The following is a 144,179-nucleotide window of genomic DNA, read 5'->3' as shown; positions in this document are numbered from 1 at the left end:
CTGCATAGTGCAGATCCAAGCCGATGGAATACAAGTTTGAGGAAGTTCCTCCTTTCTAAACTCCTCTGTTGTATTGTGCTTCACATTCTGTCAAAACGGGTTTGATTGGGGCCTCCCGAGTGGAGCAGTGGTCTAAGGCACTGCATAAGTTTGTAAAGGGTGTAAAGCCATAACACATAAGTATATCCAGCAACAGAGTAGGATCGATTCTGTCAAAAGCCACGCTGAAGTCTAACAAAATAGCACCCCCAATCTTTTTAGCATAAAATTCTCTCAGACAATCATCAGTCATTTGGGTAAGTGTTGAATGTCCTTCCCTATAAGCGTTCTGAAAGTCTGTTGTCAATTTGTTTACCGTAAAATAAATACAATTGTATTGGTCACATACACATGATGTTATTGCGAGTGTAGCGAAATGTTTGTGCTTCTAGTTCCGACAGTGCAGCAATATCTAACAATATCTAGCACAGGGTGGGGTTTATACCCAGCTTAATGATGAGCTTGGAGGATACCATGGTGTTGAATTCTGAGCTATAGTCAATGAACAGCATTCTTACATAGGTATTCCTCTTGTCCAGTTGGGTTAGGGCAGTGTGCAGTGTGATGGCGATTGCATTGCCTGTGGACCTATTAGAGCGGTAAGCAAATTGAAGTGGGTCTAGGGTGATAGGTAAGGTGGAGGTGATATGATCCTTGACTAGCCTTTCAAAGCACTTCATAATGACAGAAATGAGTCATGATTACATGTAACTCTATAGTCATTTAGTTCAGTTACCTTTGCCTTCTTGGGTACAGGAACAATGGTGGCGATCTTGAAGCATGTGGGAACAGCAAACTGGGATAGGGAGGGATTGAATATGTCCATAAACACACCAGCCAGCTGGTCTGCGCATGTTCTGAGTATGCGGCTAGGGATGCCGTCTGGGCCGGTAGCCTTGCGAGGGTTAACACGTTTAAATGTCTTACTCACGTTGGCCACGGAAAAGGAGAGTCCACAGTCCTTGGTAGCGGGCCGCGTCGGTGGCACTGTATTATCCTCAAAGTGGGCAAAGAAGATGTTTAGTTTCTCTGGAAGCAAGACATCGGTGTCCGTGACGTGGCTGGTTTTCCTTTTGTAGTCCGTGATTATCTGTAGACCCTGCCATATAGTCTCTATACTGACATGTTGCATGTTTGATTGTCTTGCAGAGGGAATAATTACCCTGTTTGTATTCGGATATATTCCCAGTCACCTTACCATGGTTCACGCTTTCAGTTATGCGTGAATTCCGCAATCTATCCACGGTTTCTGGTTAAGGTAGGTTTTAATAGTCACAGTAGGTACAACATCTCCAATACATTTCCTTATAAACTCACTCAACGAATCAGCGTATACGTCTATATTATTATCTGAGGCTACCCGGAACATGTCCCAGTCCGCGTGATCAAAACAATCTCGAAGCGTGGATTCCATTTGGTCAGACCAGCATTGAATAGTCCTTAGTACGGGTACATCCTGTTTGAGTGTCTTCCTATAGGGAGGGAGGAGCAAAATGGAGTCATGGTCAGATTTGCTGAAAGGAGGGCGGGGGAGGGCCTTGTATGCATTACGGAAGGTAGAGCAGCAGTGATACAGTGTTTTACCAGCTTAAGTGCTACAGTCAATATGCTGATAGAATTTAAGTAGCCTTGTATCAAATTTGCTTTGTTAAAATCCCCAGCTACAATAAATGCAGCCATGGGATATATGGTTTTCAGTTAGCATAAAGTCCAGTGAAGTTCCTTGAGGACCGTCGTGGTATCGGTTTGAGGAGGAATATACACAGCTGTGACAATAACCGAGGAGAATTCCCTTGGGAGATAATACGGTCGGCATTTGATTGTGAGGAATTCTAGGTCAGGTGAACAAAAGGACTTGAGTTCCTGGATGTTGTTAGAATTACACCATGAGATGTTAATCATGAAACATACACCCCAGAATCCAGGTGGCTGTACTGACTCCAACAACATATCCCGAGAGACCCAGGTTTCCGTGAAACAGAGTATGTTACAACCCCTAATGTCTCTCTGGAAAACAACCCTTTCCCTAATTTCATCTACCTTGTTATCTAGAGACTGGACATTAGCGATTAATATACTCGGAACCGGTGGCATTGTATCTGGTCAATCATATAGCATTGTTTCTGGTCAAACACAATTTTTTCCAAACTTTTACTACTAGTCTCACCATTGGAAGACATAGATTGCACTAGAAGACAAAGACTACTGCTATTTTCCTGCGATCCATCAAATGCAGTTGTTGTGTCATCATAGTGTACAGCAAAATAAAACATGTAATCAGTTGCATGTTTCAGATGCTTTTCACTGACAGTTGCATCTCAACAATCAGCTATTTCATATTTGCCGTGCACTGGCTGCCCAAATTGTGGGCTTCCCAACTCACTGTGGACTATGTACTTGTGATTTACGTTATGATTGCGAAATTACCAATTAGAACCTCCTACAGCATTTTCAACAGTTCTGATTCCTCAAGAGACAATAGAACCAGCCTGATTGGGTGAGCCAGTGTTCACTCTGGCAGGGCCTCTTTCCAGCCATGTCCTACCTGGGCTTTGCCTCTGAGCTCCACATAGACCCCTTTAATTATTTAGATGTAATGTGTTGTGAGCACAGATGTGAATCTCCTCATCCTAATGGATTTCTCTCTCAGGGCTCACACAGAGTACAAGATGTATTATTTCATAAGTGACTTACCCAGTTCATTTTAAGAAAGTTAAAGCTCATTTACTGCATTTCTATACCATTTTAAAATTGTAAAATGGCATTTAGAGAGCAGCAAAAACAAGCAAAAATGACCCTAGCCATTATCACCTTGGTTGCTGTAGCTCCATCATTCACATTAACTCATCACTGGGTTTAAAAACTATAATTTAGGGATACATGGTTTCCAAGTGTTTGATGCCATTGCATTTGTTCCGTTCCAGCCATTATTATGAGCCGTTCTCCCCTCAGCAGCCTCCTGTGATTGAGACAAAGGGAGGCCGATCAGGAGCCATGTACTGTAACCACTTTTGAGTCTTGTCTTTTGTCAAATGCATGTGAAAGAGAAACTAGAGAGGTAGGAATACAGTAGGGGCTGCGCACACAGGCATGACGCGAGACCGAAAGAGAGCTCATAAATCATTCTACTTTTCTGCTACTAGAGGGAAAATTTGCCAATATAACTCGAAGGTCAATATAGGTCAAATCCATCAAGTGTTATAAGATCGGAGCAAAAATACCCAGGTTTCTCAGTTTGCTGCCTGTAAGGGAGTGTGGGGTAAGTTTAGCCAACGGGATAGTTGACACACCCCTTGTTTCTTAGAAACCATACACAAAATGTATCCTGTGACCAAATATTTAGGAAGAGGTCATCATTTCATGGAGTCTGAGAAGGAAGGAACAACATGGAAAAAGTGGTAAGCAAGTCAGATACAACATACTGATTTTCACAAAGTCAAATTCATGTATTACGTTAGAGGTTTCATGATGCTTGTATCCAAGTAGATAGTTTAAATATTGTTGTATACATCAGTTGGAGTCTCTATAATCTACAATATCTGGTCCTAAACCTAACATGAAAGTTCATCCTTGTAGCTGTGTGGGTCAATATAGTAAAAATGTTTGCCTTGGATTAAGTTGAGACAATGGCCATGGGGTAAGTACGGCCACTATAACCTATACAGATGATGATTATATTTTGTCGGTTGTATGCATAATATGCATAGTATTTTAGTAAGGTGTCATGAATATGAGCTCAAGATTATTATTGTTTCACAGCAGACATCATCATGCCCTGTGTATACTAAACATGAAGTGGTCTAGCCCCCCTTGAGGTTCTAGAGAGAGCAGCCAAGGAAGTGAGACAAGGGAAGAAGTCCGTTCAAACAGCAGCAAGGATTGAAAATATAGACTGAATGGAAAGGTGGCACCCTATGACGGTGCCACGTTGAAAGTCACTGAGCTCTTCAGTAAGGCCATTCTACTGCCCGTGTTTGTCTATGGAGATTGCATGGCGGTGTGCTCTATTATATACACCTGTCAGCAACGGGTGTGGGTTAAATAGCCAAATCCACTCATTTGAAGGGGTGTCCACATACTTTGTGTTACCAGTGAGTAACAGCTTAGACATCAAGACATTATTCCCAGAAGACAGACATCAAGGTTTTGAGCAGGTATAGGATTGACAGGTGCACGGTGGTAAAACCATTTGTAACAGAAAAATATGTAATCTCAGATAGTGAGCATCTGCAACCTTTAAACATGACGGCTCGATTTAGCTCTCCCTCCCTCCTCTGTTGCTTATGTTAAACGTCAAACACAGGAACAGGCAGTACCACTAACTATTGATTCCTCTGAGACCCATGTAAAAGACTAAATACAAGGAAATACTGTATCTTACCCATAGATATAGAACTCTATTGTCTTACCTTACCTTACACACAGTCAGAATATTCAAGTTGTCGTGTCTTTGGGTATGCCAGATTAAGTGATATGACATACTATTCTATAAAATATTTTCTCCATAATTAATATTACCTGATTGAGCTAATCATGTAAATGTAATTAACTAGAGAGTCGGGGCACCACAAAATAATATTTATAGAGCCGTTATCTTCCGAATAAACTCTTAAAGACCTAGTAATATTTGACATCCATAGCAGTCAATATTAATCATCATCTTAATTCAGTCTCATCTGAAAGTTGTACATTCTTGGTTATCTGCACAAACCCTGGCTAACAATTTGAATCAGCAATACAAAATTGGGTTTAATCATTTATTTACTACACACCTAACTAATCACACAGAATTACACATACACATAATTAAATCATAACTTGATTACAAATTACGTCATAAAGGAAAACGTCCCTAGCGGGCGGAACAGATATGACAGCTTGTTACACAAAAGAAAAGGGCCTGGGTTTGAGTGTAGGAGCGGGAAGACTGAGGAACAAAGGCCGAAGCTGTGCTATCATAAATACAGTATCTTATGCATTCTAAATTACCGCCCATTTGGAAAAGGAAAATGCAATGCATATTCACTCTGAGCTACGCTTCGGTAGGTTGGTGGTAGATGGAAGGCCGTGTTGCCCAACCGAGTCCTTTGAAGAATGTCTCTGGTTGTCAATTGGATACATTGTAGTAACGTCGTTGGGTGATAGACGAGATACTCTGTCTGTTCCTTCCTAACCCTCGTTGCATCTGCTGTTGCTAACTCAACGGCTAGGAGGTATCACTTCGGTAGTGAATAAGACTGCAAAAGTTCATACAATTCGCAACCAAAGCTCACGCTGATGTTGGCTTCATTCTGTAGTTATTATCTGAACCATTCTGACATAGGACCGTCGTCCTCACATCCTCGGAACAGGAGGTTACAATGTCGTCTAGGGCTTATATAGGAAGGGAGAGAAGGGCGTGTTTGAAAAGTTTTATAGCCCATGTCCCTTCACAGGGGCGGGCCACTGATTGAGCAGAGCCCTATCTTAGAAACTAAAATCACATTTCATCCAATCACGAATAATTTCATATTCAAACATTTAAATTGAACAACAATTCCATGTGAAGCCGATAACTCTGATGTGTAGACTTTCCACTGTAGAGTTTATGTCATCTTATCATTGATGAGAATGTCTCAGATTTTATTTTTATTTTACCTTTATTTAACTAGGCAAGTCAGTTAAGAACAAATTCTTATTTTCAATGACGGCCTAGGAACAGTGGGTTAACTGCCTGTTCAGGGGCAGAACAACAGATTTGTACCTTGTCAGCTCGGGGGTTTGAGCTTGCAACATTCCAGTTGCTGGTCCAACGCTCTAACCACTAGGCTACCCTGCCGCCCCAGCAGATGACAACCGAACTGACATCATATTCATTAAGTACCACCGCATATGTTCCATTGGTCGGATTACCAGAATATAGTTAATTTTCCCCCACCTTCTGATGTTCCCAGAATCTCTCTGTTAACCAAGGGTTTTGCAAATGTAACATCAGTAGGGTAGAGAGAGGAAAAAGGGGGGAAGAGGGAACAGGGCTCTGGTCAAAAGTAATGCACTGTAGGGAATAGGGTGACATTTGGGACACAGAAGCCTATGGATGAGGCATGATGTTCACCTTATACTGCAGAGAGAGGAAGGTTTAAGATGGGCCAGGAGGATCTTTTCATTTCATGTCTCTGCTACCATTGACTAGACCATGAGCTATAGCACACAACAATCTTTAATAAAAAACAGAGCCTATTCCAATGACAAGCCTCGAACAAATCTTCCTTCCTTCTGGTTGATAATGCAGTGATAGAATAGTAGACTGACTTTTTCTCTAGCTCACACTGACAGGCTCCCAATTAATGTTTTCTCAAGCTCCCTTGGCAGGGAGTGCCTTCTATGATAGGAGAGGAGAGCCCTGTGAAATAACACAATACCTGCCTGGTGTTGCAAGGGCACTGTAGCTCCATATGTAGGGAATAGGGTGCCATTTGGGATGCAACCCCGGCGGAAGACGATAATGACATTTCAAACCATTGTGCTCATACATGGAAACCCATCAAATACTGACTGTTAATTGTTGGGTTCGTACCAAATTGGACAAATAATAATATCAGGAATGGTAATGTTGGCATACTTTATCTACAGAACCTTTCATTCAATAAATACATGTTTGCCTGAACCATGATGCTGATTGTCTGTGAATCCCTTTGGTAACAAAGTGTACAGAGCTGGAGGACACAAAAAACAAAGCAATGACATCAGTACTGATACTAGATAAAACAGGGGAAACAGATGGATAATACACAGATCCATTTCAGACAGAATTCCCCATTATGTAATAAACAATGCTCTCCACAGAACAACCTGGAAAGGGCAGCAGTGTTGATTAGGATGTGAAAAATAAGTCGTCGCTCTGCCACTAACAACAAGAACAGTATTACATCCAGTAAGACCTTGATGAAAGCATTTTAATAATAAAACCTTTTTTTATGGAAGCTTCCATTGTCCTACCAGTGACTGAATATCTTTTTATCAAGACATTCTGTAATATCATCCTACACTTTCAACATACTATAATAATGCACATGATGTCACCTCCCTTCTTAACTACAAAGACATCCTTTGATGCTATTGTCATCAACCAGAGGTTTTTAAAATCCTAAACACAACACCACCACACAGGACTCAGGATTCCAAAATGAGACACTATGATCACCAGAAGACTTACAGAGCAACACCATCCTGAACAAACTGTTCACTGTTCTCTGTCAGAGAATATTGTTACAACCACAAGTATCCTTCATGGCTTCCTCTCTGGGCTGGCTGGCTAGTGGTCTGATTATTATAATATTGATTCCTCAGAACCTGGTTTGGATTCTGTTATTGTAATTGTAGTAGTTGTACTGTATCACTATACAGCTGCTCTGGGAATGGAGCCAGCCGGGCCCAGGAACTGCAATTAGAATTTATGGACCCTTTGATCTGGCCTAATTAAAAATGACACGTCAAGGTGGCCTCCCCTCCTCGCCCGGTTCTCACCCTCCCCGCTAGCTACAGTTACATCATGTTTTGTCGAGAACGGTTCATTGATGCCCACCCTGAGGAAGGTCCCACGTGTTTTTTTAAATATTTATTTAACCAGGCAAGTCAGTTAAGAACAAATTCTTATTTTCAATGACGGCCTGGGAACAGTGGGTTAACTGCCTGTTCAGGGGCAGAACGACAGATTTGTACCTTGTCAGCTCGGGGGTTTGAACTCACAACCTTCTGGTTACTAGGCCAACACTCTAACCAGTAGGCTACCCTGCCTTATTAGAATGATTACATAGTTTCACCTTTCACTGCATCATTGTCATAGTATAGCAAAATGTTGACATACATAAAATAACGGAACATGATACAGGGTTTTATGGGTTTTCCAAAAGCATGCTGGTGCGGTTTATTAGCTAGCGAGAGACTAGAGTTTGGGTGTCTGCTGTCTGAGGAGGTCCCAGTAAGTTTCACTGCATATCAGCTTTTCGTAGCCGGTTGTTCTATTTGTACACTTTCTTACTGTTTTTCTTTTCTTGCTTTTATAAGTGCCTGACAATCTTACGTGAACTTACATCAACCAGTTTACAGTATCGATGGGATTTCTAATTGTTATAAACAAATCAGTATTGACCAGAGTTCGTATTTGTTGCAATAGACCAGATTAAATCAAATGCAATTTTATTTGTCACATGCTTTGCAAACAACAGATGTAGACTAACAATGAAATGCTTACTTACAGGCCCTTCCTAATGATACAGAGAGGAAGAAAACAGTGAAATGCTTACTTACAGGCCCTTCCTTGATACAGAGAGGAAGAAAACAGTGAAATGCTTACTTACGGGCCCTTCCTAATGATACAGAGAGAAAGAAAACAGTGAAATGCTTACTTACAGGCCCTTCCTAATGATACAGAGAGGAAGAAAACAGTGAAATGCTTACTTACGGGCCCTTCCTAATGATACAGAGAGGAAGAAAACAGTGAAATGCTTACTTACGGGCCCTTCCTAATGATACAGAGAGGAAGAAAACAGTGAAATGCTTACTTACAGGCCCTTCCTAATGATACAGAGAGAAAGAAAACAGTGAAATGCTTACTTACGGGCCCTTCCTAATGATACAGAGAGGAAGAAAACAGTGAAATGCTTACTTACGGGCCCTTCCTAATGATACAGAGAGGAAGAAAACAGTGAAATGCTTACTTACGGGCCCTTCCTAATGATACAGAGAGGAAGAAAACAGTGAAATGCTTACTTACGGGCCCTTCCTAATGATACAGAGAGGAAGAAAACAGTGAAATGCTTACTTACGGGCCCTTCCTAATGATACAGAGAGGAAGAAAACAGTGAAATGCTTACTTACGGGCCCTTCCTTGATACAGAGAGGAAGAAAACAGTGAAATGCTTACTTACGGGCCCTTCCTAATGATACAGAGAGAAAGAAAACAGTGAAATGCTTACTTACAGGCCCTTCCTAATGATACAGAGAGAAAGAAAAACAGTGAAATGCTTACTTACGGGCCCTTCCTAATGATACAGAGAGAAAGAAAACAGTGAAATGCTTACTTACGGGCCCTTCCTAATGATACAGAGAGAAAGAAAACAGTGAAATGCTTACTTACGGGCCCTTCCAAATGATACAGAGAGGAAGAAAACAGTGAAATGCTTACTTACGGGCCCTTCCTAATGATACAGAGAGAAAGAAAACAGTGAAATGCTTACTTACGGGCCCTTCCAAATGATACAGAGAGGAAGAAAACAGTGAAATGCTTACTTACGGGCCCTTCCTAATGATACAGAGAGAAAGAAAACTGAAATGCTTTCTTACGGGCCCTTCCTAATGATACAGAGAGAAAGAAAACAGTGAAATGCTTACTTACGGGCCCTTCCTAATGATACAGAGAGAAAGAAAACAGTGAAATGCTTACTTACGGGCCCTTCCTAATGACACAGAGAGGAAGAAAACAGTGAAATGCTTACTTACAGGCCCTTCCTAATGATACAGAGAGGAAGAAAACAGTGAAATGCTTACTTACGGGCCCTTCCTAATGATACAGAGAGAAAGAAAACAGTGAAATGCTTACTTACGGGCCCTTCCTAATGATACAGAGAGGAAGAAAACAGTGAAATGCTTACTTACGGGCCCTTCCTAATGATACAGAGAGAAAGTAAAACAGTGAAATGCTTACTTACGGGCCCTTGCAAATGATACAGAGAGGAAGAAAACAGTGAAATGCTTACTTACGGGCCCTTCCTAATGATACAGAGAGAAAGAAAACAGTGAAATGCTTACTTACGGGCCCTTCCTAATGATACAGAGATTAAGAAAACAGTGAAATGCTTACTTACGGGCCCTTCCTAATGGTACAGAGAGAAAGAAAACAGTGAAATGCTTACTTACGGGCCCTTCCTAATGATACAGAGAGAAAGAAAACAGTGAAATGCTTTCTTACGGGCCCTTCCTAATGATACAGAGAGAAAGAAAACAGTGAAATACTTACTTACGGGCCCTTCCTAATGATACAGAGAGAAAGAAAACAGTGAAATGCTTACTTACGGGCCCTTCCTAATGATACAGAGAGAAAGAAAACAGTGAAATGCTTTCTTACGGGCCCTTCCTCATGATACAGAGAGAAAGAAAACAGTGAAATGCTTACTTACGGGCCCTTCCTAATGATACAGAGAGAAAGAAAACAGTGAAATGCTTATATACGGGCTCTTCCTAATGATACAGAGAGAAAGAAAACAGTGAAATGCTTACTTACAGGCCCTTCCTAATGATACAGAGAGGAAGAAAACAGTGAAATGCTTACTTACGGGCCCTTCCTAATGATACAGAGAGGAAGAAAACAGTGAAATGCTTACTTACAGGCCCTTCCTAATGATACAGAGAGGAAGAAAACAGTGAAATGCTTACTTACGGGCCCTTCCTAATGATACAGAGAGAAAGAAAACAGTGAAATGCTTACTTACGGGCCCTTCCTAATGATACAGAGAGGAAGAAAACAGTGAAATGCTTACTTACGGGCCCTTCCTAATGATACAGAGAGAAAGAAAACAGTGAAATGCTTACTTACGGGCCCTTCCTAATGATACAGAGAGAAAGAAAACAGTGAAATGCTTACTTACGGGCCCTTCCTAATGATACAGAGAGGAAGAAAACAGTGAAATGCTTACTTACGGGCCCTTCCTAATGATACAGAGAGAAAGAAAACAGTGAAATGCTTACTTACGGGCCCTTCCAAATGATACAGAGAGGAAGAAAACAGTGAAATGCTTACTTACGGGCCCTTCCTAATGATACAGAGAGAAAGAAAACAGTGAAATGCTTACTTACGGGCCCTTCCTAATGATACAGAGATTAAGAAAACAGTGAAATGCTTACTTACGGGCCCTTCCTAATGGTACAGAGAGAAAGAAAACAGTGAAATGCTTACTTACGGGCCCTTCCTAATGATACAGAGAGGAAGAAAACAGTGAAATGCTTACTTACGGGCCCTTCCTAATGATACAGAGAGAAAGAAAACAGTGAAATACTTACTTACGGGCCCTTCCTAATGATACAGAGAGAAAGAAAACAGTGAAATGCTTACTTACGGGCCCTTCCTAATGATACAGAGAGAAAGAAAACAGTGAAATGCTTTCTTACGGGCCCTTCCTCATGATACAGAGAGAAAGAAAACAGTGAAATGCTTACTTACGGGCCCTTCCTAATGATACAGAGAGAAAGAAAACAGTGAAATGCTTATATACGGGCTCTTCCTAATGATACAGAGAGAAGAAAAACGGTGAAATGCTTACTTACGGGCCCTTCCTAATGATACAGAGAGAAAGAAAACAGTGAAATGCTTATATACGGGCTCTTCCTAATGATACAGAGAGAAAGAAAAACGGTGAAATGCTTACTTACGGGCCCTTCCTAATGACACAGAGAGGAAGAAAACAGTGAAATGCTTACTTACAGGCCCTTCCTAATGATACAGAGAGGAAGAAAACAGTGAAATGCTTACTTACGGGCCCTTCCTAATGATACAGAGAGAAAGAAAACAGTGAAATGCTTACTTACGGGCCCTTCCTAATGATACAGAGAGAAAGAAAACAGTGAAATGCTTACTTACGGGCCCTTCCTAATGATACAGAGAGAAAGAAAACAGTGAAATGCTTACTTACGGGCCCTTCCTAATGATACAGAGAGAAAGAAAACAGTGAAATGCTTACTTACGGGCCCTTCCTAATGATACAGAGAGAAAGAAAACAGTGAAATGCTTACTTACGGGCCCTTCCTAATGATACAGAGAGAAAGAAAACAGTGAAATGCTTACTTACAGGCCCTTCCTACTGATACAGAGAGAAAGAAAACAGTGAAATGCTTTCTTACGGGCCCTTCCTAATGATACAGAGAGAAAGAAAACAGTAAAATGCTTACTTACGGGCCCTTCCTAATGATACAGAGAGAAAGAAAACAGTGAAATGCTTTCTTACGGGCCCTTCCTTGATACAGAGAGAAAGAAAACAGTGAAATGCTTACTTACGGGCCCTTCCTAATGATACAGAGAGAAAGAAAACAGTGAAATGCTTACTTACAGGCCCTTCCTAATGATACAGAGAGGAAGAAAACAGTGAAATGCTTACTTACGGGCCCTTCCTAATGATACAGAGAGGAAGAAAACAGTGAAATGCTTACTTACAGGCCCTTCCTAATGATACAGAGAGGAAGAAAACAGTGAAATGCTTACTTACGGGCCCTTCCTAATGATACAGAGAGAAAGAAAACAGTGAAATGCTTACTTACGGGCCCTTCCTAATGATACAGAGAGGAAGAAAACAGTGAAATGCTTACTTACGGGCCCTTCCTAATGATACAGAGAGAAAGAAAACAGTGAAATGCTTACTTACGGGCCCTTCCTAATGATACAGAGAGAAAGAAAACAGTGAAATGCTTACTTACGGGCCCTTCCTAATGATACAGAGAGAAAGAAAACAGTGAAATGCTTACTTACGGGCCCTTCCTAATGATACAGAGAGAAAGAAAACAGTGAAATGCTTACTTACAGGCCCTTCCTAATGATACAGAGAGAAAGAAAACAGTGAAATGCTTTCTTACGGGCCCTTCCTCATGATACAGAGAGAAAGAAAACAGTGAAATGCTTACTTACGGGCCCTTCCTAATGATACAGAGAGAAAGAAAACAGTGAAATGTTTACTTACAGGCTCTTCCTAATGATACAGAGAGGAAGAAAACAGTGAAATGCTTATATACGGGCTCTTCCTAATGATACAGAGAGAAAGAAAAACAGTGAAATGCTTACTTACGGGCCCTTCCTACTGATACAGAGAGAAAGAAAACAGTGAAATGCTTTCTTATGGGCCCTTCCTCATGATACAGAGAGAAAGAAAACAGTGAAATGCTTACTTACGGGCCCTTCCTAATGATACAGAGAGAAAGAAAACAGTGAAATGCTTACTTACGGGCCCTTCCTAATGATACAGAGAGAAAGAAAACAGTGAAATGCTTTCTTACGGGCCCTTCCTAATGATACAGAGAGAAAGAAAACAGTGAAATGCTTACTTACGGGCCCTTCCTAATGACACAGAGAGGAAGAAAACAGTGAAATGCTTACTTACGGGCCCTTCCTAATGATACAGAGAGGAAGAAAACAGTGAAATGCTTACTTACGGGCCCTTCCTAATGATACAGAGAGAAAGAAAACAGTGAAATGCTTACTTACGGGCCCTTCCTAATGATACAGAGAGGAAGAAAACAGTGAAATGCTTACTTACGGGCCCTTCCTAATGATACAGAGAGAAAGAAAACAGTGAAATGCTTACTTACGGGCCCTTCCTAATGATACAGAGAGAAAGAAAACAGTGAAATGCTTACTTACGGGCACTTCCTAATGATACAGAGAGAAAGAAAACAGTGAAATGCTTTCTTACGGGCCCTTCCTAATGATACAGAGAGAAAGAAAACAGTGAAATGCTTATATACGGGCCCTTCCTAATGATACAGAGAGAAAGAAAACAGTGAAATGCTTACTTACAGGCCCTTCCTAATGACACAGAGAGGAAGAAAACAGTGAAATGCTTACTTACAGGCCCTTCCTAATGATACAGAGAGAAAGAAAACAGTGAAATGCTTACTTACGGGCCCTTCCTAATGATACAGAGAGAAAGAAAACAGTGAAATGCTTACTTACAGGCCCTTCCTAATGATACAGAGAGGAAGAAAACAGTGAAATGCTTACTTACAGGCCCTTCCTAATGATACAGAGAGAAAGAAAACAGTGAAATGCTTACTTATGGGCCCTTCCTAATGATACAGAGAGAAAGAAAACAGTGAAATGCTTACTTACGGGCCCTTCCTAATGATACAGAGAGAAAGAAAACAGTGAAATGCTTTCTTACGGGCCCTTCCTAATGATACAGAGAGAAAGAAAACAGTGAAATGCTTACTTACAGGCCCTTCCTAATGACACAGAGAGGAAGAAAACAGTGAAATGCTTACTTACAGGCCCTTCCTAATGATACAGAGAGAAAGAAAACAGTGAAATGCTTACTTACGGGCCCTTCCTAATGATACAGAGAGAAAGAAAACAGTGAAATGCTTACTTACGGGCCCTTCCTAATGATACAGAGAGAAAGAAAACAGTGATATGCTTTCTTACGGGCCCTCCCTCATGATACAGAGAGAAAGAAAACAGTGAAATGCTTACTTACGGGCCCTTCCTAATGATACAGAGAGAAAGAAAACAGTGAAATGCTTATATACGGGCTCTTCCTAATGATACAGAGAGAAAGAAAACGGTGAAATGCTTACTTACGGGCCCTTCCTAATGATACAGAGAGGAAGAAAACAGTGAAATGCTTACTTACGGGCCCTTCCTAATGATACAGAGAGAAAGAAAACAGTGAAATGCTTACTTACGGGCCCTTCCAAATGATACAGAGAGGAAGAAAACAGTGAAATGCTTACTTACGGGCCCTTCCTAATGATACAGAGAGGAAGAAAACAGTGAAATGCTTACTTACAGGCCCTTCCTAATGATACAGAGAGGAAGAAAACAGTGAAATGCTTACTTACGGGCCCTTCCTAATGATACAGAGAGGAAGAAAACAGTGAAATGCTTACTTACGGGCCCTTCCTAATGATACAGAGAGAAAGAAAACAGTGAAATGCTTACTTACAGGCCCTTCCTACTGATACAGAGAGGAAGAAAACAGTGAAATGCTTACTTACGGGCCCTTCCTAATGATACAGAGAGAAAGAAAACAGTGAAATGCTTACTTACGGGCCCTTCCAAATGATACAGAGAGGAAGAAAACAGTGAAATGCTTACTTACAGGCCCTTCCTACTGATACAGAGAGAAAGAAAACAGTGAAATGCTTACTTACGGGCCCTTCCTAATGATACAGAGAGAAAGAAAACAGTGAAATGCTTACTTACGGGCCCTTCCTAATGATACAGAGAGGAAGAAAACAGTGAAATGCTTACTTACGGGCCCTTCCTAATGATACAGAGAGAAAGAAAACAGTGAAATGCTTACTTACGGGCCCTTCCAAATGATACAGAGAGGAAGAAAACAGTGAAATGCTTACTTACGGGCCCTTCCAAATGATACAGAGAGGAAGAAAACAGTGAAATGCTTACTTACGGGCCCTTCCTAATGATACAGAGAGAAAGAAAACAGTGAAATGCTTACTTACGGGCCCTTCCAAATGATACAGAGAGGAAGAAAACAGTGAAATGCTTACTTACAGGCCCTTCCTACTGATACAGAGAGAAAGAAAACAGTGAAATGCTTACTTACGGGCCCTTCCAAATGATACAGAGAGGAAGAAAACAGTGAAATGCTTACTTACGGGCCCTTCCTAATGATACAGAGAGAAAGAAAACAGTGAAATGCTTACTTACAGGCCCTTCCTACTGATACAGAGAGAAAGAAAACAGTGAAATGGTTACTTACAGGCCCTTCCTACTGATACAGAGAGGAAGAAAACAGTGAAATGCTTACTTACAGGCCCTTCCTACTGATACAGAGAGAAAGAAAACAGTGAAATGGTTACTTACAGGCCCTTCCTACTGATACAGAGAGGAAGAAAACAGTGAAATGCTTACTTACGGGCCCTTCCTAATGATACAGAGAGAAAGAAAACAGTGAAATGCTTACTTACGGGCCCTTCCTACTGATACAGAGAGAAAGAAAACAGTGAAATGCTTACTTACAGGCCCTTCCTAATGATACAGAGAGGAAGAAAACAGTGAAATGTTTACTTACAGGCTCTTCCTAATGATACAGAGAGGAAGAAAACAGTGAAATGCTTACTTACGGGCCCTTCCTAATGATACAGAGAGAAAGAAAACAGTGAAATGCTTTCTTATGGGCCCTTCCTCATGATACAGAGAGAAAGAAAACAGTGAAATGCTTACTTACGGGCCCTTCCTAATGATACAGAGAGAAAGAAAACAGTGAAATGCTTACTTACGGGCCCTTCCTAATGATACAGAGAGGAAGAAAACAGTGAAATGCTTACTTACGGGCCCTTCCTAATGATACAGAGAGAAAGAAAACAGTGAAATGCTTACTTACGGGCCCTTCCTAATGATACAGAGAGGAAGAAAACAGTGAAATGCTTACTTACGGGCCCTTCCTAATGATACAGAGAGAAAGAAAACAGTGAAATGCTTACTTACGGGCCCTTCCTAATGATACAGAGAGAAAGAAAACAGTGAAATGCTTACTTACGGGCCCTTCCTAATGATACAGAGAGAAAGAAAACAGTGAAATGCTTACTTACGGGCCCTTCCTACTGATACAGAGAGAAAGAAAACAGTGAAATGCTTACTTACGGGCCCTTCCAAATGATACAGAGAGGAAGAAAACAGTGAAATGCTTACTTACGGGCCCTTCCTAATGATACAGAGAGAAAGAAAACAGTGAAATGCTTACTTACAGGCCCTTCCTACTGATACAGAGAGAAAGAAAACAGTGAAATGCTTACTTACGGGCCCTTCCTAATGATACAGAGAGAAAGAAAACAGTGAAATGCTTACTTACGGGCCCTTCCTAATGATTCAGAGAGGAAGAAAACAGTGAAATGCTTACTTACGGGCCCTTCCTAATGATACAGAGAGAAAGAAAACAGTGAAATGCTTACTTACGGGCCCTTCCAAATGATACAGAGAGGAAGAAAACAGTGAAATGCTTACTTACGGGCCCTTCCAAATGATACAGAGAGGAAGAAAACAGTGAAATGCTTACTTACAGGCCCTTCCTAATGATACAGAGAGAAAGAAAACAGTGAAATGCTTACTTACGGGCCCTTCCAAATTATACAGAGAGGAAGAAAACAGTGAAATGCTTACTTACAGGCCCTTCCTACTGATACAGAGAGAAAGAAAACAGTGAAATGCTTACTTACGGGCCCTTCCAAATGATACAGAGAGGAAGAAAACAGTGAAATGCTTACTTACGGGCCCTTCCTAATGATACAGAGAGAAAGAAAACAGTGAAATGCTTACTTACAGGCCCTTCCTACTGATACAGAGAGAAAGAAAACAGTGAAATGCTTACTTACAGGCCCTTCCTACTGATACAGAGAGGAAGAAAACAGTGAAATGCTTACTTACAGGCCCTTCCTACTGATACAGAGAGAAAGAAAACAGTGAAATGCTTACTTACGGGCCCTTCCTAATGATACAGAGAGAAAGAAAACAGTGAAATGCTAACTTACGGGCCCTTCCTAATGATACAGAGAGAAAGAAAACAGTGAAATGCTTACTTACGGGCCCTTCCTAATGATACAGAGAGAAAGAAAACAGTGAAATGCTTACTTACAGGCCCTTCCTAATGATACAGAGAGAAAGAAAACAGTGAAATGCTTACTTACGGGCCCTTCCTAATGATACAGAGAGAAAGAAAACAGTGAAATGCTTACTTACGGGCCCTTCCTAATGATACAGAGAGAAAGAAAACAGTGAAATGCTTTCTTATGGGCCCTTCCTCATGATACAGAGAGAAAGAAAACAGTGAAATGCTTACTTACAGGCCCTTCCTAATGATACAGAGAGAAAGAAAACAGTGAAATGCTTACTTACGGGTCCTTCCTAATGATTCAGAGAGGAAGAAAACAGTGAAATGCTTACTTACGGGCCCTTCCTAATGATACAGAGAGAAAGAAAACAGTGAAATGCTTACTTACGGGCCCTTCCAAATGATACAGAGAGGAAGAAAACAGTGAAATGCTTACTTACGGGCCCTTCCAAATGATACAGAGAGGAAGAAAACAGTGAAATGCTTACTTACGGGCCCTTCCTAATGATACAGAGAGAAAGAAAACAGTGAAATGCTTACTTACGGGCCCTTCCAAATGATACAGAGAGGAAGAAAACAGTGAAATGCTTACTTACGGGCCCTTCCTACTGATACAGAGAGAAAGAAAACAGTGAAATGCTTACTTACGGGCCCTTCCAAATGATACAGAGAGGAAGAAAACAGTGAAATGCTTACTTACGGGCCCTTCCTAATGATACAGAGAGAAAGAAAACAGTGAAATGCTTACTTACAGGCCCTTCCTACTGATACAAAGAGAAAGAAAACAGTGAAATGCTTACTTACAGGCCCTTCCTACTGATACAGAGAGGAAGAAAACAGTGAAATGCTTACTTACAGGCCCTTCCTACTGATACAAAGAGAAAGAAAACAGTGAAATGCTTACTTACGGGCCCTTCCTAATGATACAGAGAGAAAGAAAACAGTGAAATGCTTACTTACGGGCCCTTCCTAATGATACAGAGAGAAAGAAAACAGTGAAATGCTTACTTACGGGCCCTTCCTAATGATACAGAGAGAAAGAAAACAGTGAAATGCTTACTTACGGGCCCTTCCTAATGATACAGAGAGAAAGAAAACAGTGAAATGCTTACTTACGGGCCCTTCCTAATGATACAGAGAGAAAGAAAACAGTGAAATGCTTACTTACGGGCCCTTCCTAATGATACAGAGAGAAAGAAAACAGTGAAATGCTTTCTTACGGGCCCTTCCTAATGATACAGAGAGAAAGAAAACAGTGAAATGCTTTTTACAGGCCCTTCCTAATGATACAGAGAGAAAGAAAACAGTGAAATGCTAACTTACGGGCCCTTCCTAATGATACAGAGAGAAAGAAAACAGTGAAATGCTTACTTACGGGCCCTTCCTAATGATACAGAGAGAAAGAAAACAGTGAAATGCTTACTTACGGGCCCTTCCTAATGATACAGAGAGAAAGAAAACAGTGAAATGCTTACTTACGGGCCCTTCCTAATGATACAGAGAGAAAGAAAACAGTGAAATGCTTACTTACGGGCCCTTCCTAATGATACAGAGAGAAAGAAAACAGTGAAATGCTTTCTTACGGGCCCTTCCTAATGATACAGAGAGAAAGAAAACAGTGAAATGCTTTTTACAGGCCCTTCCTAATGATACAGAGAGAAAGAAAACAGTGAAATGCTTTCTTACGGGCCCTTCCTAATGATACAGAGAGAAAGAAAACAGTGAAATGCTTACTTACGGGCCCTTCCTAATGATACAGAGAGAAAGAAAACAGTGAAATGCTTACTTACGGGCCCTTCCTAATGATACAGAGAGAAAGAAAACAGTGAAATGCTTTCTTACGGGCCCTTCCTCATGATACAGAGAGAAAGAAAACAGTGAAATGCTTACTTACGGGCCCTTCCTAATGATACAGAGAGAAAGAAAACAGTGAAATGCTTACTTACGGGCCCTTCCTAATGATACAGAGAGGAAGAAAACAGTGAAATGCTTACTTACGGGCCCTTCCTAATGATACAGAGAGAAAGAAAACAGTGAAATGCTTACTTACAGGCCCTTCCTACTGATACAGAGAGAAAGAAAACAGTGAAATGCTTACTTACGGGCCCTTCCTAATGATACAGAGAGAAAGAAAACAGTGAAATGCTTACTTACGGGCCCTTCCTAATGATACAGAGAGAAAGAAAACAGTGAAATGCTTACTTACGGGCCCTTCCTAATGATACAGAGAGAAAGAAAACAGTGAAATGCTTACTTACGGGCCCTTCCTAATGATACAGAGAGAAAGAAAACAGTGAAATGCTTACTTACGGGCCCTTCCTAATGATACAGAGAGAAAGAAAACAGTGAAATGCTTACTTACGGGCCCTTCCTAATGATACAGAGAGAAAGAAAACAGTGAAATGCTTTTTACAGGCCCTTCCTAATGATACAGAGAGAAAGAAAACAGTGAAATGCTTTCTTACGGGCCCTTCCTAATGATACAGAGAGAAAGAAAACAGTGAAATGCTTACTTACGGGCCCTTCCTAATGATACAGAGAGAAAGAAAACAGTGAAATGCTTACTTACGGGCCCTTCCTAATGATACAGAGAGAAAGAAAACAGTGAAATGCTTACTTACGGGCCCTTCCTAATGATACAGAGAGGAAGAAAACAGTGAAATGCTTACTTACGGGCCCTTCCTAATGATACAGAGAGAAAGAAAACAGTGAAATGCTTACTTACAGGCCCTTCCTACTGATACAGAGAGAAAGAAAACAGTGAAATGCTTACTTACGGGCCCTTCCTAATGATACAGAGAGAAAGAAAACAGTGAAATGCTTACTTACGGGCCCTTCCTAATGATACAGAGAGAAAGAAAACAGTGAAATGCTTACTTACGGGCCCTTCCTAATGATACAGAGAGAAAGAAAACAGTGAAATGCTTACTTACGGGCCCTTCCTAATGATACAGAGAGAAAGAAAACAGTGAAATGCTTTCTTACGGGCCCTTCCTAATGATACAGAGAGAAAGAAAACAGTGAAATGCTTACTTACGGGCCCTTCCTAATGATACAGAGAGAAAGAAAACAGTGAAATGCTTTCTTACGGGCCCTTCCTAATGATACAGAGAGAAAGAAAACAGTGAAATGCTTTTACGGGCCCTTCCTAATGATACAGAGAGAAAGAAAACAGTGAAATGCTTACTTACGGGCCCTTCCTAATGATACAGAGAGAAAGAAAACAGTGAAATGCTTACTTACGGGCCCTTCCTAATGATACAGAGAGAAAGAAAACAGTGAAATGCTTACTTACGGGCCCTTCCTAATGATACAGAGAGGAAGAAAACAGTGAAATGCTTACTTACGGGCCCTTCCTAATGATACAGAGAGAAAGAAAACAGTGAAATGCTAACTTACGGGCCCTTCCTAATGATACAGAGAGAAAGAAAACAGTGAAATGCTTACTTACGGGCCCTTCCTAATGATACAGAGAGAAAGAAAACAGTGAAATGCTTACTTACGGGCCCTTCCTAATGATACAGAGAGAAAGAAAACAGTGAAATGCTTACTTACGGGCCCTTCCTAATGATACAGAGAGAAAGAAAACAGTGAAATGCTTACTTACGGGCCCTTCCTAATGATACAGAGAGAAAGAAAACAGTGAAATGCTTTCTTACGGGCCCTTCCTAATGATACAGAGAGAAAGAAAACAGTGAAATGCTTTTTACAGGCCCTTCCTAATGATACAGAGAGAAAGAAAACAGTGAAATGCTTTCTTACGGGCCCTTCCTAATGATACAGAGAGAAAGAAAACAGTGAAATGCTTACTTACGGGCCCTTCCTAATGATACAGAGAGAAAGAAAACAGTGAAATGCTTACTTACGGGCCCTTCCTAATGATACAGAGAGAAAGAAAACAGTGAAATGCTTTCTTACGGGCCCTTCCTCATGATACAGAGAGAAAGAAAACAGTGAAATGCTTACTTACGGGCCCTTCCTAATGATACAGAGAGAAAGAAAACAGTGAAATGCTTTCTTACGGGCCCTTCCTAATGATACAGAGAGAAAGAAAACAGTGAAATGCTTACTTACGGGCCCTTCCTAATGATACAGAGAGAAAGAAAACAGTGAAATGCTTACTTACAGGCCCTTCCTACTGATACAGAGAGAAAGAAAACAGTGAAATGCTTACTTACGGGCCCTTCCAAATGATACAGAGAGGAAGAAAACAGTGAAATGCTTACTTACGGGCCCTTCCTAATGATACAGAGAGAAAGAAAACAGTGAAATGCTTACTTACAGGCCCTTCCTACTGATACAGAGAGAAAGAAAACAGTGAAATGCTTACTTACGGGCCCTTCCTAATGATACAGAGAGAAAGAAAACAGTGAAATGCTTACTTACGGGCCCTTCCTAATGATACAGAGAGAAAGAAAACAGTGAAATGCTTACTTACGGGCCCTTCCTAATGATACAGAGAGAAAGAAAACAGTGAAATGCTTACTTACGGGCCCTTCCTAATGATACAGAGAGAAAGAAAACAGTGAAATGCTTTCTTACGGGCCCTTCCTAATGATACAGAGAAAAGAAAACAGTGAAATGCTTTTTACGGGCCCTTCCTAATGATACAGAGAGAAAGAAAACAGTGAAATGCTTTCTTACGGGCCCTTCCTAATGATACAGAGAGAAAGAAAACAGTGAAATGCTTTTTACGGGCCCTTCCTAATGATACAGAGAGAAAGAAAACAGTGAAATGCTTACTTACGGGCCCTTCCTAATGATACAGAGAGAAAGAAAACAGTGAAATGCTTACTTACGGGCCCTTCCTAATGATACAGAGAGAAAGAAAACAGTGAAATGCTTTCTTACGGGCCCTTCCTCATGATACAGAGAGAAAGAAAACAGTGAAATGCTTACTTACGGGCCATTCCTAATGATACAGAGAGAAAGAAAACAGTGAAATGCTTACTTACGGGCCATTCCTAATGATACAGAGAGGAAGAAAACAGTGAAATGCTTACTTACGGGCCCTTCCTAATGATACAGAGAGAAAGAAAACAGTGAAATGCTTACTTACAGGCCCTTCCTACTGATACAGAGAGAAAGAAAACAGTGAAATGCTTACTTACGGGCCCTTCCAAATGATACAGAGAGGAAGAAAACAGTGAAATGCTTACTTACGGGCCCTTCCTAATGATACAGAGAGAAAGAAAACAGTGAAATGCTTACTTACAGGCCCTTCCTACTGATACAGAGAGAAAGAAAACAGTGAAATGCTTACTTACGGGCCCTTCCTAATGATACAGAGAGAAAGAAAACAGTGAAATGCTTACTTACGGGCCCTTCCTAATGATACAGAGAGAAAGAAAACAGTGAAATGCTTACTTACGGGCCCTTCCTAATGATACAGAGAGAAAGAAAACAGTGAAATGCTTACTTACGGGCCCTTCCTAATGATACAGAGAGAAAGAAAACAGTGAAATGCTTACTTACGGGCCCTTCCTAATGATACAGAGAGAAAGAAAACAGTGAAATGCTTACTTACGGGCCCTTCCTAATGATACAGAGAGAAAGAAAACAGTGAAATGCTTACTTACGGGCCCTTCCTAATGATACAGAGAGAAAGAAAACAGTGAAATGCTTACTTACGGGCCCTTCCTAATGATACAGAGAGAAAGAAAACAGTGAAATGCTTACTTACGGGCCCTTCCTCATGATACAGAGAGAAAGAAAACAGTGAAATGCTTACTTACGGGCCCTTCCTAATGATACAGAGAGAAAGAAAACAGTGAAATGCTTATATACGGGCTCTTCCTAATGATACAGAGAGAAAGAAAAACTGTGAAATGCTTACTTACGGGCCCTTCCTAATGACACAGAGAGGAAGAAAACAGTGAAATGCTTACTTACAGGCCCTTCCTAATGATACAGAGAGGAAGAAAACAGTGAAATGCTTACTTACGGGCCCTTCCTAATGATACAGAGAGGAAGAAAACAGTGAAATGCTTACTTACGGGCCCTTCCTAATGATACAGAGAGAAAGAAAACAGTGAAATGCTTACTTACGGGCCCTTCCTAATGATACAGAGAGGAAGAAAACAGTGAAATGCTTACTTACGGGCCCTTCCTAATGATACAGAGAGAAAGAAAACAGTGAAATGCTTACTTACGGGCCCTTCCTAATGATACAGAGAGAAAGAAAACAGTGAAATGCTTACTTACGGGCCCTTCCTAATGATACAGAGAGAAAGAAAACAGTGAAATGCTTACTTACGGGCCCTTCCTACTGATACAGAGAGAAAGAAAACAGTGAAATGCTTACTTACGGGCCCTTCCTAATGATACAGAGAGAAAGAAAACAGTGAAATGCTTACTTACGGGCCCTTCCTACTGATACAGAGAGAAAGAAAACAGTGAAATGCTTACTTACGGGCCCTTCCTAATGATACAGAGAGAAAGAAAACAGTGAAATGCTTACTTACGGGCCCTTCCTAATGATACAGAGAGAAAGAAAACAGTGAAATGCTTTCTTACGGGCCCTTCCTCATGATACAGAGAGAAAGAAAACAGTGAAATGCTTACTTACGGGCCCTTCCTAATGATACAGAGAGAAAGAAAACAGTGAAATGCTTACTTACAGGCCCTTCCTACTGATACAGAGAGAAAGAAAACAGTGAAATGCTTACTTACGGGCCCTTCCTAATGATACAGAGAGAAAGAAAACAGTGAAATGCTTACTTACGGGCCCTTCCTAATGATACAGAGAGAAAGAAAACAGTGAAATGCTTACTTACAGGCCCTTCCTACTGATACAGAGAGAAAGAAAACAGTGAAATGCTTACTTACGGGCCCTTCCTAATGATACAGAGAGAAAGAAAACAGTGAAATGCTTACTTACGGGCCCTTCCTAATGATACAGAGAGAAAGAAAACAGTGAAATGCTTACTTACGGGCCCTTCCTAATGATACAGAGAGAAAGAAAACAGTGAAATGCTTACTTACGGGCCCTTCCTAATGATACAGAGAGAAAGAAAAACGGTGAAATGCTTACTTACGGGCCCTTCCTAATGACACAGAGAGGAAGAAAACAGTGAAATGCTTACTTACAGGCCCTTCCTAATGATACAGAGAGGAAGAAAACAGTGAAATGCTTACTTACAGGCCCTTCCTAATGACACAGAGAGGAAGAAAACAGTGAAATGCTTACTTACAGGCCCTTCCTAATGATACAGAGAGGAAGAAAACAGTGAAATGCTTACTTACGGGCCCTTCCTAATGATACAGAGAGGAAGAAAACAGTGAAATGCTTACTTACGGGCCCTTCCTAATGATACAGAGAGAAAGAAAACAGTGAAATGCTTACTTACAGGCCCTTCCTAATGATACAGAGAGTTAGAAAACAGTGAAATGCTTACTTACGGGCCCTTCCTAATGATACAGAGAGAAAGAAAACAGTGAAATGCTTACTTACGGGCCCTTCCTAATGATACAGAGAGAAAGAAAAACAGTGAAATGCTTACTTACAGGCCCTTCCTAATGATACAGAGAGAAAGAAAACAGTGAAATGCTTACTTACGGGCCCTTCCTAATGATACAGAGAGAAAGAAAACAGTGAAATGCTTTCTTACGGGCCCTTCCTCATGATACAGAGAGAAAGAAAACAGTGAAATGCTTACTTACGGGCCCTTCCTAATGATACAGAGAGAAAGAAAACAGTGAAATGCTTACTTACGGGCCCTTCCTAATGATACAGAGAGAAAGAAAACAGTGAAATGCTTACTTACGGGCCCTTCCTACTGATACAGAGAGAAAGAAAACAGTGAAATGCTTACTTACGGGCCCTTCCAAATGATACAGAGAGGAAGAAAACAGTGAAATGCTTACTTACGGGCCCTTCCTAATTACATTTACATTTAAGTCATTTAGCAGACGCTCTTATCCAGAGCGACTTACAAATTGGTGCATTCACCTTATGACATCCAGTGGAACAGCCACTTTACAATAGTGCATCTAAATCTTTTAAGGGGGGATTACTTTATCCTATCCTAGGTATTCCTTAAAGAGGTATTCCTTAAAGAGGGTTTCAGGTGTCTCCGGAAGGTGGTAATTGACTCCGCTGTCCTGGCGTCGTGAGGGAGTTTGTTCCACCATTGGGGAGCCAGAGCAGCGAACAGTTTTGACTGGGCTGAGCGGGAACTGTACTTCCTCAGTGGTAGGGAGGCGAGCAGGCCAGAGGTGGATGAACGCAGTGCCCTTGTTTGGGTGTAGGGACTGATCAGAGCCTGGAGGTACTGAGGTGCCATTCCCCTCACAGCTCCGTAGGCAAGCACCATGGTCTTGTAGCGGATGCGAGCTTCAACTGGAAGCCAGTGGAGAGAGCGGAGGAGCGGGGTGACGTGAGAGAACTTGGGAAGGTTGAACACCAGACGGGCTGCGGCGTTCTGGATGAGTTGTAGGGGTTTAATGGCACAGGCAGGGAGCCCAGCCAACAGCGAGTTGCAGTAATCCAGACGGGAGATGACAAGTGCCTGGATTAGGACCTGCGCCGCTTCCTGTGTGATGCAGGGTCGTACTCTGCGGATGTTGTAGAGCATGAACCTACAGCAACGGGCTACCGCCTTGATGTTAGTTGAGAACGACAGGGTGTTGTCCAGGATCACGCCAAGGTTCTTAGCGCTCTGGGAGGAGGACACAATGGAGTTGTCAACCGTGATGGCGAGATCATGGAACGGGCAGTCCTTCCCCGGGAGGAAGAGCATCTCCGTCTTGCCGAGGTTCAGCTTGAGGGGGTGATCCGTCATCCACACTGATATGTCTGCCAGACATGCAGAGATGCGATTCACCACCTGGTCATCAGAAGGAGGAAAGGAGAAGATTAATTGTGTGTCGTATGCATAGCAATGATAGGAGAGACCATGTGAGGTTATGACAGAGCCAAGTGACTTGGTGTATAGCGAGAATAGGAGAGGGCCTAGAACAGAGCCCTGGGGGACACCAGTGGTGAGAGCGCGTGGTGAGGAGACAGATTCTCGCCACGCCACCTGGTAGGAGCGACCTGTCAGGTAGGACGCAATCCAAGCGTGGGCCGCGCCGGAGATGCCCAATTCGAGGGTGGAGAGGAGGATCTGATGGTTCACAGTATCGAAGGCAGCCGATAGGTCTAGAAGGATGAGAGCAGAGGAGAGAGAGTTAGCTTTAGCGGTGCGGAGCGCCTCCGTGATACAGAGAAGAGCAGTCTCAGTTGAATGACTAGTCTTGAAACCTGACTGATTTGGATCAAGAAGGTCATTCTGAGAGAGATAGCGGGAGAGCTGGCCAAGGACGGCACGTTCAAGAGTTTTGGAGAGAAAAGAAAGAAGGGATACTGGTCTGTAGTTGTTGACATCGGAGGGATCGAGTGTAGGTTTTTCAGAAGGGGTGCAACTCTCGCTCTCTTGAATACGGAAGGGACGTAGCCAGCGGTCAGGGATGAGTGATGAGCGAGGTGAGGTAAGGGAGAAGGTCTCCGGAAATGGTCTGGAGAAGAGAGGAGGGGATAGGGTCGAGCGGGCAGGTTGTTGGGCGGCCGGCCGTCACAAGACGCGAGATTTCATCTGGAGAGAGAGGGGAGAAAGAGGTCAGAGCACCGGGTAGGGCAGTGTGAGCAGAACCGGCGGTGTCGTTTGACTTAGCAAACGAGGATCGGATGTCGTCGACCTTCTTTTCAAAATGGTTGACGAAGTCATCTGCAGAGAGGGAGGAGGGGGGATTCAGGAGTGAGGAGAAGGTGGCAAAGAGCTTCCTAGGGTTAGAGGCAGATGCTTGGAATTTAGAGTGGTAGAAAGTGGCTTTAGCAGCAGAGACAGAGGAGGAAAATGTAGAGAGGAGGGAGCGAAAGGATGCCAGGTCCGCAATCTCTAATCTCAGGTCTCTAATGATACAGAGAGAAAGAAAACAGTGAAATGCTTACTTACGGGCCATTCCTAATGATACAGAGAGAAAGAAAACAGTGAAATGCTTACTTACAGGCCCTTCCTACTGATACAGAGAGAAAGAAAACAGTGAAATGCTTACTTACGGGCCCTTCCTACTGATACAGAGAGAAAGAAAACAGTGAAATGCTTACTTACGGGCCCTTCCAAATGATACAGAGAGAAAGAAAACAGTGAAATGCTTACTTACGGGCCCTTCCTAATGATACAGAGAGAAAGAAAACAGTGAAATGCTTACTTACGGGCCCTTCCTAATGATACAGAGAGAAAGAAAACAGTGAAATGCTTACTTACGGGCCCTTCCTAATGATACAGAGAGAAAGAAAACAGTGAAATGCTTACTTACGGGCCCTTCCTAATGATACAGAGAGGAAGAAAACAGTGAAATGCTTACTTACAGGCCCTTCCTAATGATACAGAGAGGAAGAAAACAGTGAAATGCTTACTTACGGGCCCTTCCTAATGATACAGAGAGAAAGAAAACAGTGAAATGCTTACTTACGGGCCCTTCCTAATGATACAGAGAGGAAGAAAACAGTGAAATGCTTACTTACAGGCCCTTCCTAATGATACAGAGAGGAAGAAAACAGTGAAATTCTTACTTACAGGCCCTTCCTAATGATACAGAGAGGAAGAAAACAGTGAAATGCTTACTTACGGGCCCTTCCTAATGATACAGAGAGAAAGAAAACAGTGAAATGCTTACTTACGGGCCCTTCCTACTGATACAGAGAGAAAGAAAACAGTGAAATGCTTACTTACAGGCCCTTCCTAATGATACAGAGAGGAAGAAAACAGTGAAATGCTTACTTACGGGCCCTTCCTAATGATACAGAGAGGAAGAAAACAGTGAAATGCTTACTTACGGGCCCTTCCTAATGATACAGAGAGAAAGAAAACAGTGAAATGCTTACTTACGGGCCCTTCCTACTGATACAGAGAGAAAGAAAACAGTGAAATGCTTACTTACAGGCCCTTCCTAATGATACAGAGAGGAAGAAAACAGTGAAATGCTTACTTACGGGCCCTTCCTAATGATACAGAGAGAAAGAAAACAGTGAAATGCTTACTTACGGGCCCTTCCTAATGATACAGAGAGAAAGAAAACAGTGAAATGCTTACTTACGGGCCCTTCCTAATGATACAGAGAGAAAGAAAACAGTGAAATAATAGAAACATAATAACACGTAATAAAGTAATAATAGATACACAATGAGTAACGATAACTTGGCTTTATACACTGGGTACCAGTACAGAGTCGATGTGCAGGGGTACGAAGTAATTGAGGTAGATATGTACATATAACTAGGAATAAAGCGACTAAGAAGCAGGATAGATCAAAAACAGTAGCAGCAGAATATGTGCTGATTCTCCCCCCCAAAAAATGTGTACAAAAGTGGTCAATGCAGATAGTCTGGGTAGCTATTTGGTTAACTATTTAGCAGTCTTATGGCTTTAGAGGAGAAGCTTTTCAGGGTCCTGTTGGTTACAGACTATGTGCATCGGTACCTGTTGCAGTGCGGCAGCAGAGAGAACATTCTATGACTTGGGTGGCTGGAGTCTTTGAAAATGTTTTGGGCCTTCATCTGACACCGCCTGGTATAGAGGTCCTAGAGGTCAGGGAGTTCGGCCCCAGTGATGTACGCACTACCCTTTGTAGCGCCTGGCGGTCGGATGCCAAGCAGTGGCCATATCAAGTGGTGATGCAGCCAGTCAAGATGCTCTCAATGGTGCAGCTGTGAACTTTGAGGATCTGAGAGCCCATGTCAAATCTTTTTAGCTTCCTGAGTGGGAAGAGATGTTATCGTGCCCTTTTCACGACTGTGTTGGTGTGTGGACCATGATAGAGCCTAAGTGATGTGGACACTGAGGATCTTGACACACTCCACTTCAGCCCTGTTGATGTCAATGGGGCGTGATTGGCACTCCGTTTCCTGTAGTCCACGATCAGCTCCTTTGTCTTGCTGACATTGAGGGAGAGGTTGTTGTCCTGGCACCACACTGCCAGATCTCTGACCTCCTCGCTATAGGCTGTCTCATCGTTGTCGGTGACCAGGCCTACCACCGTTGTGTCATCAGCAAAATGAATGATGGTGTTGGAGTCGTGCACGGCCACCGAGTCGTGGGTGAACAGAGAGTACAGAAGGTAATGAAGCACGCACCCCTGAGGGGCCCCCGTGTTGAGGGTCAGCGTAATGGATGTGTTTTGCCTAGCCTCATCACCTGGGGCTGGTCCGTCAAGAAGTCCAGGATCCAGTTGTAGAAGGAGGTGTTCAGTCCCAGGGTCCTTAGCTTATGGTGTTGAATGCTGAGCTGTAGTCAATGATCAACATTCTCACATAGGTGTTCCTCTTGTCCAGGTGGGCGAGGGCAGTGTTGAGTGCAATAAATATTGCGTCAAATAAGGATTTGTTGGGGAGGTATGCAAATTTGGAGTAGGTACAGGGTGCCTGGGATGTTGGTGTGGATGTGAGCCATGACCAGCCTTTCAAAGCCTTTTGAAAGCTAGATGTGAGTGCTACGGACAACCTTTAACTTAGTAATCAATGGGCAAATTGGCCAGCACTATTGATTAATCACACTACAGTTAAACCATGCCAAAGGGCCTGCAGCACCAGCCAATCATTCTGTAGATTCACGCAGAACGTAATCAGGTTGGAGGTAACATATTTGTTACAAGTGTGGTCCCCAGAAAATCTCAAGTACAGTTGAAGTCAGAAGTTTACATACACTTAGGTTGGAGTCATTAAAACTCGCTTTTCAACCACTCCACAAATTTCTTGTTAACAAACTATAGTTTTGGCAAGTCGGTTAGGACATCTACTTTGTGCATGACACAAATAATTTTTCCAACAATTGTTTACAGACAGATTATTTCACTGTATCAAAATTCCAGTGGGTCAGAAGTTTACATACACTACAGTAAGTTGACTGTGCCTTGGAAAATTCCAGAAAATTCCAGAAAATGATGTCATGGCTTTAGAAGCTTCTGATAATTTACATAATTGTAGTCAATTGGAGGTGTACCTGTGGATGTATTTCAAGGCCTACCTTCAAACTTAGTGTCTCTTTGCTTGACATGTGAAAATCCAAAGAAATCCGCCAAGACTTCTGAAAATAAATTGTAGACTTCCACACGTCTGGTTCATCCTTCGGAGCAATTTCCAAACGCCTGAAGATACCATGTTCATCTGTACAAACAATAGTATGCAAGTATAAACACCATTGGGCCACGCAGCTGTCATACCGCTCAGGAAGGAAACGCGTTCTGTCTCCTAGAGGTGAACGTACTTTGGTGCGAAAAGTGCAAATCCATCCCAGAACAACAGCAAAGGACCTTGTGAAGATGCTGGAGGAAACAGGTACAAACGAATAGACATCCACAGTAAAATAAGTCCTATATCGATATAACCTTAAAGGCTGCTCAGCAAGGAAGCCACTGCTCCAAAACTGCCATAAAAAAAGCCAGACTACGTTTTGCAACTGCACATGGTGACAAAGATGGAACTTTTTGGAGAAATGTTCTCTGGTCTGATGAAACAAAAATAAAAATGTTTGGCCATAATGACTATTGTTATGCTTGGAGAAAAAAGTGGGATGCTTGCAAGCTTAAGAACACCATCCCAACCGTGAAGCACGGTGGTGGCAGCATCATGTTGTGGGGGTGCTTTTCTGCAGGAGGATCTTGTGCACATCACAAAATAGATTAGAAAATGATGTGGATATATTGAAGCAAAATCTCAAGACATCAGTTAAAGCTTGGTCACAAATGGGTCTTCCAAATGGACAATGACTCCAAGCATACTTCCAAAGTTGTAGCAAAATGGCTTAAGGACAACAAAGTCAAGGTATTGAAGTGGCCATCACAAAGCCCTGACCTCAATCCAATAGAACATTTGTGGGTAGAACTGAAAAAGCATGTGCTAGCAAGGAGGCCTACAAACCTCTCAGTTACACCAGCTCTGTCAGGAGGAATGGGCCAAAATTCACCCAACTTATTATGGGAAGCTCGTGGAAGGGTACCTGAAACGTTTGACCCAAGTTAATCAATTTAAATGCAATGTTACCAAATACTAATTGAGTGTATGTAAACTTCTGACCGACTGGGAATGTGATTAAATAAATAAAAGCTGAAATAAATCACTCTCTCTGCTATTATTCTGACATTTCACAGTCTTAAAATAAAGTGGTGATCCTAACTGTGATCCTAAGGGAATTTTTACGAGGATTAAATATCAGGAATTGCGAAAAACTGAGTTTAAATGTATTTGGCTAAGGTGTATGTAAACTTCCGACTTCAACTGCACGTGTCTTGTTAGATTAGGTTACTGATACACAATGAGGTGTTTCGCTATGGTGTCATTGTGTTGGTGGTAACTGTGTGTATGTATAGTTGGAGATTCGTATAACCTTCAGTAAAAGAGAGGATCTGTTCTTCTAGTGTTTGGGAGTGTTTCCCTCTGTTAGCTATCCTCTGTCTGTGTGCACATCTGCTGTGATTCAGATAGAAATGGGATCAGCTACAAGGTGACAGCTTGTTTTGCACTTCAATAGATAATGGTTACCAAGAGAGTAATTTTGCCTCTTGAAACCAGAATCACACTGGAAATCTTCTCTGACGGTCTGCTTTATGTTGCTGAAAATGCTAAACAAATTACTCTTCACTTTGGACTAGAGAGATCTGGGCAGCCATGATGTGTGTTTGTATGTGCTGGCCGGCCAGATGTGCACTGTTTTTCTTAAGTGGCTAATGAGAAAGCAGCAGCTGCTTCCTTTCAACACCATACCCATTGATCTGAAGTTTGCAACACACACACGCATGCACGCACGTAGCCTACACACACATCTGAAGGATCAAGTCAAATTCAAAGCAACCCATGAAAACCTCACTCTGTTCTTTGCAGAGACAGAACGCACTATTTTTCCCTTCAACCACCTCTGAACCGCAAAAGGTAATACTGCCATTTTGAAGCAAAAAGTTTAGGTGTCAAATAAGAGACCTTCAAGACATTATTTTGACTGCTCAGGACAAATATACTTGACATTATACAGAAGTATAGGAGTGAGGTTAGAATGATTACTACTGTAACAGGCTTTTCTGTCCTCCCTAGATATAGGCTGACAATACAACAATAATTTTAGCAGCACAACAGCAACAAAAAACAGCCCAGCACTGATCAGTACTCGCAAACAGAAAACAAAAATATTCTACAATGAACCACAGACCAGATAGTAAAACTGGACTTTACACTCAAAATTATCATGAGACTTTTATGATAGGTACAAAAACAGAATGGGGATTGGAACAGAGAAATATCAGAGAAGAAGAGGACTGTTTCTCAGATCATCACTAGGCCTAATTCATTAAAGTCAAGCTGTCACCACTGTTTCCCTGCAGAGGGACCCTAGCAGGGAGGGAGGCCCCAATGCTTGCTGCGAGAATCACATGTCATTTCTATCCCTTGTAAAAGCCAGGAGGTGAAAGAGAGATGTAAGGGTTGTTTGGGTGGTACAACGACAACTTGGTTTGTCGCCAGAATACTAATCCCCCAGCCTGAATCTGGGTAGGATGGTTCCTCTCTGATCCCTTGTGTGTGTGTGTGTGTGTGTGTGTGTGTGTGTGTGTGTGTGTGTGTGTGTGTGTGTGTGTGTGTGTGTGTGTGTGTGTGTGTGTGTGTGTGTGTGTGTGTGTGTGTGTGTGTGTGTGCGTGCGTGCGTGCGTGCGTGCGTGCGTGCGTGCGTGCGTGTATTTTGGGTGGGATGGTTCCTCTGATCATAGGGTGGGTAGCTCTTCCCTTGTGATTTTTCAGTTGAAAAAAAATAGCCCGTCAAAGAGGTTAAAGGGTCTATATGCTATTGGAGTCAGACTGATCCATTCATTCCCCATTCTCTTCAAGCACCATGAGAATTAGTGGGAATATGCTAAACTTATTTAATTATGTTAATACATATAAGCCTTTATTTTATACCATCATTTTTGGAGCACACAACGGCACAGGGGTACTAAGAATAACACGTTTAAATATCTAAAACTTATTATACAGTGCATTTGAAAAGTATTCAGACCCCTTGACTTTCTCTACATTTTGTTACATTACAGCCTTATTCTACAATGGATTACTTTTTTTTCACCCTCATCAATCTACACAGAATATCCCATAATGACAAAGCAAAAACAGTTTTTGCATTCTTTTCTGCAGATCCTCTCAAGCTGTCAGGTTGAATGGGGAGCGTCGCTGCACAGCTATTTACAGGTCCCTCCAGAGATGTTTGATCAGGTTCAAGTCTGGTTTCTGGCTGGGCCACTCAAGGAAATTCAGAAACTTGTCCCAAAACCAATCCTGCGTTGGTTTGGCTGTGTGCTTAGGGTTGTTGTCCTGTTTGCAGGTGAACCTTCGCCCCAGTCTGAGGTCCTGAGCGCTCTGGAGCAGGTTTTTATCAAGGATCTCTCTGTTCTTTGCTCCGTTGTAATTCTGGAAGGTTCTCCCATCTCCACATAGGAACTCTGGAGCTCTGTCAGCGTGACCATCGGGTTTGTCACTTCCCTGGCCAAGGCCCTACTCCCCCGATTGCTGTTTGACCAGGCGGCCAGCTCTAAGAAGAATCTTGGGGGTTACAAACGTCTTCCATTTAAGACTGATGGAGGCCACTGTGTTCTTGGGGAGCTTCAATGCTGCAGAAATGTTGGGGCACCCTTCCCCAGATCTGTTCCTCGACACAATCCTGTCTCGGAGATCTACGGACAATTCCTTCAACCTCATGGCTTGGTTTTTGCTCTGAAATGCACTTTCAACTGTGGGACCATATATAGACAGGTGTGTGCCTTTCCAAATCATGTCCAATCAATTGAATTTCCCACAGATGGACTCCAATCAAGTTGTAGAAACAAATATCTCAAGGATGATTAATGGAAACAGGATGCAACTGAGCTCAATTTTGAGTCTCATAGCAAAGGGTCTGAATACTTATGTAAATGTGATATTTCCGTTTTTTCCCCATAAATAAATATGCAAACATTTCTACAAATCTGTTTTTGCTTTGTCATTGTGGGGTATTGTGTACAGTTTGATAAGGGGAAAAAGTATTCAATACATTTTAGAATAAGGCTGTAACGTAACAAAATGTGGAAAACGTTAAAGGGTCTGCATACGTCCGAAAAGAATGTATTTCTGTCTGCAGAGAGAACCATACCGAAAGTAGTTCAGAGGTTTTCTACCTCAGCTGCAGGTTCAGGTTGCTATGTAAGTGCCACAGCCCAGTGACACTGCTATTATCATCTGTTGTCAGAGGGGCAGACATGTTACTATTAGAATTTATTTACCTCTGCACAGCTGTCTGTCTCCTCAGAGATAATGAAGGCAGAAGGATCATGAGATCAGCCTAACCAAGCACCTGTAAAGGTGGGGAGAGAGAGAGAGAGAGAGAGAGAGAGAGAGAGAGAGAGAGAGAGAGAGAGAGAGAGAGAGAGAGAGAGAGAGTGTGTAAAGCTGGGAGAGGAATTCTAAGAAACTTGAAACGAGTCACCTTGCTGACATCAGACTGACTAACCTTTTGAATTTCCATCAAACAACTTATTCAACAGCGGTTCAGCCTGAAGCAATCATTTGCCCTACCTGACAATAGTTGGAAACAACATGTCACCTGGAAAGACCTTAGCCACAGCAGACAGACATGCTATTGTCAACTCACATTTGTTGGTGACTCTGTCAACATTGGGAAATCATAAAATTACTTTACAAAATGCTCTGGCAGCAATAAAGAAGAATGTTTTCACTTTGTTTTATACTTGTTTAATGAATATTAGGTTATTAAATTGTAATTACTATTGTAGGCTACCATTCACTACCTGGTAAATGATGGACCAGGATGTTATAGGCTACCATTCACTACCTGGTAAATGATGGACCAGGATGTTATAGGCTACCATTCACTACCTGGTAAATGATGGACCAGGATGTTATAGGCTACCATTCACTACCTGGTAAATGATGGACCAGGATGTTATAGGCTACCATTCACTACCTGGTAAATGATGGACCAGGATGTTATAGGCTACCATTCACTACCTGGTAAATGATGGACCAGGATGTTATAGGCTACCATTCACTACCTGGTAAATGATGGACCAGGATGTTATAGGCTACCATTCACTACCTGGTAAATGATGGACCAGGATGTTATAGGCTACCATTCACTACCTGGTAAATGATGGACCAGGATGTTATAGGCTACCATTCACTACCTGGTAAATGATGGACCAGGATGTTATAGGCTACCATTCACTACCTGGTAAATGATGGACCAGGATGTTATAGGCTACCATTCACTACCTGGTAAATGATGGACCAGGATGTTATAGGCTACCATTCACTGCCTGGTAAATGATGGACCAGGATGTTATAGGCTACCATTCACTACCTGGTAAATGATGGACCAGGATGTTATAGGCTACCATTCACTACCTGGTAAATGATGGACCAGGATGTTATAGGCTACCATTCACTACCTGGTAAATGATGGACCAGGATGTTATAGGCTACCATTCACTACCTGGTAAATGATGGACCAGGATGTTATAGGCTACCATTCACTACCTGGTAAATGATGGACCAGGATGTTATAGGCTACCATTCACTACCTGGTAAATGATGGACCAGGATGTTATAGGCTACCATTCACTACCTGGTAAATGATGGACCAGGATGTTATAGGCTACCATTCACTACCTGGTAAATGATGGACCAGGATGTTATAGGCTACCATTCACTACCTGGTAAATGATGGACCAGGATGTTATAGGCTACCATTCACTACCTGGTAAATGATGGACCAGGATGTTATAGGCTACCATTCACTACCTGGTAAATGATGGACCAGGATGTTATAGGCTACCATTCACTACCTGGTAAATGATGGACCAGGATGTTATAGGCTACCATTCACTACCTGGTAAATGATGGACCAGGATGTTATAGGCTACCATTCACTACCTGGTAAATGATGGACCAGGATGTTATTGAACACTCTGTTCGTGGATCATGTGAAATCATCCAGTCATTCTCTGCAGGGATCTCTATGTGAGTCTCACTAATGAAAACACACTATGCTAAGACAGCCTAACCCTATCAGGGTGTTCAGAGAAACCAGCAAGCCCAGTAGGATTGAAGGTGGTCCCACCACAGCTGTACTCATTCTAAATCAAGTCATTGTTAGTGATGAATCACAGATGAGACTTCTTTCCAAATGGCATGCTATTCCCTATATAGTGCACTAATTTTGACCAGACCCCTATGGGCCCAAAGTAGTGCACTATATAGGGAATAGAATGCAATTTGGGATTTAACTTGTGCTGAGAGCCAAAATGGCTGATGAAATGAGACACTCATTGATACATGCACTTTTGTCTAGTGTCTCACCTGCTATTACCTCCTTCTGTGACCTCATCACTATATAATTTACATCTGAGGATTTTACAGTGTGGAGCATCAATAATAGGCTTCATACAGTAAGTGGTGTAGAGAACATGCTTGGATAATTGGTAGAGTGCATGGCAAAGAGAAGAAGAAAAATTAACACAAAAATACATCAGCCTAACATATTAACAGTTGATTTATAAAACATAATCGTACTTATAAGTGCTACCAAAAATGCTATTATCTGCTTTTGTTATTCAAAATAAATCAATTTGGATCTGTAATCATACACACTTTGCATAACGAGTGACCTAGGATAGAATAGAACATTTGCAAAGCAACAAGCTGAACATTGAATGACCTTTGGCAATAATAATCATCATTAGTAACCAAAATGAATATGAACTCCTCATCTTTAGACACAGTGTATTACATACCTGGCAAGGGGCAGATTGTTCCCCTATCAAATGCAATGAGGGACAATTCTATTTCTGGTCTTGTTGTCTCGCTCCTGGTGACATTTGCCATGTATCAAATGTGGCCCAGGATTAGCTCCCCCCCTACAGGGCAAATCCATTTCCTACCATGATTCATTTTAATGTTGCTTGGGATATTATTATTCACCTATTAGGTTCCGTCGGTGGCGGAGTTCCATAGCCCTGTTTATAATTCAGGTTAGGTTGCAGCAGGAAGGACTGTTATGGCTGCGTCCCTATTGCCACCCTATTCCCTATATAGTGCACTACTATTGACCAGAGCCTTTTCTGCACTATGTAGGAAAAAGGGTGCTTTTTGGGATTCAGCTAGGAAGATAGCTCATATACTTTCTCTCTCTCTCTCTCTCTCTCTCTCTCTCTCTCTCTCTCTCTCTCTCTCTCTCTCTCTCTCTCTCTCTCTCTCTCTCTCTCTCTCTCTCTCTCTCTCTCTCTCTCTCTCTCTCTCTCTCTCTCTCTCTCTCTCTCTCTCTCTCTCTCTCTCTCTCTCTCTCTCTCTCTCTCTCTCTCTCTCTCTCTCTCTCTCTCTCTCTCTCTCTCTCTCTCTCTCTCTCTCTCTCTCTCTCTCTCTCTCGACCCTGAAGGTAATAAGATGGGAGAGGATTTTCTCTTCCAACAGCTCCACTGAAATATCATTTGAAGGCTGCCTTATTATGAATGATCAGGTGCTCACTGGGAGCCCAATGCATTGTTGGATTACAAACCACAGAAGGTGTTCATGGAACAACAATGAATGTGAAAGATGGGATGCTATTACTAACAGCAGAGCACAGGTGTAATAGCAGTGTTATTTTGAATGAAAAAGTCATCCAATTCTCTGAAAATGTAACAAAGGTTTTCCATCAATAAAACCACACATCCATGAAAGGATGCATTAATTGATGAAATCTGGATTGTATTGTAGGATAGTATGATTAACAGAAGTCAGCTGCATACTCCCTAAGCATGTGATGTGGAAACAAAAGATCCACAAATCTTCAGAATAAGCCTTGTAAGTACCCCAAACCCAGATTGTCATGAACACTCCAAATGATAATGCATGTGCATTTTGTCTTACTTGGAACATGTGAACAATAGCCTATGCTTAACATAGGCCACCTAACCAAAGCAAGGGACAAGATAAGATCTCGTAGGCCACAACATAATACAGCTGTACATTCCTCTCTCTACCTGAACCCTAAATCCTCCCCCCTCTCTCCACTGCAGCAGTAATGTTGTAAACATCTATCACCGTTAGAAACATTAGCCTGAAGAATGAAATCAATAAAGGCCCTAGGTTTCTTTTTGTCACACCAAAGTAGGTTTCTTAGTGCTAGGACGTATGAGGTCTATGTGGTCCGCTTGTCAGTTTCCTGTACCAGTGCCCCCTCCCGGGCCCAGGGCTCAGGGCAGCGCGACACCTCTTTTCTGCGGCAGCATCCCAAATGGCATCCTTTCCTTATATACTGCACTACTTTTGACCAGGGCCCTTAATGCAATATGTAGAGAATATGGTGCCATTTGGGTTGCAGATGGAGGTGTTTTTTTTAAAGCCATCTTGGGAGGTCTGTTTTTTAGGCTACCTACAGCCATAGGTGGCAGTGGCCATAGAATGACTCCGTCACTGGGGCGTATGGGTTTAACCAAAAAACACTGTGCTTCAGCTGGTCTGTAAGAAATGAACAGAATCTTTTAGGGCTATGGTATCTGCAAGTCAACAAAGTCAATGGGTGAGATGGCCTCAAATGTATGAAGTCGTCATCATTGTACATGCAAGGTATGTTCTCAACGAGAATGTTCCAGATTTTCTATCTACCAGATTTTACTTGTCATTCAAATGTTAATCCAGCAACATGAACCAGCCAGGACAATAGGAAATTAGTCTGCCCTATGAGCTGAGTCCGCCCATTTCTTTTTTTAACCTTTTCTTAATAGTATTGACTTTGCTGATACTACTTTATTGAGGGACTAAATAAATAAGACTGTGATATGCGGTTGTCTGACCTAGCTATATGAACACACTAATTGTAAGTCGCTCTGGATAAGAGCATCTGCTAAATGGCTAAAATATCAATGTAAGTTACCTTCTTTGAGCAATCAGGCTGTAGAATACTGCCCAGGATGTCTGGCAGAGTGAAGAAGGGTGTTTCTAATTTAAATGCAGCTTTTCTATGTCAGAAGGAGTCAGCACCTCTGCCAATTCCACTAGTCAAGCCTTTAGAGAGGGGAAACAAACAAAGGCACAGTTGTGGAGCATAACAATGTTTGCAATTAGGAAGCAGATTCTATTGCTTAGCAACAAACCCTGCTGCCACTATAGTGCTAAATGGATGACAGAGAGAAAACAGAGGCTGGAGATCAGAGAGGGACTGACTGACGAAGTCACAGAGGGGACTGAGAGTATCAGGAATCAAGGTAATACCCAGATGCAGACTGTCGAAGTAACACTGTTTATTGTAGCAACAGGAGCAGGCAAAGACAGGTCAAGGCAGGCAAGGGTCGAAATTCCAGGGTAAGTCAACGGTACAGGACGGCAGGCGGACTCAGGGTCAGGGATAGGCAGGATTCAGTAATCCAGAGGTGGGGCAAAGGTACAGGATGGCAGGCAGGCTCAGGGTCAGGCAGAAAGGTCAGGCGGGCGGGTACAGGGTCAGGACAGGCAAAGGTCAAACCAGGAGGACTAGCAAAGAGAGGCTGGGAAACAATAGGAGCTGACAGGAAAAACACTGGTAAGCTTGAACGAACAAGAAGAACAAACAGACAGAGAACACAGGTATAAATACACAAGGGATAATTGGGAAGATGTGTGACACCTGGAGGGGTGTGGAGACAAGCACAAGGACCGGTGAAACAGATCAGGGCGTGACAGAGAGGACAATTTGTCACCTGACTGGGAAAAATTACCAACCTGGGCCCCCCATTGATTATGTAGGTCACTCTCACTTAGATATCATATTAATTAAAAACGTCAAACATTTCTCTTCAACCTATGGCAAAATTTGTCGAATCGCAGGAAATTAACTGTACAACTTTAAAAAATGTATTTCCATCCTGTGGCAAAATGTGCAGAATTGCATTTTAAAAATTCTAAATCTTCTGTGCGCCCATGGCAAAATGTGTAAAATTGCAGCAAACTTGCTTTAAAGTTGGAATATGTAACCTTTGTGAACACGACCAAATTCACGTAAAAAAAACGTCATAGATCTGTCATTGAAAGCAAGTCTAAGAAGCATCTGTTCTATATGGGTATTTCTATGCTTCCTGTTCTTAAGTTTAGTTATTGCATCTTTTACTTTTGGTTTTGCACACCAGCTTCTGCTTCAAAGAGCTGAAAATACAATATTTTGTGTTATGGAAAGTAAATTTCAAAGCGGTTTAGATGATTCTCTACACTATACTTGCTTGTTTTGTCACAAACTGAAATTAAGTGAACTATTACAATTTTAGAAATCAGGCAATGGCGGAGAGATTTTCTGCATAGTGCATCTTTAAAACTGCAACATTTTCTCGAAGACCCATGGCAATTTTGAGGGGAATTGCAGGAAATGTATTCGCTGTCAAGAGTGGTTGCTCTAAAATTGCTTGGGCCAGCTATGACTGGTGTGGATGTGGGTACGCAGACCCGCGAGCTACTTCACACCACTTGAGATGAAAATAGAGAGATTTACTCAGGCATCGCTCTACCTCATAGTGTAACAGTATAATTTTAAACCGTCCCCTCGCCCATACCCGGGTGCGAACCAGGGACCTTCTGCACACATCAACAACAGTCACCCTCGAAGCATCGTTACCCATCGCTCCACAAAAGCCGCAGCAACCAGTAATCCGGGTCAACAGCATCAATGTAACAGTATAATTTTAAACCGTACCCTCGCGCGAACCAGGGACCTTCTGCACACATCAACAACAGTCACCCATCGCTCTGTTGATAATGGGATATGTAGATAGGGCGAGTCGGTCAAGGATCGATTCAGACAAGGTGGTAAATTGTATGACAAGCGACAGTTTATTCAGAGTAAAGATATCTGGTACAACGTATACGGGCTCATTCATTTGGCTCACAAGGAACCAGCAGAAAGAAGCCCCGATAACAGATTGCAAGCATGTTATGTACAGTACAGAAAGTAGGTTGAGTCTGGAAGTCCTGGTCTGCTGGTTGGCCCTGTTGGGCCGTCCGTCATTCCTCTGAGTCTCGTAGTGCCATTCTCAGTCACACAATGTTTAGCTAAGAAGGAGATTATGTGTGTGTGTTTGTCTCTGTCTCACATTGTTCAGCTAAAAGGGAGGATTGGGTGTATGTGCTTGTTCATTCCTGTTTCTCAAGGTTGGGTGTATCAATGCAGCTGGTGTTTGTCACGAGATACTGTTATCAGTGCTCAGTAGTAAGCCAGAGTGTTTATAACAGCTTCATTATTAATAAGGCTAATATATTGCCAGGCATGCATCAAGCTAGAATTTCATATTATCCTTACAGCTCCACAAAAGCCCTTGCAGAGCAAGGGGAACTACTACTTCAAGGTCTCAGAGCAAGTGACGTAACCGATTGAAACGCTATTTAGCGCGCACCGCTAACTAAGCTAGCCGTTTCACATCCGTTACACTAGCATAGCATCCCTAGCCACTTCATAGACCACAGTGGATCCCACCATTTGAGGGAAAGGGATGCTGCTGATGCAAAAGTAATCAAGACTCAAATAAGTTATTATAGAAAAAAAGTCAGACAATTGTTGTCACAGTGTATAGCCAAATACAATTCGTATTGAGCGACATTTTCAGATAGCATAGAGTAGCCTAGGCAAGATGTAAGATGAACAATTTAGCAGCTCGCTTAGTTCAAATTGACGGACACATTTTTTATTCAACATGAACAGTGAGGCAATTTCGAGGTAAGAAGTGCTTCTACTAAGCTTTATGATATCGTTTTAAGGTCATACCAAGAATCATTTAGCTATTTGATTTGGATTTTTAAGAACCCTTGAAGTCTAAAAAAAATATTTAAAACAATTATTATTATTATTTGATAATTAGCGCATACAAACACATAGAAAAACATATTCACTACATGGATAGTCCCCCCCAAAAAATCTAAAGGAAGTTTGTTCTGAAGTGTCTGTCGGCAATTGCAATAGAACTGTGACCATGATCACAATAACTAAATATGGCCATTAATAATAGCATAATAACACATGGCTACAACAATAATAAACTGAAGTTATAGGCTATTTATTAAATCCGTTTGCCAGCTCCAAGTAGGCTACAGAAGTGGCACAAATTGATTTGCAATGACTCCAGTGATATCATCATTTCAACATGTAAAAATGCATATAAATCAATAGGCTAATTGATGGCCAACAGATGCAAAAATATAATTCTCAACATTTACTGTCAGTATATCAGTTGAAATTGACCACTGAAGTGCACGCGCGTCGTGTTGCCACACTATTTGTTTCGTTGTGCGCATGTGCAACATATGAGTCGCAGTACAGAGAAGAATGAACTTTATTAGCTAGCTGGCACTCCAGTCTGGCAGGTCGGTTATATCAATATTTGACATCACATGAGAAACAAACAACATCAGGTGACAGCTGAGACAATGGACCTTGAGTTTTAATCCTGCTATTCTAGCTAGCTACTCAGAGCGTTTGTCCCATTGAACATTAGCAAGCGGACTAACGTTAGCAAGCGGACTAACGTTAGCTTGCCAGCCCACCCCAAAAGAAACATGCCCCCATTAAAATTCTGCGCGAATCTTTCGTGGTTGTTTACGGATCTGCCAGAGTTTACCCAGAGAATCTATGCTGCTGCATCGGCTGGGTTTCAGGCTGTGGAGGCGGCATGGCTGTATGACTCTGACTTACAGGAGCTCCAGAGAGTCAAGAATGCTACTGGGGTTGATGTGGTGCTGATTAACACCCCCCTTGGTAAGACAGAGAAGGGTTACTGGTATAGCCAGCTAGCTATTATCATGTGTTGACAGCAGCCCAGGCTACTGTACTAGCTATATACATGACACAATAAATACATTTTTTGACATTTGGAAGGAAACTCAACCTAACGTTACCTATATGTAAAAAATATGCCTCCTACTGATCCACAAGAATGTGCCACTATTTATTCTGAACATTGACTTGACAACTGTGTTTTGTAGGAGATGCTAAGGCAGGTGATCTTGGTCTGGGTGCTGTTCCTGGCAGAGAGGAGGACTTTAGAAAGGGTCTGGATCTGGCCATGCAGTACGCCAAGGCTCTGGACTGCTGGAGGTGAGTGACACACACATTGATTGAGAGCACAGCTCATCTGAAGCCCACTACACTGCATCAGGTGACGGAAACAGCTTCACTGTACACCAGGGCTATTCAACGGGTGCCTCGTGGGCCAGATCTGGCCAGTTTGTCAACTGTAGAATGGCCCTTTGATCAATTCTGAAAAATAAAAATAAAAATCAGCAAAAAAATGCAGAAATGTGATGTTGTTTAGTGCCAAAGGGAGCACTCGTTCAATATTCTCCAACGGGAGAATCTGTTTTCCTGTAGTCCTGCCCATTAAGTGCTGTTAATCAATGTCACCCAACATACCAGTTATAGCCAATCAGAGCTGCTAACAGGGGTACAGGGTCTGCTTGCCCGCCTATCTGCACGTTCACTGCAAATGAGATCACTACACTACCTGATACAGAGTGTGCTTTGCTCTTAACTCAGCCATAAGTTAAAACACCATGGACTCAGTTATGGCTATGAAACTTTATCTGATCAACATCTAGCCTGCAACATCACTTGCTTCGTAGTCTGCTGAGCATCATCTACTTTTGCATAATTATGTTCGGTGGCTAAGCAAGGGTAATAATGCTCTCAAGAGGGCAGCCAGTATGTGAGCTTAGGGTGGAAATGGTTGCTTTTCTCTGCGATTTCCGCCACAAGAAAGCCAACCGGTACAGTGCCTACAGAAAGTAATCACACCCCTTTTTCCACATTTTGTTCTTACTCTCAAAATGTTTAAATTGTCATTTTTGTCACTGGCCTACACATAATACCCCATAATGTCAGTGGAATTATTTTTTTAGACATGTTTACATTCTGGGGGACAATAAAAGGACACTAAAATATGCAATTTTGTCCAACCGGCCTCACAACCATAGACCACGTGTAACCACGCCAGCCTTGGACCTGCGGGATCGTCTGAAACCAGCTACCAGGACAGCTAATGGACCTAAGGAGTATTTTTGTCTGTAATAAAGCCCTTTTGTGGGGAAAATCATGTTTTGATTGACTGGGCCTGGCTCCCCAGTGGGTCAAACTGTGTCCCAAGTGCAGCCCACCCATGGCTGCACCCCTGCCCAGTCATGTGAAATCCATAGGGCCAAATAAATGTATTTAAATTGACTGTTTTACTTTACTGAGTTAGTTCATAGCAAGTCAGACATTTTTGCATGTTGCGATTTATATTTTTGTTAAGTGGGCCGACTATTAGGGGATCCTGCCATAAAGTAAAGTGTGTTGGTATTTATAACCTTTTCATAAATTAAATGTTTCCTCAGGATCCACTTGATGGCTGGGAGGGTACCTGTGGGGGCGGACCGAGCTACCATTGCCGTGGAAATGGAGGACACCTTTGTACAAAACCTAAAACATGCTGCCGATGTCCTCTCAAATGTGAATCTCCATTAAAGGGGCTTTTTAGTCCAGGACTAAGTTTAATATGTGTCTGGCCCATAGTGTTTGTAATAAGGAGTCCTGTTTTGTGTTGTGCTTTTTTTCTCTCAGGAGGGCATCACTGGCCTGATTGAGCCCATCAACACACGGATAACAGATCCCAGATATTTCCTGGACAGTCCACATCAGGGTAACGGCTAGTGATGCTTTTCCATGGCAAGTTAGCCTGGGAATGAAAACGTATTGAAACGTAGAATCATTACCAGGCTTTAGACGTTGTCCTATAAAGACAAGCAATCAAAATGAAGACTTACAGTATTTAAATGTGTATTTGTGAACCAATGTCAACATTCACTGCACAAGTGGAATTGTATTACTTATACTGTTTAACCTATTTGAATAATCTTTCACCCTAGCGGCTGCAATCCTGCAGAAAGTTGGCCACCCAAATATTAAACTACAGATGGTAAGTAGTACATTCGTCAGTTAATCTTGATGAAGAACAATGCCATTAATAGGGCTAGGTAATATTTTATTACCTAGTCTACTTCCATCAGATCCTAGCTTGGCCAGTGGTCCAAGATCTCTTTGTGGAAACATCATTGCTCATTGTTTGGTGTAACAAGGAGTTGGCATGATGGTTAAACAGATCTTTCTCTCTGTTTGGAACTAATGGTTTAGATACACAACGAGCAATTATTGAGTCAAACTTTTAGGCAGTGGCTGAGCCAGACAAACATACAGCCAGAAGACAGAACAACAAAACATCTTGTTTGTTTGTGTCCCACTAGACATAGTATTTTGTTCTAGGAAGCGACTTGCCTGTTGCAAAAAGTGTCTGTCTCTTGGGGGAACCTATCCTAGTTTGTATTCAGTAATCTGAGAATTCCCTCAGCTTTAAGGCAGTTTGTAATAGGGAGAGGTTCTTCAAATCCCTGTAAATTCTACTGCTTAAATCTTACTGACAGAAGCCATCTTGTGTCCCTCTGTGTGCTACAGGATGTCTTCCACTGGCAGATAATGGACAACAACTTGACACAGAACATACACAAATATTTCCCTCTCATCGGTAAGTGGTGTTGTTTGTGATACTAATGCAGATAGCAAGTTACACAGGAAACAAACATATTAGTCCATACCATCAGCAGCAAATTGGGCACATCAGATGGTGTCCAAGCATCCATGTCCACATGATTGACCTATGATAGTTGTAGAAAATGTTATTACTTTAATGGTGATGAAATATCCATTTTCATTCTCTTTTACAGGTCACATCCAGATAGCCCAGGTGCCCGGCAGGAACGAGCCAGACAGTGCAGGAGAACTTAACTTCCCATATCTCTTCAGTCTACTGGAGGAGATGGGTTACCAGGGATACATCGGCTGTGAATACAAACCACTAGGTAGGATCCATCCCAAATTGCACACTATTCTTGACCAGGGCCCTAGTCAAAAGTAGTGCACAATGTATGAAATGTGATACCATTTGGGACTCTGAACTACCTTTAGGTTGCGTTTACACAGGCAGCCCAATTCTGATACTTTATCCAATCAGATCCTTTCCCGAGCTGACTTGATTTGTCAAAATACCAATTAGTGAAAAAAAGGGCTGGCTGTTTAAATACAGCCTCAGTTCAATTCACTGTTACAACATTATAGATTGAAGTGAGGCAAGAACCAGTTTAATATTCATGATAATGGCATTGTGTGTTAACAGTTGATACTTATTTCAGGCTCTACAAATGAAGGTCTTGGTTGGGTGAAAGATTACTTGAAGCGCAACAGGTGATGGCTGAGAGGACCACGCATGCAAACGTTTGCCAGTACCAGCCTTTTCATAGATGCAACAGTCATCGCTGATGAGTCTTATTTCAACTCAGATAAACAGTTCATTATTGTGAAATGGGATTATTAAACAGCAGGCTAAACACTTGATTGACATAGCTCTTATTGATGTGGTGAGAAGCAGTATGATTAGATCATTTATTTGCAATTGTCTTTTTGTACAATAAAGTCCTGTGTTGTACCCACACTCTCCACTCTACTCCCAGTCCCAATGCTGCACAACACCCACATACACTAGTACCATACATCTGTCAAGTTCGTTAACACACTTGAATACACCATAAGGTTTATTGTAGCATGTCATATGTACAAGTTTCAGAATGCCTATACTGTTGACATGCATTATTCAATATCCAGTGTTCTTACCTTCAAAACAAAGACACATTGCCTTGCTCAGAAATCCATTATAAATATCCAAATCCTTCATTACTTTTTAATAAGGAACTTCATACAATATTTGGTTTCCTTCATTTTAAATGTGTGCAAACTTAAGTCTTATAGTATTGTAATGACATTGCTAAACTGGTGTGTTATTAGTGTTGTACACAAGCTGGATCCTATGCGTAAAAATACCAGCTATACACTCAACCCTGTCAGAATGTAGCTAGTAGGTAGTCCAATTGCAATTTCCATAGATTCCACTTGCAATAATAATAATAATAACACTGCCCTGATCGCATCATTAAGAAATAAAACAAACTAAAGCACTTCAGGATGAAGATATGGCAGTTGGGCAGCAGGTTTGACACTTATAGGACACAATGGGAAGAATAAAAAAAAACAATTACCCAATATTGCTGAAACGGCAGCAATCTTTCCTCACTGCATAATACTTGAGACAATTGCTGTGGTGATCTTGAGAATCTATTCCTAGACTTTGGCAAGGCACAGTATCCAAGAGGGAAACACCTTATTTCCTTCATTCATATGATTTGAACACCTACAATTATAAATGGTTTACAAGTTGGAGAATAAGGTCTAATTTACCAACACTTGGTTGCACAATACAGACTTGTTTACAGTCCAATTCACAGGTTGGGGAATGAGATCCACTTCAGGTAGGATTTCTAATGTACATGTATGGTGGATGATCTCTAATCTGAAGTAGAGAGGCATCAGCCAAACGAAAAGCTGAATGGGAATGTAGCCTAGCGGTTAAGAGCATTGGGCCAGTAACTGAATGGTCACTAGTTTGAATCCCCGAGCCGACTTGGTGACAAAATCTGCCGATGTGCCCTTGAGCAAGGCATTTAGCCCTAAATGCTCCTGTAAATCGCTCTGGATAAAAGCCTGCTAAATTACACAAATGTTGTGCCATAGTACATACAGTACTATTAGATCATACTAGCCTGAAAGTCTCACCCCCTTTCCATTCTACCATACCACCACTAACCTCTAAATCAATGAGTAATAGGCTCATGTTGCCATTGAAAATTGGGGCAAATTGCATAATCTCTGGTGCACTGTTCAGCGCAAAAAGCATGTCTTCTTCAGTTCAATTCTGTCATTATGAAGTAGTGACAGCTAAATAGCATTGTTACAGTAAGTGCCCTCTGTCTGTAAGGATCAATGTCCACTGCAGGAGGCAACCCTACCTGCATGTACATAATTATCTCAAATACCTTGACATCAGTACCCCCTATAATTATTTGTTTTTCATCTCTCTTACTTTAAAAAAAAATGTATTTAACCGCCGATAGCTGACACCCGCATAGCTGATGTTTTAGCGGCGTCAGAAGTGTAACTGCGTACGTTGGAGCTGTCAAAATCGGTGAGCAGCTGTTCTTGATCATTGTCACGAATCCACACCCGTCGCACTCATGTTAGGAGTTCAGAACGAGAAAGTGTAGGCTACATACTAATTCACCTAAATAATGAGTATTCTTATCACGTATTTTACGTCTCACATTCTTATGTTCAAACTTGTAAACAAGGCTCTATGGAATTTCACAATGCAATGTCATGCAGCCAATGGCAAAGTCCACTTTAGGTACAGTGTCTTTGGAAAGTATTCAGACCCTTTTACTTTTTCAACATTTTGTTACATTACAGCCTTATTCTAAAATGGATTACATTTTTAAAATCCTTCTAAATCTACACAAAATACCCCATGAAAAAACGAAATCAAGCTCAAAAAATAAAAAACCTTACTTACAAAAGTATTCAGACCCTATGCTATCGCCCTATGATCATCCTTGATGTTTCTACAACTTGACTGGAATCCACTTGTGGTAAATTCAATTGATTGGACATGATTTGGAAAGCCACACACCTGTCTATATAAGGACCCACAGTTGACAGTGCACGTCAGAGCAAAAACCAAGCCATGAGGTCCAAGGAATTGTCCGTAGAGCTCCGAGACAGGATTGTGTCGAGGCACAGTTCTGGGGAAGGGTACCAAAACATTTATGCAGCTTTGAAGGTCCCCAAGAACAGTGGCCTCAATCAATCTTAAATGGAATTAGTTTGAACCACCAAGACTCTTCCAAGAGCTGCCCCCCCTGCCAAACTGAGCAACCGGGGAGAAGGCCCTAGGTCAGGGAGGTGACCAAGAACCCGATGGTCACTGACAGAGCTCTAGAGTTCCTCTGTGGAGATGGGAGAACCTTCCAAAAGGACAACCATATCTGCAGCACTCCACCAATCAGGCCTTTATGGTAGAGTGGCTAGACAGAAGCCACTTCTCAGTAAAAAGGCACTTGGAGTTTGCCAAAATGATTCTCTGAAAAAGATTCTCTGATCTGATGAAACCAAGATTGAACTCTTTGGCCTGAATGCCAAGCGCCACATCTGGAGGAAACCTGCCACCATCCCTACGGTGAAGCATGGTGGTGGCAGCATTATGCTGTGGGTATGATTTTCAGCGGCAGGGACTAGGAGACTAGTCAGAATCGAGGCAAAGATGAACGGCTCAAAGTACAGATTCTTGATGAAAAGCGCTCTGGAGCAGGTTAGGACCTCAGACTGGGGCGAAGGTTCACCTTCCAACAGGAAAACAACCCTAAGCACACAGCAAAGACAATGCAGGAGTGGCTTCAAGACAAGTCTCAATGTCCTTGAGTGGCCCAGCCAGAGCCCGGACTAGAACCCGATCGAGCATCTCTGGAGAGATCCGAAAATAGCTGTGCAGCAACGCTCCCCATCCAACCTGACAGACCTTGAGAGGATCTGCAGAGAATGGGAGGAACTCCCCAAATACAGGTGTGCCAAGCTTGTAGCGCCATACCCAAGAAGACTCGGAGCTGTAACCGCTGCCAGTACTCACTCCTCAAAGTAATGAGTAAAGGGTCTGAATACTTACGTAAATGTGATATTTCAGTTTGACATTTGTTAATAAATTAGCAAACATTTCTACAAACTTGTTTTTGCTTTGTCATTATGGGGTATTGTGTGTAGATTGATGAGGGGGAAAAAAAACAATTTAATACATTTTAGAGTAAGGTTGTAACATTTGAAAATGTGGAAAAAGTCAAGGGGTCTGAATACTTCCTGAATGCACTGTACAATGCCAGGAGCCACTTGTGGATTTGACAGCCCTAACGCCGTTTCACCCCCGACACCACCAAAACAACAGCTATGTGGATGTCAGCTAAAGGGGATCATGTGCTTTAAAGCTGGTTCGTTGCTACATCAATTTCTGGACATCTAAATTAATGATGTATTCCCATTGATTCTTAAAGGATATAACTTAGTTCAACTGAGGTACCCTATCAGAACAAATATAATCTTATTTTACTCCAATGCTTGTAAACAATGTAAACGTAAACAAACACTGTACACCCTCAAACTATAATTTTGATACCAATTTTTCCAGGAACATCCCTCAGCTTTTTACCAAAACACAGGCCGGGTGACACAGGCCGGTAAGGTCGTATCTTTAAAGGGATGGTGCAAGATTTTTGCAATGTCAGATGCCATTTCTATGTCTCTGCGTGCAGTTTGAAGGAAGTTGAAGGTAGTTTTTGCGAGCCTAACAAGCGTTAGCGCAATGACTGAAAGTCTACAGGTACAGCTTCATTGCCAAAATCTTGCACTATCCCTTTAACAATAGTGTATATCTTTTCTCCCAGTGGTAGAATGAGTAAAACACTGATAAATTGCACAGGAAGCTTTGACATGTGAACTCTTTGATTCGCTGATTTAGCACTTTTCAACAATAACATCCTTTGTGTCCCACATGCCAAGACGGCTTATAAATGAAGCCGCCTGTCTGGAACTACACCTCCCAGCAGCCTGTTTCTCTGTGGCCCACCTGGCCCTGATTGGCCCTCCAGGCCTACAGCAGGCCTGTCCACAAGTTGTAGCAGGCTGTGTTGATCAGACTCCAGGTGATGGTGCATGGACACCAGCTGGGGCGAGGGGCTGTGCCTAGGCTGCGGTTGGGATGGCAATGGCTCCCTAAATTCAACATTGAGGCTCTGGAGGGAGGGGGAGGAGGGGGCAAAATAAAGTTCAATTGAAAACAATGTCATCTCACCTTATAGCTTATAAGGAAGGAATTCATATAGTGCAGCTATAAAGAGCATAACAAGGGGAAGACATCACAATGACTCACCATTTTTCCTGCCTGATTTTCAAGGAAGACCAGAACAAAGCAGTCAGTGAATTTCTGGTTCAGGACAGCCTGAGAGAAGGGAACGGCAGAACTGTTCATTTCAAGCTATAATGACTTACAATTCCATCCCCCCTATTCCCCACAGTATATTTCCATCCCCCCTATTCCCCACAGTATAACTTTGAACAAAAATAGGTGACTGACTACAGTTAATGGGATCTTGTGTTTGAACTATTTATAGTCTTTTGCTCTCTGGGACAAAAAAAAGGAATAGTGTGTGACTGATGTTTGCTAGGGAGGGAAGGGCAGGTTGAGTCACCATGTACAGTACTAGGGTAGAACATCTTCAGAAGAGAAGTAGTGAGGGGGATGTTCTTTTGATCTCAAGTCTCCCAATTACCAAACTAAGTAGTGACTAACCTCTTGACACCGACAATTATTCCCCATAAGACTCCCATAATCTCCCTTGAGAGCCGCATTTCACATTTTTATACAACGCTTAAACCCTTCTTCCAAACTGCAGAGGTCTCTCAATTTTAGATTTTTTAAGATACACATTTTTTCCTTCTTCACATTCAAATTGTTCTTGCTTTCCCCTGTCACAAATAAAAGTTAGAAGCCTGAGAGAAACGTTAGAAAAGTTCAAGGGTACTTGCGGCATTTCCTGATAGCGGATTAGTCCATAAGAACTTAACAAGATCACCTCTAAAATTCATTGAAATCAAATAGGGGATGTAGGGATGGAATTCATTATAGGATATTACACAGAAGGCTACAGTATATTTCTTGAATAGATATCGTATATAAACAGTGGAGTCCAATGACAGAGCTATAGGAACTTTGATACAGGCACCCATGCTAATAACAACGTCTGCAGCTCAAGGAGCTGGTTTTGATGTTGTTGCATGCAGTGTCAAGATACAGTTTGACTTGAAGCGGATGCAATCACAATGAATGTGAAGGAGAAAACGGGATAATTAATTTGCTTAGCGGGGTGCTTTCCCCTGTTTCTCTACATTATATTCTGCTGGAGGTACAGCAGCGGGTGGTGCTCTGCTGTATTCCTATGTATGCAAGTGTGTACATACTCCATATGCAGAGGACAGCTCTAGTTTAGTGAACAAAGCACCTCTTAATTTACTGGAATGGTAGTATTCAGTAGGGAGAAAGGTTTTGCTACCTTTTCCATTGCAGATTTTGTTACGTGTGCTCTACTGAACATGACCTTGATTTAGTGGTGGTTGAGCTCTAAAAGCCGCACTCTGGAACCCATTTTGATGCGCAATTTTAATTGTAGTGTAATTGTGGACAAAGTGCTGCAGGGAGTTGTAGTTTTTACACTGAAAAAAAATATAAATGCAACATGTAAAGTGTTGGCCCCATGTTTCATGAACTGAAAGAAAATATACTAGAAGTTTTCCATATGCACAAAAAGCTTATTTCTCTCAAATTGTGTACAAATTTGTTTACATCCCTGTTAGTGAGCATTTCTCCTTTGCCAAGTTAATCTATCCACCTGACAGGCATGGCATATCAATAAGCTGATTAAACAGCATGATCATTACACAGGTACACCTTGTGCTGGGGACAATAAAAGACCACTCTAAAATGTGCAGTTGTCACACAACACAATACCACAGATATCTCAAGGTTTGAGGGAGCATGCAATTGGCATACTGACTGCAGGAATGTCCAATAGATCTGTTGCCAGATAATTAGTGGGTTCGATTCCCGGGACCACCCATACGTAGAATGTATGCACACATGACTGTAAGTCGCTTTGGATAAAAGCGTCAGCTAAATGGCATATATTATTATTATTATTATTATTATAATTAAATGTTAATTTCTTTACTATAAGCCACCTCCAATTTTGTTTTAGAGAATTTGGCACTAAGTCCAACCGACATCACAACTGCAGACCACGTGTATGGTGTTGTGTGATTTGCTGATCAGCGGTTTTCTGATGTCAATGTTGTGAACAGAGTGCCTCATGGTGGCGGTGGGGTGATGGCATGGGTAGGTATAAGCTAATGACAACAAACAATTGCATTTTATTGATTGCGATTTGAATGCACAGAGATACTGTGAGGAGATCCTGAGGCCCATTGGTGCCATTCGTCCGCCGCCGTCACCTCATGTTTCAGCATGATAATGCACGGCCCCATGATGAAAGGATCAGTACACCATTTATGGAAGCTGAACATTTCCCAGTTCTCCATGGCCTGCATACTCACCAGACATGTCACCCATTGAGCATGTTTGGGATACTCTGGATCAACATGTACGACATCGTGTTCCAGTTCCCGCCAATATCCAGCAACTTTGCACAGCCATTGAAGAGGAGTGGGACAACATTCCACAGGCCACAATCAACAGCTTGATCAACTCTATGCGTTTTCTAATCCACGCCCCTAACTTGTTAAGGTATCTGTGACCAACATGACTGTATTCCCAGTCGTGAAATCCATAGATTAGGCCTAATGAATTTATTTAAATTGACTGATTTCCTTATGTGAACTCGTAGCATGTTGCATTTATATTTTTGTTTTATATATGTTTTTGTAGTATATATGTTTTTGTAGTATATATATATATATATATATATTTGTTCTTACCAGATACTGAATGCCACTCTGGTCAAAGTGTCGGCAGCGGCACTTTGATCAGACTCTGGTACCAGCTGGGACTCATGGTCAAGGAACAATCCTGTGGGAACAGATATAGAGGACATAAAGCCTTGAAAGAAAGATGGAGGCCTGGGTCACACAGTGCTAAATGCTCTCACAGTGTTGTCATGACGTTGCGAACCAAAGATCTTAACTAGAGACAAACAAATGCTTTACCCTGACCTGTTACCACCCAAATTCAAACCAGCACCAGCTACATAAGTCCTACTATTGGAGGAACAATGAGCCTACACACTGAGAAAAGGATACATCAGGAATTAAGTTAAAGATCTTTCAAAGACTTCTTCTAGATAATTCCCTTGCAAATTAAAAAAATGGCCAAATAGTACACGCCAATTACTCAATTGGCTTTGAATCTAACATTGCTTGGCTGACAATCAGTGATTCCCTGGCATTCATCTATGAACGGAAGGGAAGACAAGGCAGCGGGTGAAGCTGTAGGGAGATTTCCAACGGCGACCTCTGCAATGCTGCAGAGCCTACTCAGTTCTCACAGTCCATACTTCACTACATTCTTAATCTGTGTTCAGATCACTGACTGAAGTTTCCATTCCACTTCTTTAACATGGACATATAAATAGGATGTTTGGGTTTTTAATTAGGACTTTTCTGTTGATAAATGCCGAGATCCCTGTGGGAAAGACACAGCTAGTTTGAAGAGCACAGCGTTGATTAAGATACATAACTCTACTGTAGCTATACCACCACACTAAAATAAAGAGCACATCTTTGATTAAAGAATAATAAGGCATATAACTCTTAGAAAAAGGGTAGCTCTCTACTATAAACCATTGTGTTGTCCCAAATGGCACCCTTTTTTCTATATATGTAGCCTAATGTTTCTGATCTTTGCTTCTAAGCACTCTTGCTTTGAAATTCATCTAAATAGTCAAAATCAAATCGAATTTAATTTGTCACATACACATGGTGAGCAGATGTTAATGCGAGTGTAGCGAAATGCTTGTGCTTCTAGTTCCGACAATGCAGTGATAACCAACAAGTAATCTAACTAACAATTCCAAAACTACTGTCTTATACACAGTGTAAGGGGATAAGGAATATGTACATAAGGATATGAATGATTGATGATACAGAGCAGCATACAGTAGATGGTATCGAGTACAGTATATACGTATGAGATGAGTATGTAGACAAAGTAAACAAAGTGGCATAGTTAAAGTGGCTAGTGATACATGTATTACATAAGGATGCAGTAGATGATATAGAGTACAGTATATACGTATGAGATGAGTATGTAGACAAAGTAAACAAAGTGGCATAGTTAAAGTGGCTAGTGATACATGTATTACATAAGGATGCAGTCGATGATGTAGAGTACAGTATATACGTATGCATATGAGATGAATAATGTAGGGTAAGTAACATTATATAAGGTAGCATTGTTTTTCTCAATAGTGGCTAGTGATACATGTATTACATAAGGATGCAGTCGATGATGTAGAGTACAGTATATACGTATGCATAAGAGATGAATAATGTAGGGTAAGTAACATTATATAAGGTAGCATTGTCATTCTCAATAGTAACTGCCGTCCTTTACTTGTTCTTGAATTTCCAAACGTTGGAAGACCACTGAGAAATGTTGTGAAGCTAAACAGCGTTTAGCTACAGCTGTATCCCATATGGTACCCTATTCTCTATATAGTGTACTACTTTTGACCACAGCCCTATGGGCACTGTTAAAAAGTAGTGCACTATATAGGAAATAGGGCGTCATTTTGGGAAGTATCCATGCTAACATCCTCCTCAGAATAAAGACCTTCTGCACTTTGAGAAGCTTCAACCTCATGGTAGATTAGATCATTTTTGATTTAATAATGAAAGAGACATCATTTAAATGAATAGTCACTAGCCAAGGGTATCATCAGACACATTGCACATTCCATTTGTAGTTCAATTTGGTTTGAAATTGATTTGATGCTGTGTATTTTCTAGATTTGCTTATCACATGTAGGCAGAGTAGACCTCTGGGAGCGGAGAGTTATCCCCTTGGTGTGAACAGCATGTCGACTTCTGACGTGCCCAGAGGGGTTAGGGGTATGGAACTAACTCACAGGCCGCATCCCAAATGGTACCCTATTCCCTACATAGGCTCTGATCAAAAGTAGTGCACTATGGGCCATGGTCAAAAGTAGAGCACTGTATAGGGAATAGGGATGTAACCACAGCAGAGTAGGTAGCACAGCGCGGCAGAGTAGGTAGCGCAGCGCGGCAGAGTAGGTAGCGCAGCGCGGCAGAGTAGGTAGCGCAGCGGGGCAGAGTAGGTAGCGCAGCGGGGCAGAGTAGGTAGCGCAGCGCGGCAGAGTAGGTAGCGCAGCGCGGCAGAGTAGGTAGCGCAGCGGGGCAGAGTAGGTAGCGCAGCGGGGCAGAGTAGGTAGCGCAGCGCGGCAGAGTAGGTAGCGCAGCGGGGCAGAGTAGGTAGCGCAGCGCGGCAGAGTAGGTAGCGCAGCGCGGCAGAGTAGGTAGCGCAGCGCGGCAGAGTAGGTAGCGCAGCGGGGCAGAGTAGGTAGCGCAGCGGGGCAGAGTAGGTAGCGCAGCGGGGCAGAGTAGGTAGCGCAGCGCGGCAGAGTAGGTAGCGCAGCGGGGCAGAGTAGGTAGCGCAGCGGGGCAGAGTAGGTAGCGCAGCGGGGCAGAGTAGGTAGCACAGCGGGGCAGAGTAGGTAGCGCAGCGGGGCAGAGTAGGTAGCGCAGCGCGGCAGAGTGCAGCGGGGCAGAGTAGGTAGCGCAGCGCGGCAGAGTAGGTAGCGCAGCGGGGCAGAGTAGGTAGCGCAGCGCGGCAGAGTAGGTAGCGCAGCGCGGCAGAGTAGGTAGCGCAGCGCGGCAGAGTAGGTAGCGCAGCGGGGCAGAGTAGGTAGCGCAGCGGGGCAGAGTAGGTAGCGCAGCGCGGCAGAGTAGGTAGCGCAGCGGGGCAGAGTAGGTAGCGCAGCGGGGCAGTAGGTAGCGCAGCGCGGCAGAGTAGGTAGCGCAGCGCGGCAGAGTAGGTAGCGCAGCGGGCAGTAGGTAGCGCAGCGGGGCAGAGTATGTAGCGCAGCGGGGCAGAGTAGGTAGCGCAGCGGGGCAGAGTAGGTAGCGCAGCGGGGCAGTAGGTAGCGCAGCGGGGCAGAGTATGTAGCGCAGCGCGGCAGAGTAGGTAGCGCAGCGCGGCAGAGTAGGTAGCGCAGCGCGGCAGAGTAGGTAGCGCAGCGGGCAGAGTAGGTAGCGCAGCGGGGCAGAGTAGGTAGCGCAGCGGGGCAGAGTAGGTAGCACAGCGGGGCAGAGTAGGTAGCGCAGCGGGGCAGAGTAGGTAGCGCAGCGGGGCAGAGTAGGTAGCGCAGCGGGGCAGAGTAGGTAGCGCAGCGCGGCAGAGTGCAGCGGGGCAGAGTAGGTAGCGCAGCGCGGCAGAGTAGGTAGCGCAGCGGGGCAGAGTAGGTAGCGCAGCGGGGCAGAGTAGGTAGCGCAGCGCGGCAGAGTAGGTAGCGCAGCGGGGCAGAGTAGGTAGCGCAGCGGGGCAGTAGGTAGCGCAGCGGGGCAGAGTAGGTAGCGCAGCGCAGCGTGGCAGAGTAGGTAGCGCAGCGCAGCGTGGCAGAGTAGGTAGCGCAGCGCGGCAGAGTAGGTAGCGCAGCGGGGCAGAGTAGGTAGCGCAGCGCGGCAGAGTAGGTAGCGCAGCGCGGCAGAGTAGGTAGCGCAGCGCGGCAGAGTAGGTAGCGCAGCGGGGCAGAGTAGGTAGCGCTGCGGGGCAGAGTAGGTAGCGCAGCGGGGCAGAGTAGGTAGCGCAGCGGGGCAGAGTAGGTAGCGCAGCGGGGCAGAGTAGGTAGCGCAGCGGGGCAGAGTAGGTAGCGCAGCGGGGCAGAGTAGGTAGCGCAGCAGAGTAGGTAGCGCAGCGCGGCAGAGTAGGTAGCGCAGCGCGGCAGAGTAGGTAGCGCAGCGCGGCAGAGTAGGTAGCAGGTAGCTATCCATCGCCTTTCAGAAGATGATTTCAAGCTAGAAATGAAGTGGATGACGCAACAGTTTGTTATGGATGAAACCTATGGGAATCATCAAAATACATTCAGTCTTCAGCAGGACTGATGCAAATCCTGCAGCTCTGTGGGGACTCACAACAGAGATATGACAGAGGATCAAGAAAAACCCAATGGAACCACACGCAACACATATCTATGTAACACCTCATACTGCACATAGCCAAATCCTAATACACATCACAATTCAGATATACTGTATGCATAGACATGTTTGCCACCTGTGCTGGGGGATACGACAGCACCACTATCCTTATGTTGATGTCAGGATAACGCCTGTGTGGTTATTATAGGGAGGATACGGCTCTATTCTCTACCTGCCGCACCATAAGGGATGAGCTGAGTGCACAGTGGGAAGGCTGTTAGACCTGGAGGAGCTGTCAGTCACAGAGTGAGCAGCCCAGGAGCCCACAACCACTGGCTCAGGGGAAGGTATGAGGGCTTTTAGAGAGAGCTTGTGATTATCATGATTCCTTTCTCCATGGATGACGAGCCGCGTTTCTCTCCTCTCCAACAACATGCACGCACACCTCTGATTATCACTGTTGTCCAAGGATGCTTTGTTTCTCTCCTCTCCAACACACACAGATGCAAGCCTCTGTGATTATGAGGCTCTCGGTCTCCTCGAGTAGGCAGGAGTGAGCAGGCCTGGCCCACCCTCCTCTACTGACTAAGAGGGCATTAACCTTGAATACCATCTCCACGAGAAGCCACCCGCCCACCAGACATTTGGAAAATCACAGATGCATAGTTACGCCAACCATCGTGTAATTGGAGCAGGGTACTTTAAACTGAGTATAATGAAGAATAATTTAAATGATTGGAGCTCTCAAGAAGGGCCATAGGGATCTTTATTTTACAAAACCAACAAGTGGAGGCTATATGGGTAGCTAACTATTGAATTGAAGTGGCCAGAGTTCAGGTGGGCCTCCACTCTTCAGGAAACAGGAAAGGATGGGGGCTCATCAACGCCAACAATCATGAGAATCATGAGAATGGCTCACCAAGAAAAACTTCCAAAAGACTCATTCCAGGTAAAAGGGAGTTGGAGATTGATCTATTTTACTCTGTTGAGTGCTCCAACTCCTTTCTACCTGGAATTAGTCATGTTTTACTTTTTCTTGATAAACCCTTATGATTCTCTGGATTGAAGCGTTGTTTAATTATTGTAGAAGGGATTATCTGTTCTCAGTGACTTACTGCTGTTACCTAAATAAAATGTATCCATCTAACAAGCACAACTTTAATGGGTAGTCATTTAAAAGGATACAAGACGAACAGGAAACTCTAGTCAAGGCTACAGCACTGACAAAATACATGCTTATCGACCTGCAGAGGTACTTATCCAAATCCAATCATGACTGGAACACAATAACCTAATATGGACATGGCATGATAATGGAAATTAGGCTATTGCATCTAACACGTGTACACCTGACTGGAACCATCCAATCTCTCTGAATGGAGGCACAATCCAATCAACGACCGGATGTGTTTTAATAGGTGTAGTAGGCTCAATAATTATGCTGTATGTGTACAGTAGAGTGTGCTGATTGGCTTTTGAGATTCTTCCTCAACAGAGAGATGAGGGAACAGAGCAGCATGCTATAGAGGTGCCTGCTGCCAAATCAACACAGCAGCAGGATAATAGGGGCCATACAAACAGGACCTGAGAAAGACATGTTTCGTCATAATAGTCCAACTCTAATGAACTTCAATGGGAAGTGCATTTGAAAAATAGAGAGTCTGTTGCAGGGTAAAGCACTGGAACGAGAGGGAAGAGAAAGAGAGAAAGAGAACAAGAGAGATCTTAGCTGTGGTCTTCAGGCGTGCAAGTGTACTGTCTGACCGTCCGATGGTTTGTATGTTAAAGCTTCGCAACAAGGTTGCTACTAATCCATACGATTCATAACGGGCGCGGTCCCAAACGAAAACAACCACGAACTAGAGCGATCACACCGATGATTGAGTTAAATCATTTATAAACTACACACACTGAAAACAAACAAAACTTCTACAGCACACACAATCAAACTGTCGCGGCACCCAAGAGCCCCTCCCCAAAGAGCTGAACGAGCGCTCTTTATTTCCTCCTTCCTTACTGCTCATGCGCTCTTAAAGTGGCAGCGCACGGTGAAGGCTCCGTGCAGATTTCGCCACAAGGTGATGTGGTCTGAAGTGGTGAGGTGAGATGGTCTGTGGTGGTGAGGTGGTCTGTAGTAGTGAGGTGAGATGGTGTGGTCTGAAGTAGTGAGGTGGTCTGTAGTAGTGAGGTGATGTGGTCTGTGGTGGTGAGGTGGTCTGTAGTAGTGAGGTGAGATGGTGTGGTCTGAAATAGTGAGGTGAGGTGGTCTGTAGTAGTGAGGTGATGTGGTCTGAAGTAGTGAGGTGAGATGGACTGTAGTGGTGGTGTGGTCTGTAGTAGTGAGGTGAGGTGGTGTGGTCTGTAGTAGTGAGGTGAGGTGGTGTGGTCTGTAGTAGTGACGTGAGGTGGTCTGTCGTAGTGAGGTGAGATGGTCTGAAGTAGTGAGGTGAGTTGGTGTGGTCTGAAGTAGTGAGATGAGATGGTGTGGTCTGTAGTAGTGTGGTGAGGTGGTGTGGTCAGTAGTAGTGAGGTGAGATGGTGTGGTCTGTAGTAGTGAGGTGAGGTGATCTGAAATAGTGAGGTGAGATGGTGTGGTCTGAAGTAGTGAGGTGAGGTGGTCTGTACTAGTGAGGTGAGGTGGTCTGAAGTGGTGAGGTGAGGTGGTGTGGTCTGAAGTAGTGAGGTGATGTGGTCTGTAGTAGTGAGGTGAGGTGGTGTGGTCTGGAGTAGTGAGGTGAGGTGGAGTGGTATGTATTAGTGAGGTGAGACAGCGTATAACCACCCAGCTGCATGTTGATAATGTTGTCGTTCAGCCACGACTGTGAAGCATAAGATATTACAGTTTTCAATGTCCCGTTGGTAGTTTAATCTTCTTCGTAGGTTGTCTATTTTATTTTCCAATGATTGCATGTTAGCCAGTAGTACGGAAGGAAGTGGGGGTTTATTTGATCGCCTATGAATTCTCAGAAGGCAGCCCAACCTCCGTCCTCTTTTCACGCAAATGACGGGAATTTGGGCCTGTTCCCGGGAAAGCAGTAGGCTCTTCACGTTGGGCTCGTCGGACTCATTAAAGAAAAAAAGCTTCTGCCAGTTTGTGGTGAGTAATCGCTGTTCTGACATCCAGAAGTTATTTTCGGTCATAAGAGACGGTAGCAGCAACATTATGTACAGAATAAGTTAAAAATAATTAGTTACAAACAACGCAAAAAAACACTAAAAAAACACGTTTCGTTAGGAGCACATAAAATGTCAGCCATCTTCTCCGGCGCCATGATACAATTTCCCAGTTGTCAATAGAGATCATGGTAACTGTTAGGCTCAAGCAGAAATCACATTTAAAAGTCAACCGCAAAGCACAGGTTGTTGATCTGTGTTGGTTTTAATTCTGGCCTGAGCCTTATACATACTGCTGGGACTCTTTTCAGGATTTAGTTGTTTAGGTGGGTTGAGTCAGACTCACCCTGGAAGACGTGGTTTCGTCTGAACTTGGGGATGTCAGGGTGATGAGCTATGAAGTCCTCCAGGAAGCTGGTCAGCCGGTATCCCTGCTGCAGGGTCATGTGACAGCCCACCAGGGACTGGTGAACCACCCTTAGGTGGAGGTCATAGCTGAATGAGTGCACATGCATCAGGACAATCACCTTATCACACTCCTCCCTGAAGAGCATGGAGAGCTGGAGGAGAGAGGGTGACACAGTGTAGACACTCACTACAGATTTCTGTAAGGGCTGTGGGAATGGGATCACTCACTCACACACACACACACACACACACACACACACACACACACACACACACACACACACACACACACACACACACACACACACACACACACACACACACACACACACACACACACACACACACACACACACACACACACACACACACACACACGAAGAGGATCCCATGCCCTACCATTCAAACAATCATCTGAATTAATATCAGCCAGTTTTGGCAGTATCATATGCACAATTCAATGTTTAATTATAAATGTTTGTGAAGTTAGGCCTAGCTCCTCTCCCTCTCTCTGCATTTCTATCCATCTAGTGTCTAATAGTAATAGCAGACCCATTAAATTCGTCTACATCGGTAGGAAAACCTCCCTGCTGTTTCAGCCGTTCTCAGAGCCCATTGTCTGTCTGTTTGTATCCACCCAATCTGTGGTGGTATCCACTTAAAGTGCTTCTACTCCTCTACCTCTACTCCTCTACTACCACCCCTCCTCTGTGAGAGGCTTTTGTAAGCAACTGTGATATCAATCAACTTCATAATTGTATCATATTTAATTAAATCCAACATCAAAGCAGAGGCTTACAAAAGCATTAATGGCAAAATGCTAATGATTGAGGTGAAAAACTGGAGCATGCTGTGATTACAACACAATACGAGGAACTACGGTTCGGAGAGGGGTGTTTGGAGGGGGGTGTTTGGAGAGGGGTGTTTGGAGGGGGATGGAGGGTAAATGCTATTACTGCTGCTGCTTTCATCTTGACCATTTGCCTGGAACAAATGCAAATAGGTCTTATCAAATCAAAGAGTCAGCGAAAAAAATAATATAAGTGTTCATTTAATGCCAGTACTAGTCAAGAGGCATTCATTACACATCAAGAAAAAGTTATTTTCCCCTCCTTTTAAAGTCAACGTAACGAGTTGAACCTTTCACCACCTCCCTGAAGAAGTGAACGTTTTGTACCAGACTCAGCCATTTTAGTTTGTGCTAGGGCAGACACCTTCAATAAAATAAAAGCACAGAACACAGAGTACATTTCTCCAGTGGTATAGACTGCAGAAGAGATTGAAGGCTAGAACTTTGCAGTAGTGTAATGTCAGAAGTCGGAACAGGCTGGTACAAAGTGGTTTAATGGTTCTGTTGGTCGGTGTTCCCCAGTGGAGATTGAGAGATCTGGAGCCTAATTAACTGAAACCTCCGACTCCTGAGCCCAAAAGACCGCCGAAGCGATTAAGGGTACAAACTGCCCTTTAGCAGTGAAGCCACAGAGATACACTATTAATAATACTATATAATGATGTTACTTTTTAATCCAACACATTTATTAGGGTCCTGATAACTGCTGGGTCAATGCTGTGAATTAATTGCTCAGGCATTTACCAAATGCCATTCTGAACTAAAAACTATCTTGGTTATACCTTTCAAACTTACTTGAACGTACTAATATTCATGCTAAACATTTCAAACGGTTCACAGGTAAAGAGGAAGTTAAACGTATATAACTTTGATAAAAAGTAAAATATCGGTACAAAGATTTTCTGAAGTTTGAACTCATAAATGTACTAAAGAAATCACAGACAGATGCTTGAATAAGACAGGGGAAGTCAGACGTTTGCTCATTCCAGATTTGAGCGGCAAAGAAAAACACAGGGAAAGACAGTAACAGTAAGTATTCTGCAAAAAGAGCACAATTTAGGCTAGTTTATTCACCAGCTGCATGAAACACAGACTGATACAGGAAGAGATGGGATGGAGGGTCACAATGACCCACAGACAGACAGCAAATCAAAGCTCAGCATCATTCTGGCCAGTTTGGCCCAGCAGCAAGATGAAGATGTAGACTGAGACAACAGAGGACTGAGATGAACCCAAAAGTCACAGCAGAATAGAACATGTAGGGAAGTATGACATTGGAGCCCAGAGCTCCACCAGGCTGCACTGAAGATGGCTTCCTCTGTCTGATTGAATCTATCACCATTCCTAAGAAAGAAAGAAAGAAAGAAAGAAAGAAAGACAGAGAAAGAGAGAGAGAGCGAAAGATAAAGTAGATAGAGGGATATTGGGGCATTGCAGCATGCAGAGAGGGGGGAGACACCCCGCCCCTAAGGGTTCTGTGACATACTGCAGAGTCAGAGACTGGTGTGGCATCAGGGAATGGCTTGAGACGGAAAGGTTTTGAGGTGAGGAGGGAGCCCTGATGGAGAGGGGACATGAGATGGGACTAGACAGACAGATACTCAAAGAAACATACACAGAGGTATGCACAGACACACACAGAAGGAAAGGACATGGACAAACAAAGAACATGAGACAGGCAAAAGACAATTGTCAGAATAGAGCTCCCCAGCTTGTAGAAATGATGTACCTCTGGTTCGTTGGTGAGCCCTATGGGGAAATGGATGGGGAAATGATGTACCTCTGGTTCGTTGGTGAGCCCTATGGGGAAATGGATGGGGAAATGATTTCTCTGGTTCGTTGGTGATCCCTATGGGGAAATGGATGGGGAAATGATGTACCTCTGGTTCGTTGGTGATCCCTATGGGGAAATGGATGGGGAAATTATTTCTCTGGTTCGTTGGAAGGGCCCTATGGGGAAATGGATTGGGAAATTATTTCTCTGGTTCGTTGGTGAGCCCTATGGGGAAATGATTTCTCTGGCTCGTTGGTGATCCCTATGGGGAAATGGATGGGGAAATTATTTCTCTGGTTCGTTGGAAATTTCTCTGGCTGATCCCTATGAAATGGATGGAAATGATTTCTCTGGGGTGAGCCCTATGGGGAAATGGATGGGAAATGATGGGGAAATGGATGGGGAAATGATTTCTCTGGTTCGTTGGTGATCCCTGGGGAAATGGGGGAAATGATTTCTCTGGCTCGTTGGTGATCCCTATGGGGAAAATCCCTATGGGGAAATGGGGAATTTCTCTTGTTCGTTGGTGAGCCCTATGGGGAAATGGATTTTTCTGGTTCTGGTGATCATGAGCCCTATGGGGAAATGGATGGGGAAATAATGTACCTCTGGTTCGTTGGTGAGCCCTATGGGGAAATGGATGGGGAAATGATTTTCTAGATCCCTGGGGAAATGGATGGGGGGAAATGTGATCCCTATGGGGAAATGGATGGGGAAATGATTTCTCTGGTTCTGGTTGGTGATCCCTATGGGGAAATGGATGGGGAAATGATTTCTCTGGTTCGTTGGTGATCCCTATGGGGAAATGGATGGGGAAATGATCCCTATGGGGAAATGGATGGGGAAATTATTTCTCTGGTTCGTTGGAAGGGCCCTATGGGGAAATGGATTGGGAAATTATTTCTCTGGTTCGTTGGTGAGCCCTATGGGGAAATGATTTCTCTGGCTCGTTGGTGATCCCTATGGGGAAATGGATGGGGAAATTATTTCTCTGGTTCGTTGGTGATCCCTATGGGGAAATGGATGGGGAAATGATTTCTCTGGTTCGTTGGTGAGCCCTATGGGGAAATGGATGGGGAAATGATTTCTCTGGTTCGTTGGTGAGCCCTATGGGGAAATGGATGGGGAAATGATTTCTCTGGTTCGTTGGTGATCCCTATGGGGAAATGGATGGGGAAATGATTTCTCTGGTTCGTTGGTGATCCCTATGGGGAAATGGATGGGGAAATGATTTCTCTGGTTCGTTGGTGATCCCTATGGGGAAATGATTTCTCTGGCTCGTTGGTGATCCCTATGGGGAAATGGATGGGGAAATTATTTCTCTGGTTCGTTGGTGATCCCTATGGGGAAATGGATGGGGAAATGATTTCTCTGGTTCGTTGGTGAGCCCTATGGGGAAATGGATGGGGAAATGATTTCTCTGGTTCGTTGGTGATCCCTATGGGGAAATGGATGGGGAAATTATTTCTCTGGTTCGTTGGTGATCCCTATGGGGAAATGGATGGGGAAATAATGTACCTCTGGTTCGTTGGTGAGCCCTATGGGGAAATGGATGGGGAAATGATTTCTCTAGTTCATTGGTGAGCCCTATGGGGAAATGGATGGGGAAATGATTTCTCTGGTTCGTTGGTGATCCCTATGGGGAAATGGATGGGGAAATGATTTTTCTGGTTCGTTGGTGATCCCTATGGGGAAATGGATGGGGAAATAATGTACCTCTGGTTCGTTGGTGATCCCTATGGGGAAATGGATGGGGAAATGATTTACCTCTGGTTCGTTGGTGAGCCCTATGGGGAAATGGATGGGGAAATAATGTACCTCTGGTTCGTTGGTGAGCCCTATGGGGAAATGGACGGGGAAATAATGTACCTCTGGTTCGTTGGTGAGCCCTATGGGGAAATGGATGGGGAAATGATGTACCTCTGGTTCGTTGGTGATCCCTATGGGGAAATAATGTACCTCTGGTTCGTTGGTGATCCCTATGGGGAAATGGATGGGGAAATAATGTACCTCTGGTTCGTTGGTGATCCCTATGGGGAAATGGATGGGGAAATAATGTACCTCTGGTTCGTTGGTGATCCCTATGGGGAAATGGATGGGGAAATAATGTACCTCTGGTTCGTTGGTGATCCTTATGGGGAAATGGATGGGAAAATGATTTACCTCTGGTTCGTTGGTGATCCCTATGGGGAAATGGATGGGGAAATAATGTACCTCTGGTTCGTTGGTGATCCCTATGGGGAAATAATGTACCTCTGGTTCGTTGGTGATCCCTATGGGGAAATGGATGGGGAAATAATGTACCTCTGGTTCGTTGGTGATCCCTATGGGGAAATGGATGGGGAAATAATGTACCTCTGGTTCGTTGGTGATCCCTATGGGGAAATGGATGGGTAAATTATTTACCTCTGGTTCGTTGGTGAGCCCTATGGGGAAATGATGGGGTTTTGGGATAAACACATAAAATAAGTTCTGAGGTTAACACAGGCTTAAGAGATCTTATACGTTTTGTATGAGACCGTTTTATCCCCCCCAAAACATGAGTTTCCCCATAGGCCAAAAGCCATGGCGGAGTTAGTGCCTATAAAAATACGCTCTATTACACATGCAAAGACACGTACAAACTCATTGTGTTGCTACACTTTTATTTATTTAACCAGGTAGGCTAGTTGAGAACAAGTTCTCATTTACAACTGCGACACACTCACATTAATACGATTAGAATGATCTAGAACAGAGAGGTGACAAACTTGTGTGTGTGAGCACCAAGCGTGACCAGGTCAGACAGGCCACGAAAACAACAGTCAACACTGAGGGGAACTGAGGCTGACAGAGTCCAATTATAAACCACACACACACACACACACACACACACACACACACACACACACACACACACACACACACACACACACACACACACACACACACACACACACACACACACACACACACACACACACACACACACACACACACACACACACACACACACACACACACCATCTCTAGCTCCACTCACTCATCTACTCCAGAGCTTAACAGACATGTCTACCACCCTGCTGTGCATCGAGATGGACTCTGCAACCGCCATGGCTCTTCTCAAACTCTAATCACTGTGATTAAAGAGAATGCTCTCTCGCTCTGTCTGCTCAGACTAACATACGTCACTTTGAGACAGTTACCAACACGTTGAGGGGAAACGGTGAGCATCAAAGTGACACCTTGTTCTCTGCCTGCCTGTCTGTATCCTATTAAATAACAGTCATCTCATAACCTGAAAACTGATCCGTCACAAGGAGCAGAGATGAAAGAAAGAGGAAAAGGAGAGTGAGAAAGGGAGTGGGATGAAGAAAGAAAGAAAAAGAGAGATGAGAAAGAACGAGCTAGCCAGAGCCAGAGCCAGAGCCAGAGCCAGAGAGAGGCTACATTGTGAACAGCTCTCTCTAACAACACAGGGTCAGCCTGTACACTGTATGCAGTGCTGAGCACAGCCATTAGTCTAGTACATAAGAGTTCAGACCAGACGTACCGCTGCAAGCTCCATCTCGCCATCTCCCTAGTCCACACCACAGTCCATTAGCTCTGTTCAAAGAGTGGGCAGACTGCTGCAGTAGCTAATAACTCACCCCACACACTACACTCTGCCTAATAGTTTACATGGCAAAGCAATTACCAGCATGAAATATATGGGTTAGGAGTACAATAATGTTTTTTTTTAAATTAGTATACCATATACAGTATGGCAGGCAATCCTTATGAAAAACTGTAATAAAAGAGGAGAAAAGGATGTTTTGCAAAGTCAGTCCATGGATTTCTTTCATATAATAAGACAGTTTGCTTGAGAAGGAAATGGAGAAAAGGCGGTTTCAAATCTCTCTTGGCAATCTAGTTGTATGTCATTTCAACAGAAATGTTACAACTGAAAGAGTCAGACACTAAAATTAGTGTTTAGTATTACACCAATCACTCATTATTTAGCTTCTGGCTTCTAGCACACACATTTACAAACAAACAAATGGCAACAATAACAAAAAATACTTCAGATGGCTTTATAGTTGTAGATGGCCAGATGCTGTTGGGGCTTACCCTCCCTCCCAGCTGAGATACAACATCTGGAGACGCTCAGCAAACACACAGCAGTCGTTTACACATCTTTACACTGAATTACACCTCATTTAGAGCAAAACCTGGACACACTCCAACTTTATAGACAGAGAGAGAGACAGAGAGACAGAGAGACAGAGAGACAGAGAGAGAGAGAGAGAGAGAGAGAGAGAGACAGAGAGACAGAGAGACAGAGAGACAGAGAGAGACAGACAGAGAGAGAAAGAGAGAGAGACAGAGAGAGAGAGACAGAGAGAGAGAGACAGAGACAGAAAGAGAGAGACAGACAGAGAAAGAGAGAGAGACAGAGAGAGAGAGACAGAGACAGAGACAGACAGAGAAAGAGAGACAGACAGGGAAAGAGAGACAGCGAAAGAGAGAGACAGAGAAAGAGAGAGAGAGAGAGATACAGAGAAAGAGAGACAGACAGACAGCGAAAGAGAGAGAGAGACAGAGAGACAGAGAGAGAGACAGAAAGAGACAGAGAGACAGAGAGACAGAGAGACAGAGAGAGAGAGAGAGACAGAGAGAGAGAGAGAGAGAGAGAGACAGAGAGACAGAGAGACAGAGAGACAGAGAGACAGAGAGACAGAGACAGAGAGAGAGAGAGAGAGAGAGACAGAGAGAGAGAGAGAGAGAGAGAGAGAGAGAGAGAGAGAGACAGACAGAGAAAGAGAGAGAGACAGAGAGAGAGAGACAGAGACAGAGAAAGAGAGAGACAGACAGAGAAAGAGAGAGAGACAGAGAGAGAGAGACAGAGACAGACAGAGACAGAGACAGACAGAGAAAGAGAGACAGACAGGGAAAGAGAGACAGCGAAAGAGAGAGACAGAGAAAGAGAGAGAGAGAGATACAGAGAAAGAGAGACAGATAGACAGCGAAAGAGAGAGAGAGACAGAGAGACAGAGAGAGAGACAGAAAGAGACAGAGGCAACTGTGAGTCCCAGGAGATAGCGATAAAGAGAGGGAGGATGGATGGAGAGAGTGGAAGGGAGAGAGGAAGAGTGATTCAAGTGAATCACACCATAGCCAGGGAGGTATAAAGTCACCATGATGATACAGAAAGATGTGTGGAACCAAGCTGATTACAAGATCTTATCTGTCTCTCTCTTTAATCATCCTTCTTTTCTCAGCCCCATACATACATTAGAGGAGGCTACGGCCTGGTTTATTGGGCCCGGCTCTGAGGTCTAACTTACAGCACCAGAGATAGAGATGCCATAATGTTACCTGAGAGTTGACAATCTGTCCCATGGGGATGTGTGAACACTCCAGAGCATACTGCTTCACACATAAGTAACAACCCTGAGCAAGAGAGAGACAGAGAGAAGGAGAGAAGGAGAGAGATGATATACTGGATAGAATATCATACACTGTGCTACTATACTACTCAGGGCTCAACAGATATCATTACTCATGAATTATAATGTGGTGGGTGTGTGGTTACAATGACAAACTGTTCTAAACACGTCTCCTACACTGTGAGAATGATGCATAAAATACTCAGTAGGAAAGACCCATTTCAACTAAACTCTTCTGTCTTGAGTCAAATTGCACATGATGATGGCACATAATCTAAAACTGAGGCCCATGTTAAGCTAATGGAGTAGGAGGGGTGAATGTGTAATATGGGGAGAGAACACGAAAGAGAGCGTGAGAGAGAGAGTGCAAGAGAGCTAGAGAGAGAGTGCACGAGAAAGGGAGAGAGAGAGCGTGAGAGAGAGTGAGAGAGAGAGTATGTGAGAGAGCGCGAGAGAGAGAGAGAGAGCATGAGAGAGAGAGTGCGAGAGAGAGTGTGCGAGAGACAGAGTGCGTGAGAGAGCTAGAGAGAGTGCGCGAGAAAGGGAGAGCATGAGAGAGAGAGCTAGAGAGAGAGCTAGAGAGAGTGCGCGAGAGAGAGTGTGTGAGAGAGAGTGTGCGAGAGAGAGTGCGCGAGAGAGAGTGCGCGAGAGAGAGTGCGCGAGAGAGAGAGTGCGTGAGAGAGAGTGCTAGAAAGAGTGCTAGAGAGATTGCTAGAGAGAGTGCTAGAGAGAGTGCTAGAGAGAGTGCGAGAGAGCGCGAGAGTGAGAGAGAAAGCGGCTAGAGAGAGCTAGACAGAGTGCGAGAGAGAGAGCACTAAAGAGAGCTAGAGAGAATGTGAGAGCGAGAGAGAGAGCGCTAGAGGGAGCTAGAGAGAGCGAGAGAGAGAGAGCGAGAGAGTGCTAGAGAGTGCGAGAGAGAGCGAGAGAGCGCTAGAGAGCGTGCGCTAGAGAGCTAGAGAGAATGCGACAGAGAGAGCGAGAGAGAGAGCTAGAGAGAGCGAGAGAGCTAGAGTGGGAGAGCGAGAGCGAGAGAGACTTGACTTTGTCTTTCTTTAATTAAACATTCTCATTTCATTAAACCCCCCACCCTTAAAATAAAACACCAAAATATATCCTGTACTGCATACATGTACCATACTCACCTTTCCATCTACCACACAATACTAAAAAAACACCACACATCATCATATATAACCAAAAAACGACCGTATTTCCAAAACATCTTCCCCAGCTATACAGAAACATCACCACACTTTTTATCATTTTATAGAACTTAAATTCCACCCTAAAGCACACAGAGACCATCCCATTAAACAATAGTAAAGGGTCTGTTATCCCCCCACCTTTGACCCTGTTCCTCCTTGTTAGCCAAATAACCAACATTGCTTGAGCAAACACAAAATTCAACAAAACACATTAGCCTTCTACTTATTTGAATACCTGTACCCCATTATAAACATCCCAATAGTAAAAAAAAACACCCTCAACCTCTCACACAGACATTACAACAGAGACACAAGTAGAACCCTCCATGGGAGGACCCTTGACCTCTTTGGTACTGGGGGTTTGTAGAGCCCCTCCATCTAAAACCCACCATACTCTCCGCCCCACATATCCCCTGCGACTGATGTGCCTACACTCCTGTTAGGCTCCTAACGTTCCTCACTTTAACACAGAGGTTGTAGAGGGCTTTACCTCCCACCCCCCTCAAACCCCCCCCAGGCTCAGAGTGTTAAAATCTAACAAGTCCTCCAGACCCCCTTGCCAGTCTCCAGTCTCTGCCGTCACCTGCAGTGGCGGAAACATTGGTGGCCCCTCCCCTTTGGCAGCTCAAAAACCCCTCTTACCGGCTCAGACAGTGCCTCCTGGACCTCCTCCAGGAATCTCTCCAGCATCCTAAGAGAAGTTATTCCTGTTTGTTGTGGCAGGACTTCTTCCACCCTTCTTCTCCCAGCACTGAACCGATCTCAAAGGGATGGCTGGGTTGTGGAAGATCGGCGCCTCCCACACCCACAGCCCAGGCTCCACACCCCCTTCTCGTGTGGGCCTTAGCAGCTGCCAGGCCCTCAGCACTGCAAAGCAAAAATCAGAGAGACCTGTTGTACTCAGCCTCTCCAGCTTCATGAGGAATAGCTGCCAGTCCAACCCTAATCCGCCAGCTCTCCTCAGCAGGGCGCATGCTGGTTCCCTACAGCCGACATCAATATGGTACAGCAGTCTTTGCACCGCGTTTAGTCAGAAAGAAGCCACCCTGCTCTCCAGTTCCACAAGGCACTGTCCTCATTCGTGGACGGTCATGGACAACACTGCCACCCTCAGCCAGTGATGGCCCGACCAGAAAAAGTCCACCAGCTTGCGTTGCAGGTCTGCGAGCCAGTCCTGACACCACTGCCTGTGACAGCCCCTCCCATTTCTTCCTGACCCAACCATCTCCGAGCCAGTGTACACCCCCAAGATTTAAAGCCCTTCACAACCCCACTGCAAACCCCCTGGAAGCAGAGGAGCCCTATCCCCCCATGCCCCACATGACAGAGCTTTGTTCTTGCCCCAGTTTACCTTAGCTGATGAAGCTCCCTCGTACACCTTCAGACTAGTCTCTAGTGCCTGCATATCCTGCTCATCACAGAAACGTCATCTGCATACGCTGACACTGCTATGCCTGTGTCATGACGCTGGCCTGGGGGTTGGTTTATGCCAGTCATAAATACCTCTTCCCCCCTTTTTCCTATCTCTACCCTACTGATGTGACATTAGAAAACCCCTTGGTTAACACGCCCCTTTCCTCCCTCCACTATATAAGCCTGTGACGACAATATAACCTCCTGTTCCAAGTACGTGAGGTCTGCAGCCTCTGCGTTAAAAGGACTAACATGTCAACTACAGAACTAGGCCAACCTCAGCGTGAGCTTTGGTTGTGAATGGTATGAACTTTGAACTCTTATTCACTACAGAAGTGATACCTCCTAGCCGTTGAGGTAGCAACAGTAGCTGCAAATGTGGTCTAGGAAAGAACAGACAGAGTATCCCGTCTATCACACAACGACGTTACTACAACATATCCAATTGACCACCAGAGACATTCTTCAAAGGACAAAGGACTCGGTTTGGCAACACGGCCTTCCATCTACCACCAATCTACCGAAGCGCAGCTCAGAGTAAATATTTATTGCATTTTCCTTTTCCAAATTGGTGGTCATTTAGAATGCATAAGATACTGGATCTACGATAGCACAGCTTCTCCCTTTGACCCTCAGTCTTCCCGCTCTTTCACTCAAACCCATATCTGTTCCGCCTGCTAGGGACGTTTTCCTTTATGACGTAATTTGTAATCAAGGTATGATTCATTCTTTGTACATGTAATTCTGTGTGATTAGTTAGGTATTTAGTAAATCAATAATTAAATCTAATGTATTGCTGAATCAACTTGTTCGCCAGGGTTTGTGAAGATAACCGAGACTGAATTAAGATGACGATTAATATTGACTGCTATTGATGTCAAATATTACTAGGTCTTTAAGAGTTTATTCGGAAGATTACAGCTCTATAAATATTATTAATACAGCTCTATAGGTAATATTAATTACAGAGAAAGGATTTTATAGAATAGCATGTCATATCACTTAATCCAGCATAGCCAAAGACACGACACCTGTCACCATACCCATGCCTGTCCAGCACACTCCAGTCTTCTGCGGAGCATGCCCCAAAAAGGATAAATGGCTAGTGTATATAACTGCCCCAATAGAGGGCATCCTTGTCGAATGCCGCGTCTCACACAGACAAGCATACCAATCTTCACAAAGGTCAAAAACTTTTCCCCAAACCCAAAAATCACATTAAACAGACACTCATGGTCCACAACAGCCTTCTCTTGATCTAAAGAGACCAGTCCAAAGTTCACATTAGAACCTCTCGACAATTCCAACATGTTCCTGATTAAGAACAAGTTGTCCGTGATTAAGCGTTCCGGTACACAATATGTTTGGTCCTTATGTACTATCTAGAGGTCGACCGATTATGATTTTTCAACGCCAATACCGATACCGATTATTGGAGGACCAAAAAAGGCAGATACCGATAAATCGGCCGATTTTTATTTATTTATTTGTAATTATGACAATTACAACAATACTGGATGAACACTTATTTTAACTTAATATAATACATCAATGAAATCAATTTAGCCTCAAATAAATAATGAAACATGTTCAATTTGGTTTAAAAAATGCAAAAACAAAGTGTTGGAGAAGAAAGTAAAAGTGCAATATGTAAGAAAGCTAACGTTTAAGTTCCTTGCTCAGAACATGAGAACATATGAACGCAGGTGGTTCCTTTTAACATGAGTCTTCAATATTCCCAGGTAAGAAGTTTTAGGTTGTTGTTATTATAGAAATTATAGGACTATCTCTATACCATTTGTATTTCATATACCTTTGAATATTGGATGTTCTTATAGGCACTTTAGTATTGCCAGTGTAACAGTATAGCTTCCGTCCCTCTCCTCGCCCCTACCTGGGCTCGAACCAGGAACACATAGACAACAGCCACCCTCGAGGCATCGTTACCCATGCAGAGAAAGGGGAATAACTACTCCAAGTCTCAGAGCGAGTGACGTTTGAAACGCTATTAGCGCACGCACCCCGCTAACTAGCTAGTCATTTAACATCGGTTACACCAGCCTAATCTCGGGAGTTGATGGGCTTGAAGTCATAAACAGTGCAATGCTTGAAGCACAACGAAGAGCTGCTAGCAAAACGCACGAAAGTGCTGTTTGAATGAATGCTTATGAGCCTGCTGGTGCCTACCACCGCTCAGTCAGACTGCTCTATCAAATCATAGACTTAATTATAACCTAATAATACACAGAAATACGAGCCTTAGGTCATTAATATGGTCGAATCCAGAAACTATCATCTCGAAAACAAGACATTTATTCTTTCAGTGAAATACGGAACCGTTCCGTATTTTATCTAACGGGTGGCATCCATAAGTCTAAATATTCCTGTTACATTACACAACCTTCAATGTTATGTCATAATTACTTAAAATTCTGGCAAATTAGGCGGCCCAAACTGTTGCATATACCCTGACTCCGCGTGCAATGAACACAAGAGAAGTGACACAATTTCACCTGGTTAATATTGCCCGCTAACCTGGATTTATTTTAGCTATATATGCATGTTTAAAAATATATACTTCTGTATCGATTTTAAGAAAGGCACTGATGTTTATGGTTAGGTACACATTGGAGCAGGGACAGTCCTTTTTTTGCAAATACGCATCGATTATATGCAACGCAGGACACGCTAGATAAACTAGTAGTATCATCAACCATGTGTTGTTAACTAGTGATTATGATTGATTGATTGTTTTTTATAAGATCAGTTTAATGCTAGCTAGCAACTTACCTTGGCTTACTGCATTTGCGTAACAGGCAGGCTCCTCGTGGAGTGCAATGAGATGCAGGTGGTTAGAGCATTGGACTAGTTAACTTTAAGGTTGCAAGATTGAATCCCCAAGCTGACAAGGTAAAAATCTGTCGTTCTGCCACTGAACAAGGCAGTTAACCCATCGTTCCTAGGCCGTCATTGAAAATAAGAATGTGTTCTTAACTGACTTGCCTAGTTAAATAAAGATTAAATAAAGGTGTAAAAAAAAATAATAATAATATATATATTTTTTAATCTGCCAAATCGGTCTCCAAAAATACCAATTTCCGATTGTTTTGATAACTTGAAATCCACTCTAATTAATTGGCCATTAGGAGTAATCGGTCGACCTCTAGTACTATCGAGTCCAGATGGGACTTCAGTCTGTTAGGTAAGACTTTGGCAAATATCTTGTAGTCTGCACAGAGCAATGCCACAGGCCTCCAGTTCTTAAGTTCACATAAGTCCCCATTTTTGGGCAGGAGAGTCAGAGCTGCCCGACGGCAGCTCATCGGCAACTCTCCTACCCCGATGCATTCACGCAACACGCAAAAGAAGTCCAGTCCAATTATTCCCCAGAAATGTCTATAAAACTCCGCTGGGAGTCCATCGACCCCCTGTGCATGGCCGTTAAGGGTTCTGCCAGTTCATGGGACAACAAGGGAATGTCCCTTTCATGCCGCTGTGCCAGAGAGAGCTTAGGGAGTTCTGCGAACAAGATCTGCGCACATATAGGATCACACATTTCTGCCCTATACAACTCAGTATAAAACTCCACAGTTCGCTCCCGCATCTCCCCCACCACAGAGGTCACCCACCCATCAGACAGCCAAAGACAATGCATACCCTTGGCTTCACTGGTTTGTCTTTCCAAATCAAAGAAGGAGGAGCTGGGAGCATCCATCGCCTTTGGCATGGAGAACCTAGTTCTTACAAGTGCACCCTTTGCTTTAAACTGGAAAAAACTGCCCAGGTCCCTACGTAATTCAGCTAAATTAGCCTGGAGGCCTACACTGCCTTGCCCCACCATCTCTACCTCCATCTCACTAATACTACGCTCCAGTTCCCACCAATACTCTCCTAGCCTCTGAGGATGAGAGAGCTGTATAATGTTGACAGAAACGCAGAATTCGGACTTTCCCCACATCCCACCATTGACTGAGACTCATACTCCTCTCTTCGCTGCCCCCACCAAAAAGTCTGGAAACCTGAGCAAAAAGTTGCATCTTGTAAGAGCTTTACATTAAACTTACAGTAGGATGCCTGCCGAGGGCCTGGTGAAATAGAAAGCCAAGCCATGGTTATGTGATGATCCGAAAACCCCACCAGGAGAAAGGTAGCTCCCAACAGCCTATTGCTCCGATTCCTGGACAGGTAAAAACGATCAAGTCGAGCTGTACTCACCCTAGCCCCAAAGACCTTCACCCATGTATACTGTCTTGTGTTGGGCTGTTTAGTTTTCCAAACATCCACTAGGTCGAACTGATTAATGATGTCCCTTAACACTCCCACTGAATGAGGCTTTCCCCCATTTCTGTTTTCGTAAAATACATTTTACAGTTCCAGTCCCCGTCGACCACCAGCATCTCCTCAGGCGCTACCTGTGTGAGTTCCTGTCTAAGACACCCAAATAGAAGCCCCCTCTCTCTGCCCGTGTTAGGCGCAAACACATTTATAAAGACAAAACCCATGTTGTTAATTTCTGCTTTTACAACAAGCAGCCTACCCCTACACACCTCTTTTGAGGAGCACATTTTTACAGACAGACCCGGTACAAAAAGGACTGCCACCCCTGCACTAAAACACACTTGCCTTGCCTTTCCACCAGAGCCCCCAATTGACTTCATTCACCACATCCCAATGCGTCTCCTGCAGAAACAACACCTGTACTTTTTTTGTTTTACATATTCACCCAACACACTCCTTTTTCCCACATCTCTGGCGCCATTTATATTAAGCGAGCCTAACCAAAGAGTCTCCATAGGAAGTGGGAGAAAAGCCAGCAAAGAAAGAGACCAATGGCAAAGCAAAATAAAACACAGTGCCAGAAAGAAACTATACATCTAAACAGTGTCTGAAGGTAGACCCTTACGCACTGTTGTGACCCACTTCCTCAACCTAAACCATTTCCTGGGTGAGAGGACACCATGCCCCTCATTTTTCATAGCATGTTGTACTGATCTTACAAACATTCTCGGATCAGAAAAAAAAGCCTCAAGATTAACTTTTTCCCCTTGGTCTCATTCAGGAACTTTGTCAGTTCCCTCAATGTGTACTTTGACCCCTCTGCTTGACTGGCTGTCAGCTCCGGACCCATTGAAGAGGAGACTGGAAAAAAAGGCCTCCTCATCATCCTCTTCCTCAGACTCACTTTCCTCCTCATCTCAATCTCCCATCCTAACCACCTGCCCTTCCTCTCTCGTCAGGGCATCCCCCCCAGCACCAGGCAAGGGTTCCTTGGTGCCTTTGACCACACCAGCCTCTCCCCTTCCACCTCCTTTCTTCTCCCCCTTTTTCCTTTTCCGCTTGACACCCTCCCCCCGCCCCTAGTCTCTTACACACTATACTCTCATAATCCACTAGCATAACGTGACTAAACCCAGCCTCATCTACACCACCCTCCATAGCATGACTAGTCCCAGCCTCATCTACACCACCATCTCTAGCATGACTAGTCCCAGCCTCATCTACACCACCATCTCTAGCCTGACTAGTCCCAGCCTCATCTACACCACCATCTCTAGCCTGACTAGGCCCAGCCTCATCTACACCACCATCTCTAGCCTGACTAGGCCCAGCCTCATCTACACCACCATCTCTAGCCTGACTAGGCCCAGCCTCATCTACACCACCATCTCTAGCCTGACTAGGCCCAGCCTCATCTACACCACCATCTCTAGCCTGACTAGGCCCAGCCTCATCTACACCACCATCCCTGGCATGACTAGGCCCAGCCTCATCTACACCACCATCCCTGGCATGACTAGGCCCAGCCTCATCTACACCACCATCACTGACATGACTAGGCCCAGCCTCATCTACACCACCATCCCTGGCATGACTAGGCCCAGCCTCATCTACACCACCATCCCTGGCATGACTAGGCCCAGCCTCATCTACACCACCATCTCTAGCCTGACTAGGCCCAGCCTCATCTACACCACCATCCCTGGCATGACTAGGCCCAGCCTCATCTACACCACCATCCCTGGCATGACTAGGCCCAGCCTCATCTACACCACCATCTCTAGCCTGACTAGGCCCAGCCTCATCTACACCACCATCCCTGGCATGACTAGGCCCAGCCTCATCTACACCACCATCCCTGGCATGACTAGGCCCAGCCTCATCTACACCACCATCCCTGGCATGACTAGGCCCAGCCTCATCTACACCACCATCCCTGGCATGACTAGGCCCAGCCTCATCTACACCACCATCACTGACATGACTAGGCCCAGCCTCATCTACACCACCATCCCTGGCATGACTAGGCCAGCCTCATCTACACCATCATCCCTGGCATGACTAGGCCCAGCCTCATCTACACCACCATCTCTAGCCTGACTAGGCCCAGCCTCATCTACACCACCATCCCTGGCATGAATAGGCCCAGCCTCATCTACACCACCATCCCTGGCATGACTCGGCCCAGCCTCATCTACACCACCATCTCTAGCCTGACTAGGCCCAGCCTCATCTACACCACCATCCCTGGCATGACTAGGCCCAGCCTCATCTACACCACCATCCCTGGCATGACTAGGCCCAGTCTCATCTACACCACCATCCCTGGCATGACTAGGCCCAGCCTCATCTACACCACCATCCCTGGCATGACTAGGCCCAGCCTCATCTACACCACCATCCCTGGCATGACTAGGCACAGTCTCATCTACACCACCATCTCTAGCATGACTAGGCCCAGCCTCATCTACACCACCATCTCTGGCATGACTAGGCCCAGCCTCATCTACACCACCATCCCTGGCATGACTAGGACCAGCCTCATCTACACCACCATCCCTGGCATGACTAGGCCCAGCCTCATCTACACCACCATCCCTGGCATGACTAGGCCCAGCCTCATCTACACCACCATCCCTGGCATGACTAGGCACAGTCTCATCTACACCACCATCTCTAGCATGACTAGGCCCAGCGCCTGCTGTCTGCATCTCATTACCCCTGGCATGACTAGGCCCAGCCTCATCTACACCACCATCTCTAGCCTGACTAGGCCCAGCCTCATCTACACCACCATCTCTGGCATGACTAGGCCCAGTCTCATCTACACCACCATCCCTGGCATGACTAGGCCCAGTCTCATCTACACCACCATCCCTGGCATGACTAGGCCCAGCCTCATCTACACCACCATCCCTGGCATGACTAGGCCCAGCCTCATCTACACCACCATCCCTGGCATGACTAGGCCCAGCCTCATCTACACCACCATCCCTGGCATGACTAGGCCCAGCGCCTGCTGTCTGCGTCTCATTGCCCCCTGCACGTTGACCTTGATTTCCCCCACTGGAGCTTGTACCCTCACCTTCTCTACGGCCTTTATGTGGGCACGCAAAGCTCTTCTGCCCCAAATCCCCACACTCAAAGCACCGTACTTGATTTGATCTACCATAATAAACTGAGGCAAATTTGCAACTACCACCCTTGTCGAAAGTGTAGAAAGAGGCGAAATTGGCACAAACACACCCCATACAAAATATTCCACTAGCAATTAGCCTACCAACGAAATTAGCTCATTTCATGAACACAGCGACAGCTTTATTCATTCTTGAAGCGGAATGTATAAATTCAGCTCCTACCTGGTCACCGACTGCGAGCAGAACGTCCTCCACCTTAACTTCATTCTCAGGAATTCTCCTCAGGACAGAGTCTCCTCCGCGCTAGGCTGAGAAGCCATCGCGCACACCACACCCCAAACTCTGTCCTCTTCCACCCTAACTTTGAAAAAACCTGTGGATACCGCTACAACAAATAGTGCATTAACCCTCCACCATAGAAATAATAATGAAAATAAAAGACCAAAACAAAATCCAGAAAAAAAGTTAGGACAGAGCCCTCCACACCAAACACTCAAACTCCAAAAAACTCCCAGCATGCACTGCAAGAGAGAAAGAGAGAGCGTGCGAGAGAGCAGGAGAGAGAGCAGTAGAGAGAGAGCGCGTGCCGCGAGCGCTGGAGGTGTAAAAAAGAGTGAAAGAGAGAGACCCCAGTGGGGTGACAGGGATGAAAGCTTGAGTCCATAAATATCAATGAATTGGCGTAGGCACTAGAATCCTGTGCAGCACCAGGCCTCACCTTAGTGGACTCTGGTGCTTCTATCCCCAACAAAGGAGGACCTACAGCAGCACCTAGATCTTCTACACCGATTATATCAGACTTGGAGCGTAACAGTGAATCACAGTAAGACAAAAATAATAGTGTTCCTAAAAATTTCCAGTAGGCAGGAGAACAAATTCTATCCAGACACCGTTGCCCTAGAAGACATACATAACTCTATCTAACTCGGCGTAAACACCACAGGTAGGACAAACATTGTAAATATCACCAATATTTATCTGTTTATGTATCTTCTCCTGCTGTTCGTACTACAACTATTTGCACATTGCTAAAACACTGTAAATCCAGGGCTTAAAAACAAAGGTGTCATTGTACTCTCATGATTCATGTTATTTTAAATCCACAATTTGGGTCCCTCCACAATCTCAGAGGATCTAGTTACTTTTTCTAACTTCTCTGCGTTAAAACCAAATGAATACAAGTGTACTATACTATGTATTGGATCACAAAATAACTTTTACATTACAGTTTAGCAATAAAATGGTCTGACGGTAATGCTGGTGTTCATATCCCGAAAGAAAATGATCTCACTAAAATACATTTTATTAGAAAGTTCACAAAACATCTTGCTACCATGGAAAGGAATAAACCTGTCTTTTCGTTGAAAAATCACCCACCCTTATCTCTTTAGTCATATCCCAGTTTACAAATGGGTGTATGGCCTAGCCTACACCAAGTAACCAGTTATTTTTATTATGCAGTGCATTTGGAAAGTATTCAGACCCATTCATTTTTATACATTTTGTTACGTTACAGCCTTATTCTAAAATGGATTCAATTGTTTTTCCCTCATCAATCTACACAATAACCGATAATGACCAGGCAAAAAAAGGTTTTTTAGAAATGTTTGCAAATGTGTAAAGAAATACAACTGAAACATCACATTTACATAGGTATACAGACCCTTTACTCAGTACTTGGTTGAACCACCTTTGGCAGCGATTACAGCCTTGAGTCTTGGGTATGACGCTACAAGCTTGGCACATCTGTATTTGGGGAGTTTCTCCCATTCTTCCATTTAAGAATGATGGAGGCCACTGTGTTCTTGGGAACCTTCAACACTGCAGAAATGTTGGGGCACCCTTCCCCAGATCTGTGCCTTGACACAATACTGTCTCGGAGCTCTATGGACAATTCCTTCAACCTCATGGCTTTGTTTTTGCTCTGACATCCATGGTCAACTGTGGGACCTTATATAGACAGGTGTGTGCCTTTCCAAATCATGTTCATTCAAGTTGTAGAAACATCTCAAGGATGACCAATGGATACAGGATGCAATTGAGCTCAATTCCGATTATCGTAGCAGAGGGTCTGAATACTAATGTAAATAACGTATTCAGTTGTATATTTTTAATACATTTGCAAAAATGCTTAAAAAACTGTTTTCTCTTTGTCCTTATGGGGCACTGTGTGTAGATTGATGTGGATGTATTTAATCCATTCTAGAATAAGGCTGTAACATAACAAAATGTGGAAAAAGTGAAGGGGTCTGAATACTTTCTGAATGCACTGTAAGACCTTTGAAATGTTCAGGATTGACTGACTTTCATGTCTTAAAGCAATAATGGACTGTGGTTTCTCTTTGCTTATTTGAGAGAATGCCAAGAGTGTGCAACGCTGTCATCAAGGCAAAGGGTGGATACTTTGAAGAATCTAAATTATATTTGAGTTTTTGGTTACTACATGATTCCATGTTATTTCATAGTTTTGATGTCTTCACTATTATTCTACAATGTAGAAAATAGTAAAAATAAAGAAAAACCCTGGAATGAGTAGGTGTGTCCAAACTTTTGACTGGTACTGTGTATATATTCAAAGGTTTGGGGTCACTTAGAAATGTCCTTGTTTTTGAAAGAAAAGCACATTTTTTGTAAGTTAAAATAACATAAAATGATCAGCGATACAGTGTAGACATTGTTAATGTTGTAAATACAGTGTAGACATTGTTAATGTTGTAAATGACTATTGTAGCTGGAAACAGATTTTTAATGGAATATCTACATAGGTGTACAGAGGCCCATTATCAGCAACCACCACTCACTCCTGTGTTCCAATGGCATGTTGTGTTAGCTAATCCAAGTTTATCATTTTAAAAGGCTAGAAAATCCTTTTGCAATTATGTTAGCACAGATGAAACCTGTTGTTCTTATTAAAGAAGAAGTAAAACTGGCCTTTTTAGACTAGTTAAGTATCTGGAGCATCAGCATTTGTGGGTTCGTTTACAGGCTTTAAATGGCCAGAAACAAATAACTTTCTTCTGAAACTCATCAGTGTATTCTTGTTCTGAGAAATAAAGGCTATTCCATGCGAGAAATTGCCTCACAAGTCCTCAACTCTAAGCTTTATTAAATAGTACCCGTAAAACACCAGTCTCAACGTCAACAGTGAAGAGGCGACTCCGGGATGCTGGCCTTCGAGGCAGAGTTCCTCTGTCCAGTGTCTGTGTTGTTTTACCCATCTTAATCTTTTATTTTTATTGGCCAAGTTGAGATATGGCTTTTTCTATGCAACTCTGCCTAGAAGGCCAGCATCCCGGAGTCGCCTCTTCACGGTTGACTTTGAGACTGGTGTTTGACGAAAAATTTCTGACCACAAACTTTTGAACAGTAATATATATATAAATATAAAAAAATATGGGGGATTGGAAATGATGCAGACAATTACATTGATGGAAGCTATGATCTATCTGCAATATTAAAGCTGATCTACCCCCCCCCCAAAAAAAACACTGCACATAGCTGATATAACACTTCAAATTTTACCTTTTGAGTGCCAAATTTACAGTTAAATTTGTATAGTTTTTTGTTTGTGTTGTTTTGTGTATACTCACTTGTGTTTATTTCACTCATTTGGCAACATTTTCCCCATGCCAATAAACCCTCTTTGAAAGAGAGAGAGAGAGCGAGAGAAAAAGATTCACCTGAAAGGCAAGCTCCATCAATACGATGCCCCCTGGCAGCGCCCTCTGGTGGTAGTACGCGGTAATATCCGACCCTGTGCTCTGCGGAGAAAAACAACATTACCTCAAGAGTTGATGATGAAGCGGTGTGTGTTTATATGTGTGTGTGTGTGTGTGTGAATAGAGTGAGCGTTAGAGAGAGAGTATGTTTGTCAGAGAGAGAGGAAGAGAGCGTCAGAGTCATTATATCCCTGTGTGCTTTTTAGCCAGTGTACGTGTGGGAATATCCTCAGCGCTTGCATCAGCACTACTTACCTTAGTGCTGTCCTTGCTCCTGGTTTTGTTGTCTGTCCGTCTGTCCATCCGTCCATCCGTCTGTCCGTGTGTTTGTCTGCCAAGTGTCTACTGTAGTTATATCACATGCATGACCAGAGGGATGTGGCTTTTGGGGGCTTGGAGGGGATCACAACACATCTGATGACTAATGGATGAATAGTGCTCATAGTTCTGCTCACAGTCACATAAAGGATCTTAGGAGGGAAACTCAGAGAAAGAGGACATTTGCCCTGAGTTGTATCGTGTTTTCATTGTGTTTTTTGGGGTTGAGAGATCGGGTGAGTTAGATTTCCAATGTATTCATTACACATGGGAAATAAACTTGAAACTTGAACTAGTATGGTGTAAAAATATAGGTTACTAGTTCCCAGGATTTTCAGAGATTCTGGGTGAAAGACTGTTGGAAGATTGCTGATTGTTCTATCCTGATTCCGGAAATTCTCCTTCCGGATTTTTCAAAAACTTGGGAAGTTTGGGATGCTTTCCAAGATTTTGCAACTAAGGGCATCTTTCTAAGTAAGAGAGAAGTGAACAACCATTTGAGAAGTTTGAGTTTTATAATTGTTTTGATTTTACTGAACCTTTATTTAACTAGGGAAGTCAGTTAAGAACACATTCTTATTTTCAATGATGGCCTGGGAACAGTGGGTTAACTGCCTGTTCAGGGGCAGAACAACAGATTTGACGTCCTTCCAAAAGGCATCCTGCGGGGACGGGGGCTGGGATTAAAAATAAAATATAGGACAACACACACATCATGACAAGAGACACCACAACACTACATAAAGAGAGGCCTAAGACAAGAACATAGCAAGGCAGCAACATAACACAACATGATAGTAACACATCATGACAACGACATGGTAGCAACACAACATGGCAGCAGCACAACATGGTACAAACATTATTGGATGCAGACAACAGCACAAAGGTAAGAAGGTAGAGACAACAATACATCACGCGAAGCAGCCACAACTGTCAGTAAGAGCGTCCATGACTGAGTCTTTGGGCTGCAGCTTTGATATTTGCTGAGAGAAGGACAATGTACCGTCTAGCCATACTCCCAAGTACTTGAAAGGGGTGACTACCTAAAGCTCTAAACCCTCAGAGGTAGTAATCACACCGGTGGGGAGAGGGGCATTCTTCTTACCAAAACACATTACCTTTGTTTTGGAGGTGTTCAGAACAAGGTTAAGGGCAGAGAAAGCTTGTTGGAGACTAAGAAAGCTTTGTTGAGTTAAGTCCCAAGGGAAAGCAGCCATGGTTTCTGTACCTTGACATGTTGAGTTTGGACAATCTGCTCTTCCTGGATCTGCTTCCTGAACACGCGGTCAAAGAGCAGAGGGGTGGTAGTGCACTAGTCTGGACGACTGCTTCAGAGTGTCCAAGTCCACTGCCTGTGGAAAGTAAGGAAACATCTCTATTTTTATTTCATGGTCCTTAGAGCAGAATGTGAATTCTTCTAGTTAATGATACCAAAAGTGCCAGTATGTAAATACACACACCCACTCACCCACAAACACACACCCACGCACCGAGAATCATTGACCAGTTTCCTAATCCCACAATCAAACCGTCTACTAAAAACTACAGATAGGGCATACTACAGAGTAATAGGACTGATTCAATGTTATGGCTCATCTCATCCAGGCTTTAATCTGTTGCTCTCTTATAAAATCATTCTTATTGACACATCTATCATCTATCATCCCTGTGCAGCCTGGAGATAGACAGGCAGAGAGATGTAGATAGGACTGTGTGTGTTAGACGAGGAAGTGGGAGACAGAACACAACACTCTGCTGTGCTGATGTGATCTCCTCTCATTTCTAATCCATCACAAGTCAGAGATAAAGTCAAGGATCCACAGGGGGGCTGATCAAGGGCCATAATGCTTGGGGACCTGAGGGGCCAGTAAAGGGAGAGGGGTCCCCCACTGTGGAGGGGCCAAGTCAGGCAGCCAGACAGTCATCTGACTGGCCAGTAATGGATAAGCCTCCTCTGGTGAGTGGTGACATACTGAGAGAGGGATAACACAAGAGGAGGACAGACGATATCATCATCCGCCACTAGCTCATTAGACTGAGCCTGAGTGGGACTGACTGGTGTGTAAGTAACTTATGAGACCTGCTGGTGGTGTTCTCCTGACTGTCTCTACCAGGGCTATTCAACACTGACACTACGAGGTCCGTAGCCTGCTGGTGGTGTTCTCCTGACTGTCTATACCAGGGCTATTCAACACTGACACTACGAGGTCCGTAGCCTGCTGGTGGTGTTCTCCTGACTGTCTCTACTAGGGCTATTCAACACTGACACTACGAGGTCCAGCCTGCTGGTGGGCTGATTCAACACTGACACTACGAGGTCCGTAGCCTGCTGGTGGTGTTCTCCTGACTGTCTATACCAGGGCTATTCAACACTGACACTACGAGGTCCGTAGCCTGTTGGTGGTGTTCTCCTGACTGTCTATACCAGGGCTATTCAACACTGACACTACGAGGTCCGTAGCCTACTGGTGGTGTTCTCCTGACTGTCTATACCAGGGCTATTCAACACTGACACTCTGACTGAGGTCAACACTGTAGCCTACTGGTGGTGTTCTCCTGACTGTCTATACCAGGGCTATTCAACACTGACACTACGAGGTCCGTAGCCTACTGGTGGTGTTCTCCTGACTGTCTATACCAGGGCTATTCAACACTGACACTACGAGGTCCGTAGCCTACTGGTGGTGTGTTCTCCTGACTGTCTCTACCAGGGCTATTCAACACTGACACTACGAGGTCCGTAGCCTGTTGGTGGTGTTCTCCTGACTGTCTATACCAGGGCTATTCAACACTGACACTACGAGGTCCGTAGCCTACTGGTAGTGTTCTCCTGACTGTCTATACCAGGGCTATTCAACACTGACACTATGAGGTCCGTAGCCTACTGGTGGTGTTCTCCTGACTGTCTCTACCAGGGCTATTCAACACTGACACTACGAGGTCCGTAGCCTGTTGGTGGTGTTCTTCTGACTGTCTATACCAGGGCTATTCAACACTGACACTACGAGGTCCGTAGCCTGTTGGTGGTGTTCTCCTGACTGTCTATACCAGGGCTATTCAACACTGACACTACGAGGTCCGTAGCCTGTTGGTGGTGTTCTCCTGACTGTCTATACCAGGGCTATTCAACACTGACACTACGAGGTCCGTAGCCTGCTGGTGGTGTTCTCCTGACTGTCTATACCAGGGCTATTCAACACTGACACTACGAGGTACGTAGCCTGCTGGTGGTGTTCTCCTGACTGTCTATACCAGGGCTATTCAACACTGACACTACGAGGTCCGTAGCCTACTGGTGGTGTTCTCCTGACTGTCTATACCAGGGCTATTCAACACTGACACTACGAGGTCCGTAGCCTACTGGTGGTGTTCTCCTGACTGTCTATACCAGGGCTATTCAACACTGACACTACGAGGTCCGTAGCCTGTTGGTGGTGTTCTCCTGACTGTCTATACCAGGGCTATTCAACACTGACTCTACGAGGTCCGTAGCCTACTGGTGGTGTTCTCCTGACTGTCTATACCAGGGCTATTCAACACTGACACTACGAGGTCCGTAGCCTGTTGGTGGTGTTCTCCTGACTGTCTATACCAGGGCTATTCAACACTGACACTACGAGGTCCATAGCCTACTGGTGGTGTTCTCCTGACTGTCTATACCAGGGCTATTCAACACTGACACTACGAGGTCCGTAGCCTACTGGTGGTGTTCTCCTGACTGTCTATACCAGGGCTATTCAACACTGACACTACGAGGTCCGTAGCCTACTGGTGGTGTTCTCCTGACTGTCTATACCAGGGCTATTCAACACTGACACTACGAGGTCCGTAGCCTACTGGTGGTGTTCTCCTGACTGTCTATACCAGGGCTATTCAACACTGACACTACGAGGTCCGTAGCCTGCTGGTGGTGTTGTCCTGACTGTCTCTACCAGGGCTATTCAACACTGACACTACGAGGTCCGTAGCCTGTTGGTGGTGTTCTCCTTACTGTCTCTACTGGGGCTATTCAACACTGACACTACGAGGTCCGTAGCCTGTTGGTGGTGTTCTCCTGACTGTCTATACCAGGGCTATTCAACACTGACACTACGAGGTCCGTAGCCTGCTGGTGGTGTTCTCCTGACTGTCTATACCAGGGCTATTCAACACTGACACTACGAGGTCCATAGCCTGTTGATGGTGTTCTCATGACTGTCTATACCAGGGGTATTCAACACTGACACTACGAGGTCCGTAGCCTGTTGGTGGTGTTCTCCTGACTGTCTATACCAGGGCTATTCAACACTGACACTACGAGGTCCGTAGCCTACTGGCGGTGTTCTCCTGACTGTCTATACCAGGGCTATTCAACACTGATACTACGAGGTCCGTAGCCTACTGGTGGTGTTCTCCTGACTGTCTATACCAGGGCTATTCAACACTGACACTACGAGGTCCGTAGCCTACTGGTGGTGTTCTCCTGACTGTCTATGCCAGGGCTATTCAACACTGACACTACGAGGTCCGTAGCCTACTGGTGGTGTTCTCCTGACTGTCTATACCAGGGCTATTCAACACTGACACTACGAGGTCCGTAGCCTGCTGGTGGTGTTGTCCTGACTGTCTATACCAGGGCTATTCAACACTGACACTACGAGGTCCGTAGCCTGTTGGTGGTGTTCTCCTGACTGTCTCTACTAGGGCTATTCAACACTGACACTACGAGGTCCGTAGCCTGTTGGTGGTGTTCTCCTGACTGTCTATACCAGGGCTATTCAACACTGACACTACAAGGTCCGTAGCCTGCTGGTGGTGTTCTCCTGACTGTCTATACCAGGGCTATTCAACACTGACACTACGAGGTCCATAGCCTGTTGATGGTGTTCTCATGACTGTCTATACCAGGGGTATTCAACACTGACACTACGAGGTCCGTAGCCTGTTGGTGGTGTTCTCCTGACTGTCTATACCAGGGCTATTCAACACTGACACTACGAGGTCCGTAGCCTACTGGTGGTGTTCTCCTGACTGTCTATACCAGGGCTATTCAACACTGACACTACGAGGTCCGTAGCCTACTGGTGGTGTTCTCCTGACTGTCTATACCAGAGCTATTCAACACTGACACTACGAGGTCCGTAGCCTACTGGTGGTGTTCTCCTGACTGTCTATGCCAGGGCTATTCAACACTGACACTACGAGGTCCGTAGCCTACTGGTGGTGTTCTCCTGACTGTCTATTCCAGGGCTATTCAACACTGACACTACGAGGTCCGTAGCCTGCTGGTGGTGTTGTCCTGACTGTCTATACCAGGGCTATTCAACACTGACACTACGAGGTCCGTAGCCTGTTGGTGGTGTTCTCCTGACTGTCTCTACTAGGGCTATTCAACACTGACACTACGAGGTCCGTAGCCTGTTGGTGGTGTTCTCCTGACTGTCTATACCAGGGCTATTCAACACTGACACTACGAGGTCCGTAGCCTGCTGGTTGTGTTCTCCTGACTGTCTATACCAGGGCTATTCAAGTTTGACACTACGAGGTCCGTAGCCTGTTGATGGTGTTCTCATGACTGTCTATACCAGGGGTATTCAACACTGACACTACGAGGTCCGTAGCCTGTTGGTGGTGTTCTCCTGACTGTCTATACCAGGGCTATTCAACACTGACACTACGAGGTCCGTAGCCTACTGGTGGTGTTCTCCTGAATGTCTCTACCAGGGCTATTCAACACTGACACTACGAGGTCCGGAGCCTACTGGTGGTGTTCTCCTGACTGTCTATACCAGGGCTATTCAACACTGACACTACGAGGTCCGTAGCCTGCTGGTGGTGTTCTCCTGACTGTCTATACCAGGGCTATTCAACACTGACACTACGAGGTCCCTAGCCTGTTGGTGGTGTTCTCCTGACTGTCTATACCAGGGCTATTCAACACTGACACTACGAGGTCCGTAGCCTACTGGTGGTGTTCTCCTGACTGTCTATACCAGGGCTATTCAACACTGACACTACGAGGTACGTAGCCTACTGGTAGTGTTCTCCTGACTGTCTATACCAGGGCTATTCAACACTGACACTATGAGGTCCGTAGCCTACTGGTGGTGTTCTCCTGACTGTCTATACCAGGGCTATTCAACACTGACACTACGAGGTCCGTAGCCTGTTGGTGGTGTTCTCCTGACTGTCTATACCAGGGCTATTCAACACTGACACTACGAGGTCCGTAGCCTACTGGTGGTGTTCTCCTGACTGTCTATACCGGGGCTATTCAACACTGACACTACGAGGTACGTAGCCTACTGGTAGTGTTCTCCTGACTGTCTATACCAGGGCTATTCAACACTGACACTATGAGGTCCGTAGCCTACTGGTGGTGTTCTCCTGACTGTCTCTACCAGGGCTATTCAACACTGACACTACGAGGTCCGTAGCCTACTGGTGGTGTTCTCCTGACTGTCTATACCGGGGCTATTCAACACTGACACTACGAGGTCTGTAGCCTGTTGGTGGTGTTCTCCTGACTGTCTATACCAGGGCTATTCACCACTAACACTACGAGGTCCGTAGCCTGTTGGTGGTGTTCTCCTGACTGTCTATACCAGGGCTATTCAACACTGACACTACGAGGTCCGTAGCCTGTTGGTGGTGTTCTCCTGACTGTCTATACCAGGGCTATTCAACACTGACACTACGAGGTCCGTAGCCTACTGGTGGTGTTCTCCTGACTGTCTATACCAGGGCTATTCAACACTGACACTACGAGGTCCGTAGCCTACTGGTGGTGTTCTCCTGACTGTCTCTACCAGGGCTATTCAACACTGACACTACGAGGTCCGTAGCCTGTTGGTGGTGTTCTCCTGACTGTCTATACCAGGGCTATTCAACACTGACACTACGAGGTCCGTAGCCTACTGGTGGTGTTCTCCTGACTGTCTATACCGGGGCTATTCAACACTGACACTACGAGGTCTGTAGCCTGTTGGTGGTGTTCTCCTGACTGTCTATACCAGGGCTATTCAACACTGACACTACGAGGTCCGTAGCCTGTTGGTGGTGTTCTCCTGACTGTCTATACCAGGGCTATTCAACACTGACACTACGAGGTCCGTAGCCTACTGGTGGTGTTCTCCTGACTGTCTATACCAGGGCTATTCAACACTGACACTACGAGGTCCGTAGCCTGTTGGTGGTGTTCTCCTGACTGTCTATACCAGGGCTATTCAACACTGACACTACGAGGTCCGTAGCCTGCTGGTGGTGTTCTCCTGACTGTCTATACCAGGGCTATTCAACACTGACACTACGAGGTCCGTAGCCTACTGGTGGTGTTCTCCTGACTGTCTATACCAGGGCTATTCAACACTGACACTACGAGGTCCGTAGCCTGTTGGTGGTGTTCTCCTGACTGTCTATACCAGGGCTATTCAATACTGACACTACGAGGTCCGTAGCCTACTGGTGGTGTTCTCCTGACTGTCTCTACCAGGGCTATTCAACACTGACACTACGAGGTCCGTAGCCTGTTGGTGGTGTTCTCCTGACTGTCTATACCAGGGCTATTCAACACTGACACTACGAGGTCCGTAGCCTGCTGGTGGTGTTCTCCTGACTGTCTATACCAGGGCTATTCAACACTGACACTACGAGGTCCGTAGCCTGTTGGTGGTGTTCTCCTGACTGTCTATACCAGGGCTATTCAACACTGACACTACGAGGTCCGTAGCCTACTGGTGGTGTTCTCCTGACTGTCTATACCAGGGCTATTCAACACTGACACTACGAGGTCCGTAGCCTGCTGGTTGTGTTCTCCTGACTGTCTATACCAGGGCTATTCAACACTGACACTACGAGGTCCGTAGCCTGTTGATGGTGTTCTCATGACTGTCTATACCAGGGGTATTCAACACTGACACTACGAGGTCCGTAGCCTGTTGGTGGTGTTCTCCTGACTGTCTATACCAGGGCTATTCAACACTGACACTACGAGGTCCGTAGCCTACTGGTGGTGTTCTCCTGACTGTCTCTACCAGGGCTATTCAACACTGACACTACGAGGTCCGGAGCCTACTGGTGGTGTTCTCCTGACTGTCTATACCAGGGCTATTCAACACTGACACTACGAGGTACGTAGCCTACTGGTGGTGTTCTCCTGACTGTCTATACCAGGGCTATTCAACACTGACACTACGAGGTCCGTAGCCTACTGGTGGTGTTCTCCTGACTGTCTCTACCAGGGCTATTCAACACTGACACTACGAGGTCCGTAGCCTGTTGGTGGTGTTCTCCTGACTGTCTATACCAGGGCTATTCAACACTGACACTACGAGGTCCGTAGCCTACTGGTGGTGTTCTCCTGACTGTCTATACCAGGGCTATTCAACACTGACACTACGAGGTCCGTAGCCTGTTGGTGGTGTTCTCCTGACTGTCTATACCAGGGCTATTCAACACTGACACTACGAGGTCCGTAGCCTGTTGGTGGTGTTCTCCTGACTGTCTATACCAGGGCTATTCAACACTGACACTACGAGGTCCGTAGCCTGTTGGTGGTGTTCTCCTGACTGTCTATACCAGGGCTATTCAACACTGACACTACGAGGTCCGTAGCCTACTGGTGGTGTTCTCCTGACTGTCTATACCAGGGCTATTCAACACTGACACTACGAGGTCCGTAGCCTACTGGTGGTGTTCTCTGACTGTCTCTACCAGGGCTATTCAACACTGACACTACGAGGTCCGTAGCCTGTTGGTGGTGTTCTCCTGACTGTCTATACCAGGGCTATTCAACACTGACACTACGAGGTCCGTAGCCTACTGGTGGTGTTCTCCTGACTGTCTATACCAGGGCTATTCAACACTGACACTACGAGGTCTGTAGCCTGTGACACTGGTGGTGTTCTCCTGACTGTCTATACCAGGGCTATTCAACACTGACACTACGAGGTCCGTAGCCTGTTGGTGGTGTTCTCCTGACTGTCTATACCAGGGCTATTCAACACTGACACTACGAGGTCCGTAGCCTACTGGTGGTGTTCTCCTGACTGTCTATACCAGGGCTATTCAACACTGACACTACGAGGTCCGTAGCCTGTTGGTGGTGTTCTCCTGACTGTCTATACCAGGGCTATTCAACACTGACACTACGAGGTCCGTAGCCTGCTGGTGGTGTTCTCCTGACTGTCTATACCAGGGCTATTCAACACTGACACTACGAGGTCCGTAGCCTACTGGTGGTGTTCTCCTGACTGTCTATACCAGGGCTATTCAACACTGACACTACGAGGTCCGTAGCCTGTTGGTGGTGTTCTCCTGACTGTCTATACCAGGGCTATTCAACACTGACACTACGAGGTCCGTAGCCTACTGGTGGTGTTCTCCTGACTGTCTATACCAGGGCTATTCAACACTGACACTACGAGGTCCGTAGCCTGTTGGTGGTGTTCTCCTGACTGTCTATACCAGGGCTATTCAACACTGACACTACGAGGTCCGTAGCCTGTTGGTGGTGTTCTCCTGACTGTCTATACCAGGGCTATTCAACACTGACACTACGAGGTCCGTAGCCTACTGGTGGTGTTCTCCTGACTGTCTCTACCAGGGCTATTCAACACTGACACTACGAGGTCCGTAGCCTACTGGTGGTGTTCTCCTGACTGTCTATACCAGGGCTATTCAACACTGACACTACGAGGTCCGTAGCCCACTGGTGGTGTTCTCCTGACTGTCTATACCAGGGCTATTCAACACTGACACTACGAGGTCCGTAGCCTACTGGTGGTGTTCTCCTGACTGTCTATACCAGGGCTATTCAACACTGACACTACGAGGTCCGTAGCCTGTTGGTGGTGTTCTCCTGACTGTCTATACCAGGGCTATTCAACACTGACACTACGAGGTCCGTAGCCTACTGGTGGTGTTCTCCTGACTGTCTATACCAGGGCTATTCAACACTGACACTACGAGGTCCGTAGCCTGTTGGTGGTGTTCTCCTGACTGTCTATACCAGGGCTATTCAACACTGACACTACGAGGTCCGTAGCCTACTGGTGGTGTTCTCCTGACTGTCTATACCAGGGCTATTCAACACTGACACTACGAGGTCGTAGCCTGTTGGTGGTGTTCTCCTGACTGTCTATACCAGGGCTATTCAACACTGACACTACGAGGTCCGTAGCCTGTTGGTGGTGTTCTCCTGACTGTCTATACCAGGGCTATTCAACACTGACACTACGAGGTCCGTAGCCTACTGGTGGTGTTCTCCTGACTGTCTATACCAGGGCTATTCAACACTGACACTACGAGGTCCGTAGCCTGTTGGTGGTGTTCTCCTGACTGTCTATACCAGGGCTATTCAACACTGACACTACGAGGTCCGTAGCCTGCTGGTGGTGTTCTCCTGACTGTCTATACCAGGGCTATTCAACACTGACACTATGAGGTCCGTAGCCTACTGGTGGTGTTCTCCTGACTGTCTATACCAGGGCTATTCAACACTGACACTACGAGGTCCGTAGCCTACTGGTGGTGTTCTCCTGACTGTCTCTACCAGGGCTATTCAACACTGACACTACGAGGTCCGGAGCCTACTGGTGGTGTTCTCCTGACTGTCTATACCAGGGCTATTCAACACTGACACTACGAGGTCCGTAGCCTGCTGGTGGTGTTCTCCTGACTGTCTATACCAGGGCTATTCAACACTGACACTACGAGGTCCGTAGCCTGTTGGTGGTGTTCTCCTGACTGTCTATACCAGGGCTATTCAACACTGACACTACGAGGTCCGTAGCCTACTGGTGGTGTTCTCCTGACTGTCTATACCAGGGCTATTCAACACTGACACTACGAGGTCCGTAGCCTACTGGTGGTGTTCTCCTGACTGTCTATACCAGGGCTATTCAACACTGACACTACGAGGTCCGTAGCCTACTGGTGGTGTTCTCCTGACTGTCTATACCAGGGCTATTCAACACTGACACTACGAGGTCCGTAGCCTGCTGGTGGTGTTCTCCTGACTGTCTATACCAGGGCTATTCAACACTGACACTACGAGGTCCGTAGCCTGTTGGTGGTGTTCTCCTGACTGTCTATACCAGGGCTATTCAACACTGACACTACGAGGTCCGTAGCCTACTGGTGGTGTTCTCCTGACTGTCTATACCAGGGCTATTCAATACTGACACTACGAGGTCCGTAGCCTACTGGTGGTGTTCTCCTGACTGTCTCTACCAGGGCTATTCAACACTGACACTACGAGGTCCGTAGCCTGTTGGTGGTGTTCTCCTTACTGTCTCTACTGGGGCTATTCAACACTGACACTACGAGGTCCGTAGCCTGTTGGTGGTGTTCTCCTGACTGTCTATACCAGGGCTATTCAACACTGACACTACGAGGTCCGTAGCCTGTTGGTGGTGTTCTCCTGACTGTCTATACCAGGGCTATTCAACACTGACACTACGAGGTCCGTAGCCTACTGGTGGTGTTCTCCTGACTGTCTATACCAGGGCTATTCAACACTGACACTACGAGGTCCGTAGCCTGCTGGTGGTGTTCTCCTGACTGTCTATACCAGGGCTATTCAACACTGACACTACGAGGTCCGTAGCCTACTGGTGGTGTTCTCCTGACTGTCTATACCAGGGCTATTCAACACTGACACTACGAGGTCCGTAGCCTACTGGTGGTGTTCTCCTGACTGTCTATACCAGGGCTATTCAACACTGACACTACGAGGTCCGTAGCCTGTTGGTGGTGTTCTCCTGACTGTCTATACCAGGGCTATTCAACACTGACACTACGAGGTCCGTAGCCTACTGGTGGTGTTCTCCTGACTGTCTATACCAGGGCTATTCAACACTGACACTACGAGGTCCGTAGCCTGTTGGTGGTGTTCTCCTGACTGTCTATACCAGGGCTATTCAACACTGACACTACGAGGTCCGTAGCCTACTGGTGGTGTTCTCCTGACTGTCTATACCAGGGCTATTCAACACTGACACTACGAGGTCCGTAGCCTGTTGGTGGTGTTCTCCTGACTGTCTATACCAGGGCTATTCAACACTGACACTACGAGGTCCGTAGCCTGTTGGTGGTGTTCTCCTGACTGTCTATACCAGGGCTATTCAACACTGACACTACGAGGTCCGTAGCCTACTGGTGGTGTTCTCCTGACTGTCTATACCAGGGCTATTCAACACTGACACTACGAGGTCCGTAGCCTGCTGGTGGTGTTCTCCTGACTGTCTATACCAGGGCTATTCAACACTGACACTACGAGGTCCGTAGCCTACTGGTGGTGTTCTCCTGACTGTCTATACCAGGGCTATTCAACACTGACACTACGAGGTCCGTAGCCTACTGGTGGTGTTCTCCTGACTGTCTATACCAGGGCTATTCAACACTGACACTACGAGGTCCGTAGCCTGTTGGTGGTGTTCTCCTGACTGTCTATACCAGGGCTATTCAACACTGACTCTACGAGGTCCGTAGCCTACTGGTGGTGTTCTCCTGACTGTCTATACCAGGGCTATTCAACACTGACACTACGAGGTCCGTAGCCTGTTGGTGGTGTTCTCCTGACTGTCTATACCAGGGCTATTCAACACTGACACTACGAGGTCCGTAGCCTACTGGTGGTGTTCTCCTGACTGTCTATACCAGGGCTATTCAACACTGACACTACGAGGTCCGTAGCCTACTGGTGGTGTTCTCCTGACTGTCTATACCAGGGCTATTCAACACTGACACTACGAGGTCCGTAGCCTACTGGTGGTGTTCTCCTGACTGTCTATACCAGGGCTATTCAACACTGACACTACGAGGTCCGTAGCCTACTGGTGGTGTTCTCCTGACTGTCTATACCAGGGCTATTCAACACTGACACTACGAGGTCCGTAGCCTGCTGGTGGTGTTCTCCTGACTGTCTATACCAGGGCTATTCAACACTGACACTACGAGGTCCGTAGCCTGTTGGTGGTGTTCTCCTGACTGTCTATACCAGGGCTATTCAACACTGACACTACGAGGTCCGTAGCCTACTGGTGGTGTTCTCCTGACTGTCTATACCAGGGCTATTCAACACTGACACTACGAGGTCCGTAGCCTACTGGTGGTGTTCTCCTGACTGTCTATACCAGGGCTATTCAACACTGACACTACGAGGTCCGTAGCCTACTGGTGGTGTTCTCCTGACTGTCTATACCAGGGCTATTCAACACTGACACTACGAGGTCCGTAGCCTACTGGTGGTGTTCTCCTGACTGTCTATACCAGGGCTATTCAACACTGACACTACGAGGTCCGTAGCCTACTGGTGGTGTTCTCCTGACTGTCTATACCAGGGCTATTCAACACTGACACTACGAGGTCCGTAGCCTACTGGTGGTGTTCTCCTGACTGTCTATACCAGGGCTATTCAACACTGACACTACGAGGTCCGTAGCCTACTGGTGGTGTTCTCCTGACTGTCTATACCAGGGCTATTCAACACTGACACTACGAGGTCCGTAGCCTACTGGTGGTGTTCTCCTGACTGTCTATACCAGGGCTATTCAACACTGACACTACGAGGTCCGTAGCCTACTGGTGGTGTTCTCCTGACTGTCTATACCAGGGCTATTCAACACTGACACTACAAGGTCCGTAGCCTGCTGGTGGTGTTCTCCTGACTGTCTATACCAGGGCTATTCAACACTGACACTACGAGGTCCGTAGCCTACTGGTGGTGTTCTCCTGACTGTCTATACCAGGGCTATTCAACACTGACACTACGAGGTCCGTAGCCTGTTGGTGGTGTTCTCCTGACTGTCTATACCAGGGCTATTCAACACTGACACTACGAGGTCCGTAGCCTGCTGGTGGTGTTCTCCTGACTGTCTATACCAGGGCTATTCAACACTGACACTACGAGGTCCGTAGCCTGGTGGTGTTCTCCTGACTGTCTATACCAGGGCTATTCAACACTGACACTACGAGGTCCGTAGCCTGTTGGTGGTGTTCTCCTGACTGTCTATACCAGGGCTATTCAACACTGACACTACGAGGTCCGTAGCCTACTGGTGGTGTTCTCCTGACTGTCTATACCAGGGCTATTCAACACTGACACTACGAGGTCCGTAGCCTACTGGTGGTGTTCTCCTGACTGTCTATACCAGGGCTATTCAACACTGACACTACGAGGTCCGTAGCCTACTGGTGGTGTTCTCCTGACTGTCTATACCAGGGCTATTCAACACTGACACTACGAGGTCCGTAGCCTGGTGGTGTTCTCCTGACTGTCTATACCAGGGCTATTCAACACTGACACTACGAGGTCCGTAGCCTGTTGGTGGTGTTCTCCTGACTGTCTATACCAGGGCTATTCAACACTGACACTACGAGGTCCGTAGCCTGCTGGTGGTGTTCTCCTGACTGTCTATACCAGGGCTATTCAACACTGACACTACGAGGTCCGTAGCCTGTTGATGGTGTTCTCTGACTGTCTATACCAGGGCTATTCAACACTGACACTACGAGGTCCGTAGCCTGTTGGTGGTGTTCTCCTGACTGTCTATACCAGGGCTATTCAACACTGACACTACGAGGTCCGTAGCCTGTTGGTGGTGTTCTCCTGACTGTCTATACCAGGGCTATTCAACACTGACACTACGAGGTCCGTAGCCTACTGGTGGTGTTCTCCTGACTGTCTATACCAGGGCTATTCAACACTGACACTACGAGGTCCGTAGCCTACTGGTGGTGTTCTCCTGACTGTCTATACCAGGGCTATTCAACACTGACACTACGAGGTCCGTAGCCTACTGGTGGTGTTCTCCTGACTGTCTATACCAGGGCTATTCAACACTGACACTACGAGGTCCGTAGCCTGCTGGTGGTGTTGTCCTGACTGTCTATACCAGGGCTATTCAACACTGACACTACGAGGTCCGTAGCCTGTTGGTGGTGTTCTCCTGACTGTCTCTACTAGGGCTATTCAACACTGACACTACGAGGTCCGTAGCCTGCTGGTGGTGTTCTCCTGACTGTCTATACCAGGGCTATTCAACACTGACACTACGAGGTCCGTAGCCTGCTGGTGGTGTTCTCCTGACTGTCTATACCAGGGCTATTCAACACTGACACTACGAGGTCCGTAGCCTGTTGATGGTGTTCTCATGACTGTCTATACCAGGGCTATTCAACACTGACACTACGAGGTCCGTAGCCTGTTGGTGGTGTTCTCCTGACTGTCTATACCAGGGCTATTCAACACTGACACTACGAGGTCCGTAGCCTACTGGTGGTGTTCTCCTGACTGTCTATACCAGGGCTATTCAACACTGACACTACGAGGTCCGTAGCCTACTGGTGGTGTTCTCCTGACTGTCTATACCAGGGCTATTCAACACTGACACTACGAGGTCCGTAGCCTACTGGTGGTGTTCTCCTGACTGTCTATGCCAGGGCTATTCAACACTGACACTACGAGGTCCGTAGCCTACTGGTGGTGTTCTCCTGACTGTCTATACCAGGGCTATTCAACACTGACACTACGAGGTCCGTAGCCTGCTGGTGGTGTTGTCCTGACTGTCTATACCAGGGCTATTCAACACTGACACTACGAGGTCCGTAGCCTGTTGGTGGTGTTCTCCTGACTGTCTCTACTAGGGCTATTCAACACTGACACTACGAGGTCCGTAGCCTGTTGGTGGTGTTCTCCTGACTGTCTATACCAGGGCTATTCAACACTGACACTACGAGGTCCGTAGCCTGCTGGTTGTGTTCTCCTGACTGTCTATACCAGGGCTATTCAACACTGACACTACGAGGTCCGTAGCCTGTTGATGGTGTTCTCATGACTGTCTATACCAGGGCTATTCAACACTGACACTACGAGGTCCGTAGCCTACTGGTGGTGTTCTCCTGACTGTCTATACCAGGGCTATTCAACACTGACACTACGAGGTCCGTAGCCTACTGGTGGTGTTCTCCTGACTGTCTCTACCAGGGCTATTCAACACTGACACTACGAGGTCCGTAGCCTACTGGTGGTGTTCTCCTGACTGTCTATACCAGGGCTATTCAACACTGACACTACGAGGTCCGTAGCCTGCTGGTGGTGTTCTCCTGACTGTCTATACCGGGCTATTCAACACTGACACTACGAGGTCCGTAGCCTGTTGGTGGTGTTCTCCTGACTGTCTATACCAGGGCTATTCAACACTGACACTACGAGGTCCGTAGCCTACTGGTGGTGTTCTCCTGACTGTCTATACCAGGGCTATTCAACACTGACACTACGAGGTCCGTAGCCTGTTGGTGGTGTTCTCCTGACTGTCTATACCAGGGCTATTCAACACTGACACTACGAGGTCCGTAGCCTACTGGTGGTGTTCTCTGACTGTCTCTACCAGGGCTATTCAACACTGACACTACGAGGTCCGTAGCCTGTTGGTGGTGTTCTCCTGACTGTCTATACCAGGGCTATTCAACACTGACACTACGAGGTCCGTAGCCTACTGGTGGTGTTCTCCTGACTGTCTATACCAGGGCTATTCAACACTGACACTACGAGGTCCGTAGCCTACTGGTGGTGTTCTCCTGACTGTCTATACCAGGGCTATTCAACACTGACACTACGAGGTCCGTAGCCTGTTGGTGGTGTTCTCCTGACTGTCTATACCAGGGCTATTCAACACTGACACTACGAGGTCCGTAGCCTACTGGTGGTGTTCTCCTGACTGTCTATACCAGGGCTATTCAACACTGACACTACGAGGTCCGTAGCCTACTGGTGGTGTTCTCCTGACTGTCTCTACCAGGGCTATTCAACACTGACACTACGAGGTCCGTAGCCTGTTGGTGGTGTTCTCCTGACTGTCTATACCAGGGCTATTCAACACTGACACTACGAGGTCCGTAGCCTACTGGTGGTGTTCTCCTGACTGTCTATACCAGGGCTATTCAACACTGACACTACGAGGTCCGTAGCCTGTTGGTGGTGTTCTCCTGACTGTCTATACCAGGGCTATTCAACACTGACACTACGAGGTCCGTAGCCTGTTGGTGGTGTTCTCCTGACTGTCTATACCAGGGCTATTCAACACTGACACTACGAGGTCCGTAGCCTGTTGGTGGTGTTCTCCTGACTGTCTATACCAGGGCTATTCAACACTGACACTACGAGGTCCGTAGCCTACTGGTGGTGTTCTCCTGACTGTCTATACCAGGGCTATTCAACACTGACACTACGAGGTCCGTAGCCTACTGGTGGTGTTCTCCTGACTGTCTATACCAGGGCTATTCAACACTGACACTACGAGGTCCGTAGCCTGTTGGTGGTGTTCTCCTGACTGTCTATACCAGGGCTATTCAACACTGACACTACGAGGTCCGTAGCCTACTGGTGGTGTTCTCCTGACTGTCTATACCAGGGCTATTCAACACTGACACTACGAGGTCCGTAGCCTGTTGGTGGTGTTCTCCTGACTGTCTATACCAGGGCTATTCAACACTGACACTACGAGGTCCGTAGCCTACTGGTGGTGTTCTCCTGACTGTCTATACCAGGGCTATTCAACACTGACACTACGAGGTCCGTAGCCTGTTGGTGGTGTTCTCCTGACTGTCTATACCAGGGCTATTCAACACTGACACTACGAGGTCCGTAGCCTACTGGTGGTGTTCTCCTGACTGTCTATACCAGGGCTATTCAACACTGACACTACGAGGTCCGTAGCCTACTGGTGGTGTTCTCCTGACTGTCTATACCAGGGCTATTCAACACTGACACTACGAGGTCCGTAGCCTGTTGGTGGTGTTCTCCTGACTGTCTATACCAGGGCTATTCAACACTGACACTACGAGGTCCGTAGCCTACTGGTGGTGTTCTCCTGACTGTCTATACCAGGGCTATTCAACACTGACACTACGAGGTCCGTAGCCTGTTGGTGGTGTTCTCCTGACTGTCTATACCAGGGCTATTCAACACTGACACTACGAGGTCCGTAGCCTACTGGTGGTGTTCTCCTGACTGTCTATACCAGGGCTATTCAACACTGACACTACGAGGTCCGTAGCCTGTTGGTGGTGTTCTCCTGACTGTCTATACCAGGGCTATTCAACACTGACACTACGAGGTCCGTAGCCTGCTGGTGGTGTTCTCCTGACTGTCTATACCAGGGCTATTCAACACTGACACTACGAGGTCCGTAGCCTGTTGGTGGTGTTCTCCTGACTGTCTATACCAGGGCTATTCAACACTGACACTACGAGGTCCGTAGCCTACTGGTGGTGTTCTCCTGACTGTCTATACCAGGGCTATTCAACACTGACACTACGAGGTCCGTGAGCCTGTTGGTGGTGTTCTCCTGACTGTCTATACCAGGGCTATTCAACACTGACACTACGAGGTCCGTAGCCTACTGGTGGTGTTCTCCTGACTGTCTATACCAGGGCTATTCAACACTGACACTACGAGGTCCGTAGCCTACTGGTGGTGTTCTCCTGACTGTCTATACCAGGGCTATTCAACACTGACACTACGAGGTCCGTAGCCTGTTGGTGGTGTTCTCCTGACTGTCTATACCAGGGCTATTCAACACTGACACTACGAGGTCCGTAGCCTACTGGTGGTGTTCTCCTGACTGTCTATACCAGGGCTATTCAACACTGACACTACGAGGTCCGTAGCCTGTTGGTGGTGTTCTCCTGACTGTCTATACCAGGGCTATTCAACACTGACACTACGAGGTCCGTAGCCTACTGGTGGTGTTCTCCTGACTGTCTATACCAGGGCTATTCAACACTGACACTACGAGGTCCGTAGCCTGTTGGTGGTGTTCTCCTGACTGTCTATACCAGGGCTATTCAACACTGACACTACGAGGTCCGTAGCCTACTGGTGGTGTTCTCCTGACTGTCTATACCAGGGCTATTCAACACTGACACTACGAGGTCCGTAGCCTACTGGTGGTGTTCTCCTGACTGTCTATACCAGGGCTATTCAACACTGACACTACGAGGTCCGTAGCCTGTTGGTGGTGTTCTCCTGACTGTCTATACCAGGGCTATTCAACACTGACACTACGAGGTCCGTAGCCTACTGGTGGTGTTCTCCTGACTGTCTATACCAGGGCTATTCAACACTGACACTACGAGGTCCGTAGCCTGTTGGTGGTGTTCTCCTGACTGTCTATACCAGGGCTATTCAACACTGACACTACGAGGTCCGTAGCCTGTTGGTGGTGTTCTCCTGACTGTCTATACCAGGGCTATTCAACACTGACACTACGAGGTCCGTAGCCTACTGGTGGTGTTCTCTGACTGTCTATACCAGGGCTATTCAACACTGACACTACGAGGTCCGTAGCCTACTGGTGGTGTTCTCCTGACTGTCTATACCAGGGCTATTCAACACTGACACTACGAGGTCCGTAGCCTGTTGGTGGTGTTCTCCTGACTGTCTATACCAGGGCTATTCAACACTGACACTACGAGGTCCGTAGCCTACTGGTGGTGTTCTCCTGACTGTCTATACCAGGGCTATTCAACACTGACACTACGAGGTCCGTAGCCTGTTGGTGGTGTTCTCCTGACTGTCTATACCAGGGCTATTCAACACTGACACTACGAGGTCCGTAGCCTACTGGTGGTGTTCTCCTGACTGTCTATACCAGGGCTATTCAACACTGACACTACGAGGTCCGTAGCCTGTTGGTGGTGTTCTCCTGACTGTCTATACCAGGGCTATTCAACACTGACACTACGAGGTCCGTAGCCTACTGGTGGTGTTCTCCTGACTGTCTATACCAGGGCTATTCAACACTGACACTACGAGGTCCGTAGCCTGCTGGTGGTGTTCTCCTGACTGTCTATACCAGGGCTATTCAACACTGACACTACGAGGTCCGTAGCCTGTTGGTGGTGTTCTCCTGACTGTCTATACCAGGGCTATTCAACACTGACACTACGAGGTCCGTAGCCTGTTGGTGGTGTTCTCCTGACTGTCTATACCAGGGCTATTCAACACTGACACTACGAGGTCCGTAGCCTGCTGGTGGTGTTCTCCTGACTGTCTATACCAGGGCTATTCAACACTGACACTACGAGGTCCGTAGCCTGCTGGTGGTGTTCTCCTGACTGTCTCTACCAGGGCTATTCAACACTGACACTACGAGGTCCGTAGCCTGTTGGTGGTGTTCTCCTGACTGTCTATACCAGGGCTATTCAACACTGACACTACGAGGTCCGTAGCCTGCTGGTGGTGTTCTCCTGACTGTCTATACCAGGGCTATTCAACACTGACACTACGAGGTCCGTAGCCTACTGGTGGTGTTCTCCTGACTGTCTATACCAGGGCTATTCAACACTGACACTACGAGGTCCGTAGCCTACTGGTGGTGTTCTCCTGACTGTCTATACCAGGGCTATTCAACACTGACACTACGAGGTCCGTAGCCTACTGGTGGTGTTCTCCTGACTGTCTCTACCAGGGCTATTCAACACTGACACTACGAGGTCCGTAGCCTACTGGTGGTGTTCTCCTGACTGTCTATACCAGGGCTATTCAACACTGACACTACGAGGTCCGTAGCCTGTTGGTGGTGTTCTCCTGACTGTCTATACCAGGGCTATTCAACACTGACACTACGAGGTCCGTAGCCTACTGGTGGTGTTCTCCTGACTGTCTATACCAGGGCTATTCAACACTGACACTACGAGGTCCGTAGCCTGTTGGTGGTGTTCTCCTGACTGTCTATACCAGGGCTATTCAACACTGACACTACGAGGTCCGTAGCCTACTGGTGGTGTTCTCCTGACTGTCTATACCAGGGCTATTCAACACTGACACTACGAGGTCCGTAGCCTGTTGGTGGTGTTCTCCTGACTGTCTATACCAGGGCTATTCAACACTGACACTACGAGGTCCGTAGCCTACTGGTGGTGTTCTCCTGACTGTCTATACCAGGGCTATTCAACACTGACACTACGAGGTCCGTAGCCTACTGGTGGTGTTCTCCTGACTGTCTATACCAGGGCTATTCAACACTGACACTACGAGGTCCGTAGCCTGCTGGTGGTGTTCTCCTGACTGTCTATACCAGGGCTATTCAACACTGACACTACGAGGTCCGTAGCCTGTTGGTGGTGTTCTCCTGACTGTCTATACCAGGGCTATTCAACACTGACACTACGAGGTCCGTAGCCTACTGGTGGTGTTCTCCTGACTGTCTATACCAGGGCTATTCAACACTGACACTACGAGGTCCGTAGCCTACTGGTAGTGTTCTCCTGACTGTCTATACCAGGGCTATTCAACACTGACACTACGAGGTCCGTAGCCTACTGGTGGTGTTCTCCTGACTGTCTATACCAGGGCTATTCAACACTGACACTACGAGGTCCGTAGCCTACTGGTGGTGTTCTCCTGACTGTCTCTACCAGGGCTATTCAACACTGACACTACGAGGTCCGTAGCCTGTTGGTGGTGTTCTCCTGACTGTCTATACCAGGGCTATTCAACACTGACACTACGAGGTCCGTAGCCTACTGGTGGTGTTCTCCTGACTGTCTATACCGGGGCTATTCAACACTGACACTACGAGGTCTGTAGCCTGTTGGTGGTGTTCTCCTGACTGTCTATACCAGGGCTATTCAACACTGACACTACGAGGTCCGTAGCCTGTTGGTGGTGTTCTCCTGACTGTCTATACCAGGGCTATTCAACACTGACACTACGAGGTCCGTAGCCTGCTGGTGGTGTTCTCCTGACTGTCTATACCAGGGCTATTCAACACTGACACTACGAGGTCCGTAGCCTACTGGTGGTGTTCTCCTGACTGTCTATACCAGGGCTATTCAACACTGACACTACGAGGTCCGTAGCCTACTGGTGGTGTTCTCCTGACTGTCTCTACCAGGGCTATTCAACACTGACACTACGAGGTCCGTAGCCTACTGGTGGTGTTCTCCTGACTGTCTATACCAGGGCTATTCAACACTGACACTACGAGGTCCGTAGCCTGTTGGTGGTGTTCTCCTGACTGTCTATACCAGGGCTATTCAACACTGACACTACGAGGTCCGTAGCCTACTGGTGGTGTTCTCCTGACTGTCTATACCAGGGCTATTCAACACTGACACTACGAGGTCCGTAGCCTGTTGGTGGTGTTCTCCTGACTGTCTATACCAGGGCTATTCAACACTGACACTACGAGGTCCGTAGCCTACTGGTGGTGTTCTCCTGACTGTCTCTACCAGGGCTATTCAACACTGACACTACGAGGTCCGTAGCCTACTGGTGGTGTTCTCCTGACTGTCTATACCAGGGCTATTCAACACTGACACTACGAGGTCCGTAGCCTGTTGGTGGTGTTCTCCTGACTGTCTATACCAGGGCTATTCAACACTGACACTACGAGGTCCGTAGCCTACTGGTGGTGTTCTCCTGACTGTCTATACCAGGGCTATTCAACACTGACACTACGAGGTCCGTAGCCTGTTGGTGGTGTTCTCCTGACTGTCTATACCAGGGCTATTCAACACTGACACTACGAGGTCCGTAGCCTACTGGTGGTGTTCTCCTGACTGTCTATACCAGGGCTATTCAACACTGACACTACGAGGTCCGTAGCCTACTGGTGGTGTTCTCCTGACTGTCTATACCAGGGCTATTCAACACTGACACTACGAGGTCCGTAGCCTACTGGTGGTGTTCTCCTGACTGTCTCTACCAGGGCTATTCAACACTGACACTACGAGGTCCGTAGCCTGCTGGTGGTGTTCTCCTGACTGTCTATACCAGGGCTATTCAACACTGACACTACGAGGTCCGTAGCCTGCTGGTGGTGTTCTCCTGACTGTCTATACCAGGGCTATTCAACACTGACACTACGAGGTCCGTAGCCTGTTGGTGGTGTTCTCCTGACTGTCTATACCAGGGCTATTCAACACTGACACTACGAGGTCCGTAGCCTACTGGTGGTGTTCTCCTGACTGTCTATACCAGGGCTATTCAACACTGACACTACGAGGTCCGTAGCCTACTGGTGGTGTTCTCCTGACTGTCTATACCAGGGCTATTCAACACTGACACTACGAGGTCCGTAGCCTACTGGTGGTGTTCTCCTGACTGTCTATACCAGGGCTATTCAACACTGACACTACGAGGTCCGTAGCCTACTGGTGGTGTTCTCCTGACTGTCTCTACCAGGGCTATTCAACACTGACACTACGAGGTCCGTAGCCTGTTGGTGGTGTTCTCCTGACTGTCTATACCAGGGCTATTCAACACTGACACTACGAGGTCCGTAGCCTACTGGTGGTGTTCTCCTGACTGTCTATACCAGGGCTATTCAACACTGACACTACGAGGTCCGTAGCCTACTGGTGGTGTTCTCCTGACTGTCTATACCAGGGCTATTCAACACTGACACTACGAGGTCCGTAGCCTACTGGTGGTGTTCTCCTGACTGTCTATACCAGGGCTATTCAACACTGACACTACGAGGTCCGTAGCCTGTTGGTGGTGTTCTCCTGACTGTCTATACCAGGGCTATTCAACACTGACACTACGAGGTCCGTAGCCTACTGGTGGTGTTCTCCTGACTGTCTATACCAGGGCTATTCAACACTGACACTACGAGGTCCGTAGCCTACTGGTGGTGTTCTCCTGACTGTCTATACCAGGGCTATTCAACACTGACACTACGAGGTCCGTAGCCTGCTGGTGGTGTTCTCCTGACTGTCTATACCAGGGCTATTCAACACTGACACTACGAGGTCCGTAGCCTGCTGGTGGTGTTCTCCTGACTGTCTATACCAGGGCTATTCAACACTGACACTACGAGGTCCGTAGCCTACTGGTGGTGTTCTCCTGACTGTCTATACCAGGGCTATTCAACACTTACACTACGAGGTCCGTAGCCTACTGGTGGTGTTCTCCTGACTGTCTATACCAGGGCTATTCAATACTGACACTACGAGGTCCGTAGCCTACTGGTGGTGTTCTCCTGACTGTCTCTACCAGGGCTATTCAACACTGACACTACGAGGTCCGTAGCCTGTTGGTGGTGTTCTCCTGACTGTCTATACCAGGGCTATTCAACACTGACACTACGAGGTCCGTAGCCTGTTGGTGGTGTTCTCCTGACTGTCTATACCAGGGCTATTCAACACTGACACTACGAGGTCCGTAGCCTGTTGGTGGTGTTCTCCTGACTGTCTATACCAGGGCTATTCAACACTGACACTACGAGGTCCGTAGCCTACTGGTGGTGTTCTCCTGACTGTCTATACCAGGGCTATTCAACACTGACACTACGAGGTCCGTAGCCTGTTGGTGGTGTTCTCCTGACTGTCTATACCAGGGCTATTCAACACTGACACTACGAGGTCCGTAGCCTACTGGTGGTGTTCTCCTGACTGTCTCTACCAGGGCTATTCAACACTGACACTACGAGGTCCGTAGCCTACTGGTGGTGTTCTCCTGACTGTCTATACCAGGGCTATTCAACACTGACACTACGAGGTCCGTAGCCTGCTGGTGGTGTTCTCCTGACTGTCTATACCAGGGCTATTCAACACTGACACTACGAGGTACGTAGCCTGTTGATGGTGTTCTCCTGACTGTCTATACCAGGGCTATTCAACACTGACACTACGAGGTCCGTAGCCTACTGGTGGTGTTCTCCTGACTGTCTATAACAGGGCTATTCAACACTGACACTACGAGGTCCGTAGCCTACTGGTGGTGTTCTCCTGACTGTCTATACCAGGGCTATTCAATACTGACACTACGAGGTCCGTAGCCTACTGGTGGTGTTCTCCTGACTGTCTCTACCAGGGCTATTCAACACTGACACTACGAGGTCCGTAGCCTGTTGGTGGTGTTCTCCTGACTGTCTATACCAGGGCTATTCAACACTGACACTACGAGGTCCGTAGCCTACTGGTGGTGTTCTCCTGACTGTCTATACCAGGGCTATTCAACACTGACACTACGAGGTCCGTAGCCTGTTGGTGGTGTTCTCCTGACTGTCTATACCAGGGCTATTCAACACTGACACTACGAGGTCCGTAGCCTACTGGTGGTGTTCTCCTGACTGTCTATACCAGGGCTATTCAACACTGACACTACGAGGTCCGTAGCCTGCTGGTGGTGTTCTCCTGACTGTCTATACCAGGGCTATTCAACACTGACACTACGAGGTCCGTAGCCTGTTGGTGGTGTTCTCCTGACTGTCTATACCAGGGCTATTCAACACTGACACTACGAGGTCCGTAGCCTACTGGTGGTGTTCTCCTGACTGTCTCTACCAGGGCTATTCAACACTGACACTACGAGGTCCGTAGCCTGTTGGTGGTGTTCTCCTGACTGTCTATACCAGGGCTATTCAACACTGACACTACGAGGTCCGTAGCCTACTGGTAGTGTTCTCCTGACTGTCTATACCAGGGCTATTCAACACTGACACTATGAGGTCCGTAGCCTACTGGTGGTGTTCTCCTGACTGTCTCTACCAGGGCTATTCAACACTGACACTACGAGGTCCGTAGCCTGTTGGTGGTGTTCTCCTGACTGTCTATACCAGGGCTATTCAACACTGACACTACGAGGTCCGTAGCCTACTGGTGGTGTTCTCCTGACTGTCTATACCAGGGCTATTCAACACTGACACTACGAGGTCCGTAGCCTGTTGATGGTGTTCTCATGACTGTCTATACCAGGGGTATTCAACACTGACACTACGAGGTCCGTAGCCTGTTGGTGGTGTTCTCCTGACTGTCTATACCAGGGCTATTCAACACTGACACTACGAGGTCCGTAGCCTACTGGTGGTGTTCTCCTGACTGTCTATACCAGGGCTATTCAACACTGACACTACGAGGTCCGTAGCCTGTTGGTGGTGTTCTCCTGACTGTCTATACCAGGGCTATTCAACACTGACACTACGAGGTCCGTAGCCTGTTGGTGGTGTTCTCCTGACTGTCTATACCAGGGCTATTCAACACTGACACTACGAGGTCCGTAGCCTACTGGTGGTGTTCTCCTGACTGTCTATACCAGGGCTATTCAACACTGACACTACGAGGTCCGTAGCCTGTTGGTGGTGTTCTCCTGACTGTCTATACCAGGGCTATTCAACACTGACACTACGAGGTCCGTAGCCTACTGGTGGTGTTCTCCTGACTGTCTCTACCAGGGCTATTCAACACTGACACTACGAGGTCCGTAGCCTGGTGGTGTTCTCCTGACTGTCTATACCAGGGCTATTCAACACTGACACTACGAGGTCCGTAGCCTACTGGTGGTGTTCTCCTGACTGTCTATACCAGGGCTATTCAACACTGACACTACGAGGTCCGTAGCCTGTTGGTGGTGTTCTCCTGACTGTCTATACCAGGGCTATTCAACACTGACACTACGAGGTCCGTAGCCTACTGGTGGTGTTCTCCTGACTGTCTATACCAGGGCTATTCAACACTGACACTACGAGGTCCGTAGCCTACTGGTGGTGTTCTCCTGACTGTCTATACCAGGGCTATTCAACACTGACACTACGAGGTCCGTAGCCTACTGGTGGTGTTCTCCTGACTGTCTATACCAGGGCTATTCAACACTGACACTACGAGGTCCGTAGCCTACTGGTGGTGTTCTCCTGACTGTCTCTACCAGGGCTATTCAACACTGACACTACGAGGTCCGTAGCCTGTTGGTGGTGTTCTCCTGACTGTCTATACCAGGGCTATTCAACACTGACACTACGAGGTCCGTAGCCTACTGGTGGTGTTCTCCTGACTGTCTATACCAGGGCTATTCAACACTGACACTACGAGGTCCGTAGCCTGCTGGTGGTGTTCTCCTGACTGTCTATACCAGGGCTATTCAACACTGACACTACGAGGTCCGTAGCCTGCTGGTGGTGTTCTCCTGACTGTCTATACCAGGGCTATTCAACACTGACACTACGAGGTCCGTAGCCTACTGGTGGTGTTCTCCTGACTGTCTATACCAGGGCTATTCAACACTGACACTACGAGGTCCGTAGCCTGCTGGTGGTGTTCTCCTGACTGTCTATACCAGGGCTATTCAACACTGACACTACGAGGTCCGTAGCCTACTGGTGGTGTTCTCCTGACTGTCTCTACCAGGGCTATTCAACACTGACACTACGAGGTCCGTAGCCTGTTGGTGGTGTTCTCCTGACTGTCTATACCAGGGCTTTTCAACACTGACACTACGAAGTCCATAGCCTGTTGGTGGTGTTCTCCTGACTGTCTATACCAGGGCTATTCAACACTGACACTATGAGGTCCGTAGCCTACTGGTGGTGTTCTCCTGACTGTCTATGCCAGGGCTATTCAACACTGACACTACGAGGTCCGTAGCCTACTGGTGGTGTTCTCCTGACTGTCTATACCAGGGCTATTCAACACTGACACTACGAGGTCCGTAGCCTGTTGGTGGTGTTCTCCTGACTGTCTATACCAGGGCTATTCAACACTGACACTACGAGGTCCGTAGCCTACTGGTGGTGTTCTCCTGACTGTCTATACCAGGGCTATTCAACACTGACACTACGAGGTCCGTAGCCTACTGGTGGTGTTCTCCTGACTGTCTATACCAGGGCTATTCAACACTGACACTACGAGGTCCGTAGCCTGCTGGTGGTGTTCTCCTGACTGTCTATACCAGGGCTATTCAACACTGACACTACGAGGTCCGTAGCCTGCTGGTGGTGTTCTCCTGACTGTCTATACCAGGGCTATTCAACACTGACACTACGAGGTCCGTAGCCTACTGGTGGTGTTCTCCTGACTGTCTATACCAGGGCTATTCAACACTGACACTACGAGGTCCGTAGCCTACTGGTGGTGTTCTCCTGACTGTCTATACCAGGGCTATTCAACACTGACACTACGAGGTCCGTAGCCTACTGGTGGTGTTCTCCTGACTGTCTATACCAGGGCTATTCAACACTGACACTACGAGGTCCGTAGCCTACTGGTGGTGTTCTCCTGACTGTCTATACCAGGGCTATTCAACACTGACACTACGAGGTCCGTAGCCTGTTGGTGGTGTTCTCCTGACTGTCTATACCAGGGCTATTCAACACTGACACTACGAGGTCCGTAGCCTGTTGGTGGTGTTCTCCTGACTGTCTATACCAGGGCTATTCAACACTGACACTACGAGGTCCGTAGCCTACTGGTGGTGTTCTCCTGACTGTCTATACCAGGGCTATTCAACACTGACACTACGAGGTCCGTAGCCTACTGGTGGTGTTCTCCTGACTGTCTATACCAGGGCTATTCAACACTGACACTACGAGGTCCGTAGCCTACTGGTGGTGTTCTCCTGACTGTCTATACCAGGGCTATTCAACACTGACACTACGAGGTCCGTAGCCTACTGGTGGTGTTCTCCTGACTGTCTCTACCAGGGCTATTCAACACTGACACTACGAGGTCCGTAGCCTGTTGGTGGTGTTCTCCTGACTGTCTATACCAGGGCTATTCAACACTGACACTACGAGGTCCGTAGCCTACTGGTGGTGTTCTCCTGACTGTCTATACCAGGGCTATTCAACACTGACACTACGAGGTCCGTAGCCTGTTGGTGGTGTTCTCCTGACTGTCTATACCAGGGCTATTCAACACTGACACTACGAGGTCCGTAGCCTGTTGGTGGTGTTCTCCTGACTGTCTATACCAGGGCTATTCAACACTGACACTACGAGGTCCGTAGCCTACTGGTGGTGTTCTCCTGACTGTCTATACCAGGGCTATTCAACACTGACACTACGAGGTCCGTAGCCTGTTGGTGGTGTTCTCCTGACTGTCTATACCAGGGCTATTCAACACTGACACTACGAGGTCCGTAGCCTACTGGTGGTGTTCTCCTGACTGTCTATACCAGGGCTATTCAACACTGACACTACGAGGTCCGTAGCCTACTGGTGGTGTTCTCCTGACTGTCTATACCAGGGCTATTCAACACTGACACTACGAGGTCCGTAGCCTGCTGGTGGTGTTCTCCTGACTGTCTATACCAGGGCTATTCAACACTGACACTACGAGGTCCGTAGCCTGCTGGTGGTGTTCTCCTGACTGTCTATACCAGGGCTATTCAACACTGACACTACGAGGTCCGTAGCCTACTGGTGGTGTTCTCCTGACTGTCTATACCAGGGCTATTCAACACTGACACTACGAGGTCCGTAGCCTGTTGGTGGTGTTCTCCTGACTGTCTATACCAGGGCTATTCAACACTGACACTACGAGGTCCGTAGCCTACTGGTGGTGTTCTCCTGACTGTCTATACCAGGGCTATTCAACACTGACACTACGAGGTCCGTAGCCTGTTGGTGGTGTTCTCCTGACTGTCTATACCAGGGCTATTCAACACTGACACTACGAGGTCCGTAGCCTACTGGTGGTGTTCTCCTGACTGTCTATACCAGGGCTATTCAACACTGACACTACGAGGTCCGTAGCCTGTTGGTGGTGTTCTCCTGACTGTCTATACCAGGGCTATTCAACACTGACACTACGAGGTCCGTAGCCTGCTGGTGGTGTTCTCCTGACTGTCTATACCAGGGCTATTCAACACTGACACTACGAGGTCCGTAGCCTACTGGTGGTGTTCTCCTGACTGTCTATACCAGGGCTATTCAACACTGACACTACGAGGTCCGTAGCCTACTGGTGGTGTTCTCCTGACTGTCTATACCAGGGCTATTCAACACTGACACTACGAGGTCCGTAGCCTACTGGTGGTGTTCTCCTGACTGTCTATACCAGGGCTATTCAACACTGACACTACGAGGTCCGTAGCCTACTGGTGGTGTTCTCCTGACTGTCTATACCAGGGCTATTCAACACTGACACTACGAGGTCCGTAGCCTGCTGGTGGTGTTCTCCTGACTGTCTATACCAGGGCTATTCAACACTGACACTACGAGGTCCGTAGCCTACTGGTGGTGTTCTCCTGACTGTCTATACCAGGGCTATTCAACACTGACACTACGAGGTCCGTAGCCTACTGGTGGTGTTCTCCTGACTGTCTATACCAGGGCTATTCAACACTGACACTACGAGGTCCGTAGCCTACTGGTGGTGTTCTCCTGACTGTCTATACCAGGGCTATTCAACACTGACACTACGAGGTCCGTAGCCTACTGGTGGTGTTCTCCTGACTGTCTATACCAGGGCTATTCAACACTGACACTACGAGGTCCGTAGCCTACTGGTGGTGTTCTCCTGACTGTCTCTACCAGGGCTATTCAACACTGACACTACGAGGTCCGTAGCCTGTTGGTGGTGTTCTCCTGACTGTCTATACCAGGGCTATTCAACACTGACACTACGAGGTCCGTAGCCTACTGGTGGTGTTCTCCTGACTGTCTATACCAGGGCTATTCAACACTGACACTACGAGGTCCGTAGCCTACTGGTGGTGTTCTCCTGACTGTCTATACCAGGGCTATTCAACACTGACACTACGAGGTCCGTAGCCTACTGGTGGTGTTCTCCTGACTGTCTATACCAGGGCTATTCAACACTGACACTACGAGGTCCGTAGCCTACTGGTGGTGTTCTCCTGACTGTCTATACCAGGGCTATTCAACACTGACACTACGAGGTCCGTAGCCTGTTGGTGGTGTTCTCCTGACTGTCTATACCAGGGCTATTCAACACTGACACTACGAGGTCCGTAGCCTACTGGTGGTGTTCTCCTGACTGTCTATACCAGGGCTATTCAACACTGACACTACGAGGTCCGTAGCCTACTGGTGGTGTTCTCCTGACTGTCTATACCAGGGCTATTCAACACTGACACTACGAGGTCCGTAGCCTGCTGGTGGTGTTCTCCTGACTGTCTATACCAGGGCTATTCAACACTGACACTACGAGGTCCGTAGCCTGCTGGTGGTGTTCTCCTGACTGTCTATACCAGGGCTATTCAACACTGACACTACGAGGTCCGTAGCCTACTGGTGGTGTTCTCCTGACTGTCTATACCAGGGCTATTCAACACTGACACTACGAGGTCCGTAGCCTGTTGGTGGTGTTCTCCTGACTGTCTATACCAGGGCTATTCAACACTGACACTACGAGGTCCGTAGCCTACTGGTGGTGTTCTCCTGACTGTCTCTACCAGGGCTATTCAACACTGACACTACGAGGTCCGTAGCCTACTGGTGGTGTTCTCCTGACTGTCTATACCAGGGCTATTCAACACTGACACTACGAGGTCCGTAGCCTGTTGGTGGTGTTCTCCTGACTGTCTATACCAGGGCTATTCAACACTGACACTACGAGGTCCGTAGCCTGTTGGTGGTGTTCTCCTGACTGTCTATACCAGGGCTATTCAACACTGACACTACGAGGTCCGTAGCCTGCTGGTGGTGTTCTCCTGACTGTCTATACCAGGGCTATTCAACACTGACACTACGAGGTCCGTAGCCTACTGGTGGTGTTCTCCTGACTGTCTATACCAGGGCTATTCAACACTGACACTACGAGGTCCGTAGCCTACTGGTGGTGTTCTCCTGACTGTCTATACCAGGGCTATTCAACACTGACACTACGAGGTCCGTAGCCTACTGGTGGTGTTCTCCTGACTGTCTATACCAGGGCTATTCAACACTGACACTACGAGGTCCGTAGCCTGTTGGTGGTGTTCTCCTGACTGTCTATACCAGGGCTATTCAACACTGACACTACGAGGTCCGTAGCCTGTTGGTGGTGTTCTCCTGACTGTCTATACCAGGGCTATTCAACACTGACACTACGAGGTCCGTAGCCTACTGGTGGTGTTCTCCTGACTGTCTATACCAGGGCTATTCAACACTGACACTACGAGGTCCGTAGCCTACTGGTGGTGTTCTCCTGACTGTCTATACCAGGGCTATTCAACACTGACACTACGAGGTCCGTAGCCTGCTGGTGGTGTTCTCCTGACTGTCTATACCAGGCTATTCAACACTGACACTACGAGGTCCGTAGCCTGTTGGTGGTGTTCTCCTGACTGTCTATACCAGGGCTATTCAACACTGACACTACGAGGTCCGTAGCCTGCTGCTGGTGTTCTCCTGACTGTCTATACCAGGGCTATTCAACACTGACACTACGAGGTCCGTAGCCTACTGGTGGTGTTCTCCTGACTGTCTCTACCAGGGCTATTCAACACTGACACTACGAGGTCCGTAGCCTGCTGGTGGTGTTCTCCTGACTGTCTATACCAGGGCTATTCAACACTGACACTACGAGGTCCGTAGCCTACTGGTGGTGTTCTCCTGACTGTCTATACCAGGGCTATTCAACACTGACACTACGAGGTCCGTAGCCTACTGGTGGTGTTCTCCTGACTGTCTATACCAGGGCTATTCAACACTGACACTACGAGGTCCGTAGCCTACTGGTGGTGTTCTCCTGACTGTCTATACCAGGGCTATTCAACACTGACACTACGAGGTCCGTAGCCTACTGGTGGTGTTCTCCTGACTGTCTATACCAGGGCTATTCAACACTGACACTACGAGGTCCGTAGCCTGCTGGTGGTGTTCTCCTGACTGTCTATACCAGGGCTATTCAACACTGACACTACGAGGTCCGTAGCCTACTGGTGGTGTTCTCCTGACTGTCTATACCAGGGCTATTCAACACTGACACTACGAGGTCCGTAGCCTGCTGGTGGTGTTCTCCTGACTGTCTATACCAGGGCTATTCAACACTGACACTACGAGGTCCGTAGCCTACTGGTGGTGTTCTCCTGACTGTCTATACCAGGGCTATTCAACACTGACACTACGAGGTCCGTAGCCTGCTGGTGGTGTTCTCCTGACTGTCTATACCAGGGCTATTCAACACTGACACTACGAGGTCCGTAGCCTACTGGTGGTGTTCTCCTGACTGTCTATACCAGGGCTATTCAACACTGACACTACGAGGTCCGTAGCCTACTGGTGGTGTTCTCCTGACTGTCTATACCAGGGCTATTCAACACTGACACTACGAGGTCCGTAGCCTACTGGTGGTGTTCTCCTGACTGTCTATACCAGGGCTATTCAACACTGACACTACGAGGTCCGTAGCCTACTGGTGGTGTTCTCCTGACTGTCTATACCAGGGCTATTCAACACTGACACTACGAGGTCCGTAGCCTGTTGGTGGTGTTCTCCTGACTGTCTATACCAGGGCTATTCAACACTGACACTACGAGGTCCGTAGCCTGTTGGTGGTGTTCTCCTGACTGTCTATACCAGGGCTATTCAACACTGACACTACGAGGTCCGTAGCCTACTGGTGGTGTTCTCCTGACTGTCTATACCAGGGCTATTCAACACTGACACTACGAGGTCCGTAGCCTACTGGTGGTGTTCTCCTGACTGTCTATACCAGGGCTATTCAACACTGACACTACGAGGTCCGTAGCCTGCTGGTGGTGTTCTCCTGACTGTCTATACCAGGGCTATTCAACACTGACACTACGAGGTCCGTAGCCTACTGGTGGTGTTCTCCTGACTGTCTATACCAGGGCTATTCAACACTGACACTACGAGGTCCGTAGCCTGCTGTGGTGTTCTTCTGACTGTCTATACCAGGGCTATTCAACACTGACACTACGAGGTCCGTAGCCTACTGGTGGTGTTCTCCTGACTGTCTATACCAGGGCTATTCAACACTGACACTACGAGGTCCGTAGCCTACTGGTGGTGTTCTCCTGACTGTCTATACCAGGGCTATTCAACACTGACACTACGAGGTCCGTAGCCTACTGGTGGTGTTCTCCTGACTGTCTATACCAGGGCTATTCAACACTGACACTACGAGGTCCGTAGCCTGTTGGTGGTGTTCTCCTGACTGTCTATACCAGGGCTATTCAACACTGACACTACGAGGTCCGTAGCCTGCTGGTGGTGTTCTCCTGACTGTCTATACCAGGGCTATTCAACACTGACACTACGAGGTCCGTAGCCACTGGTGGTGTTCTCCTGACTGTCTATACCAGGGCTATTCAACACTGACACTACGAGGTCCGTAGCCTGCTGGTGGTGTTCTCCTGACTGTCTATACCAGGGCTATTCAACACTGACACTACGAGGTCCGTAGCCTACTGGTGGTGTTCTCCTGACTGTCTATACCAGGGCTATTCAACACTGACACTACGAGGTCCGTAGCCTACTGGTGGTGTTCTCCTGACTGTCTATACCAGGGCTATTCAACACTGACACTACGAGGTCCGTAGCCTACTGGTGGTGTTCTCCTGACTGTCTATACCAGGGCTATTCAACACTGACACTACGAGGTCCGTAGCCTACTGGTGGTGTTCTCCTGACTGTCTATACCAGGGCTATTCAACACTGACACTACGAGGTCCGTAGCCTACTGGTGGTGTTCTCCTGACTGTCTATACCAGGGCTATTCAACACTGACACTACGAGGTCCGTAGCCTACTGGTGGTGTTCTCCTGACTGTCTATACCAGGGCTATTCAACACTGACACTACGAGGTCCGTAGCCTGCTGGTGGTGTTCTCCTGACTGTCTATACCAGGGCTATTCAACACTGACACTACGAGGTCCGTAGCCTACTGGTGGTGTTCTCCTGACTGTCTATACCAGGGCTATTCAACACTGACACTACGAGGTCCGTAGCCTGCTGCTGGTGTTCTCTGACTGTCTATACCAGGGCTATTCAACACTGACACTACGAGGTCCGTAGCCTACTGGTGGTGTTCTCCTGACTGTCTCTACCAGGGCTATTCAACACTGACACTACGAGGTCCGTAGCCTGCTGGTGGTGTTCTCCTGACTGTCTATACCAGGGCTATTCAACACTGACACTACGAGGTCCGTAGCCTACTGGTGGTGTTCTCCTGACTGTCTATACCAGGGCTATTCAACACTGACACTACGAGGTCCGTAGCCTACTGGTGGTGTTCTCCTGACTGTCTATACCAGGGCTATTCAACACTGACACTACGAGGTCCGTAGCCTACTGGTGGTGTTCTCCTGACTGTCTATACCAGGGCTATTCAACACTGACACTACGAGGTCCGTAGCCTACTGGTGGTGTTCTCCTGACTGTCTATACCAGTGCCATTCAACACTGACACTACGAGGTCCGTAGCCTGCTGGTGGTGTTCTCCTCACTGTCTATACCAGGGCTATTCAACACTGACACTACGAGGTCCGTAGCCTGTTGGTGGTGTTCTCCTGACTGTCTCTACTAGGGCTATTCAACACTGACACTACGTGGTCCGTAGCCTGCTGGTGGTGTTCTCCTGACTGTCTATACCAGGGCTATTCAACACTGACACTACGAGGTCCGTAGCCTGTTCGTGGTGTTCTCCTGACTGTCTATACCAGGGCTATTCAACACTGACACTACGAGGTCCGTAGCCTACTGGTGGTGTTCTCCTGACCGTCTATTCCAGGGCTATTCAACACTGACACTACGAGGTCCGTAGCCTACTGCTGGTGTTCTCCTGACTGTCTATACCAGCGCTATTCAACACTGACACTACGAGGTCCGTAGCCTACTGGTGGTGTTCTCCTGACTGTCTATACCAGGGCTATTCAACACTGACACTACGAGGTCCGTAGCCTACTGGTGGTGTTCTCCTGACTGTCTATACCAGGGCTATTCAACACTGACACTACGAGGTCCGTAGCCTACTGGTGGTGTTCTCCTGACTGTCTATACCAGGGCTATTCAACACTGACACTACGAGGTCCGTAGCCTGTTGGTGGTGTTCTCCTGACTGTCTATACCAGGGCTATTCAACACTGACACTACGAGGTCCGTAGCCTACTGGCGGTGTTCTCCTGACTGTCTATACCAGGGCTATTCAACACTGATACTACGAGGTCCGTAGCCTACTGGTGGTGTTCTCCTGACTGTCTATACCAGGGCTATTCAACACTGACACTACGAGGTCCGTAGCCTACTGGTGGTGTTCTCCTGACTGTCTATACCAGGGCTATTCAACACTGACACTACGAGGTCCGTAGCCTGCTGGTGGTGTTCTCCTGACTGCCTATACCAGAGCTATTCAACACTGACACTACGAGGTCCGTAGCCTGTTGGTGGTGTTCTCCTGACTGTCTATACCAGGGCTATTCAACACTGACACTACGAGGTCCGTAGCCTGCTGCTGGTGTTCTCCTGACTGTCTATACCAGGGCTATTCAACACTGACACTACGAGGTCCGTAGCCTACTGGTGGTGTTCTCCTGACTGTCTCTACCAGGGCTATTCAACACTGACACTACGAGGTCCGTAGCCTGCTGGTGGTGTTCTCTGACTGTCTATACCAGGGCTATTCAACACTGACACTACGAGGTCCGTAGCCTACTGGTGGTGTTCTCCTGACTGTCTATACCAGGGCTATTCAACACTGACACTACGAGGTCCGTAGCCTACTGGTGGTGTTCTCCTGACTGTCTATACCAGGGCTATTCAACACTGACACTACGAGGTCCGTAGCCTACTGGTGGTGTTCTCCTGACTGTCTATTCCAGGGCTATTCAACACTGACACTACGAGGTCCGTAGCCTACTGGTGGTGTTCTCCTGACTGTCTATACCAGTGCTATTCAACACTGACACTACGAGGTCCGTAGCCTGCTGGTGGTGTTCTCCTGACTGTCTATACCAGGGCTATTCAACACTGACACTACGAGGTCCGTAGCCTGTTGGTGGTGTTCTCCTGACTGTCTCTACCAGGGCTATTCAACACTGACACTACGAGGTCCGTAGCCTGCTGGTGGTGTTCTCCTGACTGTCTATACCAGGGCTATTCAACACTGACACTACGAGGTCCGTAGCCTGTTGGTGGTGTTCTCCTGACTGTCTATACCAGGGCTATTCAACACTGACACTACGAGGTCCGTAGCCTACTGGTGGTGTTCTCCTGACTGTCTATTCCAGGGCTATTCAACACTGACACTACGAGGTCCGTAGGTGGTGTTCTCCTGACTGTCTATACCAGGGCTATTCAACACTGACACTACGAGGTCCGTAGCCTGTTGGTGGTGTTCTCCTGACTTCTATACCAGGGCTATTCAACACTGACACTACGAGGTCCGTAGCCTACTGGTGGTGTTCTCCTGACTGTCTATACCAGGGCTATTCAACACTGACACTACGAGGTCCGTAGCCTACTGGTGGTGTTCTCCTGACTGTCTATACCAGGGCTATTCAACACTGACACTACGAGGTCCGTAGCCTGTTCGTGGTGTTCTCCTGACTGTCTATACCAGGGCTATTCAACACTGACACTACGAGGTCCGTAGCCTACTGGTGGTGTTCTCCTGACTGTCTATACCAGGGCTATTCAACACTGACACTACGAGGTCCGTAGCCTACTGCTGGTGTTCTCCTGACTGTCTATACCAGGGCTATTCAACACTGACACTACGAGGTCCGTAGCCTCGTGGTGTTCTCCTGACTGTCTATACCAGGGCTATTCAACACTGACACTACGAGGTCCGTAGCCTACTGGTGGTGTTCTCCTGACTGTCTATACCAGGGCTATTCAACACTGACACTACGAGGTCAGTAGCCTACTGTTGGTGTTCTCCTGACTGTCTATACCAGGGCTATTCAACACTGACACTACGAGGTCCGTAGCCTGTTCGTGGTGTTCTCCTGACTGTCTATACCAGGGCTATTCAACACTGACACTACGAGGTCCGTAGCCTACTGGTGGTGTTCTCCTGACTTTCTATTCCAGGGCTATTCAACACTGACACTACGAGGTCTGTAGCCTACTGGTGGTGTTCTCCTGACTGTCTATACCAGGGCTATTCAACACTGACACTACGAGGTCCGTAGCCTACTGGTGGTGTTCTCCTGACTGTCTACACCAGGGCTATTCTACTGACACTACGAGGTCCGTAGCCTACTGGTGGTGTTCTCCTGACTGTCTCTCAAGGGCTATTCAACACTGACACTACGAGGTCCGTAGCCTGTTGGTGGTGTTCTCCTGACTGTCTATACCAGGGCTATTCAACACTGACACTACGAGGTCCGTAGCCTGTTGGTGGTGTTCTCCTGACTGTCTATACCAGGGCTATTCAACACTGACACTACGAGGTCCGTAGCCTGTTGGTGGTGTTCTCCTGACTGTCTATACAAGGGCTATTCAACACTGACACTATGAGGTCCGTAGCCTACTGGTGGTGTTCTCCTGGCTGTCTATACCAGGGCTATTCAACACTGACACTACGAGGTCCGTAGCCTGTGGGTGGTGTTCTCCTGACTGTCTATACCAGGGCTTTTCAACACTGACACTACGAGGTCCGTAGCCTACTGGTGGTGTTCTCCTGACTGTCTATACCAGGGCTATTCAACACTGACACTACGAGGTCCGTAGCCTGTTGGTGGTGTTCTCCTGACTGTCTATACCAGGGCTATTCAACACTGACACTACGAGGTCCGTAGCCTACTGGTGGTGTTCTCCTGACTGTCTATACCAGGGCTATTCAACACTGACACTATGAGGTCCGTAGCCTACTGGTGGTGTTCTCCTGACTGTCTATACCAGGGCTATTCAACACTGACACTACGAGGTCCGTAGCCTACTGGTGGTGTTCTCCTGACTGTCTATACCAGGGCTATTCAACACTGACACTACGAGGTCCGTAGCCTGTTGGTGGTGTTCTCCTGACTGTCTATACCAGGGCTATTCAACACTGACACTACGAGGTCCGTAGCCTGCTGGTGGTGTTCTCCTGACTGTCTATACCAGGGCTATTCAACACTGACACTACGAGGTCCGTAGCCTACTGGTGGTGTTCTCCTGACTGTCTATACCAGGGCTATTCAACACTGACACTACGAGGTCCGTAGCCTGCTGGTGGTGTTCTCCTGACTGTCTATACCAGGGCTATTCAACACTGACACTACGAGGTCCGTAGCCTACTGGTGGTGTTCTCCTGACTGTCTATACCAGGGCTATTCAACACTGACACTACGAGGTCCGTAGCCTACTGGTGGTGTTCTCCTGACTGTCTATACCAGGGCTATTCAACACTGACACTACGAGGTCCGTAGCCTACTGGTGGTGTTCTCCTGACTGTCTATTCCAGGGCTATTCAACACTGACACTACGAGGTCCGTAGCCTACTGGTGGTGTTCTCCTGACTGTCTATACCAGGGCTATTCAACACTGACACTACGAGGTCCGTAGCCTACTGGTGGTGTTCTCCTGACTGTCTATACCAGGGCTATTCAACACTGACACTACGAGGTCCGTAGCCTGTTGGTGGTGTTCTCCTGACTGTCTATACTAGGCTATTCAACACTGACACTACGAGGTCCGTAGCCTGCTGGTGGTGTTCTCCTGACTGTCTATACCAGGGCTATTCAACACTGACACTACGAGGTCCGTAGCCTGTTGGTGGTGTTCTCCTGACTGTCTATACCAGGGCTATTCAACACTGACACTACGAGGTCCGTAGCCTACTGGTGGTGTTCTCCTGACTGTCTATTCCAGGGCTATTCAACACTGACACTACGAGGTCCGTAGCCTACTGGTGGTGTTCTCCTGACTGTCTATACCAGGGCTATTCAACACTGACACTACGAGGTCCGTAGCCTGCTGGTGGTGTTCTCCTGACTGTCTATACCAGGGCTATTCAACACTGACACTACGAGGTCCGTAGCCTACTGGTGGTGTTCTCCTGACTGTCTATACCAGGGCTATTCAACACTGACACTACGAGGTCCGTAGCCTACTGTTGGTGTTCTCCTGACTGTCTATACCAGGGCTATTCAACACTGACATTACGAGGTCCGTAGCCTGTTCGTGGTGTTCTCCTGACTGTCTATACCAGGGCTATTCAACACTGACACTACGAGGTCCGTAGCCTACTGGTGGTGTTCTCCTGACCGTCTATTCCAGGGCTATTCAACACTGACACTACGAGGTCCGTAGCCTACTGGTGGTGTTCTCCTGACTGTCTATACCAGGGCTATTCAACACTGACACTACGAGGTCCGTAGCCTACTGGTGGTGTTCTCCTGACTGTCTATACCAGGGCTATTCAACACTGACACTACGAGGTCCGTAGCCTACTGTTGGTGTTCTCCTGACTGTCTATACCAGGGCTATTCAACACTGACACTACGAGGTCCGTAGCCTACTGTTGGTGTTCTCCTGACTGTCTATACCAGGGCTATTCAACACTGACATTACGAGGTCCGTAGCCTGTTGGTGGTGTTCTCCTGACTGTCTATACCAGGGCTATTCAACACTGACACTACGAGGTCCGTAGCCTACTGGTGGTGTTCTCCTGACTGTCTATACCAGGGCTATTCAACACTGACACTACGAGGTCTGTAGCCTACTGGTGGTGTTCTCCTGACTGTCTATACCAGGGCTATTCAACACTGACACTACGAGGTCCGTAGCCTACTGGTGGTGTTCTCCTGACTGTCTACACCAGGGCTATTCAACACTGACACTACGAGGTCCGTAGCCTACTGGTGGTGTTCTCCTGACTGTCTATACCAGGGCTATTCAACACTGACACTACGAGGTCCGTAGCCTGTTGGTGGTGTTCTCCTGACTGTCTATACCAGGGCTATTCAACACTGACACTACGAGGTCCGTAGCCTGTTGGTGGTGTTCTCCTGACTGTCTATACCAGGGCTATTCAACACTGACACTACGAGGTCCGTAGCCTGTTGGTGGTGTTCTCCTGACTGTCTATACAAGGGCTATTCAACACTGACACTATGAGGTCCGTAGCCTACTGGTGGTGTTCTCCTGGCTGTCTATACCAGGGCTATTCAACACTGACACTACGAGGTCCGTAGCCTGTGGGTGGTGTTCTCCTGACTGTCTATACCAGGGCTATTCAACACTGACACTACGAGGTCCGTAGCCTACTGGTGGTGTTCTCCTGACTGTCTATACCAGGGCTATTCAACACTGACACTACGAGGTCCGTAGCCTGTTGGTGGTGTTCTCCTGACTGTCTATACCAGGGCTTTTCAACACTGACACTACGAAGTCCATAGCCTGTTGGTGGTGTTCTCCTGACTGTCTATACCAGGGCTATTCAACACTGACACTATGAGGTCCGTAGCCTACTGGTGGTGTTCTCCTGACTGTCTATGCCAGGGCTATTCAACACTGACACTACGAGGTCCGTAGCCTACTGGTGGTGTTCTCCTGACTGTCTATACCAGGGCTATTCAACACTGACACTACGAGGTCCGTAGCCTGCTGGTGGTGTTGTCCTGACTGTCTATACCAGGGCTATTCAACACTGACACTACGAGGTCCGTAGCCTGTGGTGGTGTTCTCCTGACTGTCTATACCAGGGCTATTCAACACTGACACTATGAGGTCCGTAGCCTACTGGTGGTGTTCTCCTGACTGTCTATTCCAGGGCTATTCAACACTGACACTACGAGGTCCGTAGCCTACTGTGGTGTTCTCCTGACTGTCTATACCAGGGCTATTCAACACTGACACTACGAGGTCCGTAGCCTGTTGGTGGTGTTCTCCTGACTGTCTATACCAGGGCTATTCAACACTGACACTACGAGGTCCGTAGCCTACTGGTGGTGTTCTCCTGACTGTCTATACCAGGGCTATTCAACACTGACACTACGAGGTCCGTAGCCTGTTGGTGGTGTTCTCCTGACTGTCTATACAAGGGCTATTCAACACTGACACTATGAGGTCCGTAGCCTACTGGTGGTGTTCTCCTGACTGTCTATACCAGGGCTATTCAACACTGACACTACGAGGTCCGTAGCCTACTGGGTGGTGTTCTCTGACTGTCTATACCAGGGCTATTCAACACTGACACTACGAGGTCCGTAGCCTACTGGTGGTGTTCTCCTGACTGTCTATACCAGGGCTATTCAACACTGACACTACGAGGTCCGTAGCCTACTGGTGGTGTTCTCCTGACTGTCTATACCAGGCTATTCAACACTGACACTACGAGGTCCGTAGCCTGTTGGTGGTGTTCTCCTGACTGTCTATACCAGGGCTATTCAACACTGACACTATGAGGTCCGTAGCCTACTGGTGGTGTTCTCCTGACTGTCTATACCAGGGCTATTCAACACTGACACTACGAGGTCCGTAGCCTACTGGTGGTGTTCTCCTGACTGTCTATACCAGGGCTATTCAACACTGACACTACGAGGTCCGTAGCCTGCTGGTGGTGTTCTCCTGACTGTCTATACCAGGGCTATTCAACACTGACACTACGAGGTCCGTAGCCTACTGGTGGTGTTCTCCTGACTGTCTATACCAGGGCTATTCAACACTGACACTACGAGGTCCGTAGCCTGTTCGTGGTGTTCTCCTGACTGTCTATACCAGGGCTATTCAACACTGACACTACGAGGTCCGTAGCCTACTGGTGGTGTTCTCCTGACTGTCTATACCAGGGCTATTCAACACTGACACTACGAGGTCCGTAGCCTACTGTTGGTGTTCTCCTGACTGTCTATACCAGGGCTATTCAACACTGACATTACGAGGTCCGTAGCCTGTTCGTGGTGTTCTCCTGACTGTCTATACCAGCGCTATTCAACACTGACACTACGAGGTCCGTAGCCTGTTGGTGGTGTTCTCCTGACTGTCTATACCAGGGCTATTCAACACTGACACTACGAGGTCCGTAGCCTGTTGGTGGTGTTCTCCTGACTGTCTATACCAGGGCTATTCAACACTGACACTATGAGGTCCGTAGCCTACTGGTGGTGTTCTCCTGACTGTATATACCAGGGCTATTCAACACTGACACTACGAGGTCCGTAGCCTGTTCGTGGTGTTCTCCTGACTGTCTAAACCAGGGCTATTCAACACTGACACTACGAGGTCCGTAGCCTGTTGGTGGTGTTCTCCTGACTGTCTATACCAGGGCTATTCAACACTGACACTACGAGGTCCGTAGCCTGTTGGTGGTGTTCTCCTGACTGTCTATACCAGGGCTATTCAACACTGACACTACGAGGTCCGTAGCCTACTGGTGGTGTTCTCCTGACTGTCTATACCAGGGCTATTCAACACTGACACTACGAGGTCCGTAGCCTACTGGTGGTGTTCTCCTGACTGTCTCTACCAGGGCTATTCAACACTGACACTACGAGGTCCGTAGCCTACTGGTGGTGTTCTCCTGACTGTCTATACCAGGGCTATTCAACACTGACACTACGAGGTCCGTAGCCTACTGGTGGTGTTCTCCTGACTGTCTATACCAGGGCTATTCAACACTGACACTACGAGGTCTGTAGCCTGCTGTGGTGTTCTCCTGACTGTCTATACCAGGGCTATTCAACACTGACACTACGAGGTCCGTAGCCTGTTGGTGGTGTTCTCCTGACTGTCTATACCAGGGCTATTCAACACTGACACTACGAGGTCAGTAGCCTACTGTTGGTGTTCTCCTGACTGTCTATACCAGGGCTATTCAACACTGACACTACGAGGTCCGTAGCCTGTTCGTGGTGTTCTCCTGACTGTCTATACCAGGGCTATTCAACACTGACACTACGAGGTCCGTAGCCTACTGGTGGTGTTCTCTGACTTTCTATTCCAGGGCTATTCAACACTGACACTACGAGGTCTGTAGCCTACTGGTGGTGTTCTCCTGACTGTCTATACCAGGGCTATTCAACACTGACACTACGAGGTCCGTAGCCTACTGGTGGTGTTCTCCTGACTGTCTCACCAGGGCTATTCAACACTGACACTACGAGGTCCGTAGCCTACTGGTGGTGTTCTCCTGACTGTCTATACAAGGGCTATTCAACACTGACACTACGAGGTCCGTAGCCTGTTGGTGATGTTCTCCTGACTGTCTATACCAGGGCTATTCAACACTGACACTACGAGGTCCGTAGCCTGTTGGTGGTGTTCTCCTGACTGTCTATACCAGGGCTATTCAACACTGACACTACGAGGTCCGTAGCCTGTTGGTGGTGTTCTCCTGACTGTCTATACCAGGGCTATTCAACACTGACACTATGAGGTCCGTAGCCTACTGGTGGTGTTCTCCTGACTGTCTATACCAGGGCTATTCAACACTGACACTACGAGGTCCGTAGCCTGTGGTGGTGTTCTCCTGACTGTCTATACCAGGGCTATTCAACACTGACACTACGAGGTCCGTAGCCTACTGGTGGTGTTCTCCTGACTGTCTATACCAGGGCTATTCAACACTGACACTACGAGGTCCGTAGCCTGTTGGTGGTGTTCTCCTGACTGTCTATACCAGGGCTATTCAACACTGACACTACGAGGTCCGTAGCCTACTGGTGGTGTTCTCCTGACTGTCTATACCAGGGCTATTCAACACTGACACTAGGTGAGGTCCGTAGCCTACTGCTGGTGTTCTCCTGACTGTCTATACCAGGGCTATTCAACACTGACACTACGAGGTCCGTAGCCTGTTGGTGGTGTTCTCCTGACTGTCTATACCAGGGCTATTCAACACTGACACTACGAGGTCCGTAGCCTGCTGGTGGTGTTCTCCTGACTGTCTATACCAGGGCTATTCAACACTGAGGTCCACTGTTGGTGGGTCCGTAGCCTGTTGGTGGTGTTCTCCTGACTGTCTATACCAGGGCTATTCAACACTGACACTATGAGGTCCGTAGCCTACTGGTGGTGTTCTCCTGACTGTCTATACCAGGGCTATTCAACACTGACACTACGAGGTCCGTAGCCTGCTGGTGGTGTTCTCCTGACTGTCTATACCAGGGCTATTCAACACTGACACTACGAGGTCCGTAGCCTGTTGGTGGTGTTCTCCTGACTGTCTATACCAGGGCTATTCAACACTGACACTACGAGGTCCGTAGCCTGTTGGTGGTGTTCTCCTGACTGTCTATACCAGGGCTATTCAACACTGACACTATGAGGTCCGTAGCCTACTGGTGGTGTTCTCCTGACTGTCTATACCAGGGCTATTCAACACTGACACTACGAGGTCCGTAGCCTACTGGTGGTGTTCTCCTGACTGTCTATACCAGGGCTATTCAACACTGACACTACGAGGTCCGGAGCCTACTGGTGGTGTTCTCCTGACTGTCTATACCAGGGCTATTCAACACTGACACTACGAGGTCCGTAGCCTACTGGTGGTGTTCTCCTGACTGTCTATACCAGGGCTATTCAACACTGACACTACGAGGTCCGTAGCCTGTTGGTGGTGTTCTCCTGACTGTCTATACCAGGGCTATTCAGTCCCATGACACTGACACTACGAGGTCCGTAGCCCTGGTGGTGTTCTCCTGACTGTCTATACCAGGGCTATTCAACACTGACACTACGAGGTCCGTAGCCTGATGCCTGCTGTGGTGTTCTCCTGACTGAATATCAACTCTACAGTCCCATGATGCCTGCTGTAATATCAACTCTACAGTCCCATGATGCCCTGCTCCTGACTGTCTAGTCCCATGATGCCTGCTATTCAACTCTACAGTCCCATGATGCCTGCTGTAATATCCCACTCTACAGTCCCATACAGTCCCATGATGCCGTCTATACCAGGGCTATTCAATGCCCTGCTGTAATATCAACTCTACAGTCCCATGATGCCTGCTGTAATATCAACTCTACAGTCCCATGATGCCTGCTGTAATATCAACTCTACAGTCCCATGATGCCTGCTGTAATATCAACTCTACAGTCCCATGATGCCATGATGTCTGACAATACGAGGTCCATGATGCCTGCTGTAATATCAACTCTACAGTCCCATGATGTTCCCCTGCTGTAATATCAACTCTACAGTCCCATGATGCCTGCTGTAATATCAACTCTACAGTCCCATGATGCCTGCTGTAATTTCAACTCTACAGTCCCATGATGCCTGCTGTAATTTCAACTCTACAGTCCCATGATGCCTGCTGTAATATCAACTCTACAGTCCCATGATGCCTGCTGTAATATCAACTCTACAGTCCCATGATGCCTGCTGTAATATCAACTCTACAGTCCCATGATGCCTGCTGTAATATCAACTCTACAGTCCCATGATGCCTGCTGTAATATCAACTCTACAGTCCCATGATGCCTGCTGTAATATCAACTCTACAGTCCCATGATGCCTGCTGTAATATCAACTCTACAGTCCCATGATGCCTGCTGTAATATCAACTCTACAGTCCCATGATGCCTGCTGTAATATCAACTCTACAGTCCCATGATGCCTGCTGTAATATCAACTCTACAGTCCCATGATGCCTGCTGTAATATCAACTCTACAGTCCCATGATGATGCCTGCTGTAATATCAACTCTACAGTCCCATGATGCCTGCTGTAATATCAACTCTACAGTCCCATGATGCCTGCTGTAATATCAACTCTACAGTCCCATGATGCCTGCTGTAATATCAACTCTACAGTCCCATGATGCCTGCTGTAATATCAACTCTACAGTCCCATGATGCCTGCTGTAATATCAACTCTACAGTCCCATGATGCCTGCTGTAATATCAACTCTACAGTCCCATGATGCCTGCTGTAATATCAACTCTACAGTCCCATGATGCCTGCTGCTGTAATATCAACTCTACAGTCCCATGATGCCTGCTGTAATATCAACTCTACAGTCCCATGATGCCTGCTGTAATATCAACTCTACAGTCCCATGATGCCTGCTGTAATATCAACTCTACAGTCCCATGATGCCTGCTGTAATATCAACTCTACAGTCCCATGATGCCTGCTGTAATATCAACTCTACAGTCCCATGATGCCTGCTGTAATATCAACTCTACAGTCCCATGATGCCTGCTGTAATATCAACTCTACAGTCCCATGATGCCTGCTGTAATATCAACTCTACAGTCCCATGATGCCTGCTGTAATATCAACTCTACAGTCCCATGATGCCTGCTGTAATATCAACTCTACAGTCCCATGATGCCTGCTGTAATATCAACTCTACAGTCCCATGATGCCTGCTGTAATATCAACTCTACAGTCCCATGATGCCTGCTGTAATATCAACTCTACAGTCCCATGATGCCTGCTGTAATATCAACTCTACAGTCCCATGATGCCTGCTGTAATATCAACTCTACAGTCCCATGATGCCTGCTGTAATATCAACTCTACAGTCCCATGATGCCTGCTGTAATATCAACTCTACAGTCCCATGATGCCTGCTGTAATATCAACTCTACAGTCCCATGATGCCTGCTGTAATATCAACTCTACAGTCCCATGATGCCTGCTGTAATATCAACTCTACAGTCCCATGATGCCTGCTGTAATATCAACTCTACAGTCCCATGATGCCTGCTGTAATATCAACTCTACAGTCCCATGATGCCTGCTGTAATATCAACTCTACAGTCCCATGATGCCTGCTGTAATATCAACTCTACAGTCCCATGATGCCTGCTGTAATATCAACTCTACAGTCCCATGATGCCTGCTGTAATATCAACTCTACAGTCCCATGATGCCTGCTGTAATATCAACTCTACAGTCCCATGATGCCTGCTGTAATATCAACTCTACAGTCCCATGATGCCTGCTGTAATATCAACTCTACAGTCCCATGATGCCTGCTGTAATATCAACTCTACAGTCCCATGATGCCTGCTGTAATATCAACTCTACAGTCCCATGATGCCTGCTGTAATATCAACTCTACAGTCCCATGATGCCTGCTGTAATATCAACTCTACAGTCCCATGATGCCTGCTGTAATATCAACTCTACAGTCCCATGATGCCTGCTGTAATATCACAGTCCCATGATGCCCATGATGTCCCCTGCTGTAATATCAACTCTACAGTCCCATGATGCCTGCTGTAATATCAACTCTACAGTCCCATGATGCCTGCTGTAATATCAACTCTACAGTCCCATGATGCCTGCTGTAATATCAACTCTACAGTCCCATGATGCCTGCTGTAATATCAACTCTACAGTCCCATGATGCCTGCTGTAATATCAACTCTACAGTCCCATGATGCCTGCTGTAATATCAACTCTACAGTCCCATGATGCCTGCTGTAATATCAACTCTACAGTCCCATGATGCCTGCTGTAATATCAACTCTACAGTCCCATGATGCCTGCTGTAATATCAACTCTACAGTCCCATGATGCCTGCTGTAATATCAACTCTACAGTCCCATGATGCCTGCTGTAATATCAACTCTACAGTCCCATGATGCCTGCTGTAATATCAACTCTACAGTCCCATGATGCCTGCTGTAATATCAACTCTACAGTCCCATGATGCCTGCTGTAATATCAACTCTACAGTCCCATGATGCCTGCTGTAATATCAACTCTACAGTCCCATGATGCCCTGCTGTAATATCAACTCTACAGTCCCATGATGCCTGCTGTAATATCAACTCTACAGTCCCATGATGCCTGCTGTAATATCAACTCTACAGTCCCATGATGCCTGCTGTAATATCAACTCTACAGTCCCATGATGCCTGCTGTAATATCAACTCTACAGTCCCATGATGCCTGCTGTAATATCAACTCTACAGTCCCATGATGCCCTGCTGTAATATCAACTCTACAGTCCCATGATGCCTGCTGTAATATCAACTCTACAGTCCCATGATGCCTGCTGTAATATCAACTCTACAGTCCCATGATGCCTGCTGTAATATCAACTCTACAGTCCCATGATGCCTGCTGTAATATCAACTCTACAGTCCCATGATGCCTGCTGTAATATCAACTCTACAGTCCCATGATGCCTGCTGTAATATCAACTCTACAGTCCCATGATGCCTGCTGTAATATCAACTCTACAGTCCCATGATGCCTGCTGTAATATCAACTCTACAGTCCCATGATGCCTGCTGTAATATCAACTCTACAGTCCCATGATGCCTGCTGTAATATCAACTCTACAGTCCCATGATGCCTGCTGTAATATCAACTCTACAGTCCCATGATGCCTGCTGTAATATCAACTCTACAGTCCCATGATGCCCTGCTGTAATATCAACTCTACAGTCCCATGATGCCTGCTGTAATATCAACTCTACAGTCCCATGATGCCTGCTGTAATATCAACTCTACAGTCCCATGATGCCTGCTGTAATATCAACTCTACAGTCCCATGATGCCTGCTGTAATATCAACTCTACAGTCCCATGATGCCCTGCTGTAATATCAACTCTACAGTCCCATGATGCCCTGCTGTAATATCAACTCTACAGTCCCATGATGCCTGCTGTAATATCAACTCTACAGTCCCATGATGCCTGCTGTAATATCAACTCTACAGTCCCATGATGCCTGCTGTAATATCAACTCTACAGTCCCATGATGCCTGCTGTAATATCAACTCTACAGTCCCATGATGCCTGCTGTAATATCAACTCTACAGTCCCATGATGCCCTGCTGTAATATCAACTCTACAGTCCCATGATGCCTGCTGTAATATCAACTCTACAGTCCCATGATGCCTGCTGTAATATCAACTCTACAGTCCCATGATGCCCTGCTGTAATATCAACTCTACAGTCCCATGATGCCTGCTGTAATATCAACTCTACAGTCCCATGATGCCTGCTGTAATATCAACTCTACAGTCCCATGATGCCCTGCTGTAATATCAACTCTACAGTCCCATGATGCCCTGCTGTAATATCAACTCTACAGTCCCATGATGCCTGCTGTAATATCAACTCTACAGTCCCATGATGCCTGCTGTAATATCAACTCTACAGTCCCATGATGCCCTGCTGTAATATCAACTCTACAGTCCCATGATGCCTGCTGTAATATCAACTCTACAGTCCCATGATGCCTGCTGTAATATCAACTCTACAGTCCCATGATGCCCTGCTGTAATATCAACTCACACTCTACAAGTCCAACTCTGATCCCTGCTGTAATATCAACTCTACAGTCCCAGTCCCTGTAATATCAACTCTACAGTCCCATGATGCCTGCTGTAATATCAACTCTACAGTCCCATGATGCCTGCTGTAATATCAACTCTACAGTCCCATGATGCCTGCTGTAATATCAACTACAGTCCCATGATGCCTGCTGTAATATCAACTCTACAGTCCCATGATGCCTGCTGTAATATCAACTCTACAGTCCCATGATGCCTGCTGTAATATCAACTCTACAGTCCCATGATGCCTGCTGTAATATCAACTCTACAGTCCCATGATGCCTGCTGTAATATCAACTCTACAGTCCCATGATGCCTGCTGTAATATCAACTCTACAGTCCCATGATGCCTGCTGTAATATCAACTCTACAGTCCCATGATGCCTGCTGTAATATCAACTCTACAGTCCCATGATGCCTGCTGTAATATCAACTCTACAGTCCCATGATGCCTGCTGTAATATCAACTCTACAGTCCCATGATGCCTGCTGTAATATCAACTCTACAGTCCCATGATGCCTGCTGTAATATCAACTCTACAGTCCCATGATGCCTGCTGTATATCAACTCAAGTCCCATGATCTACAGTCCCATGATGCCTGCTGTAATATCAACTCTACAGTCCCATGATGCCTGCTGTAATATCAACTCTACAGTCCCATGATGCCTGCTGTAATATCAACTCTACAGTCCCATGATGCCTGCTGTAATATCAACTCTACAGTCCCATGATGCCTGCTGTAATATCAACTCTACAGTCCCATGATGTCCCATGATGCCTGCTGTAATATCAACTCTACAGTCCCATGATGCCTGCTGTAATATCAACTCTACAGTCCCATGATGCCTGCTGTAATATCAACTCTACAGTCCCATGATGCCTGCTGTAATATCAACTCTACAGTCCCATGATGCCTGCTGTAATATCAACTCTACAGTCCCATGATGCCTGCTGTAATATCAACTCTACAGTCCCATGATGCCTGCTGTAATATCAACTCTACAGTCCCATGATGCCCTGCTGTAATATCAACTCTACAGTCCCATGATGCCTGCTGTAATATCAACTCTACAGTCCCATGATGCCCTGCTGTAATATCAACTCTACAGTCCCATGATGCCTGCTGTAATATCAACTCTACAGTCCCATGATGCCTGCTGTAATATCAACTCTACAGTCCCATGATGCCCTGCTGTAATATCAACTCTACAGTCCCATGATGCCTGCTGTAATATCAACTCTACAGTCCCATGATGCCTGCTGTAATATCAACTCTACAGTCCCATGATGCCTGCTCAACTCTAATATCTGTAATACTCTACAGTCCCATGATGCCTGCTGTAATATCAACTCTACAGTCCCATGATGCCTGCTGTAATATCAACTCTACAGTCCCATGATGCCTGCTGTAATATCAACTCTACAGTCCCATGATGCCTGCTGTAATATCAACTCTACAGTCCCATGATGCCCTGCTGTAATATCAACTCTACAGTCCCATGATGCCTGCTGTAATATCAACTCTACAGTCCCATGATGCCTGCTGTAATATCAACTCTACAGTCCCATGATGCCTGCTGTAATATCAACTCTACAGTCCCATGATGCCTGCTGTAATATCAACTCTACAGTCCCATGATGCCTGCTGTAATATCAACTCTACAGTCCCATGATGCCTGCTGTAATATCAACTCTACAGTCCCATGATGCCTGCTGTAATATCAACTCTACAGTCCCATGATGCCTGCTGTAATATCAACTCTACAGTCCCATGATGCCTGCTGTAATATCAATACAGTCCCATGACTCTCAACAGTCCCATGATGCCTGCTGTAATATCAACTCTACAGTCCCATGATGCCTGCTGTAATATCAACTCTACAGTCCCATGATGCCTGCTGTAATATCAACTCTACAGTCCCATGATGCCTGCTGTAATATCAACTCTACAGTCCCATGATGCCTGCTGTAATATCAACTCTACAGTCCCATGATGCCTGCTGTAATATCAACTCTACAGTCCCATGATGCCTGCTGTAATATCAACTCTACAGTCCCATGATGCCTGCTGTAATATCAACTCTACAGTCCCATGATGCCTGCTGTAATATCAACTCTACAGTCCCATGATGCCTGCTGTAATATCAACTCTACAGTCCCATGATGCCTGCTGTAATATCAACTCTACAGTCCCATGATGCCTGCTGTAATATCAACTCTACAGTCCCATGATGCCTGCTGTAATATCAACTCTACAGTCCCATGATGCCTGCTGTAATATCAACTCTACAGTCCCATGATGCCTGCTGTAATATCAACTCTACAGTCCCATGATGCCCTGCTGTAATATCAACTCTACAGTCCCATGATGCCTGCTGTAATATCAACTCTACAGTCCCATGATGCCTGCTGTAATATCAACTCTACACAGTCCCATGATGCCTGCTGTAATATCAACTCTACAGTCCCATGATGCCCTGCTGTAATATCAACTCTACAGTCCCATGATGATGCCTGCTGTAATATCAACTCTACAGTCCCATGATGCCCTGCTGTAATATCAACTCTACAGTCCCATGATGCCTGCTGTAATATCAACTCTACAGTCCCATGATGCCTGCTGTAATATCAACTCTACAGTCCCATGATGCCTGCTGTAATATCAACTCTACAGTCCCATGATGCCTGCTGTAATATCAACTCTACAGTCCCATGATGCCTGCTGTAATATCAACTCTACAGTCCCATGATGCCCTGCTGTAATATCAACTCTACAGTCCCATGATGCCTGCTGTAATATCAACTCTACAGTCCCATGATGCCTGCTGTAATATCAACTCTACAGTCCCATGATGCCTGCTGTAATATCAACTCTACAGTCCCATGATGCCTGCTGTAATATCAACTCTACAGTCCCATGATGCCTGCTGTAATATCAACTCTACAGTCCCATGATGCCTGCTGTAATATCAACTCTACAGTCCCATGATGCCTGCTGTAATATCAACTCTACAGTCCCATGATGCCTGCTGTAACTCTACAGTCATGCCTGCTGTAATATCAACTCTACAGTCCCATGATGCCTGCTGTAATATCAACTCTACAGTCCCATGATGCCTGCTGTAATATCAACTCTACAGTCCCATGATGCCTGCTGTAATATCAACTCTACAGTCCCATGATGCCTGCTGTAATATCAACTCTACAGTCCCATGATGCCTGCTGTAATATCAACTCTACAGTCCCATGATGCCTGCTGTAATATCAACTCTACAGTCCCATGATGCCTGCTGTAATATCAACTCTACAGTCCCATGATGCCTGTCCCTGTAATATCAACTCTACAGTCCCATGATGCCTGCTGTAATTTCAACTCTACAGTCCCATGATGCCTGCTGTAATATCAACTCTACAGTCCCATGATGCCTGCTGTAATATCAACTCTACAGTCCCATGATGCCTGCTGTAATATCAACTCTACAGTCCCATGATGCCTGCTGTAATATCAACTCTACAGTCCCATGATGCCTGCTGTAATATCAACTCTACAGTCCCATGATGCCTGCTGTAATATCAACTCTACAGTCCCATGATGCCTGCTGTAATATCAACTCTACAGTCCCATGATGCCTGCTGTAATATCAACTCTACAGTCCCCCTGTAATATCAACTCTACAGTGCCCTGCTGTAATATCAACTCTACAGTCCCATGATGTCCCTGCTGTAATATCAACTCTACAGTCCCATGATGCCTGCTGTAATATCAACTCTACAGTCCCATGATGCCTGCTGTAATATCAACTCTACAGTCCCATGATGCCTGCTGTAATATCAACTCTACAGTCCCATGACAGTCCCATGATGCCTGCTGTAATATCAACTCTACAGTCCCATGATGCCTGCTGTAATATCAACTCTACAGTCCCATGATAATATCAACTCTACAGTCCCATGATGCCTGCTGTAATATCAACTCTACAGTCCCATGATGCCTGCTGTAATATCAACTCTACAGTCCCATGATGCCTGCTGTAATATCAACTCTACAGTCCCATGATGCCTGCTGTAATACTCTACAGTCCCATGATGCCTACAATCCCAGTGATGCCTGCTGTAATATCAACTCTACAGTCCCATGATGCCTGCTGTAATATCAACTCTACAGTCCCATGATGCCTGCTGTAATTTCAACTCTACAGTCCCATGATGCCTGCTGTAATATCAACTCTACAGTCCCATGATGCCTGCTGTAATATCAACTCTACAGTCCCATGATGCCTGCTGTAATATCAACTCTACAGTCCCATGATGCCTGCTGTAATATCAACTCTACAGTCCCATGATGCCTGCTGTAATATCAACTCTACAGTCCCATGATGCCTGCTGTAATGTAATATCAACTCTACAGTCCCATGATGCCTGCTGTAATATCAACTCTACAGTCCCATGATGCCCTGCTGTAATATCAACTCTACACAGTCCCATGATGCCTGCTGTAATATCAACTCTACAGTCCCATGATGCCTGCTGTAATATCAACTCTACAGTCCCATGATGCCTGCTGTAATATCAACTCTACAGTCCCATGATGCCCTGCTGTAATATCAACTCTACAGTCCCATGATGCCTGCTGTAATATCAACTCTACAGTCCCATGATGCCTGCTGTAATATCAACTCTACAGTCCCATGATGCCTGCTGTAATATCAACTCTACAGTCCCATGATGCCTGCTGTAATATCAACTCTACAGTCCCATGATGCCTGCTGTAATATCAACTCTACAGTCCCATGATGCCTGCTGTAATATCAACTCTACAGTCCCATGATGCCTGCTGTAATATCAACTCTACAGTCCCATGATGCCTGCTGTAATATCAACTCTACAGTCCCATGATGCCTGCTGTAATATCAACTCTACAGTCCCATGATGTCCCTGCTGTAATATCAACTCTACAGTCCCATGATGCCTGCTGTAATATCAACTCTACAGTCCCATGATGCCTGCTGTAATATCAACTCTACAGTCCCATGATGCCTGCTGTAATATCAACTCTACAGTCCCATGATGCCCTGCTGTAATATCAACTCTACAGTCCCATGTCCCATGATGCCTGCTGTAATATCAACTCTACAGTCCCATGATGCCTGCTGTAATATCAACTCTACAGTCCCATGATGCCTGCTGTAATATCAACTCTACAGTCCCATGATGCCTGCTGTAATATCAACTCTACAGTCCCATGATGCCTGCTGTAATATCAACTCTACAGTCCCATGATGCCCTGCTGTAATATCAACTCTACAGTCCCATGATGCCTGCTGTAATATCAACTCTACAGTCCCAGTCCCATGATGCCTGCTGTAATATCAACTCTACAGTCCCATGATGCCCTGCTGTAATGCCCTGCTGTAATATCAACTCTACAGTCCCATGATGCCTGCTGTAATATCAACTCTACAGTCCCATGATGCCTGCTGTAATATCAACTCTACAGTCCCATGATGCCCTGCTGTAATATCAACTCTACAGTCCCATGATGCCTGCTGTAATATCAACTCTACAGTCCCATGATGCCTGCTGTAATATCAACTCTACAGTCCCATGATGCCCTGCTGTAATATCAACTCTACAGTCCCATGATGCCTGCTGTAATATCAACTCTACAGTCCCATGATGCCCTGCTGTAATATCAACTCTACAGTCCCATGATGCCCTGCTGTAATATCAACTCTACAGTCCCATGATGCCTGCTGTAATATCAACTCTACAGTCCCATGATGCCTGCTGTAATATCAACTCTACAGTCCCATGATGCCCTGCTGTAATATCAACTCTACAGTCCCATGATGCCTGCTGTAATATCAACTCTACAGTCCCATGATGCCTGCTGTAATATCAACTCTACAGTCCCATGATGCCCTGCTGTAATATCAACTCTACAGTCCCATGATGCCTGCTGTAATATCAACTCTACAGTCCCATGATGCCTGCTGTAATATCAACTCTACAGTCCCATGATGCCTGCTGTAATATCAACTCTACAGTCCCATGATGCCTGCTGTAATATCAACTCTACAGTCCCATGATGCCTGCTGTAATATCAACTCTACAGTCCCATGATGCCTGCTGTAATATCAACTCTACAGTCCCATGATGCCTGCTGTAATATCAACTCTACAGTCCCATGATGCCCTGCTGTAATATCAACTCTACAGTCCCATGATGCCTGCTGTAATATCAACTCTCCCATGAGTCCCATGATGCCTGCTGTAATATCAACTCTACAGTCCCATGATGTAATATCAACCTGCTGTAATATCAACTCTACAGTCCCATGATGCCTGCTGTAATATCAACTCTACAGTCCCATGATGCCCTGCTGTAATATCAACTCTACAGTCCCATGATGCCTGCTGTAATATCAACTCTACAGTCCCATGATGCCTGCTGTAATATCAACTTGAGAGTTAACGTCTCTCCTTTAAAGCTCTTTAAATGTTCCTTGGCAGCTTGTAACCTTTGTGAATTAGTTTGGATATTTAAAAGGGGATTATTTAAAAATAATATCCTATTTATTTCACTGTGCCAAAGTACCAGACTAGTAAAACATGGCAAGAGTTAAATATACATCAATTAGCTACAGTGCATAAAACCCCCATCTTCCTGACAGCATAGGGGCTCTTGGATGAATCTTACGAATTTCACACAAGCACTTGTGCCCACATGCAAATGTGTGTAAATGTATTTGAGATGGAGAGATGCCATTTTCTGAGATTTGAATGAGAGTCGCTGTGTGTGTACTCCGCAGCATGTTCTGAACTCCATGAATTTGTAAGACAGATGGTGTGTCTAGAACGGCTGTGGTACTACTGTGTGGCTAGAACGGCTGTGGTACTACTGTGTGTCTAGAATGGCTGTGGTACTACTGTGTGTCTAGAACGGCTGTGGTACTCTGGTGTGTCTAGGACGGCTGTGGTACTACTGTGTGTCTAGAACGGCTGTGGTACTACTGTGTGTCTAGAACGGCTGTGGTACTACTGTGTGTCTAGAACGGCTGTGGTACTCTGGTGTGTCTAGAACGGCTGTGGTACTCTGGTGTGTCTAGGACAGCTGTGGTACTACTGTGTGTCTAGAACGGCTGTGGCACTACTGTGTGTCTAGAACGGCTGTGGTACTACTGTGTGTCTAGAACGGCTGTGGTACTCTGGTGTGTCTAGAACGGCTGTGGTACTCTGGTGTGTCTAGAACGGCTGTGGTACTCTGGTGTGTCTAGAACGGCTGTGGTACTACTGTGTGTCTAGAACGGCTGTGGTACTACTGTGTGTCTAGAACGGCTGTGGTACTACTGTGTGTCTAGAACGGCTGTGGTACTACTGTGTGTCTAGAACGGCTGTGGTACTCTGGTGTGTCTAGAACGGCTGTGGTACTCTGGTGTGTCTAGAACAGCTGTGGTACTCTGGTGTGTCTGGAACGGCTGTGGTACTCTGGTGTGTCTAGGACGGCTGTGGTACTACTGTGTGTCTAGAACGGCTGTGGTACTCTGGTGTGTCTAGAACGGCTGTGGTACTACTGTGTGTCTAGAACGGCTGTGGTACTCTGGTGTGTCTAGAACGGCTGTGGTACTACTGTGTGTCTAGAACGGCTGTGGTACTCTGGTGTGTCTAGGACAGCTGTGGTACTACTGTGTGTCTAGAACGGCTGTGGTACTCTGGTGTGTCTAGGACGGCTGTGGTACTACTGTGTGTCTAGAACGGCTGTTGTACTCTGGTGTGTCTAGAACGGCTGTGGTACTACTGTGTGTCTAGAACGGCTGTGGTACTCTGGTGTGTCTAGGACAGCTGTGGTACTACTGTGTGTCTAGAACGGCTGTGGCACTACTGTGTGTCTAGAACGGCTGTGGTACTACTGTGTGTCTAGAACGGCTGTGGTACTCTGGTGTGTCTAGAACGGCTGTGGTACTCTGGTGTGTCTAGAACGGCTGTGGTACTCTGGTGTGTCTAGAACGGCTGTGGTACTCTGGTGTGTGTAGGACGCCTGTGGTACTACTGTGTGTCTAGAACGGCTGTGGTACTCTGGTGTGTCTAGCATGGCTGTGGTACTACTGTGTGTCTAGAACGGCTGTGGTACTACTGTGTGTCTAGAACGGCTGTGGTACTCTGGTGTGTCTAGGACGGCTGTGGTACTCTGGTGTGTCTGGACCGGCTGTGGCACTCTGGTGTGTCTAGAACAGCTGTGGTACTCTGGTGTGTCTGGAACGGCTGTGGTACTCTGGTGTGTCTAGGACGGCTGTGGTACTACTGTGTGTCTAGAACGGCTGTGGTACTCTGGTGTGTCTAGGACGGCTGTGGTACTACTGTGTGTCTAGAACGGCTGTTGTACTCTGGTGTGTCTAGAACGGCTGTGGTACTCTGGTGTGTCTAGAACGGCTGTGGTACTACTGTGTGTCTAGAACGGCTGTGGTACTCTGGTGTGTCTAGAACGGCTGTGGTACTCTGGTGTGTCTAGGACGGCTGTGGTACTACTGTGTGTCTAGAACGGCTGTGGTACTCTGGTGTGTCTAGGACGGCTGTGGTACTACTGTGTGTCTAGAACGGCTGTTGTACTCTGGTGTGTCTAGAACGGCTGTGGTACTCTGGTGTGTCTAGAACGGCTGTGGTACTCTGGTGTGTCTAGAACGGCTGTGGTACTCTGGTGTGTCTAGAACGGCTGTGGTACTCTGGTGTGTCTGGAACGGCTGTGGTACTCTGGTGTGTCTAGGACGGCTGTGGTACTACTGTGTGTCTAGAACGGCTGTGGTACTCTGGTGTGTCTAGAACGGCTGTGGTAATCTGGTGTGTCTAGAACGGCTGTGGTACTTACTGAGATGGGCATGTTGGACTGCGCTGACCTCTGCTGCCAAGTCACAAACAGGTTCTCAATCTTCATCTGCTTCTCCATCTCTGTCAACATGGAGATTAAACCACACAAACACTCTTTAGTCACACAGCACAGCGGTGTGGAATGGGGAGAAGTAAGTATGCGTCACAAATGGCACCCTATTTTTTATATGGTACTACACATAGGGCTCTGGTCAAATGTAGTGCACTATAAAGGGAATAGGGTACCATTTAGGACAGCCTAGTGTTCCCAGGGCCATGTAGCATGTGGTAACCATCCCTCACAGCTCAGAGCCAGCAGCTAACAGCTATCAGCCAGGCCTTGAGCCTCCTGCCTGGATCTGCATGGCACTCTGTCTCTGTTAGGGCCACGGACTGACTACCCACATCTCCTCAATAAGTAGAGCTGGCTACTTCATCTCGGTTACTGCCTGCCTGGCTGCGGATGGACTGGTGTGGCTCATCTTGTATCAAATGAACATAGCTAGTGCATCTTGTAAACACCCTCTTTAAACTTTTAACAACACATTGACATTGGGTGTTCAAAGAACATTGCTTTAAAAATCCCCTTAGTTCACAAATAAATATATCATTAACGAAACTGTAAAAACTAGCATACATACAAGACAACCATTACAAACAAATCAATATACTACATTATAATGTACATTATAATTCAATAGACAGTACAGTATGTACAGTTGGAGTCAGAAGTTTACATACAGTGGGGCAAAAAATAAATATGCTTTTCTCTCTTTGTTTACTGGGGTGCTATCCTCAGATAATAGCATTGTTTGCTTTGGCCGTAAAGAATTTTTGAAATCTGACACGTTGGCTAGATTCACAACAAGTGTAGCTTTAATTTGGTATATTGAATGTGTGATTTCATCAAAGTTACATTTTTATAGTAATTTATTTGAATTTGGCACTCTGCATTTTCACTGGATGTTGGCCAGGTGGGACGCTACCGTCCCACATATCCCCGAGAGGTTAAGCTCTAGGAGACGTGGCTGCGTGGTCCCATGGTGTTTATACATGCGTACTATTGTTTGTACAGATGAACGTGGTACCTTCAGGCGTTTGGAAATTTCTCCCAAGGATGAACCAGACTTGTGGAGGTCTCCAATTTTTCTTCTTAGGTCTTGGCTGATTTATTTAGATTTTCCCATGATGTCAAGCAAAGAGGCACTGAGTGTGAAGGTAGGCCTTGAAATACATTGTCACGTTCTGTCCATCGTTCGTATGTGTTTTCCTTGTTTTAGTGTTGGTCAGGACGTGAGCTGGGTGAGCATTCTATGTTGTGTGTCTGGTTTGTCTATTTCTATGTTTGGCCTGATATGGTTCTTAATCAGAGGCAGATGTTAGTCATTGTCTCTGATTGGGAACCATATTTAGGTAGCCTGTTTTGTGTTGGGTTTTGTGGGTGATTGTTCCTGTCTCTGTGTTTGCACCAGATAGGACTGTTTAGGTTTTCACTTTTCTTGTTTTGTATAGTCTGTTCATGTATAGTCGTCTTTAGAACATGAATAACCACCACGCTGCATTCTGGTCCGCCTCTCTTTCATCAGAAGAAAACCCTTACATACATCCACAGGTACACCTCCAATTGACTCAAATTATGTCAATTATGCTATCAGAAGCTTCTAAAGCCATGACATCACTTTCTGGAATTTTCCAAGCTGTTTAAAGGCATAGTCAACTTAGTGTATTTAAACTTCTGACCCCCTGGAATTGAGATACAGTGAAATAATCTGTCTGTAAACAATTGTTGGAAAAATGACTTGTGTCATG

General features: G+C 46.0%; 2 protein-coding genes across 2 annotated transcripts; one reads left to right on the top strand and one right to left on the bottom strand.

Moving 5' to 3' along the window:
- The first annotated feature begins 42,645 nt into the window (after positions 1–42,645).
- On the top strand, positions 42,646–46,868 carry hyi (hydroxypyruvate isomerase). The gene is made up of 8 exons (XM_035760168.2): positions 42,646–43,108; positions 43,336–43,447; positions 44,722–44,836; positions 44,948–45,026; positions 45,253–45,302; positions 45,836–45,905; positions 46,105–46,239; positions 46,570–46,868. Exons 1-8 carry the CDS (start codon positions 42,910–42,912, stop codon positions 46,623–46,625), a joined length of 816 nt encoding a protein of 271 aa, XP_035616061.1. The 5' UTR covers positions 42,646–42,909; the 3' UTR covers positions 46,626–46,868.
- An 87-nt stretch (positions 46,869–46,955) lies between these two features.
- Positions 46,956–80,585, bottom strand: LOC118373894 (KICSTOR complex protein SZT2). The gene is made up of 6 exons (XM_035760170.2): positions 79,840–80,585; positions 71,432–71,656; positions 61,491–61,704; positions 53,855–53,945; positions 51,237–51,305; positions 46,956–51,099 (listed from the first exon to the last, which is right to left on the bottom strand). The coding sequence occupies exons 2-5, from the start codon at positions 71,477–71,479 to the stop codon at positions 51,296–51,298; spliced, it is 363 nt and encodes a 120-aa protein (XP_035616063.1). The 5' UTR covers positions 71,480–71,656; positions 79,840–80,585; the 3' UTR covers positions 46,956–51,099; positions 51,237–51,295.
- Positions 80,586–144,179: the final 63,594 nt, after the last annotated feature.

This window comes from Oncorhynchus keta, chromosome 1 (genome assembly GCF_023373465.1).
Source record: "Oncorhynchus keta strain PuntledgeMale-10-30-2019 chromosome 1, Oket_V2, whole genome shotgun sequence".
Lineage (NCBI taxonomy): Eukaryota > Metazoa > Chordata > Actinopteri > Salmoniformes > Salmonidae > Oncorhynchus > Oncorhynchus keta.
This window is presented reverse-complemented; position numbering and strand designations above follow the sequence as displayed.

Excerpts from the sequence above, each read along its gene's own strand:
- hyi (XM_035760168.2), top strand. The coding sequence starts at position 42,910 with ATGCCCCCATTAAAATTCTGCGCGAATCTTTCGTGGTTGTTTACGGAT. Across the intron at positions 45,303-45,835 it reads CAAATATTAAACTACAGATG|GATGTCTTCCACTGGCAGAT; the intron begins GTAAGTAGTACA and ends TGTGTGCTACAG. Across the intron at positions 45,906-46,104 it reads CAAATATTTCCCTCTCATCG|GTCACATCCAGATAGCCCAG; the intron begins GTAAGTGGTGTT and ends TCTCTTTTACAG.
- LOC118373894 (XM_035760170.2), bottom strand. The coding sequence starts at position 71,479 with ATGCTGGAGAGATTCCTGGAGGAGGTCCAGGAGGCACTGTCTGAGCCG. Across the intron at positions 61,705-71,431 it reads AGGAGGCACTGTCTGAGCCG|CTCTCCATGCTCTTCAGGGA; the intron begins GTAAGAGGGGTT and ends TCTCTCCTCCAG. Across the intron at positions 53,946-61,490 it reads ACGAAACCACGTCTTCCAGG|GATTGTTCCTTGACCATGAG; the intron begins GTGAGTCTGACT and ends CTGTTCCCACAG.